The sequence below is a fragment of the Salvia hispanica genome, chromosome 2 (genome assembly GCF_029641045.1).
Source record: "Salvia hispanica isolate PSC_SH4W2 chromosome 2, Shi_PSC_v1, whole genome shotgun sequence".
In the NCBI taxonomy this organism is placed as follows: domain Eukaryota; kingdom Viridiplantae; phylum Streptophyta; class Magnoliopsida; order Lamiales; family Lamiaceae; genus Salvia; species Salvia hispanica.
In genome coordinates, this window is record NC_142693.1 from 53866940 (window position 1) to 54011118 (window position 144179).

At 36.9% G+C, this 144179-nt stretch overlaps 6 protein-coding genes, 2 long non-coding RNA genes and 3 pseudogenes across 15 annotated transcripts; 7 read left to right on the forward strand and 4 right to left on the reverse strand.

Annotated features, from left to right (window-relative positions):
* The first annotated feature begins 22476 nt into the window (after positions 1-22476).
* Positions 22477-24535, forward strand: LOC125202669 (rust resistance kinase Lr10-like). 2 transcript variants are annotated; one of them, XM_048101118.2, is made up of 5 exons: positions 22477-22566; positions 22640-22676; positions 22892-22933; positions 23032-23118; positions 23309-24535. In XM_048101118.2, exons 3-5 carry the CDS (start codon positions 22921-22923, stop codon positions 24457-24459), a joined length of 1251 nt encoding a protein of 416 aa, XP_047957075.1. In that variant the 5' UTR covers positions 22477-22566; positions 22640-22676; positions 22892-22920; the 3' UTR covers positions 24460-24535. The 2 variants fall into 2 exon arrangements, with proteins under 2 accessions (XP_047957075.1, XP_088920484.1); XM_089064358.1 differs by lacking the exon at positions 22477-22566 and having other exon boundaries at positions 22604-22933.
* Positions 24536-25295: 760 nt separating this feature from the next.
* On the reverse strand, positions 25296-72423 carry LOC125197355 (probably inactive receptor-like protein kinase At5g41680; annotated as a pseudogene).
* On the forward strand, positions 30029-32584 carry LOC148932641 (uncharacterized). The gene is made up of 2 exons (XM_089063752.1): positions 30029-30523; positions 30692-32584. Exons 1-2 carry the CDS (start codon positions 30029-30031, stop codon positions 32582-32584), a joined length of 2388 nt encoding a protein of 795 aa, XP_088919878.1.
* LOC125202533 (uncharacterized) lies at positions 50577-52675 on the forward strand. Of its 2 annotated transcripts, none has more exons than XR_016135015.1 (5): positions 50577-50778; positions 51167-51240; positions 51384-51442; positions 51652-51736; positions 52015-52675. It is a non-coding gene; the product is annotated as an uncharacterized LOC125202533 (long non-coding RNA). The 2 variants fall into 2 exon arrangements; XR_007173116.2 differs by having other exon boundaries at positions 52010-52077.
* Positions 54186-54855, forward strand: LOC148932642 (uncharacterized). Its single transcript, XR_016134947.1, has 2 exons — positions 54186-54399; positions 54485-54855. It is a non-coding gene; the product is annotated as an uncharacterized LOC148932642 (long non-coding RNA).
* Positions 72424-80361: 7938 nt separating the features above from the next.
* On the forward strand, positions 80362-81675 carry LOC125197376 (RING-H2 finger protein ATL1 pseudogene; annotated as a pseudogene).
* Positions 81676-82056: 381 nt separating this feature from the next.
* LOC125202152 (Tetratricopeptide repeat (TPR)-like superfamily protein) lies at positions 82057-86362 on the reverse strand. The gene is made up of 2 exons (XM_048100504.2): positions 84579-86362; positions 82057-82502 (listed from the first exon to the last, which is right to left on the reverse strand). Exons 1-2 carry the CDS (start codon positions 86267-86269, stop codon positions 82274-82276), a joined length of 1920 nt encoding a protein of 639 aa, XP_047956461.1. The 5' UTR covers positions 86270-86362; the 3' UTR covers positions 82057-82273.
* An 8635-nt stretch (positions 86363-94997) lies between these two features.
* Positions 94998-96994, forward strand: LOC148932643 (uncharacterized). Its single transcript, XM_089065192.1, has 2 exons — positions 94998-96897; positions 96987-96994. Exons 1-2 carry the CDS (start codon positions 94998-95000, stop codon positions 96992-96994), a joined length of 1908 nt encoding a protein of 635 aa, XP_088921318.1.
* Positions 96995-97040: 46 nt separating this feature from the next.
* LOC148932644 (uncharacterized) lies at positions 97041-97535 on the forward strand. Its single transcript, XM_089065193.1, has one exon. The coding sequence runs from the start codon at positions 97056-97058 to the stop codon at positions 97533-97535; it is 480 nt and encodes a 159-aa protein (XP_088921319.1). The 5' UTR covers positions 97041-97055.
* Positions 97536-98798: 1263 nt separating this feature from the next.
* Positions 98799-104840, reverse strand: APG9 (autophagy 9 (APG9)). 5 transcript variants are annotated; one of them, XM_048123333.2, is made up of 11 exons: positions 104574-104840; positions 103716-103821; positions 102382-102968; positions 101913-102233; positions 101302-101524; positions 100899-101078; positions 100594-100800; positions 100386-100463; positions 100233-100303; positions 100019-100129; positions 98799-99939 (listed from the first exon to the last, which is right to left on the reverse strand). In XM_048123333.2, the coding sequence occupies exons 3-11, from the start codon at positions 102954-102956 to the stop codon at positions 99087-99089; spliced, it is 2619 nt and encodes an 872-aa protein (XP_047979290.1). In that variant the 5' UTR covers positions 102957-102968; positions 103716-103821; positions 104574-104840; the 3' UTR covers positions 98799-99086. The 5 variants fall into 5 exon arrangements, with proteins under 5 accessions (XP_047979290.1, XP_047979279.1, XP_047979285.1 ...); XM_048123322.2 differs by having other exon boundaries at positions 102382-103011; XM_048123328.2 differs by having other exon boundaries at positions 103716-103828.
* A 24849-nt stretch (positions 104841-129689) lies between these two features.
* Positions 129690-137486, reverse strand: LOC125202366 (notchless protein homolog; annotated as a pseudogene). The gene is made up of 13 exons (XR_016135991.1): positions 137308-137486; positions 136968-137049; positions 136771-136860; positions 135822-135947; positions 135205-135336; positions 132686-132902; positions 132179-132242; positions 131716-131826; positions 131269-131406; positions 130466-130601; positions 130344-130398; positions 130101-130157; positions 129690-130020 (listed from the first exon to the last, which is right to left on the reverse strand). The product of XR_016135991.1 is annotated as a notchless protein homolog (transcript).
* Positions 137487-144179: the final 6693 nt, after the last annotated feature.

Here is a 144179-nt window from a genome sequence, read left to right on the forward strand (position 1 = left end):
AAGGCATGCATTCCCCTCACCACTACTTCAGATAAAAAACGAGACATCAACATCCCCAGGTGCGGATAGAGTCCAGTGGTAACCTTAACAACCAGGTATTGGCCTCTCCCTTCAATGCAAATGGAATCGCGCGCAAGCGATAATCCTCCTCTGTTGCGTCGTTGGGCCGCTTCTGAATACTGCACAGCTTACTGAACTCTTTAAGGAATTCATACGGACACTCATTCCTTCGACCAGAGAAAATCGGTAGAATGCTAAGCACAATTGTTTTGATGTCGATTGCCTTCTGGCGTAGAGTAGTAACAATAGTCTGGGCAGACTCTCCATCTAGATGGGCAGTGAACGAGCCGATTTCTGGATCGTCTTCGACCGCATTGGCCATATCTCCAACAGTTCCTTCCTCTGTTTTAGCAGATCTAAATGTCAAAGGCTTAATCCACTCCGGATCCAAGCCATTCGAAACCAACAACAACGAAACCCATCTCCGACTACTCCGATTTAACCGATTTACTCTGATCAACAATAATCAAACCACAATTCAACCTCAACCAAACAGATAAAGTGAGAAAAGCATCCATAGCAAGTAAACAATAGAAATCAACGTAAATCGGAAACGAAAATGAAAAGTAAACTTCCATAGCTAAATATCCAGAGATTCAACAAAAAATCAACGGACGTTGAGCTTCGAACAGCGAAGTCTCAGCACAAAAGCAGCGAAAACAGAAATAAAAGAACAATTATTTCTTCGCTCTTCGTGAGGACGGTGGTACACAACGATCAACTGATAATCAAAACGAAACCCCCCTCGGAATTACCCCATTGCGTGCAGTGTGTGTAGAGAAAACTATATGAGAAAGTGAGCTAAGGGTTGGAGCGTGAAAAAGTGATGATCATGTATGATGTGTGCTCCAGTATTTATAGATGGGGAGTTGGCTTCTAGATTCTTCTTTGGATTCTCCATTTTGCCCCTCCTTCTTGAAGTTTCCTCCGTCTGGCAATTTGATGCTCCTTTGCTCCTTTTTCCTCTTCTTTCCACCGCTTGGCAAATATTCTTCTTCTTTTCCTAGGCCCGACGGTTTCTCTATAAAACCTGACTTAAAACATGTGTTAGACATTAGAAATCACTGAATTTACCCACATAACTGATGCATGAAATTGGCCTTATCAATCATGCATTCAATCATTTATAACTTTATTTCACATTCTTATCCACACAATAACACAGACAAATATCACAGACATAATAAACCACACACAAATCCTAGATATCACCAATACAGTCAAATCATAGCATCGTCAAATTTCAAGGCGCATATAGAGACCATTAACATTCTCATATATCAAAACTGATATTGCCCCGTTAAGTGCTTAGTGACAGACTAGGCGCGGACCAGAACAAAAACAGAATCAGAATGCAGACGCGGATTTTGTACTCGAGAGGACTCCGCACAGACCACCCATTTAGGGTGCCGACAGATAATCCAGATGGACCTGATACGGATATCAGACAGAGATGAGATATCAGATGATCCTTGCTTCGGTTATCCAGAAGACGAGTGATCTCAGATAATGCAGCGCTGCTGTCCTATGACATGCCAATTGTACCCACAGAAAACACATAAGCACGGGGCATAAGCACAATCAAGTATACTTTAATTATGACAATTTCCAACATAACACATCCAACAGATAGATCAGACATCATCATCTCGCCCATTTCAACATTTATCTCATCCAATTTATATCCACAATCATATTCATTTTCGTATCAAGTTCTCATAATTATTTATCACACAGACATGTATATTATTACTTTTCATAACCAAATATTTCTAATCTCATCATATACCCATGCTCATACCATTTATCCATAGAACATTCATATTGGATTAATGAATACCATATAAGTTAGACCATTCACCTATATTCATATTTATTCACAATTTAACACACATGTTCATCACATATTTTTCGGTACTTTCCTTGCAGGTGGTCTCCCCATTCAGCTTTGTCGTACTCTTCATCACCATCGACGACAACACCCTCATCTTCGGCAGCATCGTCAAATATTTCGGAAGGAGGTGGGGATTCGCTGATCAATCCGGGGAGCTCATAGAATATATCCTCGTCATATACGGGCTTATCATACACTGGCATCGATGATATATCATCGTCGTACAAGGACTTATCACGACAATATACTGTTGTTACTATTCTTGGGTGGTTCGGGGAGCTCATAGAATATATCCTCGTCGTATACAGACGTATCATACACCGGAATCGAAAATATATTGCTATTACTATTCTTCAACGGTTAATCCGCATCATATGACGTGAAGACGTTGCTGAATAATGGATCGTCCATCGAACGACGCTCTGGTGCAATAGACGTCATCGAGTTGGATTTCTCCTGACGCTTCTCCAGTTGCGCCAATTGTCGCTGTAGGTCTCGAACCTGTTGTCGCAGATCACTGTTCTCGATGTCGCGCTGGAGGTCTCGAACCTGTTTTCTCAGATCATCATTCTCGATGTCGCGTAGAACATGCTGTCGTGCACCCTCTTCGTTTGGGAGATCTCCACGTCCCACACCACGAGCATCGCCACATCTACCGCCATGTCTACGTTTAGCCATTGATAATCAATATGGATCGTGATACGAAATGACACATAAACATATGATAGAATGATTGAACTGGTAGATAAAGAACTCAACTAATTGAGAACTTCGGAGTATAAAAACTCAACGCAAAATTATATATTCAAAGTCTATTTTTTTAAGTTCAACAATGAAGCCCTTATATAGGCAAAGGAAAAATTCTAAACTTATGGTAAATAAACTAAAAGGAAAATAAGCAAAAAAGGAAAACCTAATATTTTTCATCTACTACTTCTATTAAATAGAAATAAATAAAAACAAAATAATAACTTGCTTAGCCTCCAAGTCGTATATTCTTACCTCAACTAAAAAGATTAGAGACCATAGAGAGGGTATGCTACCTCATCTACTTATGAACATAAATCTATTTCATCTTTCGACACTTCGCTATCTTCTAGGTCCATTCTTTTCTGCACAATTCGCACTACAAGCTTCTCTACCTTCTACTATAAACATAGCAAATATTAGTAACTTTTACTCCCTCCGTCCCTTACCATAGTGAAGTCGAGTTTTAAGCAGTTATAAGAGAATATCACGAGTATCACAAAATACATTTTCCATAGACTGGCCAGTCAAACATCTCCCCACTTTTCTCATCATTTTCCACAATCACAACATTTCCATGGTGCGACGAAAGTGTGGCCACACTTTTCGCCCACGAGACCGGCCGACTAGCAAGGACAGCTCCCAATCCCCTCGTGTACACAGCCTGGTAGGGTTTGCGGCCCGTACTCAGACCCGAATTCGTTTAAACATATCCATAGCCCTATAGCCCAATGGAGCGAACTCTCAAACTGGGCATCAGGCGCACAATATCACAACAAAACAGACATAGGCATGGCATAACAGTTAAACCACCCTTATTTCTCCACATTCATATATTTGCACATAAAAGAGTTTAAGAGTAAAGCCCACCTCGACTGCTTAGATTTCAAGTATGTTCTTTCCCTTGTTATCCGGCTTCGCAACTGAGGTTTCACCTTTTAATCACATAGGCATATATCACAAATCAGATTCAACACAAACTCCCAACTCATGCATGTCTCAACGTTTTTTCCCTTTTCCCACCGGTTTATCTTAGCATCATTAATCAATCAAGGTCATTTTCATCGCATAAGTTCCATTCGCATCTCAATTCTAGATCTAACATCAACATATGTCACACAAGAGTATTTTGCCATCATACACACACCACACAAACACAACACACACACGTGCATACACGCACCCACACACGCACACATGCATACATATTTTCCATATCCCTTTTATCCCACTTTCACTCATAAGATGCATGAGGGTCCAAGAATACCGATTAATCGGTTAGAAAGAAGAGGAATCGAGTAGAAAGAAGAAGATAAATATAAGAATACCTTATGAGAATAACGAACGGTAGAAATTAAGTATTAGACTCGGTTCTTCAAGATTCTTGGATTGAACTTCAATTCTTCTTCAAAAGATGACAAAATATTGGAGAATAGAAGAAAAATTGGAGAGAGTGAAGAAGGGAGGGGGCGTGTACTATGGGGAAGGGGGGCGAAATTTTATGGGGCTAGGGTTAGGGGTTCTCTTATTTATAGTGCTCAACAAGATCTTTAGGTAATTAAAATAGAATATTTGGTAAGATTTTATTCTCCACAATTAAATAAAACAATATTGTGGAGTAGGGAAGAAGAAATACCAAAAATAAGTTCTAAGGCAAAATCATGTAGTTTTCGAAAATTAGGCTTTTTAATTAGCCAAGATTTTGTTTTGAATATTTTACAGGGTAGAGCAAAATATCACGAAGCAAAATAAAAATAAAAGTCCTCCCCCATTGGCATAGAAGATAGGCGTGTAATATGTGCCTTAAATAAGGCATAGATTTTTGAATAATAACTAAAATAAGATATGACAAGATCTCTTGAGGTATGGAAAGATTTGGTAGAATATTTTAATTCTAGGTATGGAAGGAGATCAAATAAGGGATCAATTAAAATAAAATAAATTCCTCATTCCCAAAGCTAGGTGATTTTCGAAAATCACCTTAATATTAATAAGGCTCGATTTTCCCATTAAGAAATAGGGAAATAATTGGGTTTTCGATTTAATTTGGATGAATATCCCAAGAATTAAATTAAATCCGAAAAAATAGAATTCCTTCTCCAAAAGTCCAAGGGTTCGAAAATCTCGAAAATCTCAATATTTAGGTGGCTAGTATTTATGGAAATTTTCCCTAATATTCTCACTCACCCTTAAACAAATAATCCACCTCATAATTTAATAAATCACATGCCACATCACATAGTCAACAATTTTGACATTTCAAACTTCCCGATCAAAGAAACTCATGCAATAAATTCATTTATCAAATAATTCACATATCCCACGTCATCAATAATAAAATTTAGGGCTCTAAAATTAGGGTTCGAAAATTCGGGATGTTATACTATAACGTTAGAAGAAAAGCTACGTTAGAATGCTTGGTATTCTAGCACATAAAATATTTTGTATTCATAACTAATGTACATATACCTCTTTCATTACCAACACATTTTTGCATGTAGTCGCGCAGTAACATCTTCCTTTAGTAAAAAAATAAGAGCATCCGCAAAGCGGGCTCGATTTTGGCTCGGTCTCGTCTCGACGAGACGAGCCAGCATCGAGTCAGCGTTGCGAGGCTCGTCTCGTCTCGACGAGACGAGACATCTCGTCGCGCGACGCGACACGGCGAGGCCGGCCTCGAGCTGGCGAGACGACGCGCGCGCCCACGTGGCGCGCGCTGGAGCGTTGCGTGACGCCCAATCGCCGGCCCGCGAGTGGGCGTCGTAATTATGACGTAATAAATTTTTTTTTTATAAATTCGAAAAAATCGAATTTAATAAAAAAAATAAAAAAAAATTTCAAACGGTCAAAGGACCGTTGGGGACCAAACGGTCGAATTTTTCAATTTTTTTTTTTTTTATTCTTCTATAAATATACTCCACACTTCATTCACCATTTTACATACAAACACAACTTTCATTCCTCATTCCTCTTCCATTTTACACACAAACACTACTCTCAAATTGTTGAAAAAATGTCCGGCGATGGAAACTCCAGCGGCGGCGGCTCCGGCAGGCGGCGCTTCGTCGGGTTCGACTTGAACTCGTTCGACGATTGGGCGAGCATGTACAACTGTATGGGTACTCCCGGATCGTCGCCGGGCACCCAAGGCTCGACCACCCCGCCGGCGTACCAAACACCACATTTTGATGTGGATGCATACTATCGTCCCTCCCCCCTAGAGGTACGGGCAATCGCCGGGATTATCCCAAATTCCGGAGAATTTTTGGCGCCTAATCGCAATTTGCCCGACTGGCCAATCGGTGGAGGCTCCGGCTCCGGCTCCGGCTCCGGCAGGATGAACCTCAGTCTCGGCGTCAATGCCAAGGAGGAAGAGGAGGCAGCGGCTGCAGAGGTTGGTGGAGACGGCAGCCGGCATGCATACAGCCAAGCTGAGACGTTGGCTCTGTACGACGCTTGGATCAGCGTCTCGTACGATCATGTCGTCGGGAATCAACAAACCCACAAGTGATTTTGGGAAAAAGTCACCGGACTTTACAACGCCCGAAGGCCGACGAATACCGTTCCCCGCAACGTGAAGATGCTCCGCAGTCATTGGGAGCGAAGCGACAAAGATGTCAAAAAATTTTGCGCGATATACATGGGAGAAGAGGCGAATTATCAGAGCGAAGCCAGTGGAGCCGACATTCTGAGAGCGGCGTTGCGGGTCTTCAAAGACGACGTCGGCAAAGATTTCAAGCTTGTCGATGTTTGGTCGCAAGTCCACCACCTTGACAGGTGGGCTGGCGGTGTCGAGTCGGCCTCGGGCTCGAAACGCACGAAGCGCACGGCGCGTGGCCACTACTCGTCTAGTGATGGCGGCGAAGGCAACACCTCACGTGAGGGCACGCCAACCGATGATGCAGGGGGGTCTTCTTCCGGTGCACGACGTCGGCCGCAAGGGACCAAGGCGGCGAAGGCGGCTAGAGCCAGGGGGAGAGCGAGAGCGAGAGGGATGGGCCGCGGCGGACCAAGCCAGGCGGGCGAGGGCTCGGGCTCCGGCACGGGCACGGGCTCGCACACCCTAATGTCCATGTACCTAGTCGCCACGATGGCGGACCTCTCAAAAATGAATCCTGGCCAAGTTGCAGCCCATATGGCCGGAATTGAGTATATGAGAGCTCAACTTGGTATAGTTGTACCGCCGACTTCGGGGGATGATGATTCGCCGGCGGAGTAGTTTTTTTATTTTTTAGGATTTTAAATTATGTACTTTTTTTATTTTTTATGATTTTAAATTATGTATTTTTTTCTATTTTTTAGGCTTTTTTTAAGTTGTAATATTTATTTTATTTTAATGAAGTGTGTTTTTATTAATTGAATTTGTTGGAATTAATAATAAAAAATGAAATTGAATGAATAGTTAAGAGATGGTTAAGAGATGGAGGGTTGCAGGTGCTATCTCTTAGTTAAGAGATGAGCTGAAAAATACAGTGGGGCCCATGAATAGTTAAGAGATGAGACGGTTAAGAGACGGATAAGAGATAGCGTTGCGGATGGCCCAAGTAACTATTTTTTATTCATAACTATGTATACTCGACAAGTATACATCTTACTTTCCATTCTTGTTGCTCTTCTAAGAGTTCGTTCCCTTCTTGTAACATCTTCCTTTAGTAAAAAATAAGTAAATGTAAGAAAATATATTAGTTATATATAGTTTACGTAGAAGCTAACCATTTCCACAAAGATGAAATTCAATTGAATAAAAAGTTTATGTGATAATTAAACTGTCAGATCTGATGTTGCTATTTCAAGTATAAACATTATTAATGCCAAGATAGGTATATGACCTATATGACCTTATTAATCATAATGAATTGCATTATTTTTACTAAATATTAATTATAACGGCCTTATGTATATTAAGAATAACATGATAAGAATGTATACACTAACCAAGGATTAATTAATCATACATCAATTAATTAATAAATGAAAAAAAGATAAATACATAAAAAATCCTAGTGAAACCCTAAAAATTACACCAACACATAAGAAATTAAAATCATGGAAAAAAATAAAAACCAAAGAATCTAGGGACTGAAAATGAGACACAAAACTTCGAACACATCGAATCTCATGTCTTTTTCCCGCGGGAAAGAAGTTCGATTTCTAGATCTCTCTGCTTACAGAGATCTTCGCCTCTTCGATGTTATAACCATGAAAATAAATACTATAAATAAGGTAAGAATGAGTGAATTAAACTAACAAATGGAAGCCTTTGATTTAGAGGCACGGGAAAGAGGACACCATTGACCCTAAATCAGATCCCAAAAATAAACATCATGAGACAGAGTGATACGTTTTCATTGGTGTTCGATGTTGATGCCATGGCCATTTGCTTGAAGAAACTGAGAGAGAATGAAGCTAAGGATATTGAAACTAAGTGTTGAGAGAGAGAGATAGAGAGAGTGAGAGAGATGAGTGAAATGGTGAAAATAGAGGCCGCTATTTATCGATAATTGCCTTTGCCCTAATAATTTATTTTTGTAGTACTCAAAATAAGGCATAAAAAGAGCTTTTTTTCTGAGTATTTCATCTGTTTCTCTTCATGCTTGAAAAAATTTGTTACTCAACCATGGATTGCATGTTGAGATGATAAAACCAATCCTTATACACAAAGTCAAACGATTCTCTTGGAGAGAGATTTTATTTTCATCTCAGATTTTGAAATTTAATTTTATTTCTTTTCTCCATTTATTTCAAAACCCCATATACTAATAATATAGGAGTATTAATTTTTACTTCATTAATATTTCATATCTCATAATATGTACAGTATCATATTTTTTTTTCCACTTAGCGATTAATATATTCACTAAAAATTGTAATAATTTATAAACATATATGCATCAGCATGCATTTACATTTCTTTGCATAATTACTTCATTTTTGTCTCTTGTCTCATGTGTAGATATAAAGGTTGGTGTATAATTAAGGGGAAGAGCCAAATTTTCGAAATAAAAATAACATAAAAAATTAAATTACAAATTATAGTATACAATTTTTGCACAGCCCAGCGCTGCTGTGTAGGTGAGGATCCTAATCCAAATACTTGTCTTCTCCGTCTTCATGCTTATAGAGTATTTATAAACTAAAAATTCACATTTATACCTTATATAAAAAATAAAATAAATCACATGACATGTAGACAACTGGAAATAAGTACTACTCTACTATGACGAAAAATACATAGATTGCATGTTCATATGAGATAGATAGAGATCTTTTTTCTTATTTTTTTCAAAATTTTAAAATCAATGTTAAATTTATTATTTGGTGAAAGTGTGATTAGTTACGACTTAAATTTGAACTATAACTTGTTTTCTTAATGGTGAAACCTTACTAATTCTCAACCATAGAATGATGTAGCATATTGTAATAACAGAAGAATCAGATGAGTAAATAAATAAAAGCATTAAACATATGGAAAATACATAATTACGGAGAAGTCATTATTACATATGCACTCTAATTTGAGAAATCGGAATACAACAACATATTATTTCAAATTCATACCCTGAAATATAATTTTGAAATAAATGTTAGAATGTATGTATAAAAACAATAATTTTTTTAAAATAAGAGCATTTGAAAATAACTCACCAAATTTTAGTAAATTGCGTTGTATAAGATGAATGTAGCCACCTCATTCATCGACCTCATAGTTTTTCGGACGCTTTGGTGCATATAAAACTGAAATTGAAAAATAATATTTTAATTTATTAGGAAAATGAAATAGCAAACTGAACTAATATATAAATTTCATGCATTAATTTATTATCAATTGATTTTAAGATAGAATCCTTGGGAGAAGGATCCTCCATTGTGAAGAAAATCATAGCAACTCGTGCAGTATAAAAATTGTGCCGTTTTGTGCAGGTTTTTTCTTTTTCATTTTTCTAAAACAAATTTTTTATTATTATAAATTTAAAATATGTTGTGCGATCCATTACCTTCTCCATCTTCTGCGACCCAGTTCGCTCGCGAAGCTGGACTTGCCAAGTGCCTTCTGATCGTTGTGCGATCGGAAAGTTGCTTTTGTTGTCAATGTTCGGGTAAACTTCTCCCACAACGGGAGAGAGCTCCCCGATTTGTTGGTGATCAGTTTCCTTCGCCATTATCTTCCTCTTCCCGTCCTTCTCAAAAGGAGTTAAAACATAGAAGATATAGTTTTCTATGCTAACCTATAATGATAGAAGCAAAGCTATGTTAGAATACTTGTATTTAAGCACAAAAATATTTTGTATTCGTAATTATGTATAGATATATATACCTCTTTCATTACCAACACATTTTTGCACATAGCTGCACAGTAAAACACTCGACAAGTATACAACTTACTTTCCATTCTTGTTGCTCTTCTAAGAGTTCGTTCCTTTCTTGTAACATCTTCCTGTAATATAAAAATATGAGTAAATGTAAGAAAAAATATTAGTTATATTATATATACAATTTTGTTTATGTAGAAGCTAACAATCATTTCCACAAAAGTAAAATTTAATTGAATAAAAATTTTATGTGATAATTAAACAGCCAGATCTGATGTTGTTATTTTAGGTATAAACATTATTAATGGCAAGATAGGTATATGACCTGTAAATCATAATGACTTGCATTATTTTTACTAAATACTACTAATTATAACGGCCTTATGTATATTAAAAATAACATGATAAGAATGTATACACTAACTAAGGATTAATTAATCATACATCAATTAATTAATAATTGAAAAAAGGAAAATACATAAAAAATCCTTGTGAAACCCTAAAAATTATACCAACACACGAGAAATTAAAAATCTAGGGACTGAAAATGAGACACAAAACTTCGAACACATCGAATCTCATGTCTATTTCCCGCAGGAAGCTAGATCTCTCTGCTTACATATACCTTTGCTTCTTCGATGTTATAACCATGAAAATAAATATTATAAATAAGCTAAGAATGACTGAATTAAACTAACAAATGGAAGCCTCTGATTTAGAGGCACGGGGAAGAGGACACCATTGACCCTAAAGCATCGGTATTGTTCATCCCATTTCCATTCCATGTGCGGAATCTGCAAAATCAGATCCCAAAATAAACATCATGAGAGAGCTAGAGAGAGAGAGAGAGATGCATACGTTTACATTGGTGTTCGATGTTGATGCCATGGCTATTTGCTTGAAGAAACAGAGAGTTTAAGAGAGAATGAAGCTAAGGAGAGAGTGAGAGAGATGAGTGAGATGGTGAAAATAGAGGTCGCTATTTATAGATGGTCTTTGCCCTAAGAATTTATTTTTGCAGTACTCAAAATAAGGCATGAAACCTAAGTGTTTCTCTTTATGCTTGAAAAAACTTGTGACTCAACAATGGATTGCATGGTCACATGGTGAGATGATAAAACCAAGCCTTATACACAAAGTCAAACGATTCTCTTGGAGAGAGAGATTTTATTTTCATCTCAGATTTTGAAATTTAATTTTACATTTATTATTTGGTGAGTGTGTAATCAATTAATTAGGACCTGAATTTACACTAAGCTTGTTTCTTTTAATGCAGAAATCTAACTAACTAATTGCAACGACCCTATATTTGGACTAGCCCCTTTTCTAATGGTGAAACTCGTATTTTGAGTGACTAATTACAACTATCTTTGTCGTCTGTTGGGCGTTGAGCAGATATTGTCATGACGATCGTTAGTTTATTATTATGGACTATTAGTTAATTTAATTTTATATTCGCCGTTTGGTAAAGGAATGAATCTGACTTAATTTCCTAAAAATTAATGTTATTATTTTAATGTTGATAACTGTTAGAACGATCTGTTGATCGTTGACCAATAATTATTAAAATGATTTTTGTCGTTTGTTGCTCGTTGAATGGTAACTAAAAACTAGGACAACTATCTCTGTCATTAGTTAACAGTGGTATTTATTATAGACTAATTAAATGTCATACTTATTATTAGGTAAAAGAATATCACAATAATCTTTTTCGTTAGTTGGTCGTTAAACAATAACTGTGAAAACAGTCTTTGTCGTGCTTGATAGTTGATTTAGGATTTGTTGGTGAATAATAAATGTCACGATGATCTTTGTCGTTAATAGAACTTCGAACAATGAATGTCACAACGACCTGTTGGCCGTTGAACAACAACTGTCACAACGATCTTTTTTGTTCGTTTACTGTTGCATAATATTGATTAGATATACGTGTCTTTCAAATTTAATATTAAACCGAATATTTGGTGAAAGAATATTCCGATTAAAATAAACACGGGACTCTTGTTCTGCAACTTACAATTATCTTTGTCGTTTGTTGGTTGTTGCACTAATATTTTTTGTCTACTTTTCTTTATATTTCTTCTAATTCAGATTTTAGTTGAAGTGAAACTTCAAATTGTGGACATAGAATAGAACGTAGTTAACTCATTATTTATCTCATGTGTAGATAATCAAGTTGTATACAATAAATTAAAAGAAAGAGCTAAAATCTCAAAATAAAAATGACATGCAAATTTTAATTACATAACTACAAGGGTTTTGCAATTAATAATATGAGTGTGAGAGAGGATATTTTGCTAAAATTATGAGAATACAATATAAAATATATTTTTTTATGAAAATATACTACTATATAGAGTTATGACTTTTTATGTTAAAAAAAGAACACTTCTATCTACATTAATTTCTCATTGTTATTATCTCATGTGTAGATATTCTCGTATAAAGATTGATGGACAATTAAGAGGAAGAAAATGTCAAAGTCCCAAAATAATAATAGAATGAAATATTAAATTAGATTTACAAATTTTTGCAATTAATGGTATGTTGAAAAAGTCCCAAAATAAAAATGGCAAGAATAATTAAATTACATTTACCACTTTTTGCAATTAATGATTTGAAGCCAAAATCCCAAAACAAAAATGACAAGAAAAATTAAATTAAAATTACAACCTTTTGCAATTAATGATGTGCGAAAGAAAAAAGCCAAAATCCAAAAATAAATAGCATAAATAATTAAATTATAGTTATAACTTTATGTAATTAATGATATGAGGAAAAAAAAAGGCTAAAATCCCAAAATAAGAATAGCATGAAAAATTAAATTATACTCCAGTTATAACTTTTTGCAATTAACAATATGAGGAAGAAAAGAGTCTAAATGCCAAAATAAAAATAATATGAAAAATTAATTACAGTTATAATTTTTTGCAGTTAATGATATGAGTGTGAGAAGGGAAATTTTAAGGAGATAAATATATTTTGATTCTTTATAACTTAGCATAAAAACTTGAATAATATTTTGTTAATAATAAAATGTGTGATGATTATGCTAGACTAATAAAGATCATGAGTAATAATCTGTACTTTGGATGTAAAAACCATAGCAAAAATACATTTATTTGAAAAGAGTCAACGACTTTGATAATAGTACTATAGTTTTCTTTTTTCGATCTCTTACTTTTTCGATAAAACCCACCTTTTGTTCTCTTTACTTTTTCTTATTTTGATTTATTTCCCTTTTGTTTTCTTTCCTAATTTTTTATCTGTTATGTTTTCTTTATTTTTCTTTCATAACCTTAATTTTTAATTGTCTAATGTTATTTATGTAATGTTAGTTATGGAAGAACTTTTATTTCAAAATATATTATAATTTTTTTGAAATTAAATAAAATATATAATTAAAGCATAGTTCTAAAATATATATACGGTTACGCGGACTCTTTAGATAATATATAATATTTTTTCATAAAAAGATACTATTTATATTGTATTCTCTTAATTTCCGCAAAATTTTTCCTTTCATACACTCATGTCTTTTATTTCAAAAAGTTGTAACTGTAGTATAATTATTCATGTCATTTCTATTTTGGATTCTGGCTCTTTTCTTCCTCATATCGCTAATTGCAAAAAATTGTAACTGTATTTAATTTTTCATGCTATTTAAGTTTTGGGATTTTGACTTTTTTCTTCCTCGTATCATTAATAGAAAAAAGTTGTAATAATAATTTAATTTTTCATGCCATTTTTGTTTTTGAATTTTGGCCATTTCTTCCTCATCATTAATTGTAAATGGTTGTAAATATAATTTAATTTTTTTTATACCATCTTTTATTTTGGTTGACTCTTTCTCCCACTTAATTATACACCAACTTATGGTTACAACCAAATTATTTTTACACCTACGTATAGTTACAACCATTTTCTTTTTGGGATTTTTTCTGTTAAAAGTAATTTGTGAGGAATCTACACATGATATAAGAACAAAATCATTCTACATGGGAAAGGCTGATTCATATATACTAAAATATTACTAACATTTTTGAATGAATATATCATATATGGAATCGCTAAGTGAAGAATGAAAATATGACTCTTTACATATTAATATGAAAGGAAATATTAAGGAAGTGACAAATAAAGTATTTCATTAGTAGATGTTTCAAATTAGATTGGGAAAAAGAAATTAAATAAATCGGATTTAATCAGTCATTCTTACATTAATCTAGAAGAAGAAAAGTAATTAAAATATCAATTGAGCTTATTTTATTTTGGTTTTCATTTTTTTGCTAATCCAATTTCTATTATGTTCAATTTCAGATACTCCTAAACTAATTAGAAATGATTTTTTATTTACAACTGTGATGGCTGAACTTAGTATATACTTCCTTCGTTTCACTCACTTTTTATTATAAAATTAATATAAAAAAGTAGGACCCACGTTCCAATATCTTTTTTCACCAACTTTCGTTTACATTTCTTAAAACTCGTGCCGAACTCAACTGGGACTCCTAACATGGGACGGATGGAGTAGAAAAGAAATATTTTATCAGCTAAATAAAAGTTATATAAATGAGTTTTACCATGAAAAATTATATTAACTTTATATCTAATGTACAGTTTCATAAAAAAATCAATTTAACATTATATTTTTAAGTTTAATGTAAAATTGATTTTAACGACAAGTAATAAAGATCGTTGAGGCAATAATTGTTAACTACCAACTAACGACAAAGATTGTTGTAACTTTATCGACAAATAATAAATATGATTGTCAACTAACGATAAAGATCATTGCCACAAACAATATAGTGTTCAACAACCAAAAGACGACAAAGATCATTGCAAGTTGTAGAATTATTCTATTACCAAATATTAAATTTCACATTTAATTTTAAAAGGTACCCGTGTTTATTGAATATTTGACAAATGTCAACTAACGACAAAGATCATAGTGATAATTACTGTGCAACGACCGACTGATGATAAATATAGTTGTAAATTACGAAAATAAGAGTTCGCCACAAAAAAGGTAGTTTAATTTAAATACGTATTGTTATTTTACCCAATAAAGAATATAACGTTAGATTAACGGTTTGGTTTTAACAATAAACTAACAACAAAGATCGTCGCGATAACTACAGCGCAACGACTTACATACGACAAATATCGTAAGCTACATAATAAGAGCTTCACCATGTAAAAAAAAGTTTTGTTTATATTTTGGTCATATTTAATTACACTTTCACCAAATAATAAATTTAATAGTACTCTGCAAAGAGAATCGTTTTGACTCTTTAGGTCATAATTAGTTACATTTCACCAAATAATAAAATCTGAAATAAATAAGATCCCTGTCTTTTTCGAAAGAGAATCGTTTGACATTTTATTATAAGAGATGCTTTTTCCATCATAATTAAATATTACTATTATTTTTGGCAAATGCCATCTATAAATAGCCTCTCAACTCACACACATTTCACTCATCTCTCTCTGTCTCAACTGCTATCTTCATTCTTCTCTGCCTCTTCTCTCTCAAATAGCTCACTTTCTTCAAGGAAATGGCATCAGGATCCATTTCCAGTGAAAATGTATGCGCCTCTCTCTCTCTCTCTCACACACACACACTCACACACTTATGTGTATTTTAATTTTAGCGTATCACTAGAATTTCTAATTTATTTGTATAATATTATTTTTAATAAATTTGTATAGAATGGTGATTTTATACTTGAAATAAATCTGGTTAATTTCATCTTAATTTCTGGAAATGGTTATCTTCTACATAAATAAAGTACTATATATTTTCTCACAGAATTTTGGTACTTTTATTTTTTTTTATTATAGGAGGAAGATGTTGTAAGAAGGGCTAGAAATCTCACGAGAGCAACTGAGGGAGAAGTCTACCCGAACATCGAAAATCGAAGCAACCTTATGATCGCACAACGATTACAAGGCATGCGGCTAGTCCAGCTTCGCGAGCGTAATGAGTCTCAAAAGATGGAGAAGGTAAGGATTTTATCTCAAAATCATCCGATAATATATTAACTAGTGAAACTTATATATCAGTTCAATTATCTCTACATATGTAGTTGTGACAACAAAATATTTTATAAACTGATACGAGCATATTCCTAATATCCCCATATCTTTATTAATTAGTACGGTGATTTTCTATATCTTTCTTATATAATTAGAATATCTATTTCTTGATCATTAATTTAGGTTATTCCTAGTATAAATAGGAGCCTCTGTTGTCTTTTGAATTATTCATTGAAGAAATATCAAATCAATTTATCTTTTTATTGTTCTTTTATCTTTTCTTCTTTATTTTTTCTGCAAGTTTCTTCCACCGCCAAACCGTTGGCGTGTGATTATCGTAACTTCGACGGAGCAATCCTCCGCGACGGAATACTTCATCTCGGTGGCAGAACCACCTTATTCCCCGATACGAGTTCACCTCGTATCAACTGGTGCTTCCATTGGATCTCTTCCCCCGTATTTCCGCCATCATGTCATTCATCCACACCGACTACCATCATCACCAATTCGTCAGACAGTTCTCCTTGCCACTGCCCATGCCGAGCCCCACATCGTGTTGGTACCCCTAGAGACAAGACGTGCAATTTGGGTACTCCTATCCAGATATGGCAGCTGTCTCAAATCCCGAGATTCGGCTTGACAACACGGATCGGTTCATTGAAGTACTTCGACCTCCAGTACGGCCGCAACCGGATCCGGACCCCTCATATAATCATTCGCACTATTCTGGTGCTGCAATGAGAGCTACTCCACACTACCCATGAACGCAGCCCTACCAGAACAACCTACCACCACTCGAATCCCGCACCACATCACAGTTCCAGCCGCCATACCAGACCCAGCCACATCAAATACAATCGGGCCTACCGACCATCGACTACTACCAGCCATTGTCGTTATATCGGCAACCTCTCGATCCCCCAGATTGGCAAGATCATTCAACGACCAACGATGTCGGCCATACGGAGCCTCTCGGCATGCCGTGTGATCCGGTGCTGCAGGAGTTGGAACCGAACCTATCGATGGCTGGCTTGGTTTCACAGCTTGAGCGCTTGACCGCAGATATCGAGCAATTGGTGTCACGGATGGATGCAAATGAACGTCTCTTAGGCGATCCATACGGACAGCCGCCGGGCGATCCACACGCTGCGAGGAGCCTTTGCCGCACAGACGCCCCTCTGCCCTCTGCAGCTGCTGTCGCGTTCTTGAATCTGCCCCCGGCAGCTCCTCCATGCAGCCCCGGTATCAATGGAGATGAGGGTGAATTGTTAGACGATTACCCACTCCCACCAGCTTTGATCTCTCAGTCGGGCGACCCGATACTAGTCGTTCAATAACAATGGAGATATCAGAGGGTGTGAATTCTTCTCTCGGCACGAGAATAGCTAAGGAGGAATTTCACAAGTTTGAGGACGTAAGTTCTAATGACGAAGCAAATCCAAATGATGGTCATGTTGCAAGAATTAATCAGCGACCTTCTAACATGAAGACGGTGAAAGTGAACAGAAGTTCTGGGAGCGTGAAGCAAGAGCTTGAGACAGTTATGCCCCAACTGGAAGATGAGAGAGAGAAAAGAAATGATAGGAAGAGCCATTTTTCAACTGGAGAGAAGAGTACAATCTTTCATCCGATGGAAATATAAAAAAAAGAGGCGGCAGAGGCAGATTTGCGTGTTTGACCCAAGAGGATACGTTATTTGGTGTGTCCTAGTTCTGTCGTGGTTCACCTTGAGGGCAAGGTGAATTTTAACCATGGGGAGTTGATACGAGCATATTCCTAATATCCCCATATCTTTATTAATTACTCCCTCCGTCCCGATTAAGAGCCACACTTTTCCATTTCGGTCCGTCCCCAATTAAGAGTCACACTTCATTTTTACCATAAATGGTAAGTAGGTCCCACATTCCACTAACTCATTTCACTCACATTTTATTATAAAACCAATATAAAAAAAGTAGGTCACACATTCCACTAACTTTTTCTAACCAACTTTTCTTTACATTTCTTAAAACCCGTGTCCGGTCAAAAAGTGACTCTTAATCGGGGACGAATGGAGTAGTATAGTGATTTTCCATATCTTTCTTATATAATTAGAATATCTATTTCTTGATCATTAAGTTAGGTTATTCCTAGTATAAATAGGAGCCTCTGTTATCTTTTGAATTATTCATTGAAGAAATATCAAATCAATTTATCTTTTTATCGTTCTTTTATCTTTTCTTCTTTATTTTTCTGCAAGTTTCTTCCACCGCCAAATCGTTGGCATGTGATTATCGTAACTTCGACGGAGCAATCCTCCGCGACGGAATACTTCATCTCGGTGGCAGAACCACCTTATTTTCCGATACGAGTTCACCTCGTATCATAAACACACACACACACTCATGTGTATTTTCATTTTAGGATCTTATTTTGCATATTCCACAAATGGAATGGCATGACGAGGACCAATGCTTCAAGATCGATGGTGTCCTCTCCCCTATATATGCCTCTATATGAGAAGCTTCCTTTTGTTAGTTTCATTCCCTCATTCTTAATTATTTTAGTTATGAGGAAAACTATATATAATCAAATATTTTTATAAAATAATAGCATTATTATTATTATTATTATTATTATTATTATTATTATTATTATTTCATAAAAAAATTTCACCTGTCTTATTTCAATTTCTGGTTCATGTCAATGTAGCTATCCGTAATCAAGAGAGATCAAATGAAGAGATCATACTCAAAAAAAGAGGAAAATGATGACGTAGAGGAGCCCTATATATCAAGGGCTTACATCCACAGCCTTCTCAAGCAAACAATCATGAGAGAGAGAGAATCGCCACCTCAAGCGCCTAAGAAAGCGTGGAGATGCCTTGAGGAGGATATTGTGAGCTCTCCGTTCAACGAGGAAATGGTGGAGTTTCCGGTGTGGTTAAATGATGAGAAGAGTGGAGTGGAAAAGCAGTGTGTTGTTTCTTTTAAACAGGATTCTGCGTTGCCATGGTATCAATTTATTCTTGTTTTTTATTTTCTAAAATGCATAAAAATTATTATCTTCATTTCAATAAAGGATTTTAATATATAATTATTAAAATAAAGGGGAAATATAATGAAAAAGTGTTTGAAATCGTATACATCTCTGATCTCATGTTGCTTATTTTGGGATCTTATTTTTGCAGATTCTGGAAATGGAATGGGATGAGGAGGATCAGTGCATTCAAGATCAATCATGCCCTCTTAAAAAAAAAAAAAAAAGAAGAAGAAGCCATATACTGTTTATTTTCATAAAATTGTGTTGTAGGATGATATCAGAATGGGATCCCTCATTCTTAGCATAGTTATTATGTTTATTTTCATAATTTTTTTATGTAGGAACTATGATATGGGATCCCACTTATAACCAAAGTTAAATGATTCTCTTTGCATAGAGCGGCAGAGATCTTATTGTGAATTTTAATGAATGGTGAGAGTGAAATTAATTATGACATGGGTTATGACATTGATTTTAATTTTAGGTAAAATACATATTTAGGTCCTTATATATTAATCAAAATGTTCATTAGGTTCTTGTACAATTTTTTCATTTTAATAGGTCCTTATACTTTTCACAATATTTTTATCAGGTCCTCGTACAATTTTTCGTTTTAGTAGGTCCTTATACTTTTATCATAACTTTCATTAGATCCTTGTACAATCATTTATTTTAAGGTCATTTTTACATTTATCTTGAATAATAATCTAAATTTAATTAAACTTAATGAACTTTTTAATATTCCATTATTTAACTTAGCATAATCCATAAAGATAATATCATCTTGTTATCCAATAATCTCAATAAGTTGTAGAAAATAATAAAAAGATTAACCGTGATGATTGAAGATTAAAATCGATTTTTTTTAGAATAACTATCCGAATTTTCAATTGATTATTTATATTTATATTGAAAGATACGCTTCCCTGAATATTTATAATCATAAGATAATTAAATAATAAAATTAAAAGATTCATTAAATTTAATTAAATATAAATTATTATCTAAGATAAAAGTAAAAGAATATCTTAAAATAAAAAATTGTATAAGGACCTAATAAAAGTTATAATCAAAGTATAAGGACCTACTAAAACGAACAAATTGTACGAGGATGTGATGAAATTTATGAGAAAGGTATAAGGACCTATTAAAATGAAAAAATTGTACGAGGACCTAATGAACATTTTGATTAAAGTATAAGGACTTCAGAATGTGTTTTGCCTTAATTTTATATCAAAGCCATACGATCGACAAAGATCGTTGTTACCATGATTGTTTGACGCCAACTAACAATAAAAAGTATTGTGACTTTAATGACAAATAATAAATTCAATTATCACAAACGACAAATATCATTATCACAGACAGTGTAGTTCAACGGCCAACAAACGACAAAGATCGTTATAAATTACAGAGTTATTCTATCTCCAAATAATAAATTTCGTATTTAATTTCAAAAGTACTCGTGTTTATTGAATATCCGACAAATGTCAACCGACGACAAAGATCATGTGATAATTATTGTGCAACGACTGATAGACGACAAATATAGTTGTCAATTAGAGTTTTACCATAAAAAATACAATCTTAGTTTAATTTAAATCAGTATTATTATTTTAACAAATACAGAATATAACATAAGATTAACAGTTTGTTTTTAGCGATAAACTAACGACAAAGATCGTCGTGACAACTACAGTGCAACAACCGACATACGACAAAGAATGATGTAAACTGCATTAAAGAGTTTCACCTTATAAAACAAAGCTTAGTATAAAACTAAGTTACAATTAATTTTACTCTCACCATTAATTAAAATTCAAAATTTGGGATAAAAAATAAGATCGCCTCTCTATGCAAAGAGAATCATTTGACTTTGTTTACGAGAGAGGCTAGCTTTTATCATCTTAACATCCAATCCATGGTTTTGAGTCACAAGTAAAACAGTAAGAAAAATTAAATAAAATTTGTCGGATTTTGAGCATTAATTGGGAAAATTTTTCTCAAATGCCTTTATAAATACAGTCTGAAAATACATCTCTATCAAACAATTCACTTTATTCAAGTAAATGGCATTTGAAAACGTATGCATCTCTCTTTCTCTTTCTCATGTTGTGTATTGTGGGGATCTAATTTTGATATTTCTTATGATATGGAATCCTAAGTCTCGTTAGGAACATCGAAGTGGTGAAGGTCTCTTTCTGTAAGCAGGGAGATCTAAAAATTGAGCTTAATTCCTACAAAAAGAAAAAAGACTTGGATGAACCTTTTGTGTCTTATAGTAATATTAAATAGTAGTACTGTTATCTGTCCCAAGGTAATTGAGTTGTTCCTTTTTTGTACTCATTTTATAAAAATAATCAAATATTCACTCTAACTATTTATTATTATCATTTTTACAAAAAAAAGTGCAAAAAAGAAACGACTCAAGTATACAAACTAATCTTTTATTGTCCAAGGAAAATAGACAAATATACATTTTATTGAGGTAAATGAAAGTAACACACACAAAAAATTTAAATATACAAATTAATCTATTAATTTATTTTGAAAAAATCCCACTTAATTTTGAATATAGTGGGTTGGTTGTTGTGGAAATATTTTCATGGCCATATTTATAGAAGAGAAGACTTGAGACTAACTAGTCAATCTTATCCCTCCCTAATAATTAGTGTACATTTTGAATAAGATTTGTGATTGTGACAAAGAAAGAAGAGAAGACTTAGTCATAGATGTTTCCTTATAAAATGACAACTTTGTGTAGGAAAAATATGAATCCCAGAAAAATGATCACTCAAAACCTCCTCTTCCTCATCTACTCATCCCTCTCGATTCTCTCAGCTCACTCCTTTCAAACTTGTTATGCAAAGTGTCCCCCTTCTTCATGTGGTCTCGTTCGCAATATTAGCTACCCTTTCCGCCTCAACACCTGTCGCGGCCCTGGCTACGAGTTAGTATGCGAAAACAACGTCACCGTAGTTTATCGCAACTCCCAGAAATATTATGTCAAAGAAATCGATTACCAAAACTTCTACATCATGCTCTCTTATATTTCCACAAACACCAACATATGTTCTCTTCCTTCATATTCTCCAAAGAATAGCTTTTTGCCTACATTTTATTATTACTTGGATTATTTTAATCAGCTTATTTATTTGGTGAGATGCGATCATCCGTTGCATAACTCTTCCCTCTTTACCCAACTTACTGATTGTGAGAAATCTACCAAATACACATACATAAAGGTTGGGCACTTGAATCCCAACGATATTGACAACATGTGTACAATAGTTTCTATACTGATAACATCTAGCTGTTCTCAAAATTTGAATAATGTATCGCTCTTAGAAATATATCAGTCTCTGCTATATGGATTTGATCTGCCTTGGTTCAGTTTTATGTGTAGCTACTGCAAAGGAAGAAATTGGGATTGTTATCCAATTTCAGATGGCCTAGTTGATTGCGGTCATTCGCAACTAGATTATAAATGGGGTAAGATCATTGCTTTACAACTCTAGGATTTCATTTCTATTGTTGATACCTTTCCGTGCTGCTGGATTTGCAGGTTACATCCTGGACTCTTTCCGATCACCTATATAAAGGTAAGATGACGTTCAGTCTGTTAGACAATATAATAGTGTAAGATGGATAATCATGAGATACACTGCAATCTTGGCACTGTAAAGAAGACATAGAAGAATGACACAATCTCTAGATAGGAATAAGCATGGCGATCGAACAATCATAAGAAGAAAAGAAACAAGTGGTGAGATATACATTTATACTTCTCAACTACTTTCTTGTATTTCTCATTTAGGTCCAAGTGGAGGCTGTCTCCTGATTTTAATGCTCATACTTGGTGAGTTATTAATTTTGTGCTGCACTATTAACATGTAACTGATTTGCATTAGAGATTTGTATGTTGGCAGTAATTAACTTTGTATTGAAAATTTCCAGCTGTTGTTTTTGGTGGGGTAATCATTCCTCTAAAAATCATGATCATCATCGCACTTGGGGCCTGTTTTTGGACTCAAACAACACCTTGTAATGACTTCTTACACACCTTCTGTCTCAATTATTGTGTTATTGGAATTTTTTTTAACTCTGTTTGCAAACATATTTTGCTATTATAATGTGTGTGGAAATGCAGTTTGGCTCCCTGGAGCTCAATTCATCGAAGAGCTCCCAAAGACAGTACATTTTAAATAACCGTATTATCTTTCATATGTGACAGTTGTTAGCTTGGGAGTAAGATTCGTTGTGGGGTTTCTCTGTGCAATGGGGTTCCTGATTTATAAATTCCGAAGAAGGCATTGGTCTGCGTATGAGGAAATAGAGAGCTTCCTACAAAGTGACAACAATCTATCCCCTATCAGGTACTCCTACTCAGACATAAAGAAGATGACTAGAAATTTCCGAGAAAAACTAGGCGAAGGTGGTTTCTGCTCTGTTTACAAAGGAAAGCTTCAAAGTGGCCATTACGTAACAGTCAAGCTCTTAGGAAAAACCAAAATAAATGACAAAGATTTCATCAATGACATTGGAACAATTGGGAGGATCCATTATGTCAACGTTGTCCAACTTGTTGGATATTGTGCAGAGAGATCAAAGCGTGTCCTCATTCTCAATTTCATGCCAAATGGCTCTCTTGAAAAGTACATATTCAACCCAGAAAAAGCATCTTTATTGGATTGGGATATGAAATTCAAGATTGCAGTTGGAGTGGCTCGAGGGATTCAGTATTTGCATTGTGGTTGTGATATCAAGATCTTGCATTTTGATATCGAGCCTCACAATATACTTCTTGATGACAAGTTTGTTCCCAAGGTGTCAGATTTCGGGCTAGCAAAGTTATGCTCGGTAGAAAAGGACACAGTGTTGATGACTGCTGCAAGAGGCACTATAGGCTATGTTGCTCCAGAACTCATCAATAGAAGCATTGGCCTAGTGTCTCACAAGGCCGATGTATATAGTTTTGGAATGTTGTTGATGGAGATGGCGGGCGTAAACAAAGAGTTGAGGGGAAACAAAGATGATTCAACCAAGTATTTCCCAGATTGGATATATGATTGTATTAACAAAGGCAAGGGGATTGTAATTGGAGAAGCAGAGAACAACAATATTGATGATGACAATGTGATTGGAAAGAGTGTTCTTGAGAAGATGACAATAGTTGGTCTATGGTGCATACAAATGAATCCAGATAATCGTCCACTAATGAACACTGTGTTGGAGATGTTGGAAGGTTGTGTAGATGATTTGAAGATTCCGGAGCATCCATCTCACTTAGTATACGAGGACAAGAGTCTGGCTGCAGATTCATTTGGTTCTGTATCACAGTTGGATTATGACAATGGTAGTGTCATTGAGATTAGTATAGCTTGAATCTGTATTATCCGATGTTGTGATGTTTTCGCCTGAAACGGATGGACATCTTTAGTCATCTCTTGCTTGTATCAAATTTGTTGTCCCAATTTCCTTTTCATTTTTAATGTGTGTTTGGTGTTATGGAAATGAGAACTTGGATATAGAAATGGAGCCTCCATCACAACCAGTTTGGTGCCAACTCGGAGTGGTGGTCAGACAAAGAAGCAATCACGACCAACGAGGACGTTGGCCTTAGGATGGTTGATTGTTACAAACTCGGTGTCCCACATCAATTGTGAGAACAATTGGTGTGAGGTTTAGAGACTAAATGGGCACTCTCAATCTCGTAGCATACTAATCTTTTGGAATGAGACATGTTTGATTAGTCTCTAACAAATAATCCCTCCGTTTCTTCATAGTTGAGGCGGAACTTTTCAGCACGGAGTTTTAGAAATGAATGTTGGGTGTGTTAAATAAATAGATAAAAAAGTAAGAGAGAGGAAAAAGTAGAGAGAATAAAGTATAAAGTGAATAAAGTAGAGAGAGTAAAGTAAGAGAGAGGAAAAAATTACCATATAAGGAAACGACTCAACTGTGAACAAACTTCCCGAAATGGTAAAATGACTCAACTATGAAGAAACGGAGGGAGTACATACTTACTTATATATTCAACTATAAACATTTATATATTCAACTATAAACATTTACAGACCTTTTAGAATTCTTAATTCTCTTCTTAGAATCACACTCTGTTATCAACTTCTTCAGCTCTCTTTTGGAGTCTCAATGGCCGTTCTTCTATCCGGAGTTCCTCATGTCCGGTAACTCTGAACCATGAGCAACAGATTCACCGAAAAAAGAATCGTGAAGCGGATAAAAGAAAATCAAAGGAAATACCCCATGGATTATGGTGATAGCAAGGGCAATAGATTCTCCAATAAGGATCCCAGTCCTGATTGAACAGATGAGCATTCAATTTCCTCCGACACCTTCACTACTTCAAATGTCCTAGGCCTACGTGGAACAACTGTGCCAACACAACCCGCTGCCATCTGCAATACTTGTGCCAGCGCCTGCTCGTCTCCGTACCTCAGACAAGCGACATCCACCAGCTCCGCAGGCCATTCATGTGTATGATTAACAGACCGAACTAGCTCAGCTAGCGAGGCAAGTTCTTGAGATGATTCTCCGTAAAAAAGTTCAAGCAGCACAACTCCATAGCTATAGACATCAGAAACCTGTGACACTCTCCCCATGTTTTTTACTTCTGGGGCACAGTAGAGCGAATCTATTACACCTGGCAGCCTCTTGGGACTTATCAGATTTGCCAATCCAGCATCAAAGGCCACAATGGCATGATTTTGGTCATTAAGGAAAATATTGGAGGATTTTATATTTCCGAGCACAAGATCTTGATCTTGTCCGTGGAAGGGAGCGATACCTCTTGCAACTGTAAGCCATTTCTAAATGCTTTAATGATTTCTATAATGAAATCTAATTCTAGATTTGAATTAATTCAACCATAACATTTATACTATAAAGTGGAGATAAGATCACCAACCTCCATCCAAGCAACACTCACAGCACATTCAAATTATCATATATGCACACGCACATATATAACTACATACATATTCATATACAATTTGAATCCTTGTGTGTGTATATATATATATATATATATATATAATATGTATATATATATATATATTAGAGGTAAGAGAGGAGGGTTATCAATACACCCGATTCTAATTCTTTACTCGAAACCGATCCATCACAGTATCGTCTTTAATATTAGAATCCCTTTTAACTTTTAATATTATGTACTTGAACTTTAATATTAAACCAATAGATACATAGGTCATATAAGAATATAAATATCCTTACATTCTCCCACTTGACCTTTGTATCGTCTTAATGGTTTAGTAACCATAATGCGCACTTTTATATCAAGTTCATAAATCCTTTAAATACCATATAAAATTAGAACTAATTGAATCATGGCGGTCACACATCATTAAGCGACATGATCCCTTCCATGTATCACAAACCAATTCTAAATTTATACTGACCTTTCATTGAGATGATCCTTTATTCTCAATTTATCATATGTTATCCAAAAACCATAATTGTATACAATCTATAATGATAACATATTCAATAAATAGAAACACAACTATAATTGAATTCCAAAGTGTCTTACACCTTATGAGCACAATATAATTCGCAAGCAAGGCTTTCTCTATAATACCCATATGTTTCATGGCCAATAAACATTTGGGTGATAATCCTTTATTTAACGGATCCGCTTCAATTATATTAGTCCTTATATGCTCAATGGACACTTTATGTTTCTGTACTTCTTCATTTACCGACAAATACTTCAACGTCATGCATATCACCTTTCAAGTATTTATCTTTCCTTTAGAAGAAGATTTCTGCGAAATTATCACAATAAAATCTCAGCGGCTTGACTATAATGTTAACAGTTCCAAGTTCTGAGATTAAATTTCGCAATCACTTTTCATGAACTTTGGCCTCAAAGCATGCCAAAATTCAACGTTTATAGTGGAAATAGCAATGACAAACTATTTTCCACTTTTCCATAATATTGCTCCCACAACTTAAAGGAACAAATAGCCAAACGTCAATTTTCTACCATTGACGCATCCGGCATAGCCTGAATCTGTATATCCATTGACTTTTAAGTCATTGGATCCCTTTTACATAAGCATGTGCTCTTTGGTGCCTTGCAAATACCTGAGGACTTTCATTGCAGCTTTCCAGTAATCCTCTTAGGATTACTTTGATATCGACCTAACATACCAACAATAATGTAATATTTGGTCGCCTACATGTTTGAACATAGTTCAACCTCCCAACCACTGATGCATATGAAATTCTTTCCATTTCCTTATGCTCCAATTTACTTTTAGGACATTGTCCCCTTTCTAAATTGGAGCTATCTTTAAAGAGCAATTTTCCACTCTATCTCTCCAAAATTTTATTGATATATCCTTTATGAGACAAATTCAATAATCCTTGTGATAAACTCAAAATATTTCTATTTCGATCACATAAGATGTCTCACTCATATCATTCATTTCAAAAACCTTATTCTCCAATTCACTTTTAGGACATTTCATTTACCGAACTTGTCTCCCTTCTGAATTGGAACAATCCTTATAGAGAGATACTATTTATTAAGATCATGTAACATACCCATGTCATTTGCAACAAGCAAATATCATCAAAATATAAGACTCATTTTATAAACTTGCTCCCACTGATTTTTTACATAGATACATCGATCAATAATGATCTCTACAAAATCATACGACACAATGGTATCATTAAAATTTTAAAATACCATTTCCAGGAAGCTTGTTTTAGTCCATATATTGACTTACTCAGCTTACATACTAATTTTTCTTGTCATGTGGTCAAGAATCCTTCAGGTTGGCCCATATATATTTTCTCTACAATTTCTCCATTTAGAAAGGTGATTTTTTACATTAATTTGGTGAAGCTCGTGATCATAATGAGCCACCAAAGCCAAAATAATTCTTAAAGAATAGTCACTTTGACGGCTCGTTGGAATGAGTAAATATTTATCACGGCTTATGTCACATTCACTTTTAATAGTGTAAACCACAGTAATTTGAAACGACATATTTTCTTTTCCTTACTGATCGTTTCAATATATATTGTGGTTCACTATTCTCTTCTAGAATTGTGACAGGTTCATCTACTTCATTTTCGCTTAGTGGGTTTTACACATCATCATGTTATTCTATTGTGTCTTTCGATTGTGACATAATAGAAACAACAGCCTTAGGTGCAACAACATGTGGATGAAACTTATCGTGGACTTCATGAATATCCACCTTTCACCACTCCCACTGTTTTCACCATTTTCAATGAACCTAGCGTTTCCCGTTTTAAAATATTCTCGTACTATGGTTAGAACAATAAAGTGTATACCTCTTTGATTTTTCCGAATAGCCAATAAAAAAATTCAATGACAATTCTTAAATCAAAAACTTTTCATGTGGACTTTATATAACATTACTTATGCTCGACAACACCAAATACAAATATGCCTTAAGATAGGTTTCCTTTCTGTCCACAGTTCTAAAGGAGTTTTAGGAACTGTTTTACTAGGAACCTAATTAAGCATATACATTGTAGTCTTTAAAGCATAAATCCACAACAAATAGGGTAACGTATAACAACATGACATAAATCTAACCATTTCCCTTAAGATACGATTCCACCTTTCCATTTTGGAGTATCGGGCATTGTACATCATGCACAAACGCCTCTACTTTGAGTAACTTTATAAATAGACAAGTATAATATCTATTATAAAAACTTAACAACTCTATTTGATCTCACAACTTTAACTTTTCATCTAAAAGTAATTTTTATCAACCCAAGGAGTATCAAAATGACCGCATATATCAGTATGCATTAATTTAATAAGCTGAGTGCCTCTCGTGGCTGATTTCTTTATAACGTGTGTATGGATCAAGTAGAGGTATGCTTTGAGGTTTGTGGTTCCCTTGAAGATCTAGCCATGGATGCATGTTAGTATGTTGTAAGTGTCTTAGCTTACCTCATCAATGACTATGTATCACAATTTCCACTCTATCCAATGTTACTTCTTGTTTTGATCATCTTAGTTTCCTAAATTCTTGTTGGGTTGCCATTATTGATACAATAGAAAATCTACTTCACAAAAATATTAGATCAATCACCTACAAATTGGGTAAATCCTTGGGAAATGGATCACAAAATACATGGATCCACATCATTTGGTATCTAGAGCCTAGTACCCATTAGGTGTTTGATCTATTGTTGCTTTGGGTTGGGTTATTTTTCCTTTTGTCCTTTGTTTTTGCTCTGTTTTGTTGGGATGATCGGATTGATCAATTGTGGTTAGATTAAGCCGAAATTTGGTGTGTATGATATATGTTATGTGACCTACGTACCTGAAAATTTTCATCAAAAAATTCGTTCGTTTGCCTAGTTAACCGTGGAGATTAACATCATTGCCCTGTTTTGGCATAGTTGGGGAAAACCATACAAAACATATCCAATCATCAAATCTGACTATATATGGCCATTTTTCCCTTGATCTAGACTTGTTTGGGAATCTATCCACCAAAATTCATCCAAATTGGGAGCGGGAATCAATACCAAAAAAAATCATATAGATCAGCCAAATTTCAGCAAAAGTGTCACCCCTTGTTTGTTTTTCTTTGACTTGCATCTTGCTAATATGTGTTTATGGCTTTGTCTTCTTGATTTTGTTGACCAAGTAGTATACCTTGATTGATCCACCTCAAGCACTTAAATCTTGGAATTGGAGTTGTGAGTGTGAGTGAATCCACCTTTCTCACAATATTCTAAGCCTTTGTCGAGAGTTATTGGGGAGTGATTTGAGGGGGGGTTTGGGACATCAAAGTTGAGTTCATCTTCTTAAATTCTACTTTCTTTTATTACTAACCTCTAGGACTAGTTCCTAGTGTTTGTTTGATTTGTAGGTACTTACTCTATGCCTACTCGCACTCGGTCCAACAAAATGGCGGGGACAAGTGCGGAGGGGGAGGAAACAAGCATGACTCACCCTATACCCGATGGGGACCTTGTGAGCATGATGGCCCGAATGATGAAGGAATTCAAACAAGAGATGATGATCCAAATGGATGTGCGAGCAAAAGACTCCATTGCTCGATCAAAAGAATCCGAAGCCCGCATGCTTGCCGCCCAAAACACATTATTTGAGGAGTTCAACACCTTGAAGGGAGACCGCACATCTAGGACTCCTACTTCTAGGGGTAACAATCTACCTAATGTTGCCGAGGAGATGATGGAAGAAGTGGTGTATGAGGGATGGCAAAGGGGGAATGATAGAAATAGAGTCAATCACATGGAGAATGATCGGTTTGGGGGAAGAAATGGTGCCCGTGGCCGTTTTAAAGGTGACTATGAATCAAGGTACCATGGAGATGGGCTTGATAGAGGATATAGTGGGAAAAGAGCTCCCAAGTCTCATGGAGAGTGGTATTTTAGGAGGGTGTGAGATCAAGTTAGCCATAAGGGGTTTGAGAGGCCAATTGAAGAAGAAGTCTCATATAGAGCTCGATTGAGGCCTACCTACCCACATGGTGGTGTTGACAAAAACCAAAGAGGTAACTCATCAAGTAATTTGGCTACACCCTCTTCTTTCCATTTATCACATAAGTCTCTTGATGTATATGGAAATGTCTCCTCTTCGAAGAGCTTAATCCAAATTAGTAGAAAAAAAGAACGAGAGAGAGAGAAAAGGCTTGAGAGTGAATGTGAGTCTAAAAAGCCAAGAGAGCATGATAAAAGACAAGAGTGTGAGGTGAAAAAGTCAAGAGAGAGTGGTGGGGGTGAGAGAAAAGAAAAATATCAAATGAGAGAAAAACCACAAGCACAAGTGAGTAAAGGGTGCTTGTTAGATTCTAAGGTCAACCTTGGGTGGGCACCAAATGATCCTTTGCCTCTTGCCCTTGGTGAGGAAACTAAACCCTTACCCACTAACACTTCTTCTATGTCTTTTTGTGTTCATGAATTTGTAGGAAATTTAATTGAAGGCATGGAAGTGAGGCATCATGTTGTACATGGCTTGGAAACTACTCACCCGGAGAAGGAACAAGAGGAACGAGGGCAAGTGGATGAACTCCTTGCCCAAGGTTCAAGTGCACTATCCTTATCTCCTTGTGATGTTTCATTGAATGAGATTATATTAGAGAAGCCCCTTTGTGTTGATAAATTTGTTATTGATGTCTTGTGTAAAAAGTGGTCTCATGAGCTTGAAACTTTGAATGCTAAATCTACCTTTGCACCATATATTGATCCTTTCTTGGTAAAATCAAGCATTGAGAGACATGACATTTCTCTTGTGGCTTCTACCTTGAATGTTGGAGTGACTTCCTTGCATGCTAAGATGCCTAAACTTTCATTTGTTGGTAATTTTGAGCTTCATGTGTATGTGGATGAGGATACTAAGACCAAGAAGAGTAACATGGATAATGACTTTAGAACTTGGTGTTTGCTATGTCTTCATTGCAAAGTGGTTAAACCCTTCAATGGGATTGGAGTATTCTATGGCCTTTTTGTGAAGGATTTTTCCACTCATATGTCTCTTGAGGATGATGTTGTGACTAATGGCATAAAATTGCATCGTTCTCATGTTTGTGGTATTGTTTTAAAATTGCTAGAGCAATTGTGTGGGGCTAATTTGGAAACATTTCTCATGATAATTGATGTAGTTTTTTACAAGTATCATATGCATGGTGTTGTGTCTTGTCTCCATGTCGTGCATGAAGGTTTATGGACACATTGCTCCCTTATGTTTGATAATCTCTTGAAATTGATGGGGCAATGGGATGAAATCCATATTGATGAACTTTGTTTGTTAAATGATAATCCTTCTTGCAAACTTGATGTGTGTTGTGATGAACCTACTCTATGTGTTAAATATGGGCTTGTCAATTTGTGGAGTAGCTCTCATTTGAGCAAGAATGATGTATCAATGGTTCCTTATGGTCATTTGTTGTTTAACCTTGAGAATAGGAATCTTGTGAATAGACCTTATTCGGTTACCTTTGAATATACACACTATGAGGATCCTTTCTTGTATATGCCTAGTCTTGTTGAGAATGCCAAATCTTTTGTGAAGATGTTCAAGAATTTGGGCATCATTTGTATGAGGATGATCGAACCAAATAGAAACAAGGTGCTTGGGGCATTTGTGTTTTGGCATGTTGATTGCTTTTATTGCATGTCCATCAAACCATTCAATGGAGTTGGGATGTTTTATGGTCTATTTGTGAAGAACTTTATATCTAATGGCTTTGTTTGGGACTACATTGTGAAGGAATGCCTATGTTTATTTGCACCTATATCTTATACCTATATTGTGAGGTTGTTTGAGTTTTGTTATGAAGGATATCTTGATGATTTTGTCTTGATTTCTTATGGGATGGATTTGGACATGAAAGGAATCATTAATTCGTGCTCTCATATTTATTGTCACTTGGCCTTGAGCTTGAGGGAACATGAATTTGGAGGCCCACAACAACGTCTTTGGTGTATTATTTTCTATTAGAGTCGTTAGTGGTCTTAATCTCTATCATCCTACATGGATATTTGATTTGATCTCGTGCTATTTTATAGGTGTACGGAACCCGGATTTGAGGGAAAATCCTTTCCAAGAAGGGGAGGATGATATGACCACGGGTGCTCGACGTCAAGGGTCCTCCCTTCGGCGTGAACCATGGGTTGATTGGGGCCCAAGGATGAAAGAGAAGACGTTCCAAGGATCCAATAAAGCTAGAGGGCCTCCCGAGGATGCGAGGAATAGATAAGGCTCGGATTTGAGGACAAATCCTTTCCAAGAAGGGGAGGATGATACGATCATGGAGGCCGTGCGTCGAGGATTTCAGCTACAGCTGGATTCAACCGAAAACCGTCCTATATAGATGATATCCGAAAGCTATGAAACTGCAACCATTGTCTTCGTCTTGAAAACGGCTTCGCGTGGGTATCTTGCACATCCCAATCGGAGTCCGAATGAGGGAGTTATGGCGGTTTTACGGAAGTCGCGCAGAGAAGGCCGGGAGCTTCGGGAAAAACGCCCGGCCGGGCGTTTTTTACTGTGCAAAACGCCCGGGGACAGGGAAAACGCCCGGGCCGGGCATTTTGGCATGTGAAAAACGCCCGACCGGGCGATTATGCCGATTTTTAGATTTTGTGGGCCAACTTTCTATTTTTGGACCCATAGTATAAATACCTCTTGATGTTATTCCATTTCCTGAGGTTTTTGCTGAATTATATGCTTGAGAGCTTTGTTTCCTCTTGGAGAGGGTTTCTATCCAATTCCTAGATTTAGGTTGCTTGAATCCATCAATTGCTAGTTCAAGCATGGGATTTCCATCAATTGCTAGTTCAAGCATGGATCAAGTAGAGATATGCTTTGAGGTTTGTGGTTCCCTTGAAGATCTAGCCATGGATGCATGTTAGTATGTTGTAAGTGTCTTAGCTTGCCTCATCAATGACTATGTATCACAATTTCCACTCTATCCAATGTTACTTCTTGTTTTGATCATCTTAGTTTCCTAAATTCTTGTTGGGTTGCCATTATTGATACAATAGAAAATCTACTTCACAAAAATATTAGATCAATCACCTACAAATTGGGTAAATCCTTGGGAAATGGATCACAAAATACATGGATCCACATCAGCGGTCTCCCAACTTCCGCCTCGGTCGAGCACCACGGCTCCTAACATATCCTCGAGAGTTAGTATCGTCCTCTCGGATTGTCCATCGGACTGTGGGTGAAAAGCGGTGCTAAAGTTTAAGCGTGTCCCAAGCTCGCGTTGTAAACTAACCCAAAATTTCGAGGTAAACTTCGGGTCACGATCAGACGTAATTGTCACTGGGACTCCATGTAATCGCACGATGTAGATCTGAGCTAGCTTATCCGATCCATGGGTTACGGGGATTGGTATGAAATGCGCACTCTTGGTAAGTCGATCGATGATCACCCAGATCGCGGTGTTCCCTTTAAGGGTTTTCAGCAACGCAGTCACGAAGTCCGTTGCGATGTGCTCCCACTTCCACTCGGGTATCTCAAGCGGTTGTAGCTTTCCGTACGGTCGTTGGTGTAAGGCTTTCACCTGTTGGCAAGCTAAACAGCGCTCCACGAAAGCTGCGACATCTCTCTTCATGCCGTTCCACCAAAAGGACTTCTTCAGATCCTGGTACATCTTCGTGCTCCCGGGGTGAGCAGTGTATGGGGTTTCGTGGGCTTCGCTCATGATCTCGTTCCTAAGTCCCTCGTCGTTCGGCACGCACATTCTCCCTCCAAAGGTGAGAGCATTGTCGGAAGCCTCGCTAAAAATTTCCGGATTCACCGGTTCTCACTTCGACTCGAATCTCCTCTAATCTCACATCTAGACGTCGTGCTGCAACGATCCTCGTTCTTAGGTCAGGTTCTACTACTAACGCGGCGATTCGACCTTTCACGGTTTTGGGTGTTCTAACTACTTCTATCCGCAACTTACTCAACTCTCGTACTAAGCCTTCCTCTTCTGTCAGAAAAACGGCGAGTTGCGAATGGTCTCTACGTCTTAAAGCATCTGCTACTACGTTTGCCTTGCCAGGGTGATAGTTGGTACCACAATCGTAGTCCTTCACTAGCTCGAGCCATCTCCGTTGTCGCATGTTCAGGTCCTTCTGCTCGAAGAAGTACTTCGAACTCTTGTGATCCGTAAAGATCTCACACCTATCTCCGTAGAGATGGTGCCTCCAAATCTTTAGGGCGTGCACTACTGCGGCTAACTCTAAATCGTGGGTGGGGTAGTTCAACTCGTGCGGTTTCAACTGTCGCGACGCGTAAGCGATCACCTTGTTGTTCTGCATCAACACGTATCCTAATCCGACTTTCGAAGCGTCGGTGTAAACTACGTAGTTCACTCCAAGCTCTGGCACAGCTAACACTGGTGTGGTGGTCAGCTTTTCTTCCTTAGCGTCTCCAGCGCGATTCGTAGGTGCTCCGCGTGTTAGAGTTTGTATACTAGAAATCACGTTTCGAGTGATTGAATACTGTAAAACTCTTATTTTATTTTCCAATGAATAAAACAGATTATTTTTGTCATAATGTTGTTATGTTTTACATTTAATGGATGTTAATGCATGTTTAAATGTATAAGTTAACTTAACAAAGTCTAAGTCTTTGTTTTAGTAGACCGGTTGTGGGCGTCGTCCACTTTAAGGTAATACGGTCAGTTCTAAACAAAGAAAAATATGAATTTCACAACCTAGATGGAATTAGACTACCCATCGAGAAAGGTTGCAATGTCAGTCCGTATATTTCTAAGCCTTACTGAAATAAGATGACATTGGTGTGGTATAGCATTGAACGGATCTAACAGCAAGACTTGCCTTGGGCTATCTACTGAAAGGCGAGGTCTTGATAAATATTTATTTCTTAATCAATGTAGGTTAGCATTGAGCATACGGTATTGATTATGCATTGCTTTGACTTATCAAATGGTGCGGGTTTTTCGTAGCCCAATTATCCTGATATATTGGGCAGTGGTGATCGATATCTAGCGGTGCTAGGATTGCTATTATATTGAATCGTGCACGAGGTGAGTCTCGTTTGATAATGTCCTCAAGAGGAGCGCGAAACTAAGTTTTATTATTCGGAACCTAGCTAGTTGGAGTATGATTACTCTATGAATAATAAATGAGTGTTTCATGCTAAGTCCACTCTTGGAATTAATAAGAAGTTAATTAATTAAGTCAATAGCAGACATTAATTAATTAATGGACATATTAATCTTAAGCACGGGAAATGAAAGATAAACGGAAACCCGGATTACTTATAATTTCGGATTTGGATGGGGAGAGTTCAATATTACTTCTGTAGTGGCTGCTCGTAATATTCCAATTATAACTTATATTAAATTGTGGGTTCAATTTAATTAGTAAAAAGTAAATTGGATGAGCCCATATCCAAAGCCTTCCATAGATCCCTGTCTGGGCCCAAAAAGGAACTTAATATAAATAGGAGAATAAAGGAGACAGAAAATACACAATATCTCATATTGCAATTTTCGAAAATTTCGATCTCTCCCAGCTGTAGGAGATTTCGAATTTGAGTCCTATTCCAAAAAGGATTTCTTCTGTCTTCTTTATTTAAGTCCTAGTATTCTAGTAAGATCAGCCCACACTGATATTAGAGTACAGTTCGGGAACCAGAGAGAAGATTTGTGGTCTAGTACTTAAAGCTACACGTGGAGAAGTCGCTAGCCATCTTCAATTCTTTGGAGAATTAATTAGGTATTATTCTACTCCGTAGAAAAGCATGTTTTAGGTTTTCAATATTCTTAAAGCATGATTAATTCAAGTTATGAGCATGATACATGTGATAATTACGCGAATAGATTTTGTCTAAATAATCTGCTAAATAGATCTGATTATTATGTGATTTATTTACATGCTCTTCCGCTGCGTGCACCAACAATTGGTATCAGAGCCAGGTTTTGGCTCTGATTATTTGGATTTAAATTTCGCGAAATTCATGTATGCATGTCTTGATTGATTACGAAGCATGTTCTTGTGTTTTTATTTTTTTTTATGTTTATGCATGTTGAACTCAAGAACATTCGAATCATAGAACTTGAATTATTCGAACGAACTAGATGTGCGATTCGTCGGCGCTTGCGCCGGGACGAATTGCGCTATGATCGATCGAAGAGGGTTGCCAATCGAGTGGGAGCCGAGGGCGACGGGCATGGGGCGACGCGCCGGCGAGCAAGGGCTCGCGCGCGCCACCGGCCAAGCCCGCCAAACCCTAGCCGGCCCCGATCAAACGGCGTGGTGGCTCGTCCGAGAGCTGCCGAGGCGCCAAGAATCCGACGAAACCCTAACCCTAACCCTAGAATCCTAGTCGACCCAGCCCTAACGAGGCGCAACCGAGAGCAGCAACGCCGGCAGGCGGCGTCTGCTGGAGCGCGCGAGCTCGTTGGGCAGTGGGAGATCGCCGGAAAGTCGCGGCTCCGGCTGTGCTTTCTGGCTTGACGTTGACGGAGGGAGATGCGGCGATGCCGCGGAAGGGAGAAGGAAGCAGCGCGCCATCGGTGCGAACTGTCGGCGGTGGTCGGGCGGCGAACACGCCGCTCCGGCGAGCATCTCCGGGAGGAGTCTTCAAATCTTCGTCGTGTTGATTCGTGCAAACCTCGAATCGCAAGATAATGACGAAAGATTATTTTAATGATTATTTAATTCCTAAATTAATAGAAATCATTAAAAATAATATTATTTAATGAAATAAAATATTTTGGGAAGATTTCCCTAGATTTTAGGAATATTTGGATTATTTTCTATATCTATGAATATTTTATATCCTAGATGATATAGATAAGAATAATTTAATAGTTTCCTAAATATAATATATCTAGAATCTATAATAAGATAAGATATATATAAGATTACATTAAATAATATATTTTAATTTTCTTCCTAATCTTGAACTTGGAAATTATATGAATTTAATTTTTCATGTCTAATTAAGATTATAAATAATGTACTTTATTTTAGATATATCTTATAGAATGACGTGAATAAGAATTAAATTCTAGAACAATAATTCCTAAACTAAGATATTAAAGATAATAAAAGATTTAATTATCCAGTAAATTAAATACCAACAGAATTTAATTAGTCTTAATCTGCCTTAAGGCTAAAGGATAATTAATTAAAACCATAACCCAAATGTCTAAGCGATAATTATGAACTTATAGTTTATATATGGTCTCCATCGGTTGGACTGCCACATTTTGTGAAGCTGATTTTCTAATATTATCGCCACCTACAGAGTAGGGACAATAATCCTACGAAAACAGTAAGTTCATAAGGGCGGACTTCTCAAATAATAAATAGAATGAACTAGAAAGTGGTTCCTAATATTATCGCCACCTACAGAGTAGGGACAATAATCCTAAGGAACTGCGAGTTTCAGGGTTCAATCAGAATTTATGAGATAGCTTGGTTTTGTTATCAACACATGAACATTGTTATGGGAGTGTGTTGTAGAAATAAAATTCTGTAATGCTAAACCTGATGGTCGTGCTTAGGCAGCATTAGATATGTCGACCTCCAGAGGAGGAAGCTATTGATATGTCGGTGTTGTGACCAGTAAATTGTCAAAATTTTAATGCGTATTAACCTCCAGAGGAGGATACAATTTATTAATTTGGCTGTTGTAAGATTTTGAAAAGTTTTATGGTTAATCTACTCAATTTCCTTACATAAGTTTATGACAAATAGTAAAATCTTCTGTTTGCAGTGCAATAAAATTCGTCAAGATGTCTTTTAATCCTCTTTCTGCCATTCTCAAAGAAAACAAACTCGAAGGCCAAAATTACATCGAATGGAAACAAAACTTGGATATCGTTCTCACAGCAGAAGAGTACAAGTTCGTACTCACTACTCCACGCCCAGCTGTCCCGGCTGCTAGTGCCAGCCAAGCATTGCGAGATGCGCATAGACGGTGGCATAAGGCGAATGAGATGGCTAAGTGCTACATGTTGGCTTCTATGTCATCAGTACTCAAGCATCAGCATTCTGCCATGGAAACTGCCGCCGAGATCATGACAAATCTCGCAAATCTTTTTGGTACTCAGAATCGAACGGCTAAGTCTCAAGCCTTTCGGAGTATCATGACGAAGTCTATGAAGGAAGGCTCGTCTGTGAGGCAACACGTCCTCGAGATGATGAGTCACCTCAACCAGATTGAGGTATTGGGAGGGACGATCGATCCCGAGTCCCAGGTTACTATAATCCTTCAGAGTCTTCCCCCTAGCTTCCAGCAGTTCAAGCTCAACTTTGAGATGAACAAACGGAATTATACTTTAGCAGAGTTGCTGACTGAACTTCAGTCGGCGGAGGACCTTATGGTTCAAGCTAAAGTAGCTATGATGAGTATCGCGCCTAATTCCTCTGGCTCTAAGGCTAGAAGAGGAAAGAAAAAGGCACCGAACCAAGTAGCAGTCAACAATGCTAAGGGAAAGAAGAAACAGCGGGGTGACAAGAAGCAAACTGGAAAATGCTTCAAGTGTGGAGAGAAAGGTCATTGGAAGCCAGATTGTCCTAAAAAGGGCAAGGCTACAGGTATGCACCATGCTCTAGTAGTCGAGTCATGTTTGGCTTTGACATCTACTCATACTTGGGTTATTGATACTGGAGCAACTGATCATATATGTTTTGATCCTGACTTGATGCAGGTGACAAGACGGCTACATGATCGTGAGATAGAGGTCCAGCTGGGCGACGCTACGAAAGTGGCGGCCGTTGCAGTGGGAGACGTTTATTTACGTTTTTCTAGTGATAGATTTTTGATTTTGAAGAATGTTTTGTTGATACCCTCTTTTAGAAGAAATTTAATTTCAGTTTCTAAATTGTCTTATGATGGATATTCGATTTCTTTTAATGACAATTGCGTTATTAAGAAAGATGGTTCTTATATCTGTCGCGGTATCATGGAAAACAATCTGTACACGATCACTTCTACACAATTTAATCAACGTAAATCAGAACTCAATGCTACATCGAAAATTTCTAAGAAAAGAAAAGAACCTTCAACTTCAATGAATGAAACGTACTTATGGCACCTTAGACTTGGTCATGCCAACGAAAGAAGGATTCATGCGATGGTTGATCAAGATCTTATTAAAGGTCTTGAGAAGGAACCGTTTTCGAAGTGTGAGTCCTGTCTCGAAGGCAAGATGACTAAGAGATCTTTTAGATCAAAGGGGAATAGGGCCAAAGAAGTACTTGAGCTCATTCATACTGATGTGTGTGGACCAATGTCAACCGAGGCAAGGGGCGGTTTTCGATATTTCGTCACCTTTACAGATGACTACTCGAAAATCGGATACATCTATTTGATGCGCTACAAGTCTGAAACTTTTGACAAGTTCAAGGAGTTTAAGGCTAAAGTAGAGACGCAACATGGTAAGAGTATCAAATGCCTGCGATCTGATCGCGGAGGCGAATACCTAAGTGCCGAGTTTTTGGACTATTTATCGGTAGCTGGGATTGAATCCCAAACGACTGCGCCGGGCACACCCCAGCAGAATGGCGTGGCTGAAAGAAGGAATAGGACCTTATTAAATATGGTCAGATCGATGATGAGTTATGCACGGTTACCTGTTTCGTTTTGGGGTCATGCTTTGCTTTCTGCAAACTATCTCTTAGACGTCTTACCTTCTAAATCTGTTCCTACTACCCCATATGAGTTGTGGAATGGGCGTAAGCCCAATCTAGAACATCTCAGAGTATGGGGGTGTCCGGCTCATGTATTGGAAAAGGATCCAACTAAGCTGGAATCTAGGACTGAGGTTTGCGTGTTTATAGGATACCCTAGAGGAACGAAAGCTTATGAATTCTATAGTCTCAGAGATCAGAAAGTGATTGTGAGCACTCATGCCACATTCTTAGAGGAAGACTATGTAATGAATCATAAGTCCAGCAGTGAGATTGCTCTAGAAGAGCTAACTCAAGTTTCAACTTCCATTAACCAAGAACAATTACCAAGTGTAACAACAATTCCAGAAACTTCAACTAATACTCCAGATATTGTAGTGCCGCGCCGCAGTGGGAGGGTCTCTCATGAGCCCGATAGATACATTGGTTTGGGTGAGTGTATGGATCACTCCTCGGACAGCAATGTACTGGATCCCTGGAATTTTGCAGAGGCGCAGGCTGATGTCGATCATTGCGAATGGGTGAAAGCAATGGATTCGGAACTACAATCTATGTTAGACAAAGACGTCTACGATTTGTCTGTCCTACCCGAAGGCTGTACTGCCATTGGGAGCAAGTGGATATACAAACGTAAACGTGGACCCGATGGACGAGTTAAAGTCTTCAAGGCAAGACTAGTGGCTAAGGGGTATACCCAAAAGGAAGGTATCGATTACGATGAGACCTTCTCCCCAGTGGCCATGCTCAAATCGATCCGTATACTTTTGTCTATAGCAGCTTACATGGATTGGGAAGTATGGCAGATGGACGTTAAGACTGCGTTTCTAAACGGGAGTCTTGAGGAGACCATCTACATGGAACAACCCGAAGGCTATGTAGTGAAGGGCAAGGAACACATGGTTTGGAAGCTTAAGAAGGCCATTTATGGTCTCAAGCAAGCATCTAGATCATGGAACCAGTGTTTCGATCAAACTGTTCAAAAGTTTGGATTCGAAAAATGCCCTAATGAAAGCTGCGTGTATAAGAAGGTTGAAAAAGGAAATGTTGTGTTCTTAGTTTTGTATGTAGATGACATTCTTCTAATTGGAAACAATAAAAAGATGTTGTCATCAGTGCGAACTTGGTTGTCCAGCCAGTTCGAGATGAAAGATATGGGTGATGCGGGACACATTCTCGGTATCAAGGTTCTTAGGAACCGAGGTAAGAAAATGTTGTGCTTATCCCAAGAATCTTACATCGAAACGGTACTTAGACGCTTTAGCATGCAAGATGCCAAGAAAGGTTTCCTACCTTTTAGACATGGCATCCAGTTGTCTCAAGAGATGTGTCCTAAGACAGCATCTGAGATAGCAGAGATGAGAAGAATACCATATGCCTCGGCAGTTGGTAGTCTCATGTATGCTATGCTTTGTACTAGACCCGATATCTGCTTTGCTGTTGGCATGGTAGCAAGATATCAATCAAATCCCGGCCAAGGACATTGGACTGCCGTAAAGAACATACTCAAGTACCTTAATCGGACTAAGGACTATGTTCTAGTTTACAATGCAGCCGAGCTCTGTCCTTTAGGATATACAGATTCAGACTTTCAGGCTGATCTGGATTCGAGAAAATCAACTTCCGGATATGTGTTTACCTTAGGAGGTGGAGCTATAGTTTGGAAGAGTGTAAAGCAGAAATGCATTGCAGACTCTACCATGGAAGCCGAGTATGTAGCCGCTTCGGAGGCTGCAAAGGAGGCTGTATGGCTTAAGAACTTCCTTCTGGACTTAGGTGTGGTTACGAATATGCCCAAGCGCATCACCGTTTATTGTGATAACTCTGGTGCTGTGGCAAATTCGAGGGAACCACGGGCTCATAAGGCGAGCAAGCACATAGAGAGGAAGTATCATATCATTCGAGATATAGTGCAGAGAGGAGACATACAAGTGGTCAAGATTGAGTCAGAAAACAACCTGGCAGATCCTTTCACGAAGGCGTTAGCGGTAAAGCCGTATGAAAGCCATGTTGAAGGAATGGGAGTTCGACTAATTCAAGACCTCAATCCGCTTTCAGTATAAGTGGGAGATTTAGACGTTAGCACATTTTGTATACTCGAAAGTGTTTTGAGTATAAGTGGGAGATTGTTAGAGTTTGTATACTAGAAATCACGTTTCGAGTGATTGAATACTGTAAAACTCTTATTTTATTTTCCAATGAATAAAACAGATTATTTTTGTCATAATGTTGTTATGTTTTACATTTAATGGATGTTAATGCATGTTTAAATGTATAAGTTAACTTAACAAAGTCTAAGTCTTTGTTTTAGTAGACCGGTTGTGGGCGTCGTCCACTTTAAGGTAATACGGTCAGTTCTAAACAAAGAAAAATATGAATTTCACAACCTAGATGGAATTAGACTACCCATCGAGAAAGGTTGCAATGTCAGTCCGTATATTTCTAAGCCTTACTGAAATAAGATGACATTGGTGTGGTATAGCATTGAACGGATCTAACAGCAAGACTTGCCTTGGGCTATCTACTGAAAGGCGAGGTCTTGATAAATATTTATTTCTTAATCAATGTAGGTTAGCATTGAGCATACGGTATTGATTATGCATTGCTTTGACTTATCAAATGGTGCGGGTTTTTCGTAGCCCAATTATCCTGATATATTGGGCAGTGGTGATCGATATCTAGCGGTGCTAGGATTGCTATTATATTGAATCGTGCACGAGGTGAGTCTCGTTTGATAATGTCCTCAAGAGGAGCGCGAAACTAAGTTTTATTATTCGGAACCTAGCTAGTTGGAGTATGATTACTCTATGAATAATAAATGAGTGTTTCATGCTAAGTCCACTCTTGGAATTAATAAGAAGTTAATTAATTAAGTCAATAGCAGACATTAATTAATTAATGGACATATTAATCTTAAGCACGGGAAATGAAAGATAAACGGAAACCCGGATTACTTATAATTTCGGATTTGGATGGGGAGAGTTCAATATTACTTCTGTAGTGGCTGCTCGTAATATTCCAATTATAACTTATATTAAATTGTGGGTTCAATTTAATTAGTAAAAAGTAAATTGGATGAGCCCATATCCAAAGCCTTCCATAGATCCCTGTCTGGGCCCAAAAAGGAACTTAATATAAATAGGAGAATAAAGGAGACAGAAAATACACAATATCTCATATTGCAATTTTCGAAAATTTCGATCTCTCCCAGCTGTAGGAGATTTCGAATTTGAGTCCTATTCCAAAAAGGATTTCTTCTGTCTTCTTTATTTAAGTCCTAGTATTCTAGTAAGATCAGCCCACACTGATATTAGAGTACAGTTCGGGAACCAGAGAGAAGATTTGTGGTCTAGTACTTAAAGCTACACGTGGAGAAGTCGCTAGCCATCTTCAATTCTTTGGAGAATTAATTAGGTATTATTCTACTCCGTAGAAAAGCATGTTTTAGGTTTTCAATATTCTTAAAGCATGATTAATTCAAGTTATGAGCATGATACATGTGATAATTACGCGAATAGATTTTGTCTAAATAATCTGCTAAATAGATCTGATTATTATGTGATTTATTTACATGCTCTTCCGCTGCGTGCACCAACACCGCGTGCTCCTTCTCATCCTTCGAGTAGACTAAGATATCATCTATGAACACTAAGACGAACGTATCTAGGTACGGGTGGAAAAACTCGGTTCATCAGGTCCATAAATACGGCTGGGGCGTTGGCTAGACCGAACGACATCACGACGAACTTATAGTGACCATATCTCGTGCAAAAAGCGGTCTTTGGTATATCCTCCTTGCGAACCTTCAGCTGGTGGTATCCGGATTTTAAGTCCACCTTTGAAAACACGCCGGCTCCTCGGAGTTGATCAACAGGTCATCTTTCCTCGGCAGTGGGTAGTTGTTTTTAAGGGTCAATTTGTTCAATGGCGCCTAAGGACACAGGTGCGGCTCCTGGTTCGAGATCGGTCGTGAATTCTAGTTGTCGATCTGGCGGCGGTCCTGGTAACACTTCAGGGAAAATATCGGGAAGAATCTCGCACGGCAGCGACGTCTTCGATCCTTCTTTCCTCCTTCTCCTCTCCGTTGAGATAGACAAGGTAGGCGGGGCGTCCTTTCTTTATCATCGCGGTGGCTTGTAGCGCAGAGATTATAGCGGTTCGCCGGTTCATCGAGATTCTGTAGTATACGATGGGTTCCTTATTCGGGGCGTGTAGGGATATTCGCTTCTCGTCACAGCGATTCGTCGCCAAGTTAGCGGTCGACCAGTCCATTCCTAAGATTACGTCGACATCTCTCATCGCCAAAATTCGCAGATCGTAAGCGACTAACTTAAGTTCTCCTAGTACGATTTCTACGTTCGAACAAGTTCGGGAAATTCTATAACACGACATTCGATTTCCTAGCAGCTCGATATAAGCAGTTCGTAAATGCGAAATATTTCTTGTCTCGTTCTATTGGTCTTGCCTACACCTCTTGTTGGTGTATCATTTCAGCGCGTGTCTGTCTGTAGAACTTATTTTCCCACATGTATCTTAAAAGATTTAAGCTATCGCCTTCCCTTGCCGTGTCGCATCAAGAACTCAGAGTATGTATTAAGAACTCAAATTTTAATCAAACAGTCTTAACTTGGATATGGACCGATTTCAATTCGAAGAAGCACCACAAAGTGTCTTTCATCGGAAAGGCTCCGAACTTTATCAAGGAAACAAGAATAACATCTCTAGCTTGACACTTTCAAATCTCATCATTGACAATTGGTTTGAAACTGAGCGAGGACTAAGTTCCATTGAACATAACTCGTCCATTCTGAGAATTAAAAAGTTTAGAGGTATCAAGAAAACCCATAGAGCTTGAGAATTTAATTCTGATGGGAGCTCGAAAGAACATGGGATGGGTCACGAAAAACGGGGTGAAACCTATTCTGATGTACTGGAAAAATTATGATTCTCCCTATAAGTAGGGTTCTAGGAATGATCACGCAGTAATATTGAAAGAAGGCAGTTGCGCAAGAAAAGACATGGGACAGTTGCACAGCAAGATGAAAGATACTTGGAAGAAAACAAAATGGGCAAGTACATTCACGAAATAAGGTAGTAAAGAGTGGAAACCACTCATTGCAAGATAAGGTAGTAGAAAAGTGCGAATTTCAATTTCGCGCCACGAGGTAGAAAAGAGTAGAAACAACTCATTGCAAGATAAAATATTAAGAAGGTGCGAATTCCCCATAGAAATCTCAAAATGTGGTCTCGAAGGGGTCTCAGTACAACGAACGAAAAGGAGTAACGCAAATGCGAAAGTAAAATGGTAAGGTGAATAAAAGTTTTAGAAATCTTAAATCCCATACCAGACTGCCCGATAAAATTTGCAAAAATTTCGGACAACGGTTTTTGATCGAAACATGTCAAGGCCTAAAACGATCAGCCGCGTCAAAGTTTAGAAATATAGACAAATGTCATGAAGTAGCACCGATAATGGTTCAACGGTTTTGTTGAGGGCAACTCGAAGTGATTGGAACTTTTCAGAACCGTTAAGGAAGAAGAGAACATGATAGCCTTAACTTGGTGCTGAAGAAAGAAAAGTCATTGAGGGTGAAACAATATATGTAGTGAAACCGAGCTAAAAGAATTTCAATTCTACCAAAGAGAGCTTGCAACAAACATGGTTATAAGATAAAGGGGTGAACCAAAGTTCCAAGAAGAATATTCCATCCTTTGAAGAAAAGCAGGTCTGGAGATTTGATCACACTGAAGGTCATAACTACAGACAACTTAGGAATGAAGTTCAATGACGGAAGCTCATAAAATCGAATATTGTTCTATGAATTCGAAGAATACTACTCAAGCAAGAGGTCCAAAGTTATAAGGGCAAACACAAATTTCACGCCAAGTGAGTCATGACTCGATATAGGAAAAGAAATAATGGGTATCACTTGCAAATTGCGAGTCAAACGAGGTGTTTAAATAGATAAGGGTTCATGGTTATTCAAAACGTCCCGAAAAGAACTTAGGATCCAAGTAAGTACTGTTGATTTAAAACAAAATCGGTCATTCTAACTACAAGGTCGCACTTCCTCGCACATCTCTCCCGAGCCTGATCATGGTAACGTCGTTCTATGAACCCGTGGATTCCAAGTCCAGATTCATCGTATCGTCGAAAATAACTAAATTTGATGGTCGCATCTTCAAAGTGTTCTTCTTGCCGTGTCACATAGTCTTTTCGATTGCCATTACACACGTGGTCTTAATGTGTCGTAAACGTCGTCGTATTGGTGTCGCGTCGCCACTTTGGCATGGTATGCAAGACTGCATAGTTTTATTAGATCTTGGTATGATCTCGCCATTGTAAGGGTACACCAAGGCTCGAAGTATACTTATTTTCGTTGGTTCTACCACTCAGGAAAGTGATACTGCAGTTGTCAACTTACAACTAAGTTCTAGTACGTCCAGTCTGGCCTACTTCTTAGGCACTCTATAATTTCAAGCATAGCTTGGAGTCTCATACTAGTTATTCCGCATTTCTACTGTTGATATAAGCGTTGTGATCGTATACTAAGTCATGCTAGGTTCCAAGTAGTCCAGATCTAAGCATCGCAACATTTCAACATAATTCACACGTAATCATATTCGCAACAAAGTTCAAAAGTTCCCCATTACCACACAAACTTCATCCATATATATATTGTACAATTAACAAGTTTATTTGAATAGCATATTTCACCACATAATTCATTTGATGTTCCATAGCATATCAAGCATCGTATATTAATATATGTAAAGATTAGCACTTAGTCAATGCATCATCCACAAAATCGCATTTCCAACTTCATGCAGTTCATGTCCATCTATTTCACAATCACATAATTGCAACTACACATGCGTCATACTTCACCTTCAAAATTTCAAAATCATATATTTTCAACCAAATATGCATTAAAATTTTTGCCTTCCAAGTAATCAACATGTACGTCCTTCAAGTTAAATTTACAGTTTGAATACGTAATAGCAAATCTCAACATCAAGCAACACGTGTTCACAATCATACCTCAATACATCATGCCTCATTATTAAACGAAAGCAATTACACATTTGTATAGTGTCTCCCGTTTCATAACCTCACCACATTTTCCAAAAGCCATAGTATTTACTTCATATTTCACATAGGAGTTGCTTCGTAGCAGCTAAGTGATCACATTTCACATTTCACAATTTCACAAACTCGCATACAATACTTGACAGATCACCATTCGGGAAGCATCGCTTCACAAACTCATAATATTTCCTAACTATTAGGAATCACCACATAGCATGCTTTTCACCAAAAATAACATTTTCAACTGAAAATTTTCAAAAGCATAAAGTTTTAAATCACAAGTCATAGTAATACATTGTACCTCTTTCTTCATGGTTGAACGGGACGAGGTGCGGTGTTGAGCCTTCCATATTTAGCTCATTAGTAGAAGAGTACAAGGAATAGTTTCTATATTTTGAACAAAGACTCTTGGGTCCAGAGCGGAAAGAAACTGAGGCTCTGATACCAACTGTAACAGCCCGCTCTCCTAGGGTACAATAAATGCGGCAACTGCTACCAAACGGACTCGAAGAAATGAACAAGGCTAGGGTTTCATTTAAAGAATTTTGACCAAGAGATTTAAAAGAACTATCAGAGTATTTAAAGCGACAACTTAGCCTAAAAGCTCGAATGAGAAAGAGAAAAGGGGTATCATAAATAACGATCGAATTCTCAAGAGTACGACATAATATTTAAGATAAAATCACAAGAAAAAGTCTAAGGCCTCAAATCGAAGGAAAGATGTAAATATCCCAAAAACGACGAACTCTAAGGTGCATCAAAACTCAGCGGAAAACGACCAAGAGAAAGAATAGTCATGTATGAAGACACAACTATGCTTGAAGTTCATAACATTCATCTTAATTAATTATCATGCTCAACACCCGCCACCGCTCGTCGTCATTCAACCTGCACATAAGGAAAACACATGCAGGGCTGAGTATTTTTAAATACTCAGTGAGCTCGTTGCCAAAACATTTTATAAGTTACGCCACCCTTACCAAGTGAACTCGAGTTTTACAATTTATCAAATAAAATATCATCGAGTATCACAAAATATTTTCATAGATTGGCCAATCAAACAACTCCCCATTTTCTCATCAAAATAACAATCATATCCATGGTGCGACGGAAGTGTGGCCACACTTTTCGCCCACGAGACCGGCCGACTAGCAAGGACGGCTCACGATCCCCTCGTGTACACAGCCTGGTAGGGTTTGCGGCCCGTACTCAGACCCGAATTCGTATAACATATCCAAAACCTTGGCCCAATGGAGCGAACTCACAAACTAGGCTTCAGGCACAATATCACAATAAAACAAATATAGGCATGGCATAACAGTTAAACCACCCTTATAACACCAATCAATATTTTGCAAGAAATAAAAGAGTTTAAGAATAAAGCCCACCTCGACTGCTTAGATTTCAAGTAAGTTTCTCTTTTCCTTTATCTGACTTTGCAACCGAGGTTTCACCTTTTTGAGAAAAACGATCGGTAGAAAATAAGTAAAGGCTTGGTTCTTCAAGAATCCTTGGATCAAACTTCAATTTCTTCTCAAAGGATGCAAGATTTATGGAGTAAGGTAGAAGAAAATTGAGAGGGAGAGTTGAGAGGGGAGGGACGAAAATTTAGGGGAGGGGGCGAAAAAATGACGTTAGGGTTAGGGGTTTTGGCTCTTATTTATAGAGTCCAAGAAGATCTTTAGAATACATGGTAAGATTCTATTCTCCACAATTAAATAAATAAATATTATGAAGTAGGGAAGAAGAATTAACAAAAATAGAATAGGGTGTCAAGACATGAAATTTTCGAAATATATGGCTCCCAATTAGCCAAGATTTCGTTTTGGTATATTTTACGGAGTAGAATAAAATATCACGGAGCAAAATAAATAAATATAAAAAGGAATCCTCCCACTTGGAGAATGAAACTAGGCGTGTACTATGCTTTAATTAAGGCATGTGATTTTTTTTTTATATTAACTAGAATAGGGTAAGGCAAGATCTCTTGAGGTATGGAAAGATTTGGTAGAATATTTAAATTCTAGGTATGGAAGGAAATCAAATAAGGGATCAATTAAAATAAAACAATTCCTTTCCTTCTACATGTGATTTTCGAAAATCACAAAGAAATAGTGCCTAGTATTTATGGAAATTTTCTCTAATATTCTAACTCACCCTTAATCAAATAATTCATCTCATAAATGCCACATCATAATAGTCAACAAATTTGACTTTTCAAACTTCTCAATCAAATAAACTCATGTAATAATTTCACTTATCAAATAATTCACATCTTCCACGTCATCGATAATAAATTTTAGGGCTCTGAAATTAGGGTTCTAAATTCCGGGATGTTACATAACCTTTGGGTAATACTTAAGCACATGTACTTTCAGCGATGCTAAATATATAATTTAACAATTAATCAAACTAAACATATATCAAATAAGCATGTTGCATTTGGGTGTACATACTAAATGACACATGAATAAATGATTAATCATTTTTGTATTTATTAACTATATACAATGATCCACCTTTGGGTGATCTCCCAGTATATAGATAATAAAAAATAATTGATCAATCAAATTTTTATGTCATTTATAGCATCTCTATAATCATGATCAATTAATTAATATTTATCATTTTCAATAAATAAATGCAATATAACAAGACCACTTTGGTGATAAACAAGTTATATGTTATTTAAATATTGAAATCTCTAATGGGTATAATATCTTTATATTATTTTAACATTTCATAAAACAATTTCCCAACACATAAGCGGAAGCATATTTAACCAAAATCGAAAAATTCAAGACAATTCAAATTTCGATTTTGAAATCACATAAATGGTAAATTAACCAAATCTAAGTTGGCTCTGATACCAACTGTAAGCCATTTCTCAATGCTTTAATGATTTCTATAATGAAATCTAATTCTAGATTTGAATTAATTCAACCATAACATTTATACTATAAAGTGGAGATAAGATCACCAACCTCCATCCAAGCTTTCTTCCACTACAACAACTCTTTTCAATAACGACACAAGATTAGAGACGCAAATGATTGCGTTACTAAATTTTGAAAAATCATCAAAATACACGACGCAAAACAATAGCGTCCCCAAATTTAGTCCAATTAGACACATGTATAGTTGCGCCCCAAATTATAATTGCCAATTACAAATTAATGAAAAATAAGTTGATTAAAACAATTACCAATGGAACAAAACTCATAGAAACAGATCCATCGTTCTCCCTCTCTCCCATCTTCCAATCCCTAGCTCTGTAACTCTCAGCCGGCGCGCCTCCGTCATTCCGCCGCCACCGGTAAAGGTCATCGTTCCCCCTTCGTTATCGAAACCCTCCACTCACGATGTGTACGCACACTACCGTGGTGACGTCTCCAAGGCTCATCGATTGCTTCTTCGCTAAGCTCAGGGAGAAAGAGGTGAAATTTCTCTCTGATTCGTGATTGGATTGGTATGTTGAGGTCGTTTTTGGTTGTGTTGTCAGTATAAATGTTATGATTGATTTGGTGCTTCGTGCTTCGTTATTTTAGCTGTATTGAGATGAATCAGGTTCAAATCGGCAAATCGTGAGCTTATTCTGATGTTTTGTGCTTGTGATTGATTTCGTTTGATGATAATCTCCTATTTCCTGTGCTTATAATTGATTTCATTCGATTTATAATTATAGGTTCAATTCAATAAATCAGGTTCAATTCTCTATCACTTTCCAGTTTCTTCTTTCGATATTTATGTCAATTTGAAATATTTTGGGAACATATTGTATGAATCAACTCTGATTATATCATCTTCTACTTGTGATATTTTCAGCCAGTCTCTTAAGTGCAAAACTGGAGAGGCAATTACTTACTACATTGGAAATCAGACTTGTTTGAAATGAAGAGGTATTTTTCCTATAGTCTTGATAGTATCCCTTTGAACATATATTTGCCATTTTTTATATGAGTATAAATATTAAATGTGTTTCCTTTTTCTGTGCATTGTGATTAGTCTCAGCTACCATCTTGTCTTGTTTTGTTCTTTTCAGACGATTAAATGAGGAAGATATGTACTACGCGCTGGTCTTTCATTGTAGAAGAACAATAGGTAACTTTAATTCCTCTGATTACATGATATTGATTGTGATTGTTGATTTATGATTATGATTATTAGATTGATTCAAGAACACAAAGTTGATTTTCTTCGCCTTATCAAAAGAAGAGTACAATAAGATTTCTATTTATGCGGATAACATAGTTGCAGTTGTGAGTTTATATGATTGGGTCCAAAATTTGTGGTTCTTTTCTCTGATGCAGTGTTGACAACATACTAGGCTAGCTAACAAGATCAATGCCACATGATATAACAGTTATTCCCGAGGAACGTGAAGCTATAGAAAGGGTAAGGCGCTTTGACTAGATTTCAATTTTTAGCGTTTGTATGACATTTGAAGGTTGCAACACTTTCTGAAATCTATAGCGAGATTTTTCTTTATCGTAGGCCACAGAATGTTTTAGGTTTCCTAGTTTGTATAGATGCAACGGACTATATTAGAGCTTGATTTTCTGCAGTTTTAAAAGTAAAATCATTGGTAATGAGATTTTGATTTTGTGATGGATGAAGCCTTTAGAGTATGACTAAATTGGGTGTTGTGTTGTGTTGTGTTTATGAAAGAATAGGAGGGAATCTAGCGCGTTAGCATCAGAGTAGGGAGAGTGTTATTGCTCCCAAATGCCCTGTTACTGGAAAGAGAATTCAAGAGGTAAGTTGTATTCACCAATTTTGCATTTTATATTTTCTGGATAAATGTGATTGAATCTATGGCAAAAGGGCTATCCATTTTGTAGAAATACATAAAGTGAAATAGTCAAGGATGTAGAGTGAATAGCAAAAGGGGCTGCCCGGATGGTTATGTTTGGTAGCTGCTAAACCCTAATGATCTGATTGAATGACAATCATCCAATTTGGCCTTATCTGTTTTGTGAAGTTCATTCGGTCAGCTACTGATCCTTGGATATCTAATGTTTTTATTTATTGTAGCTATTTAATTTTCATCTTCTAATTGAGTTTCTGAAGTTAGAAGACTTTATTCTCTTTATATTTCATGACTTGATTAATAAAAAGAAAATCTTTCTTTTTTATCTCTTGTGTGCTACAGAAAACTCTTGAGGAATGTTAACAGCGTGTGGATTGCGGCCTAGCAAGGTGCAACTTCACTCACGAACATATCGTTTTGTATGAAAACAGAGAAGCTGAACCAGGTCTGCTCCTTGGTGTCTATGTAGCCATTTCTAATACTAATATTAGTTAAGTTAGTGTTAGTTTGGGTTCTGTATAAGGTAAAGGTCGAGTCTTGGTTATAAGGCTCTACGTTTTCGATGTATGAAGATATTTGGTTGGTTGGTAAAGGTGAAATCTTGCAGAATTAATGATAGATTTGGGATATGAAGTTTTATTTGTATTTGAAATGTGTATGGTTGCTATGATCTGAAATTTAGCTACTGATCATGTGTACAAGTTACATAGCTAGTGAAATTGTGTTGTGTTCTTGATTTAAAGGGTTTGGTAATAGTCCCGATGTGTTTATAAACGTCTAGGGACGCTTTTTAATAGTGTCCCCAATTTCGCATTTAGGGACGCTTTTTAATAGTGTCCCTAATTTGTGTTTTTAGGGACGCTTTAAAAGCATCTCAAAATAATTCACCGACGCTCACTATTTGCGTCCTTATTTTTATTTGGCACGCCACCAGTAAGGACGCTTTTTGAAGCGTCGGTGATATATTTAGCAACATAAAAAGGCGTCTCTAATTGATTAAAAATGCGTCCCTAGCCATTCTTTTTCTTGTAGTGTTCATTTGATGTAGAGGTTGAAATCCACCAATTGATGTTTGTCCTATCTTTGACTGGATCTTCCATAATTGATGTTATCCCCTCTTTAACCTCAAGCTTTTAGTGATTCTTTTAAGGATAAAGAATCAAGACTTTAATGTGTATATCTGTGTATACACGCCCAAATGCCGTGAGTGCATATTTACATATTTGCCGTAAGGACATATGTAATATCAGTATGTATATTTCTTTCTTTCTTTTATGCTCTACCATATTCACGTTTATATAGACTTAACGTGACTCTTTGCAATAGGCACATCTTTTCATATTACATAGGAATTAAATAGACATGTCCTTTAATTAAGGTAGTTAATAATATAACCAACTATTAACTACCTTTTCTTATAAACTTTTTACGGCACTTACTAATATGTATAGATATATTTAACACTCACAGCACATTCAAATTATCATATATGCACACGCACATATAAAACTACATACAGCAACTCCAAGAGCAATCTTGACTCTGGTTACCCAGTCATCACCTCTTATCCCTACAAAATCAGCATAAACACATTCAAATACAACATTAACATTTTAATTTTTGTAAAAACTAGATTCAACTTACCATGTAGTTAAGATATGCAGCCGTGAGAGTAATAATCATACAACAAAGCTTTTCATATTTTGCATAGTAAATGAAAGTAACATGCACAAAAAATTTAAATATACAAATTAATCTCTTAAATTTATTTTGCAAAATTCCCACTAAATTTTTAATATAGTGGGTTGGTTGTTTTGACCTGCTGCTATTAAATATTTTCATGGCCATAACTATAGAAGAGAAGACTTGAGACTAACTAATCAATCTTATCCCTCCCTAATAATTAGTGTACATTTTGACTAAGATTTATGATTGTGACAAAGAAAGAAGAGAAGACTTAGTCATAGATGCTGCCTTATAAAATGACAAGTTTGTGTAGGAAAAATATGAATCCAAGAAAAATGACCACTCAAAACCTTCTCGTCCTCATCTACTCATCCCTCTTGATTCTCTCAGCTCACTACTTTCAAACTTGCTATGCAAAATGTCACCCTTTTTATGTATGTTGGCAGTAATTAACTTTATATTGTAAAATTTCCAGCTGTTGTTTTTGGTGGGACAATCATTCCTCTAAAAATCATTATCATCATCGCACTTGGGGCCTACTTCTGGACTCAAACAATACCTTGTAAAGACTTCTTACACCTTCTGTCTCGATTAATAATTACTCTGTTTGCAAACTTATTTTGCTATCAATGTATGTGGAAATGCAGTTTGGCTCCCAGGAGCTGAATCCATCGGTGAGCTCCCAAGGAGGGTTCATGTTGAGAAACCGTATACTCTTTCGGATGTGACCGTGATACGATCCCGCAACAACAGCCAGGACCAGACCACCAGCCGGACGTGACAGCAGTGGCGAAGGAGGCGCCGACGATACTCAGGGGTAATAGTCTCAAGGTGCTGCCCCAATCGTCCATCGCGACGACGAAGCCAAAATGAAACGTCCGACCGCCGGAGAAACTCGGCGACTTCGTCGCCAAGTAGTTCACCAGTGAAGAAGATATTTTATGTTTTATTTTCTTGATTCTATTTTTGATTTTATATCCTTTTCTAATATTTATGGTAAAAGTATATTTGGCGGCCATGCCACCTTAGTGGTCTCTGGACTATTCGTCGATATTGTGACCAGAAAATTGTTGGAATCTGAATTTGTATGGCCTTCCTAGAGGCATACTTATTTTGGTTTTGGCAGTTTCGAGATACATAAATTGTTTTGTGTTTGTTTGCGATTATGTATCAAGCATAATATGTGATAAATAGTTTTATTTCTTCTCAGCCAAATTCTTAATAATGTCTGCGAACCTTAAAGAAATCAAACTCGAATGCTAAAATTATGTAGACTGGAAATGTAAATGGATAAGATTTTCATTGCTGAAAACTTAAAGTTTGTATTCACCAATTCATGTCCTCTATTTCCTTGACAAAATTCTATAAAGAAAGTTTAAGAATGCATTTTATGCGTGTACTTGACAAGTTCTTTGAGATAGAATGTCAAACTACTTTCTTTTAAGTAGTAAGACACGTCTTGGTTTATATTGATGAAAGAGGAATATCCAATAAGGACGATGTCCAGATTCTATTGGAATATCCACGAGAGATAGAATATTTTGAGGAATCTTCTGATTCAGTTACTCAAATAGTTTCTACACTCAGTTCTTCGTCAAATGTAATAGGAAGTGATTGTATGAAGGTTGTTACTTAAAAGTTGGAAACCTTCTACATGATATTCACTTTATTACTAATAGAGGAAGAAAACATGATAGATGACAAATTCGTTAAAGCTGCATCTTTCTTATGTCTTAGTTCAATCGAACAGAAGACTAGCAATGGAAATAGGGAAGAGTTGAATTGTCATCAATGTCTGTTGAAAGCAATTAGGTGAAAAGGCAAAGTGAAGATGCATTGTAAGTCGGATTGACCTCTTCTAAAGAAGGACAATGACTTAGATAACAATGTAACTTCTAAAGGAGAGATCTTAATCCAGTTGGGCAGTTGTTGCAGTGGGAGCTATTTATTTATGCTCACTTAATTGTTTTGTTTTGATGTTAGAGTCTTGTTTTATTGGTACAGTCTTGTTTAGAATGAATTTATATTCAGTTTATAAACTTGTTTATGATTAAGCGATGTTCGATGTTATTTTATAATGCGTGCATTATTAAGAAATGTGATTCGAGTATCTATCATAGTACCATAGAAAAATAAATTATACATCATAGTATCTAAACAATATAAATGCAACAGGATTGAGTTTCGAACAACAGTTCAACTTCTTAAACAATGAATGATAAAGTATTTATGGCACTTAGTTATAAGACCAAGAAAGTACTTAATTATTGTTCAAACTGATTTTTGTCTAACTCAAGTGACTATCGAGATTTTAAAAACTTGCTTGTTAAATAGCTTGAAAGTCAAGTAAGTCTGGTTGATGCATTATAAGTTAGAATCCGTTGGTGGTTCAAGGGATTCAGAATACTTATAGAGATGCAACATAGAAATACTAGTAAGTCTCAATGGTCTACACCATAGGAGACAAGTGATGAGTTAAAATCAGTAGTGGGAGTTAAATCCTAGTTGACTACTCCAAGCATTCTTCTAAAGAATGAGATAGTCATATAAGAAGATATCGAAGTCCCTTTAAGACGAGTTCGATAAGTGAACAGTTGTACCCAATGATACCTTATCATTGATGGGATATGCGTTGGAAACAACGAGTTTACCTTAAAGAAACTACCATAACATCAGTACCTTCTACAACACACGAGTTGTGGACTAGAGGCTAGTCTAGTCCAACACATCTCAAGGTGTCGAGCTATTCCAACATATGTCTTGGAAAAGGTATCCAAGTAATTGGAGTTGTGTACTGAGTTATGTTTTAAAGTTATCCCAAATGATAGAAATGGTATAAGTTCTATATTATTCAAAACTAGAATGTATTTGTTTACATGAATACTAGATTCTTAGATGAAGATTATGAGAAGAACTACAAGCCTAACAAGCATGATAATTCTCAAGATAATGAGAATATCTCTTAACCAAGAAGTCATACCATTAGATACTTATGCACTTAGAAAATCAACATTTGTACCTAAGATTATAAGAGTCATGTCGTAGTGGGAGCGTTCCTTGCGAACATAACAAGTTCATGGATCTAAGAGTCTTTAGACTCAGTTTTAGATCGACTTGAATCTAATCCTTGTAACTACAAGGACGCAATGACTCATTCAGATAATCATTCTTGATAAGATGATAGATTCTGAATAATAATCTAAGATAGACAAGAATATTTGCAAGACTTGCGATACTACTCATAGACTTTTTCAGCCAGTGGGAGCTAGTGGATCTGCAAGTGTAAACATGGATCCCAAAAGGCAAGAATAATGGCAAAGGGTTATATACAGAGAGAATCATATTCTCGGCTGCCATTTTGCCTAAGTCGATATGTATATTGTCTATTGTAGCATACATAAATTAGGATGTATGCATTATGATTTTCAAGACAGCTTTCTTTAGTATAAGTTTTGAGGAGATCATCTGCATGGAACATCTTAATCGTTATGTAATGAAGGGCAAGAAACATGTGATTTGGATGCTTATGTAGACCTTTATGGTATTAAGCAAGTATCTAAATCATAGAATATGCGTTTCATTAATTTGACAAGTGCCCTTAAACAGAGCTACAAGTACAAGAAAGTTGAAAGTGCACTATATATGGTATTCTTGGTACTCTACGATGATGACATCTATAAAAGTTGATAAACAACTCAGATGGTTATCTAGCGTAGCAAACTGGTCGTCTACCTAGTTTAAGGATGATGGATTTAAGATAAACTAGTTACATTCTAAGCATCTAAGTCATTAGATTGCTAGAAAAGGAATGTTAAGTTTTCTTAAAGAATCCTACATCTAAATCATACTTAGACACTCTAGCATTGAAAATTCCAAGAAAAGGTTTTACTTTTCTAGATGGAATTATCTTGTCTCTAGCCAAGTGTTTTTTAACACTAAATGAGATCAAGAGGAATTGAGACAAGTTTCGTAATTGGAAGTCTCATGTATGCTATGATGTGTATTAAGTTAGATATTAGCTTTGCCATTGGCATAGAAGCTTGATATCATTTTACCATGGCCAAGGACATTGGATTGGGTAAAGAATATACTATAGTACTTGAAGAAGACTAAACGGTATGATCTAGTTTACCAGACATCCATGATATGCCCTTTAGGTTACATCGACTCAAATTGCTATAATTGATCGATGATCGAGCAAGTCATCCTCTGACTATGTGTTAACGTTAGAAATGAAAGAGTGTGATTATATCACGGACTCTATGAAAATTACAAGTGTGGTTTCATTAGAAACTGCTAAGGTAGTAGTTACTCTTAGTAACTTCCTAATAGCTTTGACCATGATTCCGAGTATGCCTATGAGTATTTTATATTATTATAATTACTCTGGTCATGTGTCTAACTCAAGGGAAACACAATCTGATAAGGCTAAGCAATCACATAGAGAGGAAGTATGAAATTAATTAAGGATTAAGTGCGCAGCGAGACATTATGGTTACCAAGATATCATTAGAGAACAACATGTCAGAATTTTTCACAAAATGCGTATATGGCAACATGTTTTACACATGAGGTGAAAAGTTTGGTAGTTCGATGTATCATGGTCCGAGACCTGCTTAGAGTATAAGTGGGAGAGTTTTGGCAGTGGGTATACTCGAAAGCATGATTTTGAGTATAAGTGGGAGATTGTTAGGATTGGTATACTGAAAAGCATATTTCGAGCATGTGGCACGAATAGAATTGCTTGTATTCAATATATTCTACAATCCACTTTCAACCCAAGGCGAGAAGAAGTAATTTTATCGCATTGATGTTTGCTTGTACATTTATAAGATGTTTCCCAAACATTTAAATGTATAAGAAGCAAATAAGTCTTATTCTTCTGCATAGTAGACTGGTCGTGAACGATGTTCACAGAAGGTGACGCAGTCGGTCCTTTGTAGAAGAGAAAAATAATTTCACAGCCTAGATAAGCTTTGGCTACCTATCGCGAAAGGTTGCAGTGTCAGTCCGCATGTTTCCTTACCTTAGGAAATAAACGACACTGGTGTGGTATAGCACTGAAGGATCTAACAGTTAAGATAAGTCTTTCTTGCTATTTACCGAAAGACGAGGTCTCGGTGATTGTTATTTCTTAATCATTGTTGATATAACATTGAGCATACGATATTGATCATGCACTACTTTGATTTATCAAATGGTGCGAATTTTTCACAATCCAAGAATCCTGATATCTTGGGTAGTGGTGATCCATGTCTAGAGGTGCTAGTATTGTTATTGCAATGAATCGTGTGATGGGTGAGTCCAGTTTGATAATATCCTCAAGAGGTGTTCGAAAAAGGTTTTATTATTCAGAAACCCGGCCGGTTGGAATTTATTCCAGAATAATAAATAAAGATTTTGAACTAGACAACTCTTGGAAAAACATATTAATTAATTAAAGTCAAATAGCAGACTTAAATTAATTAATGGATATTTATATCTTAAACACGGGAAATAATAAATTAAAGAGGTAAAGCCCAAATTACTCGTAATTTGGGATTGGACGGGCAGTCAATATTATTATACTATAGTGGATGATAATAATATTCTGTTAGGACTTATATTAAATTGAGGCTCAATTTAATTAGTGAAAGTTCAATAGGTGTGGCCCAAGTCAAACCTCCATGGATCCCTAATCTGGCCCATCATAACTCTATATAAAGGAGACTAAATAGAAGACTATTTTAATGAATTTTATCACTAAATTTCGTGCTCCCTCTCTCCAGAGGAGACGAAAATTTTCATTCCCTTCTGGTGGGAATTCAATCTTCTGACGAGCTTTGCCCACCCAAAGGTCATTATCTGAGTTCGGGATACAGATTAGAAGATTCCTGGTTGAGTACGAAGATCTTCACGTGGAGAAGGCTCAAGCAATCGTCGATTCTTTAGAGAATCGGATCGGTAATTCTGAACCGTATAATTAATTAATTAGGGTTTAATTTCCTTAAGCATGAATTTATGTGCGTTCTTGAATGCAATTGATTGTTTAACATGTGGTTAATTGATCCTATAATCAGTCAAATAGATCTGGATGCATGATTTATTTGTTTATGCATGACTTCCGATGTGCAAGGGGCACCAATCTCCAGCAGTTTGCATACTTATTGATACCGGCAGCGATAGGGATTTTATGCATCCACGGATCGCCGAGAGCTTACATCTACCGTTATCGCAAATACGCCCCTTTAGGGTGTACGTAGGGAATGGTGAGGCCCTACTTTGCACTCATGTATCAAGGCAAACGCAGGTGGAAATTCAAGGCAGTGTGTTCATGGTGGACCTTCATATTTTTTCGGTACACGGCCCCGACATCACTTTGGGGATGGACTAGTTGGAGTCCTTAGGCAAGGTCACCGCAGATTTCGCAGGGAAAATATTGGAATTCAAACACAAGGATAAACCGATCACTCTCAAAGGAATGCTTACTCCACCACGAAAGATCAATCTGCACTCTCTAGCAGCACTAATACCTTATCAAAACAACCTGGAGTGTTTTGAAACTTTCCTTTTGGAGCCGGAGGTAGCCTCGTCGACGCCAGCAGGGCGCGAGGACTTACCTGCGGATTTACCGCAAGGAGTAGCATCGGTCCTAGAGCAGTTCAGACCAGTGTTCGTCGTGCCGGAAGGGATGCCGCCTACTAGGCCATACGATTATCGCGTTCATCTGTTACCAGGGACACGCCCGGTAAACGTACGACTGTACCGTTACCCTTATTTCCAAAAGAATGAGATTGAACGCCAAGTCAAGGAGATGCTCGATCAGGGTATTATTCAAAGGAGCAGCAGCCCACTTTCGTCCCTAGTGCTCCTCATCCGCAAGAAAGATAGCACTTTCTGTTTCTGCATCGACTACCGTGATTTAAACAATGCAACAGTTCCAGACCATTTCCCTATCCTGACTGCAGACGAGCTTTTTGACGAAATAGGGAAGGCTCGGGTTTTCACAAAACTAGATCTGTGCTCATGATATCATCAGATCAGAATGCACGACGAGGATGTTTTTAAAATGGCGTTCCACACTCATGACGGTCACTTTGAATTTCTAGTTATGACTTTTGGTCTGACGAACGCCCCTTCCACGTTCCAAGCTGCAACGAATGCCATTTTTCAACCTATGCTAAGAAAATTTGTCATTGTGTTCTTCGATGATATCCTGGTTTACAATCTGAGGTTCATGGACAACACTTCACGACGAGGATGTTTTTAAAATGGCGTTCCACACTCATGACGGTCACTTTGAATTTCTAGTTATGACTTTTGGTCTGACGAACGCCCCTTCCACGTTCCAAGCTGCAACGAATGCCATTTTTCAACCTATGCTAAGGAAATTTGTCATTGTGTTCTTCGATGATATCCTGGTTTACAATCTGAGGTTCATGGACAACACTTGTCCGCAGTCCTCACGGTCCTGATGGAGAACAGTTTTTTCGTAAAATTGTCCAAGTGCTCTTTCTGCAACTCGACTGTCGAGTACCTGGGTCATCTTATAGGCGAGGGATTGTTGAAAGCCGACATGAAAAAAATTGATGCTATGACGGCATGGCCTAAACCGAAGAATGTGAAGCAACTCCGGGGATTTCTGGGATTGACCGGCTACTACCGCCGTTTTATAGCCCAATAAGCCTTCATCGCTGCCCCGTTGACTGATTTGTTGAAAAAGGATGCCTTTGATTGGTCTCCCACAACAGAGACGAGCTTCACGAAATTGAAAGCGGCTATGACCACTGCGCCGGTCCTACGCCTACCCGATTTCGACCATCCATTTTGTATTGAGACAGATGCTTCTGATATGGGGATTGGCGCAGTTTTACTACAAGATAATCACCCAATTGCCTATTTTAGTAAGAAGTTGGGACCCCGTCTCTGGGTCGCGTCGACGTATCACAAAGAGTTGTACGCCATTTTGGAGGCAGTGCAGAAGTGGCGCCAGTATTTACTTGGGCACGAGTTCGTTATCCAGAGCGAGAGTTGCTCTAGCAGGTGGTGCAGACTCCGGACCAATAGTTATACGTGCGAAAACTTATGGGCTACAAGTTCACTATTGAGTACAAAAAGGGGAGTTCGAACCGTGCGGCAGACGCTTTATCTCGTCGCGAAGAGGCTGGCTCGGTCGAAATGGAATTCGACAAATCAGAGTTGACGGACACCGAGGGGAATGCAGGCATCGATTCAACCCTGTTGGCGGCGGCAGCTCATCCAGTTCCACAATTGCTGGAACTACTACGCCGCGGGACTGCCTCATCTCCGGAGATGAGGGAAATTAAGAAGGACATCAAGGAGGGTCGAGCGCTGCCTCACTTATCATTGGTGGACGGGTTGGTATATTACCATCGCAGGATCTTTTTCAGCTCGCGATCGTCGGCGAGAACCACTATTTTGACCGAGTATCATAGCTCGCCTTCGGCGTGGCATCCGGGGTTCGAACGGATGCTTAAGAGGATAGCAGGTGGGTTCTTTTGAAAGAATATGAAGAAGGAGGTACGGAGATTTGTTGAAGCTTGCGTGGTGTGCGAAACGACTAAGTATTCAACTCAGAAACCTGCAGGCCTACTGCAGCCGTTACCGACTCCCACGCAGATATGGGAAGACGTCTCCATGGATTTCATCACCGGCCTTCCGCAGTCCCGGGGTTATACCTCGATTATGGTAGTTGTGGATCGATTGTCTAAGTATGCGCATTTTGCGCCCTTGCCAACACCGTGGTCCGCCATCATGGGTTCCCAAAAACCTTGGTCTCGGACAGCGACTCGGTATTCTTGAATCAAGTTTAGGAGGATCTTATGCATCTGAGCGGCATTAAGTTGAATTTTACAACGGCTTATCACCCACAGTCGGACGGCCAGACGGAGGTCCGCAACCGAGGCTTGGAGCAGTATTTGAGGGCTTTCACCGCTGACCGGCCGTCGAAATGGGCGAACTTCTTACCTTGGGCGGAACTGGCCCTGAACTGTTTCCATCATGCCGGCTTAGGTATGTCGCCATTCAAAGTGCTATACGGCCGCGAGCCACCAAAGCTGATTTTCGCCCCTCCACCGGCTACGATGCCTCCATCAGTGGCAGAAATAATACGCGAGCGGGGGGGAGCTGTTGGTAGACTTGTGACGCAATTTAGAACGGGCACAGCAGCGGATGCGCGAATCAGCAAATAAATATTGTCGCCATGTGGAGTTCGTTGTTGGCGACATGGTTTTGTTGAAATTGCAACCGTATAGACAACATTCGGTAGCAAAGCCACTGTCTGCAAAGCTGGCGCGACGCTATTATGGGCCATTTGAGGTGCTGGAGCGTATCGGACCGGTGGCTTATAGGCTACGGCTTCCGGAGGGTAGTAGAATTCATAATGTATTCCATGTCGGCCTCCTCCGGGCGTTTGTAGCTGGAAATGGGGATGAGCCGTAGATAACACAGCCATCGGAATTCTTCAGGGACAGACCAGTAGTGTATTAGTAGTGTGTCCGGTGCGAGTGTTGGATCGGAGGATGCTATTGCATGATGATCGACCGCAAGAGCATGTGCTTATTCGATGGTCGGATGGATCAGAATCACCGACGTGGGAGCCTTTGGAGCTAGTGCGTAATCAATTTCCAAATGTGCTCCTTGAGGACAAGGAGGTCGCTATCGAGGCGGGAGTTGATATGATCCCGCAACAACAGCCAGGACCAGACCAGCAGCTGGACGTGATGATACGCTCGGATTTTGCACTATTTTAAGGCCGTTATTTGATCCGTTTTTTATGTCAAAGTCACTCTACACGTTCATTATTTACATGTTTTGTCTATTTTGGTATTTTGACGTGTTTTGTTAGAAATGTGGATAATTGAGCCGAAAAAGGAAGCCAAAACGCAAAGTCTTGAAAGAGAAGTCTCGCCCGGAGACCGCTGGAAGTTGTGTGGCGGTCAACCGCCGAGGAAACAGACTCTCTGGACTCCAACGCGGCGACCGCCGGCCAAGGTGCGGCGTCCCGCCGGAGAAAGGTGGCGAATTCGAGATGCCCTAGATCAGTGGCGGATCCAGGAATTTATATTCAGGGGTATGAGTCATATGGTAAATTATTAAAACATGAACTTTTTGTGTATAATTGATATAAGAAATATAAAAAAACAATCAGATAAATAGTGAAAATACAATTGAAAATGGTAAAAAGTCAAAATGATCTTGATGAGATTCGAACTCAGGCTGGGGATATGCTAGGCAAGGACTCTTACCACCTGTGCTAAGTTACCATATTCTAACTATGTATACATATAATATACTAATATTGAAATTTTTGGGGGATCATTCGAACCCCCGTGTTACCACCTCCCTCCGCCACTGTCCTAGATTTGCTCCAAGATTTACCATATTTTGAAGATCTTTTCCTTCTACAACAAAGATTGGTTTTCCCCTATAAATAAGACCTCAAGCTTCATCAAAAAGAGAGAGCTTCTACTTGCAAAATAATTCATAGAGATCAAGAGCTAGAGTACTTCACTTGTGCAAGGAGTTGGAGAAGGATTTTAAGAACATCAAGAACGACAATGATTCAACCTACGGGTTTTATTTGCTTTAGTTTTATGTTCAATTGTCTTCCCTTCAATCTATGTATTTAGCTTATTTCATCATGTGTAACTAAACTCAGAGGATTATAGGGATGTGTTAGTAACGACTTTGGTTATACAATTCCAATTTTCTATTTAATATCCGTTTTGTTTTTACTTTGTTTCTTCCCTAAGTAGTTTTGATGCTGCATGATTGAGTGACACAATCTTGTATGATTTAATATAGCTTGCTTCATAACTGTGACAGAGTTCTAGCGAGTTAGATTCACTTAGTAGACGCTACAGTTAGCTTCCCTTAAATCGGCACTGTTAATTGAGAGTGAGGACTTTTCAAGGGTCTTAGGAGTTTTATGGAGTTACGTGTTAGGATTGACAACCCTAATTTTGTAATCAACGTTTGCCTCGCATGAGCATAAACTAGGTGACTCGTTCTATCAAAGTAATAATTGTGCTAGGGTATTGTAGTTTGCAACTTGTATAACTATAACTGTGAACGCACATCCCTGGGATTCCCTTATCTCTATCAATTATCTCTGTGTTTTATTTGCATTTAGTTGTTACATGCTTTTTATTGTTTATAGTTTTCAAAAGTTTTTCAAAACCTACTGCTTTTCCAGATAGTAATTGAGTCTTAGTAGAGTATAGACACTTTGTGTTTGCCTTCTCCGTGTTCGATATCCGGTACTGACCTTTGGATGTACTCCCTCCGTCCCAAGGAAGATGACCCCTTTCTTGGGCGGCACGGGATTTTATGCAAATTTATTTTGTGTGTTAAGAGGAGAGAGTAAAGTAAGAGAGAGTGAATAAAGTAGAGATAAAGGTGTTTCCATTTTAAGTAATGGGTCATCTTAGCTGGGAAAAACTAAAAAGGAAAGTGGGTCATCTTCAATGGGACGGAGGGAGTACTATATATACTCTGTATACTTGCAGGTTTATTTAGCGCTAAAAAATAGTGCATCACGTGACAGCAGTGGCGAAGGAGGCGTCGACGATACTCAGGGGTAAGAGTCTCGAGGTGCTGCACCAATCGTCCATCGCGACGACGAAGCCAAAATGAAACGTCCGACCACCGGAGAAACTCGGCGACTTCGTCGCCAAGTAGTTCGCCAGTGAAGAAGATATTTTATGTTTTATTTTCTTGATTCTATTTTTGATTTTGTTTCCTTTTTGAATATTAGTATCTTTATTATTTATTTTTGGTATTAAGTGCCGAGCATAATTATAAGCTCCGTTTCAGGTTTTCTTTGTTGATTCTTTCCTGATATGAATAGGATTAGGTCGAATCAACCCTAGGGTCCTTAGTCTATAAATAGGGCTTTTGTTCATTAACACAATTATGAATGAATTATTATTTGCCCACAAATCTTGTGAATTATATATCTATCAACTCTAGTTCTCACGTTGCCCAATGGAGGAACCGCGCACAACCTGAAACTATCGTTTCCGCTGACCCACGCTGAGCGCCAGAATACTTTTCGATCGACGCAGACGCGTTGCCGATCGCCGTTAAGGAGAAGGTCCTTAACAGACCGTTGTTAGCTTGGAAGTAAGATTCATCATGGGGTTTCTCGGCGGGATGTGGTTCTTGATCTACAAATTCCGAAGAAGGCATTTGTCCGCGTACGAGGAAATAGAGAGCTTTCTACAAAGTGACAACCATCTATCCCCCTATCAGGTACTCCTACTCGGACATAAAGAAGATGACTAGAAATATCCGAGAAAAACTAGGTGAAGGTGGTTTCGGCTCAGTTTCCAAAGGAAAGCTTCGAAGTGGCCATTACGTAGCAGTCAAGCTCTTAGAAAAAGCCAAAATAAATGACAAAGATTTCATCAATGAAATCGGAACAATTGGGAGGATCCATCATGTCAACGTTGTCAAACTTGTTGGATATTGTGCAGAGAGATCCAAGCGTGTCCTCATTCTCGATTTCATGCCAAATGGCTCTCTTGACAAGTACATATTCAACCCAGAAAAAACATCCTCATTGGATTGGGATACAGAATTCATGATTGCAGTTGGAGTGGCTCGAGGGATTAAGTATTTGCATAGTGGTAGTGATATCAAGATCTTGCATTTTGATATCAAGCCTCATAATATAATTCTTGATGACAAGTTTCTCCCCAAGGTTTCACGATCGCCCTTCTAGGGCTAATAAATTCGGACGATCGCGACTTAAGGGAACTTAAAGAGACGAAGAATAAGACTAGGGTTTAATCAAAAAGTTTGACCATCCATAAATGTGATAAATAAAAAAGCCATAATTTAATATTTTTCCCAACAAGCAAGCCTTAAAATCAAATAAAAACTCTAGAGAGGTTCAAATTCAATAATAGTGTAAGAAAAGAACTAAAGACTCTAGCGGAAACGTTCAAGAGGAGTGACGTCATGTATTGAGACACGGCGACACCAAAAGTCTAACTATCATCAAAAGATTCATAATTCATTTTATGCTCAACAACCGCCAACGCTCGTCGCCGTTCAACCTGCACATAAGAAAAACACATGTAGGGCTGAGTATTTTGAAATACCCAGTGGGCTCATGCCAAAACATTTTAATAGATTATGGCACCCTTACCATAGTGAACTCGAGTTTTTGCAGTTATCAAAAGAAAATTAAATATCATCGAGTATCACAAAAATAATTTCATAGACTGGTCAGTCAAACAATTCCCCAATTTCCTCATAAATTTCCACAATCACAACATTTCCATGGTGCGATGAAAGTGTGGCCACACTTTTCACCCACGAGACCGGCCAACTAGCAAGGACGGCTCCCGATCCCACCGTGTACACTAGCCTAGTAGGGTTTGCGGCCCTACTCAGACCCGAATTCGTTTATACATATCCATAGCCCAATGGAGCGAACTCTCAAACTAGGCATCAGACGCACAACATCATCAAAACAATCACAGGCATGGCATGACAGTTTAAACCACCCTTATAACACCATAATCAATATTTTGGAAATAAAAGAGTTTAGTGAATAAAGCCCACGTTGACTGCTTAGATCTCAAGTATGTTTCTTCCTTTTGTTATCTTGCTTCGCAACCAAGGTTTCACCTTTTGATCACATATGCACATATCATGTATTAGTTTCAACATCAACTCCTAAATCATGCATGTCCCAACGCTTCCCCTTTTTCCCATCGATCCGGTTTATTTTATCATTCAAAATCAACACATGCTCACCATATAAATTTATACACTCGACAATCTTAGATCTGTCATCAACTTATGTCACACATGAGCGTTATTCACACGTCACATACACACATACGCACGCACACACGCACATGCACTTTCTATATACCAATTATCCCACTTTCACTCAATCTAGATGCATGAGGGTTCAAGAACACCGATTAATCGGTTAGATAAGAAAAGAGGAAATCAAGGTACCTTTTCTTGATGAAACAATCAGTAGAAACAAAGTATACTCTTGGTTCTTCAACAATTTCTTGGGTTTCAAAATCGAATCTCCTCAAAAGATAGAGAAATCTTGGAGGGAAGTGGAAGAAAATTGAGAGAAGTGGAGAGGAAAAGAGGCGTGTGGTATGAGGGAGGGGGCGAAAATTGTGATGCTAGGGTTAGGGTTTTTCTCTCTCCTATTTATAGAGTTCAATAAAATCTCTAGGTAATTAAATAGAATATTTGGGAAGATTTGATTCTCAACAATTAAATAAAATAAAATAAATATTGTGAAGTAGAGAGGAAGAAAAGTGGCATGAAATAGGGAAGAAAGATAAGGAATTTTCGAGTTCTGGGCTATTTAATTAGCCTAGGATTTAATTTGGTATTTTCACGGAGTAGAATAAAATATCACGGAGCAAAATAAAATAAAAGAAAATCTCCCATGTAGAAAGGAAAAAGGCGTGGACTTAAGGGAAGGGAAATAGGCGAGATTTTGCCTATTAAATGGTTGTGGGATTTGATTTAAAACTTGCTTGGGGAAGAAGATGTCATGGAGTAGAATAAAAATAATTATTTCCTACCATATATAGGGTAATAGGCGAAAATTATGGGAATTTCTCATAAGGAATAAATCCTAATTATTATTTGAATTAGGGTAAGGCAAGATTTCCCTAGATATGGTAAGATTTGCTAGGATATTTGAATTAAAGTATGGAAGGGAACAAATAAGGAATCAATTAAACAAATAAAATAATTCCAGTCTCCCATAAATAGGAGATTTCGAAAATCTCCATGTGTAAGGCATAGGGGTCGAAATTTTCATGAAGGAATAAGGAATAATTGGGTTTTGTATTTAATTTGGAATAATAACCCAAGCAAATAAATTAAGTCCGAAAAAAAAAATTCCCTCCAATAATATAAAGAGGTCGAAAATTCCACAAAAATGTGGTTATGGTATTTATGGATATATTCTAAGAATCTCACTCACCCTTAAACAAATAATTCACCACATAATTTCACCTTTAAATCAAATATTCATAAGCCACGTCATATACTCAACGAGTTTGACTTTTCAACCCAAGCCTCAACCCTAGACACAACTTGGTCATAAGAGCTCATGTAATAAATTCACTCATCATTTAATTCACGTCTCCCACATCATCGATAGTATTAAATAAAAAAAATTCTACGGCTCTGAAATTAGGGTTCGAAATTTCGGGATGTTACACAATGTCTCCGATTTCGGGCTAGCAAAGTTATGCTCGGTAGAAAAGGACACAGTGACGATGACTGCTGCAAGAGACATTATAGGCTATGTTGCTCCGGAACTCATCAATAGATAGTGTCTCACAAGGCCGATGTATATAGTTTTGGGATGTTGTTGATGGAGATAGTGGGCGTAAACAGAGAGTTGAGGGGAAACAAAGATGATTCAACCAAGTATTTCCCAGACTGGATATATGATTGTATTAACAAAGGCGAGGGGCTTGTAACTGGAGAGGCAGAGAATAATAAAATTGAAGATGAAAATGTGACTGGAAAGAGTGTTCTTGAGAAGATGACAATAGTTGGTCTATGGTGCATACAAATTAATTCAGATAATCGTCCATCAATGAACACAGTGTTGGAGATGTTGGAAGGTGATATAGAAGATTTGAAGATTCCGGAGCATCCATCTCGCTTAGTTAACGAGGACAAGAGTTGGGCTGCAGATTTCAGCTGTTTCTGTATCACAGTTGGATTATGACAATGTTAGTGTCATTGAGATTAGTATAGCTTGAATCCGTATTATCCGATGTTGTGATGTTTTTTTCTTGAAATGGATGGGCATCTTTAGTCCTCCATCAATCTCATGCTTGTATCAAATTTGTTGTCCCAATTTCCTTTTCAATTTTAGTGTGTGTTTGGCATTATGGAATTGAGAACTTGGATTTAGAAATGTAGCCTCCATCACAACGAGTTTGGTGCCAACTCCAAGTGGTGGCCAGACAAAGAACCAACCGTGACCAACGAGGACGTTGACCTTAAGGGTGGTTGATTGTTATGGACTCAATGGACTGCATCAGTTGTGAGACAATTGGTGTGAGACATAGGACTAAATGGACGCTCACTCGTAGCATACTAATCTTTTGAATGAGTCCTCCTGTTTGTTTAGTCTCCAACAGATACACACTTATAAATTCTACTGTAAACATTTACACCCCTTTTAGAATTCTTAATTCTCTTCTTTGAATCAAACTCTGTTATCAACTCCTTCAGCTCTCTTTTGGAGTCTTGATGGTCGTTCTTCTATCCGGAGTTCCTAATGTCCGGTAACTCTGTACCATGAGCAACAGATTCACCAAAAAGAGAATCGTGAAGCGGATGAAAGAAAATCGAAGAAAATACCCCGTGCATTATGGTGATAGCATGGGCAGCAGATTCTCCAATAAGGATTCCAATCCTGATTGAACAGATGAACATTCAATTTCCTCCATCACCTTCACTACTTCAAATATCGTAGGCCTACATTCCACAACTGTGCCAACACAACCCGCTGCCATCTGCAACACTCTCGTCTCCGTACCTCAGACAAGCGACATCCACCAGCTCCGCAGGCAATTCATGAGTATGATTAACAGATCGAACCAGCTCAGGTAGTGATGCAAAATCTTGAGATGATTCTCCATAAAAAAGTTCGAGCAGCACAACTCCAAAACTATAGACATCAGAAGCCTGTGACACTCTCCCCGTGTTTTTTATTTCCAGGGCACAGTAGACCGAATCTAGTACACGTGGCAGCCTCTTGGGACTTATCAGATTTGCCGATCCAGCATCAAAGGCCACAATGGCATGATTTTGGTCATTGAGGAAAATATTGGAGGTTTTATATTTCCGAGCACAAGATCCTGATCTTGTCCGTGGACGTGAGCGATACCTCTTGCTGCTCCAAAAGCAATCTTGACTCTGGTAACCCAGTCATCGCCTCTTATCCTTACAAAATCAGCATAAACACATTCAGAAACAGCTAATGTATTTCCTACATTAGAAACAGAATTATCTCTGTCAACTCAATAACAAGATTCAACATACCATGTAGCGAAGATATGCAGCCTTGAGTGTAATAATCATACAACAAAAGCTTTTCATATCTTGAATAGTAAAAAGCCTTTAATCTACCGATATTCGTGTGATTCATTCTTCCAAATAACTCCACATGCTTCTGAAAATCTTTGAATGTTGGATTCACATATTTACATCTCTTCACCACAACTATACTTCCATTGTCGAGTGTTATCTTGTAACTATTCCCGAACGATCCTTTCCCAATCACCTCAGCAGCAGAAGCCTCCAGTAAATACTCGATCCCACATACGGGATCTACATTAACATCCTCAAGAAATACAAGTTTTACTTCCCAGCTCGTTGAGTCCAAAGAGCGACTCACTCGGTTCGATATGTCAATATCCGCCAACAATCTCCACTACATCAGATATTTTAGGTCTCTTTTTTGCTGAATTAGCCACACATTTAACTCCTATTTGCAACATTTTAATCATATGTTCACTAATGGAAGGATGCTTCAATAGAGCGGGATCGAAAACGTTAGCAGCCCTCTCGTTAGTTTTAACTGAATTAACCAGTTTGACTAGGTTAACAGCTGCAGGATTCTTTCTGGTTAGAAGCTCGAGTAGCAGAATTCCTAAGGTATACACATCTGACGAAGTTGGTTTGAGTCTTGTTTTCGTCATGTTTGACAAGACGAAATCGCATACACAGCCGTATAGTTGTTGATTGAGAAAAATATTTGATGCCTTAATGTTTCCATGGACAAGCATCCCACCAAATTTTTTATGTATTTCAGCAATGCCCTTCGCTGCACCAATGGCAATTTTTACTCTGGTTTCCAATCTACATTTGCCGTTTGGCCTGTGAAACATGATACGATACATAAGATACGAGACACAAGGAACATAGAACAAATCGAGCTAACTTGATAAAACTGAACTAGAAAATGAATATTAACAATACGCCACATCCGAAGAGGAGAGCGCTACACACAGCAAACTAAACATGCAAGCACAATAAACTCACTCAATGCAGCATCAAAACTAAGAAGCAAATACAACAAAAAATTTAAACCCTTCAATAAGGAGCAAGGAAATTAAATTTGAGTTGAACCTATGGAGTTTTAACATACCATGTAACAACGAATGCACACTGTCGTTACTGTAATAATCAGAAGAATAATAAGCTCTTAACGCGACCACATTTTCGTGCCTAACATCTCCAAGAATCTCCATGATCCACCTGAAATCCAGTTCAGAGATACGCTCTGACTCGAGCCTCTTCACCACAAATCTTGGCTGATCATCGATCATAGCCACGTACGCACTTCCAAAGGTTCCGGCCCCAAGCAACTTCACAGAAGCCAAGGCTGCATCTTCGACATCAACCAGAACCAGCTTGTGTGATCTTGAAATTTCGAAGCTCGGATCGCCAAAGGAGAAGACAGATACGAAGCACCGGAGAGGGTGCTGGAAGATCGATGGCAGAGTTCCCATATCTGCTGCTTCTTCATAGCAGCAGCCACCAGCCTCTCCCAGTTATCATAAATTGATTATGTTATGTGCTTTGAAGCCAATGGATTCCATTGTTTGATATAGAAATTGAAAAAATTGATGTTATGAAATGACAAATTAGATGATGCCAATGTCATTGGCTCGTTTCAATTTAAAAGTGAACATGCCAATAAAGTTGGTGTCTTTCAATACTGGTATTGAAAGACGTCTTTTCTACAGCTGTCGTTACTTACGAATACGCCAATATGATTGACATGTTACTCGTGTTGCATAAATATGAACACATTATTATGCATCTTATTACTGAAATCCATGTAGTACTTACCAATGATAACACAGCATATCCCATAGCGCGGCCCATAGAGCTGAACGAGATTGTAAAAACGACAGAAACTTTCAACCAGCTATGTTCATAGGGCAAGGAACCATGGGTCGAGTATTTAGAGCGTGGATCGATGAGCACACCCTCATTGCTTCGAATCCTGGGTCTGGAATGGCTGTTGCAGTAAGGGATTTCGTGCAACGCCGGGATTGGTTGGTAGGTTTGTGTTTCCGAAGATTACTTTCTTAGTATTAGCAACCTTTTGAGCTATGTTACTAATCATAAATGACTTGTGTAGAAAAAAATTGATTATTTGGTGCAACTTAGTCATCCGAACTTGGTCAGCTTTGTCGGCTACTGCACGGAGGAAAACAGCATGATGTTGGTTTTCGAGTTCATGCCCAATGGAAGCTTGAGGGATCACTTGTTCACAAGTAACTTGCATTCAAATACATGAACTTTGAGTTGTTTTTGGTTTTGCTCGCGTGCTTAAAATATACGAACTGTACTCGTTTTCACTTGAACTCTTAAACTTGTCTTAGTTTAAGAGTTGAATTTTTTGGTTCAGTTTAAAGCATAGAATCTGCAGAAAAGTTGGGCTTGCTCTTTCTTCGTTCGAGCTGTGAAAGCAATGCTGCTAACCAAGATAGACTGATTGAAGTTGGTTTGTATTTGCTGCTTTGAGATTATTGTTGAGATTATGTAGAAGCTTTCAACTCTGGTCCGTTATTGCCACGGCTAATCTCTCCAATTTGGATTGCTTTTTTGTCCAATAATTCAGGTTATCATATTATATGATTCTGGAATGTGCATGTGCGTTTCGAAATTTATTTTGAACGATATATCTAAATTGTTATCTTAAAAAAATGATATTTGATTATCTATGTTTAATACTCCCTCTGTGAAGGTGTTAAAAGAGGAATTTTAAAAAATATAATCGAAAGTTAGTGAAATAAGGTTAGTGGATGATGGGGTTTAATTTTTGGAAAAAGATAAATTAACAAAAATTGTATATACAATATACCCTTTAATTTTGGTTCTATCTTTTAGGATATAATTTTATGACTAATTTATCCTTATTTAATGTTCGTTATTTTTAACTCTATTAGTTTAGAAACGTAGGGATGTAATCAATTGCTAACTAATTACCAATCCCAAATTGAGACCAATTTTTAACCATTAGATTAGAAGATCTTGTGGTTAATATAATGTCAAGTGTAATATATTTTAAATTTAAATAATTATTAATTAAATTAAAAGGGTATTAATGTCCAATCCTATATGTAGTAATTATAACTAACTACTTTCTCTCTCCTCAAAATCATCTTAAATCTTTAAATTTACGTAACTTTCTCAATTTAAATTATTTTTTCGCAAAAAATATATCAAATTAAAGATAATTTAATAAGGATTCCAACGAGATCTCAATTGCATATGTTCCGACGATGTTCGGGTGATGAAATTTGATAAATTATATTTCAATTTTCGTATATGTTGATAAGCAGCTATTTTCAACAAATGCAACAAAAAATCTCAATATATTGTAGGCAAAATCTCAATATTATACATGTCCAATCTCAATAAAAATGTGTTGATATTTTCTTGTCCTTGTGTTGATATTCTAATGTCATATTGTTGATATTTGTAATACACAATGTTGATATAAAAAAACACTCACGAAAATTATCATATGATAACATAATGACGATATTACTCTTTTGTTGATATTTTGTCTACTATTTATTGAGATTTTGTAAGCTTTAATCTCATCCACTCATTTTAAAATCCAAGGGTGGAGATTTAGTCTTAATTTTGGATTAGGATGCTATAAACATTAGAATAGGACCCACTAAAAACGTATATCATTGATTTAGATTATGAATTAATTATGGTAATACTTATTAACAACACTACATAGTTAAAGTACTATATCTAATCATAAAATAATTACTAGTAGTACTATATAATTTAATATAGTACCGTAAATCTTTTGAAAGAAATTCATATTTGATCATTTATACTTTAGTATCTAGTTTTATATCATTTATATTATTTTTCATAACTTGTTTGATTATTTTTTATTAATTTTTTATTTCAAATTATCATACGATATAAATTATCAATGTTGTGACAATATAATAATTTAATATATGAATAAATTGTAGTAGTAAAGCATTTCTAATATGTGGACTACATGAGAAAATATTATAGCCATAATGATTTAACATTTCTTGCAATATCTTTTTTATTTTTGTGTTATTTTCCTTTAATGCTATTTTTCCTTAGCTTGTTCCCCTTTTCATTATATATCCAAAAGCATATATATGAATACTTTTTATTTTAATTTACTTTTACTTATGAGTATTTTTATATTAAGGAAATATTAATTATTATTTCTTTTTTAATTAACATGAAGGGTGTTAATAGTAGAAATTTACTACTAGTTGTATACTTGCATTTATATTTATAATTTTTAGAATCATTCAATCATAAAATAGTTCGAGGCAAATAATTTTTTTTTAACTTATTTTTTAAATTATAATAATTTTAATTTCATTGCATGATTTTTTTATTCTGGATGTAGCGAATAAAATGAAATCGACTTAATGATGATTAATTTGTTGAATGAGGGTACTCATAAGTTAAGTACATATTCTTATACTATCATTTTTATAGTTTACAGTTTTTATTGTAGTTATTTTATAATTTACAATTTTTTGATGCAAATGACTAATATATCTTTAATGTATTTTTTAAGTAGTACATATTGAATTTATTTATGTTCCATGGTTTTTAAAAATGTCGAGTCACTTGAAAGTTGATTTAATGATTATTGATTAGATGGGCGACGATAAAATATTAAATATATATACATGTAGTCACTTTTTAAGAATTACTCAATAATAAATTAGTTGAACGTGAATGACTATTATTATTTCAATTTAATATTTATTATTATTATTTTTATTATTATTATTATTATTATTATTAGTATTATTATTATTGCTATTATAGATAAGTAAACCGACTTAATTATCATAAATTGGTTGGATGATAGTACAAGAAATTAAGTACTTAGTATATATACTATAGTTATTTTTATAATTTACAATTTAAGAGTCATTCGATTTGAATGATATTATCATTTTAATTTATATTTGATCATACTCTATATAAGTAGTCATTTTGTTAATATTTATTTTTTACTATTTTATATTCATTTCAAAATTTTGAGTAATGATATACAATACTCAAAGAAATCGATGATATTTAATTAGTTGGATGAGATACTAATCAATTAAGTATATTTACAAATAGTTATTTTTATAATTTATGTAATTTTTATTACACAATGAAATAGTTTGTTTTTAATAACTATTATTGTTTTAGTTTAACTTTTTATTACTGATTAATCAAAATAATAATTTTCAACTAGTTGGACGGTAATGCTAAAAATTAAAATGAAGGGTGTTTATAGTAGTAGAAATTAAGTACATATACAAGTAGTTGCATTTGTATTTATAATTTTTAGAATTTTTCAATCATGAAATAGTTCGATGCAAATAAAAATTATTTAAATTATTTTTTAAATATCATGTCAATTTTAATTTCATTGCATGATTTTTTATTCTGGATGTTGAGAATACAATGAAATCAACTTAATGGTAATTAATTTTTTTTTCATGGTTTTGAGTCAAAATATTGATTATACAAAAAAAACACGATTAAATGATCATCGATTAGTTTGATGACAATACTAACAAATTAAGTAAATATACGTGTGGTTGTTTTATAATTTACATTTTCAAAATTTACTAATAAGAGTATTAAAATTGTTGGATATAAATGACTGTTATTTGTTAATATTCATTTTTTTACTATTTTATATTCATTCCATAATTTTCGAGTAAAGATATACAATACTCAAATAAATCGATGGAATGATATTTAGTTAGTTGGATGGTAATACTAATTAATTAAATATATTACGATTTATTTTTATAATTTGTAATTTTTACTACGTCAATGAAATAGTTTGTTTTGAATAACTATTATTAATTTTGTTTATTTTTTTATTATTGATTAATCATAATAATAATTTTCAAGTAGTTGGATTGTAATACTAAATATAAAAATAATAATATTTAATCAATTGGATAACAATACTACAAATTTAAATACATTATGCGACTTTTTTCTATTGACTACTAACATTTTATATGTCAATTTATTCATTAGATTTGATTGCATAAGGTACACGTATTTGAATGTTGAGAAAATAGAAGAAATTTAATATTCTTCAAATACTTGCCCAATATTTATAAAATTGCATGGTGAAGAACGTGGTAAATTTATCTTTTTAATTTTGATTTAGCTATAATTATGTGGCTTTATAATAGATTGAATTATCTTTAGTAAATGTGCAGTTATTAAACTTAGAAACTCAACCTTCCATAAATAGTTATAAAAGGGTAAATATGTAATGTATTAACTATTGTGAAGGTAAAATACCTAAAACGTTCAATTTTGTATATACAATTTTTGTTAATTTATCACTTCCCTTAATTTTTATAGTAAAATATGAGATGGGATAAAGTTATTGGAATGTGGGATCCATTAACAAAAGTAGTTAAAACTGCAAATAAGACATTTATTGTGGGCGGGCAAAAATAGTAAAATGGGACGTTTATTGATGGAGGGATTACAAACAACAATAATAAATAACACATAAATGAGAACCTAAGATATAACATGTCCCCACTTGTGTGAACCAAGATTCATAGTCCATGTGTGGAACAATAAGAGACTTTAACACGCATCCACATGTGTGGACGGGAATGAGCACCTGACTTAATACGTGAGATAGAATGAGAAGATTTAAGAGGTTTTAACATGCCCCCGCATGTGTTGGCAGGAATGCACATGAGATAGAAGAACAAGATTTCAGAGATTTTAACACGCCCCCGCATGTGTGGGCAAGATTTCACGTTGGACTTCCACATGTGATGTAGAGAAGATAAAAGATAAGAGATACAGAAATTCACCGTCGGCATGAGCATGGCTCTAATACCATATTAGAAATGAGTTATTCACCCTTTTAAAAAAATCTTGTATGGTGAAGGTTTATATGCACTTATATAGCTGACACAGAATCATCACCAAATCGATCGGGAAAAGATTTAAGGGGTTTTTCAAATGACCAAACTTTGTGCCACTTATTAAATTCATTTTTATATTTAGTTCCTACAATTTACAGTTCAATTTAATTTTTACTTTATTATACTCCCTTCATTCTACCATAAATGAATCACTTTCCTTTTTGAGGTGTCCCATCATTTACCATTTTAGCAAAAAATATTACATTTTCCACCTCTTATTATATTCTCTCTTCTATTTAATTCTGTCTTCACTCTTCTACTTTCTCTCTCATACTAGACTGTCTTTCCACATAAAGTCATCGACAACTCTGACTCTTATCTATCTATTATTCATCTCTTCTCTTCATTATTTATGGACCTCACATCACTTTTTACTCTATCTTTTAATGAAGAGACAACACTTGCAACCCTCCATCTCTTAACCATTTCTTCTCTTAACTATTTAGGGTCCCACGAATTTCATTTCATTTTTATTTTTTTCAACAAGTTTGATTTAAAATTATTATAATATTATAAAATTGACATTATTTTTTAAAAAAATAAAAAATGACATAATTCAAATCCTAAAATTACATAATTTAAATTTTAAAATTACTATTTAGTCCTAAAATCAAAATGTTCGGAAAATTAACTACCACACTAAAGAGCTACGCAAGAAAAATGATGCCGGATATCAACTAACGATTGCCAAATCTCATGTGATTGATTAAATCTTCCTATAGTTGGGTGTGGGTGGCGGTATCGCGCGTCATTGCCGTTCCTAATTTCTCGCGCATTTGGAGCGGCACACCCCAGCGTGACTGATTGCTTGCGGTTGAGTTACCGGGGGTGTCATTGTCGAAGCGATTGTTGAAACATAATCAAAACCGTGAAGGAGGAAGCCGATTTCAGTTTGGAATTGTTTACCTACGGTTTTGGTTTTAGTTTCCGAAGCCCAGTTTAGTCCAATTTAGGTGGTCTTAAATTCTTAATTATTTTTTAAACTTAATTTTCCAAGTTTTAACTTGCAAAAAAAATTTAGAAGAAAAGAAAAATTGATTTGAACTCAACTTCAAATTTTAAATTTAGACTTTTTAGTATTTTAATTGAAATGACTTATCATCAATTACTTTGTGGAATATAAGCTCGTGTAGTTGTTACATGACGGGTAACACTTTGATCTTGCCAATTGCTTTACCCTTGTCACAATGGTTAGATATAGAAAAACTGAAATATTTTGTAGAGTGAAGGCCAAAACTGATCCTGAATATATGCTCATTTTATGATTTTGGTCCTAAATTTTATCTTTTGAATTTTTTCATCCTGAACATTTCAACTAATCAACTAAGATCACAATTGGTCCTACACTAACTGTTCCGTCTATATTTAACGGTCAACGCATCATCTTCTCCGTCAAAAGCCGGGTAGCTGAGAATGCAGATGAAGAACGCCGTGAAATCCCCGTTCAATTTCTTCCAGATCCTCAGCTGCACGTTGTAAGCGAACTTCCCGTCGTTCTGCTGCCGCCACAGCGCGTCGATTTCCCGGAGCGCCTCGGCGGGGATGAATTGGACCTCTGAGAAGAAGACGTAGCCGCGCTTCACGGTGGCGTCGCCGGCAAGCGCAATGATATAGGACCGATTGTGATCCGAGTTGAAATGTTCAGGATGCAAAAATTCAAAAGATAAAGTGTATGACCGATTGTGATCCAAATTAAAATGTTCAGGATGCAAAAATTCAAAAGAAAAAGTTTAGGACCAAAATCATGGGTGTATGTTTAGGATCAGTTTTGGCCTTTACTTTTTTTTATAAGTTCTGTAAATACTAAATTAAGTAATTAGACAATAGCTCAAAAAAAGAGTAGTGATGAAGTCTCCCACGCTCCCACTTTTCCTAATCTCCTTCCACACCTATCATTATTATTTTGATTCACATTATGTCTGCACTTGGTCATCAACTATATTTTATCACCTTCCATGGAATGATATACTTGACTACTAAACAAAACATAATGTAGAGAATCCCATGTGTCAAAACATTGAGATCACCTTTTTTTGTAAATTAAATATTGACAAAATATAATTTCTTAGTACACCAAGTGTTGTTTGACATGTGAAAATGGTTTTGGAAATAGAGACATTTACCCCATTACCAATTTCAACCCATAACGCATTAAATCTCGTTTCTATAAATACTCTACAAAATTAGAAACTTTGACTTTCTGTCAAGTGTAGCAATAAGTCAACCAAATTTGAACTAATCATGAAATAAATCTTTAATACAATTCTTGAAATCAGGAAATCTCACATTACTAAAAACTATTCTGCCATAAAAATTATTCTTTTATTCAATTTCCCATTTTTCTCTAACTCACATGTCTCTATGTCTAAGCATCTTCACTTGCCACTACTATCTTGAAATATTTCTATATAAGCCATTTTTCTATAACCTTTGACTTTTAATTTCCCATACAATTCTCTCTCTTTCTCTCAATAATTTTTTTTCTTTCATCTCTTGAACTACATGTCATCCCATTTGGAATTGGATCCTCTGATTGCTTAGCTAACATCATCATTTTCTTCAACTTATGTCAACCCATTTGGCGTTGGATCTTATTATTACTTAGCCTAAGTTCATCATTTTTCAACTATTCACTCCAATATCCAAGTTTCTTATCTAACACACATATATTCCTCCCTCCTATGAACTCTCAAGCCATACCACCGCCCATCAATGGCCAGCCTCCGCCTCCGGTCTCTGATGATGGATTCCCAATGCTAGCTGTCGCGGCACTAGGCATCACAGCCACGGCCTTCCTGCTCGTGAGCTACTACATCTTCGTCACCAAGTGCTGCTTCCGGTGGCACCTTATCGACCCCTTGAGGCGCTTCCCCACCCAGAGGGCGCGCCTCAATGAGGATCCACCAGCATCCTACTCCCCCGAATCGTGGCAGAGCCGCGGCCTCAACGAGCTTCTCATCCGAGAAATCCCAACATTCCAATACAGCAAGCAGCAGGGAGAGAGCAGCAGCATCTCCAAATGTGTGGTCTGTCTCAATGAGTTTCAAGAAAGCGACATGCTAAGGCTTCTGCCCAAATGCAGCCACGCGTTCCATCTCGACTGCATCGATGTATGGCTGCTCAGCAACTCCAACTGCCCGTTGTGCAGGTCAGCAATCTCAGGCAGGAACCGGTACAAGATAGAGAGGATCGTTGCGCCAAACTCCTCCCCTCAAGAACCACGGCCAGCTGTGGGCTCCATCTTCGGAGGTGATGAAGAGTTTCTGGAGATTGTAATAAGTGGAGAGGATGGAGCTACCTTGTCTGAAAACAGACAGCACGAGAGAGGCGATTCGAGCAGGTTCTTGGTGCAGCAATCTAGAAGCAATCATTCTTCAAGAAAGTTTGGCAAGTCCAAGCATAGAAAAGCTCGCCACGGTTCAATCATGGGAGATGAAGTCATCAACTTGGGAGTGAAAGATGATCAATTCCGCATCCAACCTATCAGAAGATCCTTCTCGATGGACTCTGCAGCAGACCGCTGCATTTACCTGTCTGTTCAGGAGATTCTGCGGCAGAACAGGCAAGCTGGTGAGGCTCCGAGCAATGAAGAGGGCGGCAGCAGAAGCCGGAGATCCATCTTCTCCTTCGGACATGGAAGAGGGTCAAGAAATGCAATTCTTCCCTATTGAGACCCAACTAAGTATATCACAGAAAATCCAAACTTAATATGTTTTGTTTTGTATTTTTGACTAGGATAGGAGATTTTTCAGATTGTAGGAAACAGCATTCTTTAGAGAAATGAAATTTTTATTAAACAGTTACAGAGATACACAAGAATGAGAATTACATAATTCTTCATGAATGAAAATGATTGTTTTGCAAGTTTACAGATCTGTTGAAAATAAGATGTAGTGTGAACAAGATCTAAAAAATATGTAGAATAGAAGATTGGACTTAAGATTCAGACTTCAAAAAATAAAACAATATCTCACATCACATGCCCTGACTACTGATTTACTAGTAATATTTTGTGTGTGTTTTGGGTATATTGCAACTCAGATTAGTATCACCAGTTTGACTTAGGACATTTTGTTTTCGACATTCACATCATCTTTCATGTAAACGAAATCATACGATAGTTCCTTATACCGATAAGGCTTATCTTTTGGTAGTCAATTTCAGTAAACCAATAAGGATGAATCTGACTGTAAATAGAAGCATATTGGATTGATTGTGTATTCATAAAATCTTACATCACAAAGAAACCGTAATGGAATATTCCTGCTCAGCTCTACAAACACTGATCAACAATAAACAGTAAAATGAACAGAGATAGCATGTTCGTGTTGAGATGAAAGAGGTGAACATCGCAGCTGCTCCAACACCTTCATTGTGCAACAAAATATTTGCTCCATGGTGTTACCTCTTTATAGCCGAAATAGCAGAACGTGAATTCTCCAGAGAGCCGTCTCCATTCTCATCTGGATGAGGCAATGCACTCATAAGCGTTTCAGAGACTAGAGTACTAGCTTTCAGCTTTAATTGCTCCAGTACTTCAATAGCTTCTTTCAGTTCGTCTTCTGCACTTGGCCCGTGTCCCTCCCAACCTTCAACTACTTTCTCCTGAAAGTTCATGGCTAGCGGGTAACTGCAGCAATGAAAAGAATAGGGTTACACAACATATTTTCCTAACCATTGGTTTTCGAACCAAAATTTCTGCCTACGATAGAAGGAGATACTAAAATGTGCAGCTAACAAGCCAGAATAACTAGGGACACATCAAGTCACTACTTTTAGTCTTCTTGTAGGTTAAGAACATACCATTCAATTAGTGGAACTTGAAGGATTAATCAAAAAAATTTTAAATCTTTGTACATTTTATGAGATTCTAAGAAACTCAATATCCAAGATCGAGTAAACTAAAGACCAGCATTACTTGTTCAAAGTATTATTTTACCTCACTTATCAGGATGGCATTTGCCCGTATACTAATAAACCTCTATCCTATAAAATGTGACAGTACTTATGATGATATTTTCCATAAATCGCAAAATAAGAACAGCATCCGTTTTCAAGTTTCATTACAGTGGAAATTTGTGTTATTGAAATTGTCTCATATGCATTAAGGAACATCACTGTTAAGAGATGAAGATTGAATAGTCACTATCTGATTCAAACTAGCATCTTGTGTAACATGAAAAGTGTACAATAAGAAACAGAAATGTCAAACGCCAAACCAACAGTATGATGCTTCTGTAAGATATCATATGCTTAATCTTCTGAATTAGGATGCTTTGACTATTACATTATTATATTAGAGTGTCAGTTACATTTAAGAATGAAAAAGTGTACAAAAAGAAACAGAAATGTCAAACACCAAAATTTTAAAGAAAACAAGAATATTTAAACTGAAAATTGATCCAATATGTGAACAGGTCCGCAGTTAGAAACTGAGATCCACAAAAGGCAGGAATATGAATTAGGGTGGAAATATTTTTATGATGATGAATGTTTTAAAAATATCCACTACTTAAGTAACACATAGAATCTACCCAAATTGACTAAAATAGCCCCAAATCACATGCATGGTACAAACTTGTTAGAACCGGCAAATGCATTTGTCAGTCGATTAACACTAAAAATTCAAATGAAATCAAATATAGGAAAAAATACACAAAATATAAAATTCAAATGAAATCAAATATAGGAAAAAATACACAAAATATACATATGAAACCTAAAAATAAGAGTGTTATAAGACTCTTTGAACAGAAAAAAATTGAAAAAGTTCTCTTACTATTTTTACAGCCAAAAGACACGCCAGTGGTGTTTAAACTGAAGTATCCATCAGTAGATATAAGTAGAATTTCTCACAGATCAGATTTGTCCACTTGTCAGATTTTTAATGGTCTACTTTCCATTGATTAAGACTCTTTGGATATACTCCCTCCGTTCCATAGTAGTGGAGGCATTTCTTTTCGGCACGAAAATTAAGAAAAATGTGTGTAATGTATTAAATATAAACATAATAGAGTAGGAGAGAGGGACAAAATAGAGAGAATAAAGTAAGCGAGATAGAAAAGTAACTGAGAAAAAATGTGTTTGACTTTTACTAAAACGGGAAATGACTCCACTACTATGGAACGTACCACAATGGCAAAATGACTTCACTACTATGGAATGGAGGGAGTAGTAATTTACTGATCCTCTAGTTTAACTTCTCGAGGATAATGAGGGTTTTTCCACAGTTACAGAACAAAGAAGAAAATCAAGGTCACCGCACAACACAGGGCGCATAGTACAATTTTAGTTGTATTTCTATCGTTATAAAGCATGAAGAAAGCAATCATGACAGAGTTCTTTATCTTGACAACAGAAAACATATTCATCATCCTTCTCTCTGTTGACACTCAAAGAAAATCACAGAAACAAACATAAATAAAGAGTTTATGTTTTCATGTATCTTATACTCACAGGTAAAAGCATGCGGTTTAGTTCAGCTTAGGGATGCACACATCCTACAACTGGTGCATGTGGTCTTTGTAAATGATAGTGGAACTTGCTTTTTAAGCATAATATTTATGAGATACTTTTGTTTGTTGCCTTTATGAAGTGCTCTCACAAAGAATGAAATATATTTTTCTAGTATCGAAAATCATAAAGCGCTAAAGCAAGAAAAAATAGATTTGAAATCAATCAAGGCAAAGATTTTGTGAACATTTACCTTCCCATAGCCGCATATGCTTTTGAAAGATTCTGACATGCTTCTATTGAATCAGCATGATGTGGCCCAAGGGAGACATCCATGATCTCTTTTGCATATGCGAAAGTCTGGGCAGCTGACTGCGGCCTATCTAACTCCATGTAAGCTGCCCCCAAGTTGTTATAAACATAACCCACGCTAAAGTGCTTCGAGCCAAAACTCTCTTTCAACCTTTCTGCAGCATCTTCCAGATATGGGATTGCTTCTTCCACCTTCCCTGTTAACAGGAGAAGCCAACCAATCCTCGCAGAAACACTTCCCACGGAGTGCTGCTCCTGAGGAAGCTTCTCTAACATTGCCAACGCCTTCGTCAACAATGATATTGCAGTTTCAAATTCATTCATTGTCTCGTATTGTGTTGTGATCTCCATATACGCTTCCACAACTGCAAGAGGTGAGCTTCTCTCTTTCTTCTCAAGAATTCCACAAGCAATCTCCAGACATTTCTTTGCATCCAGAAACTTCTCCTGATTACACAGAGCTTTGGCCATGGAAGTAAACACCATTGCGCGTTCCTCACTCTCTTGCTCAGTCTGTTGCACAACGCCCTTCAAAGTATTAATAGCTTCCTCATATCTCCCTAAAGCAATCTGCATATTAGCAGCATCAATCTCTGCGCGAAGCAAATCAGCACTACGGCCCCATTTCTTCAACACCTTCCGCGAGAGCTGATTCTGTTCCAAAGCTCTATCATGCTCTTCTAACCCAGTGTAGATCACTCCAAGAACCCTCCTATCGTAAGCCACCTCCACCGAGTTATTACCAAAATGCGCCTTGTGAATCTCCACAGCCTTCTCACAAAACGGCAACGCCTCTTTGAAATTCAGAACCGCAACATAGGCCTCTGCAACATCCCTATTAGCATTACCAAGCTCCTTACTATCTTCATCAAAAATCATCTCCTTAATCTCCAAAGCCTTCCTCAGATCAAGAATGGCCTCTTCCCTCCTCCCCATCGCCGTCTTAACATTAAACAATTCAAACCGGACCGCGTGCAGAATCGGCAAAACCTGATCAGCACTGTAAGAGCTCTCCCCTTCAAGCTTACTCAAAACCCTATTAGCCCTACTCAAATACCCCAAACTCTCACTGAACCTTTTCAAACCAAAACTAGAAGAGCCCAACAGATGCAAAGTCATCGCAATTGGCAACGACATTTTCTTCCTGGAATCGGCCTCATTCTCATCGAAGATTCTCAGAGCCCTTTGAGCGAAAGACAGAGTCTTTTCGGGATCATCGCCGTCGCGGTCGAGTTTGAGGCCGATTTTCAAGCAGGCCAAGGCTAAATCCTTCTCGTCAAAGGAGGCCTCCATCTCCTTAAACGCTGCGAGCATTTCGTCGAGCGATTCGGCAGCCTCGAACGCCTCCTCGAGCTCTGATTTCTCCTTGATTCTCCTCTGCCGTGACGACATCTGCGGTGAATCCTGGGAAAAGGGGTTCAGGAGGTCATGCGCGCTGAGATTATGAGGTGGAAACCGATTGGAATTGGAGGTGGAGAAGCGTGAAGACTGAGAGGCGGGGGAGGATTCAAGAAGGGGTTTTGGCGGGGAACTGAGAGAGGGGGCGGAGAATTCTCTGGTAGATAGAGAAATTGGGATTCTGGGATGCGGTTTCCGGATATGAGAAAGGAGCTTGAATGAAGCTCTTCTCATGGTGGAAGATTTTAGGAGAGAGAATTGCTACTGAGGTTTATGCCTATCGTTTTTTATTTGATTCTTGAACCCTACTAAAACCTCTCCATACCTACTATACCAGTGTTTCGCTTTATATTAGTGTACGGGTAATGATGAGATTCATTCCCACCATTGTCCCACGGCTCAATCCTACATAAATAATATTATTAGTTACGCCTGCTTATTCGGCCGGTTCCGGTTCTAACCGAACCAGTTGACCGGTTAATCGGTTTTAAATTTTCATAAATTCAAGAACTGGAATCGGAATCGGAACCGATCGGTTCCGGTTTGGAACCGACCGGTTAAGAATCGATCGATTCCGGTTCCGAATCGGAACCGATGTGTAATTTTAATCCGAATTTATTTATAATTTTAAATAGTTCAATACTAAAAAAATAATGATCCAACATCTAGAATTATAACAAATAATACCTAAAAATTAAAATAAATACACAAAATACAAACCAACAATACAATAATATTCATATATGGATAAGAGTGATGCCAAGTGTAGTAGGTTGGGTCGGACTAGTTTATGTTAGCAATTTTTTACTAACACAAAAATAGGAGTTCTAAACTTTAGCAATTATTTTTAAAAAAATGAGTTTTAAAATTGAATTTCATTTTCCCTTTTTTGGCTAAACATAGTATTCATTGGAATTTCCAATACTAATTGATATTGTTGTGACTATTTGGTTTATACCGGAACACTTAATAAATTATTCACAAATATGTTAAAATCGTATGTTAAATGAATTGTTACATAAATTTGTAATAAATATATCATATGAAATGATATTGTATTTGTATAAGTTCTTTTGAAAACTAAAAACAAACTTATGATGTTCTACTCATTGTAGTTAGTTCATAAAAAATGGATTAGGGAAATAATTGTAGATTTAAAGTATCACAGATTAAACATTTAAATCTAAAAATCACTCAATGTTTCAAACTATTTTACTTTAATTCAAAATTAATTCAATAAATTAGATTTTTTTAGTATATTAAATTATAAAAAAATAAAATTGAATTATAATCCGGTTCCCGGTTAGGAACCGGTCGGTTCCGGTTCCGAACCGGAACCGGTATTATTTAAAAAGTTGGAACCGGTACCGAAACCGGAATCGGATTTTTCGGTTCCGGTTCCTCAATTAACCGGTCGGTTCCGGTTCCGATTCCGGTTAACCGAGAACCGGAGAACCGTTTAAGCACCCATATTATTAGTTATAGGTAATCCTAAAGTAAAATAATCTCACGACTTAATCCTAAATTATATTTTAGTATTATTTTATTTAAGAAATTGAACACCACCAAAGTGAACATTTCTAATTCAGTATGAAATTTTTTACAGTGTTATTATATAAGTATAGTGGAGAAAATAAAGTAAGAGAAAAATAAAATAGAGACAGTGATGTTTTCAAATGGATCATTTAGAATGACATATCCCAAAATGGAAAGTTTCACTCTAAGTGGGACGGAGGGAATAGTAGTATAAGAAAATTCACCAAATTTGAAAAATTATGATATAATTTTAAAAAGAGTTATTGGCATCTAATATCATACACGAATTTCAAACTCGACAAATAATACACGAATTACACCAGAAGTGAGAATTTCTCATACGTTGGGTTATGAGGAAAATTTAAGCCTACATGGCATGCCCATACTGCACCAAGCGACCCGCTAGCGCAACCCAGAGGTCCCAAATGCGATTTTCAGCTTTTTTTGTGTTCATTCATTCTGCGCTTCAAAAATAGTACATCACATTATTCGAATCTTATTATATCTAAGCCTTCTCCGTACCTTTGAAAGAACCTCTTGGCCTCATAAGTTTTCCTCCTTTTTTGTTTCTCCATCTTTTATGCCCTCAGGCATAAAAGCGTACGGGTCCAATCAAGAAAGGATTGAAGAATGTCTTTATTTTATTCACCCAGTAGAATATCTGTCTACCTTTTGTTTGTATTTAAAATATCTTATCAAGTCAGGTGTGATTAATTTTATGGATTACTCCCAACTTGTAGTAGGATTTGTTAAACATATTTTTCATATATTGATTAATTTAAGTTTTTTCGTCTTCATATGTTCCTCTCTTTTGTGTGTATTCGTATCTCGGCAATATCCTACCTTACTGCAGTATTTGTCTTTTATTTTATGTCTCTTTAACTCGGATCAATAAGTGTGTGGGGTTATAGTTCATAGAGTGGATCTTTATCATGTTTCTAATTTAAGCATACTATGCATCTTGTAAGGCAATAAGTTAGCGAGGTGTTGTTGAACGTATTTAGAAATTATCTAAAGCCTACTATGCATGTTTTAGGGGTGATAGATGTCACACCTCAATCGTTATGACGTATGCACTTACTATAAATAAATTCAAATATTTAATACAAATAACCACATTTCGAGTATATAAAGCGCACATATTATATAATTTCAAAAACCACTATTTACCAAGTACATATTTCAAACATTCTAAATTTTAGTGGGACCCTCTCACCACTCTATATACTACACATTTATCTACATGCAAAAATTATGAGGAGGAGAAGGTTTCCAAAACGCGTCAGCCGCCGACCTTGTTAACATGTGGAGTTCCTATGATTCACGTCAACCCAAAAGGTTCACTTATATCTTTTTCCTGAAAAATATTAGTGGTTTATATGAGCCACAACTCAGTGTATATAAACCTTACATTTAATTCCACATCCCAGATATCAATATATTCTTTAACCAATATATATAACAATAACCAACAAATATTAGAAACAATTTCATGTACATATGCATATGCCACACTATTCAGTTTATTATTCTGTGACAAATCAAGCCTAACATCTGCCCGGGATTCCATTGTATCGGACCCGAAGGTCTCATTGCTATTGTACATATATATATGACCCGAAGGTCCATTGTCATTGTATATATGACCTGTAGGTCCCATTGCTATTATATATATGACCCGTATGTCCCATTGTCATTGTATACATATATATGACCCGAAGGTCCATTGCCATTGTATATATGACCCGTAGGTCCATTGCATTGATTCAGACCCAGGGCGAGACTGTCACAGATCCTCTTTAATCCAATGATTCAAATACTTCCAAAACCATGTGTAAACATATCAATTGCATCAATTACATATTTCTATCATATGTCACCAGGTAATTTCAATACTATAGATAAACATATCAATTGCACAAATCACATATCTTCATCATATTACACCATTAAACACATAAACAAATCATAGTCAAATCATATAATTCAATCATTCACTTTATTTAAACACCTAACAAAGAAGCACATAAAATATGTAAAATTAAAAGTGTGATTTATACACACCTGATCACGATAGATGAACTACTCAAAAGCTCGATCCCTTCTCTTCGTTTACCACTCTCATATATAGTTGTTACTTCTAAAGCCTAAATAATTTTCTCCTTGTTGTTTTGTTCTTCTACTATTCATATTTTGTTGTATCAACACCCTAGTATTTGACCTATCAGCCAGTTGGATCAACACCCTAGTATTTGACAATTTTACCCCCTTTAACCGATTATAAATGGATAACGGCATAACATTGATAGATGCTCCTAAATCACACATTGCATGCTCGATTTTCACATCTCCAATTGTTATGGGTAAAGTGAACATACTTGGGTCGGCTCTCTTGGGTGGTAGTTTCTCCTGTACAATGGTTGACGCTATTCCTTCCACCATGATTTTTCCATCCTCCTGGGCCTTTCCGGCTATAAACTCCTTTATAAACTTCCCCAGAGGGGGCAGTCTCACGGCTTGGAGGAATGGTATGGTGACATCCAGCTTTCCAAAGATCGACATGAAATCCACAGGGTTTTCCTTCTTCCTCTTCGTCACAAACCGATATGGAAACGGTTTTTCTCCTTTAGCCTCTCCAGTTAGTCCTTGTGGACTTTCCCTTGGTGCCTCCTGGGTTTGAGGTTCCGATGTGGGCATTGCTCCTTCCGGTTGCTCATTTCCAGGTTGTGTTTCTCCCTCCTTTCCTTCCGCAGTAGGCTTCTCGTTTAGAAAGAACGGATCCTCCATCTGAGGCAGAGGCCTCTTGAGTTCTTCCGCTGAGATGGTGTCGCTCAGCACCGTTTCCTTACTAGATTCCCCAATAGGGTTCTTGAGTTGAGGTCCATTATAGGTTGTTCCGGACCGCAGTGTAATCTTACTCACATTTGTCTTTTCAGGTACATGGACTGTAGATGGGAGTTTCCCTGAGTTCCCTTTCATTTCGCCCACCGAGTTAGCGAGCTGGGTCAACTGCCTGTTCATCATATCCATATTTGCCCTATGCTCCTTCTGGGCACTTTGCATTCCTTGCATTGTTTCATTACTGGACTGCAAGTCGCTTTTAATGCTTTGCTGCGAGGCAAGCATCTCTCCCATCATGTCCTCCATAGACCTCCTCGACCTGTTTGGGTGATGGAATTGGTTTGAGCTCTGGTGCTGGTTATACTGGGGTGGTGGGTTTGACTGGTAGCCCGAGAAATTTTGTTGGTTTTGGTTCTGTGGGTACTGATTATACTGGGCAGGAGGGTTGTACTGGTCGTGGTTGTTATGGTACTGATTTTGGTTTTGGTTGTGGCTGTTATGTTGAGGCCCTGGGTTTAATTGGTTCTGGTTGTTTCGCTGATGGGGTGGCACATAGGCAGGGTTCTAGTTCTGGTTTTGAGGGTTTTGGTTCTGAGGATGCTGATTTCTTCCTGCCCAGTTAGACTGGTAGTCAGGGTTTGTTGGGCCACGGTTGGAATTTTGGTTCGGGTGGGGGTTGGGTTGATTTGGAGCCTGATTTTGGTTCTGATTCTGATTTCCATCTCCCCATCGGAAATTTTGGTGGTCCCTCCACGGTGCATCCCTCTGCCTACCCGGAATCCAATTGTCGTTGGAATTGTAGTATCCTGCGGCATTTGCTTGCTCCACATCTGGCGAGCTGTCCGGCTGATCATATGGTAGTTCTGGGGCCTCTTTGCCTCCAGTCGGAGAAGGTGGTGGAGTGTTCTGCTTGATTGCAGTCAGCAATTCCTTCTTCAATTCCTCCATCTTCAAATCCATCCGCTCCTCCTGGTCAGTAGCCGAAGCACTTGCTACACTTTCTCTGCTGTACCCATCCCTTGCGTTGTCGTACGTCTTCTTCGCATTTAACAGCTTGCAGAACACCTTTTTGGCTTCACCGACTCTCAACTGGGTGAAATCGCCTCCAGATGATGAATTCGCCAGATCCTTGGTTTCCTTGTTCATCCCCTCATTGAAAGTGTGGTGCACCTCTATCTCCTTCATGCGATGGTTGGGGCATGACTCCAGAAGACTCATGTACTTCTCCCAGTACTCGCTCAGGGTTTCATCATATTCTTGCCTTATGCACGATATTTTCATCTTCAATGCACTTGTGTTTGAAGACGGGAAAAACTCGGCTAGGAAAACTGACTTGATATCGGCCCATGTATTGATAGAGTCGGCTGGCAGGCGCATGAACCAAGTGTTGGCCTCTCCCTTTAGGACAAAAGGTAGGGCCTTCAGTCTGTAGTCGTCCTCGCTTGCTCCTGCTGGCCGCCTCTGCGCCTTACAGATTTTGCAGAACTCATTTAAGAATTCGTATGGTCCCTCGTAAATCTTCCCACAGTACGTCGGTAGGATTGCAATCACGTGGGGTTTCACATCACAGGCGGTCTGGCCTGGGGTGACCACTATGGCTTGTGGGGGATCTCCGTCGGTGTGTGCGGTAAGTGTTGCGAGCTCGGGATCGTCCTCACCTTGGTCAGCCATTCTCACTAGTGTTCTTACTGGTTGGGGTGGGAGCTCCGAGAGTTGGTACTCTAGATCTTCTTTCTCCTCGTCGCTACTCGTGCCTAGGTCGGACAGTGTTGTCGACAGGCCAGAACGAGTGGTAACGAGTATTGTTCCTCGGGGAAGTATCCTTGGTCTCCACTAGCCAGGAGCCGAGCCACTTCTCATAAACTGAAAACAAAAAGAAAAGGAAAATTATACACAGTATGTACACCAAAAAGATCACACACAATAACAGGTATGAACGCCATCCATCCCCGGCAACGGCGCCATTTTGAAGGGTCTCTGGTGGTCTATGAGTCGGTTTTCGTATGTAATTTGGAGTGTATCCAACTGATCACGAAGAGATTCACGACCCAGCTGAGTCGTTGGTACGACAACCGGGACCTGGCTTCAAACAATTTTCCTCAACCCACTTCTACTGATTAGTATAGTGGAGGTAAGGGTCGAATCCCACAAGGATGGACACGTTTGGATAACTTCGGTGACTTTCCTGGGTGTTTTTGGTTAGCTACCACGCTTGGGTTGAGATTTTACCTAGGCAAGAAATAAAGGAGGTACTCCACTGACTAGTGGGTGTGAAAATAACAGACATGTGGTGGTGTTTGTGGAAATAGGGGACAAGGTGTCTCAGAGGCATATGAAAAGTAGACAGTTATTAAAAGAGGAAATTTAGACTACAAGGCATATCTGGTGGCTGGGTGGCTCTCTGACAGGTCTGGACAGTACAACTGAAAAGTAGGGAACAAAAGCAAAAGTAACTTAAAAGTAAAGTGGTCCAAACTAAAGTTGATTTTGACGTTTTCTTCTTCACCAAGCATTAACAAAAATCAGATGAACACAAACACCATAACTAAACTTCAGATTCATAACCTCAAACTCAAGATCCATTGATTAAAATGCTCAAACTTAAAATAAATGGTGAAACTGCAATTTTACTTCTACTGACTAACATGCAAGGCGGTGATCACAGTGCAGAACAGAAACTCATGCACGAAAATTTGACTAAAACATAACTACAACTTCAGATCGACAACTCCAGGTAAGAAAACACTTAGAAATTAAAAGCAACAACTAGATCTAATTTTCCTAGGCAGAATGAAGCAAACTCGAACCAAAGCAACATACGAAATAGAAACTTCATAATTTAAGCGTTGGAACTTCACAAAGTGCTTCAAAAGGCAACAACGATGAGTGTTTGCAATAAAACCAACGACGAAAACAAGTAAAGATTAAACTAGAAAGCAAAATAACGATTGTTTGGCCACTTCGGGCGATGATACTGCTACAGCAACTGGCTGGAACGGTGGATCGATGACCTCTCCGGCAGATTCTTGAACGTCAAGTGACCATAGCTGTGGCGAGGAACGAGAGGTTGGACAATGCTGATGGAACTGATCTTTTAGAGAGAATTCTAACTAAGTGTGGTGGTTGGATTTTCTCGAACTCTAAGGGACCAACTCTAAAGGCGAACTCCTTCTCTCTCTCCAAGTGGCTTCTTTTATAGGGAGGCTTGCCCTTGCTTTTAGGGTAGACTTCCTTCAAGTTTTGACTTTTATGCCCTTGTTAATGATCATCTCAGCTATCCTTCTTCTCCATCTCGAGCCTTTTCTCTGGCATGCATCCTGGTCAGTATTACACCCTTCTAGCGCCCTTTTCACTTGCGTCACCTGAATCATCTCCTACTGACTTGGATCCTTTAATCCTGCACACTTGAGCAACTGTATTACACCCTTCTAGCGCCCTTTTCACTTGCGTCACCTGAATCATCTCCTACTGACTTGGATCCTTTAATCCTGCACACTTGAGCAACTGTTTTGCAGATAATACATGCATTTCACGACATACTGACCAGTAACCAAGGCTTAGAATACGACTTATCAGTGACTCACCTTATACTTTGTTTTGTATTTTATAATAAAAACACGTATAAAATAAATTTTAGTAACGTGTAACTTGATAAAAATTTAGGCTACAAAGTAATCCATAAAAATGCTCAGCTATATGCCATGTACACACATTTATTTATTCAGTGTAAGTAACTTTAGTCTATCTAAAAACATGTAAATATCTAAATTTATATATATAATATGTTGATAAGAATACGTACATGCAGGGACGGAGATACCGGCGGCCAAGCCACCGCTCCAGCGGGGGCTTGGCCGGAACCGGACCCCTACCCCCCCCTATGCAGCCGCGCCCCGCCGGATTTCCGCCCCGGCTTCGGATAGCCTGAATTTTTATGTATACTGCGTCTGTGAGTTTCTGGAAGAGGCGAAGAGGTTGAGAGACCCCCAATTTGAAGAAGACGACACATGGTGAAATTGGGCTTCTAAATTGGGTCATTAATTATATTGGATTGGAGTATTAGACTTGGGCCTTTAATATATAATGATAATAATAATAATAATAGATAAACTAAAATAGCCTTTATTGAATATAGAAGCCCAAATTTATACTACAAGTAACGTTTCTTCTTCTCCAATTAAAATCATATCGGAGGCGCACGCAAATTACAGCAGCCGCAAAATCATATCAGAAATCAGAGGTCAAGGGTCTCCTATACTTGTAGAAAAATTAAAAGGTTTGATTCTAATTGTGATTTTAACTTTTTACTTTGATTTAATGGCATGAAACCTAAAATTATTTATTATGATTTTAATTCTGTTGCTTGAATAGGAAAAACATAATTAACCTTTGAGAATTGTGATAACACAAGTTTTTGAATCATTACAATTTGATATATAAAAATATGCAGTTGTGGCATGAATTTAACATAAATGTTTTTCTAATGCAGTATCTTACTTTCTTATTAGTAGATTACACGTTGCAATAATTTAAAATGTACGAATGCAAATTATCTAATTAATCTTGTTTATTCTTGGCTACAGTTATGCATCGATATTTTAAAAAATCAAGGAATGATTCAACTTCTAGTTCGAGTATTGCAACCCCGAATTCGACTGTGAACCAGGATGGAATCAATGTTGCAAGTTTTGAAGCTAATTCTGAAAACATAGTTAGTGACCCGAATGCGATTTTGAATCAAGAAAGAATCAATATTGAAGTTAATCCGGAAAACATAGTTAGTGACCCGGGGCTACGGAGTCCTATTGCTAGTTATGATGTTCAAATAAGGGATCGCATTCGAAGAGAATATGTCTCTAAGGGGCCTTGTCAACCGAAAGGTCATGTCTTTAGGAAAACTTCGTATGGTAAAGAGAAAAGGAGCTTCCAATCTAAATGGTTTGAAAAACATATATGGTTGGAATATAGTGTTGAAAAAGAAGCGGCATTTTGTTTTTGGTGTTATCTTTTCAAGCCTATTAATGCCAATCGTTTTGGAGATGATGTATTCGTGAGTACGGGCTTTAAAAATTGGAAAAAGGCGCTTGCTATTTTTAGAGAACATGAAGGTTCAGCAAATAGCACACATGATCAGGCCAGAATACTTTTTGAAGGGTTTAAAAATCAAAGACAAAGTGTTGATTACAATTTGAGGAAATATGATAAGGAAGACGAAGTCAACTACCGCATTCGCTTGACTGCTTCTTTAGATGTGATTCGATTATTGTTAAGACAGGGATTGCCATTTCGTGGGAATGATGAATCATTTGCGTCTACAAACAAGGGAAACTTTCTAGAGATACTTAAATGGTATTGTGAGCATAAAGAAGAGGTAGCTGCAGTTACATTGGAGAACGCTCCACGTAATAATCAGATGACTAGTCCTTTGATTCAAAAGGAATTATCAAATTGTTGTGCTGTTGAGACTACGAAAGTTATTTTGGAAGATATTGAAAATCGCAAATTCTCTCTATTGGTTGATGAAGCGCGAGATTCATCGATAAAAGAGCAAATGGCTTTGGTTATTAGATACGTGAACAATAATGGAGAGATTATAGAAAGATTCTTAGCCTTGGTACATGTCACTGATACTACAACAAAGTCATTGAAGGAAGGGATTGACTCAGTGTTTGCTAAGCATGCTTTATCTTTATCACGGTTAAGAGGTCAAGGCTATGATGGTGCATCAAATATGCGGGGTGAGTACAATGGTCTGAAAACCCTTATACTGAATGAAAATAGATCTGCGAAGTACATCCATTGTTTTGCTCATCAGCTCCAACTAGTCGTGGTAAATGTTACAAAACAACATGGTGCTATAAGTGACTTTTTCACCATTGTCACTATGATTGTAAATACATGTGGAACATCTTGTAAAAGGAGAGACAAACTACGACAAGCTGAGCATGAGAAAATTGTCAAATCTCTAGAAAGGGAAGAGATTAAAAGTGGAAGAGGTTTAAATCAAGAGATGAGTTTAAGGCGGCCGGGTGACACTCGATGGGGATCACACTTCACTACTTTGCTTCGTCTAAAAAGTATGTGGTCATCGGTAATTGAAGTACTTGAAAATGTGTATGAAGATGGTACTAATCCAGATAATAAAGGTATATCAAAAACATTGAGTATGAGGCTTGGAAGCTATGACTTTGTTTTTATTTTACACTTGATGATTGAGTTGCTTGGGTCAACAAATGATTTGTCAAAAGTTTTGCAACTTCGGGATCAAAATATAGTTCAAGCTATATCTTTGATTGATACAACTAAAAGGACTTTGCAAGACTTTCGGGAGAATGGATGGAACCAATTCGTGAGACAGGTTGAAGAGTTTTGTGTGACTAATTCCATTGATGTCATCAATATGGATGATGCCGTCAAGTTTGGTGTGCGAATGAAACGAGGGGAACGCGTTACAAATTATCATCATTACAAGGTGGAGGTTTACTGTCAGGTACGATTTCTATTTTATTTCTTAGTTATGATTATTATTAAATATTTCTTTGTATTCTAATTTCATACTACTTATAATTATTAGGTTCTTGATTTAGTTATTCAAGAGATGGAAAATCGTTTCCCAGAAACAAATACAGAATTGCTTATTTGCATGAATTGCCTTAGTCCAAGAAACTCCTTTGCTAGCTTCAATATCGACAAGTTGGTCCGTCTCGCAGAACTTTATCCGGATGACTTCTCGTGCACTGAATGTATGGCTCTCCAATATCAACTTAAAACTTATATCAGTGATATAGTTGATAAAGTCGAGTTCTCCAATATTGAAGATTTGGGAAATCTTGCAAAGATTTTGGTCGCTACCACAAGAGATAAGGCTTTTCCCTTGGTATACCGTTTGATTGAATTGACTCTGATCCTTCCTGTTGCGACCGCCTCTGTTGAGAGAGTATTTTCTTCGATGAAATTTATCAAGACTGATTTGCGAAACAGAATGGGAGACGGTTGGATGAATGATATCTTAGTTGTATACATTGAGAAGGATATTTTTAACAAAATTGAAAATGAGGCCATTCTTCGACGATTTCAAGAAATGGCGACACGTCGGAAACAATTATCATCTAGAGCCTCGTAAAAATTGTAAAGACGTTATATTTGAATTGAAATTTTTGGTATTATTGTTATTATTATTATATTATTATTATTTTTAAGGATTTCAGCACCGGCTTATTTGAAAGTCTAGTTCCGTCCCTGCGTACATGAATACTATTACTATATCATCCCATGCACATATACACATGTTACTACCATTATTTATTTATATTATGTTGATTTAGAAACACTATCATTTGTAATATATATATGTGTATGTACGTAGATAATACTAGTACTGTATGGTACACATGCACATGCACATACACATTTACATAACTATTTATTAAAAATAATATATACATTTTCATTTTAACAATTCCTGCAAATCAAAACTATTCATATATTCGACTATATTGAGTCGACATAACAATAAATATATTCTTTATGACACAGTTAATATCTCTGTAGTAAAAATGACAATTTAATATACAATGACAATATAATATAATAATATGCAAAATAATGCAGGTTTCGGGTTAGGGATGTCACAATAGATTAGTGAGAGAGCCTAAGACATGATCAGCTTATCTTATATGTATCATTCCTCGATTAGTGATCACCTATGGGATAGTGTAAAACAAAGTGGATCCCTAGAACACAAAATCTCATTTTGGAAATAGGGCGCATAAATACTACTTTCAAGTTTCAACGTTGTTCTCTTGCAATTTCGAAGTATTTTAAAGATATTATTATACTTGCATGTGATTACATACGCTTATATTTTATATGCTAAAATTCACTATATTAAGTTGCATATGAGCGTAAAATAAACACGATCCTTAATTGACTAGATTGTATCAGGAATGAGTCTGGTGAAATAGGTTGAAACAATTCTGAATCATGTTAGGAGTAGCTCATATCCATTTGAATCATGTTAGGAATAGCTCACGTCCTTTTGGTCATATGTCTATCTTATTTTTATTGCTTTTATATTTATTTAGTTCCTATTCATGACATATAGGATGTCTATAACTATTATTTAGTTCTCTACAATTAACTCACAAAAAATATAACCAAGCAAAATGACATACAAAATCCATACAAGCAATTTAGGCAGAAGTGATAAAATCACCCTTACAAGCAAAAAAATTTCTTCATGATCAAGCAATCCATACTCTAATCATATAAAATAATCTTATATATTCAATTAAGAGATCAAATGACTGGTGGTAGGTTGTCACCACACTGTTCCCCAGTATCATAATAATGCATAATGGGAGTATAATATTATGTCACGCACAAGTGACATGGTAAATGAATGTCATTTTGGAGTGAGTACTGATAATCATAAATAAATAGTGTCGAAACATAGCCTACCATAACACTACTAGCATACAAGAATGATTAGAGCAGTTTTTACAATTTGAGCGTCACCACGCCACTAGAATTCACCTCCCCACATTGCGAAGCAAGCATATGGGAAAACCAAACTTCACATTCCAATTTCTGTACACTTTTTTGTTATCTACATGAAATAATTTTGAGATTTTGGATCAACAATAGTCTACTTGTTTCAAACCCGAGCGAGCTCTCACACCAGATTTGGAGGCTCAGAATCCACCGAGCCCAAGCCCCTGTCCAACGGGTCTTCATATATGTCGACGAACGGAAGATTGAAATTCCCTCCATCTAAATCGTCCATGTAGAACGTCCTCGACAGCCCCCTCAAGTTTCTCAAGTCCAGCTGATATTCCTCGCCGCTTCTCTCGTCCGAGTAGTTGTTGCCGTCATCGTGGGAAGCTTCATGGAAGAAGTTTGGCGGCTCAAGAAAGCTCGTCTCCTGACCTGGACCCTGTGGCCGCATCCTGGCCCACCAGTGGCTCCTGCCAGGGTGCTGTGTGTCATTGGACTCGTGATGCTGCTGCAGCACACTCTCTTGGTAGAGAGGAACCGATGTCGAAGCTTCTAGATGGCTCTGTGCGCGATCCTCAAACAGGTTGTCGTCCCAGTTGACATCGTCGTATTTGGGAGTGTTGTTGGCCAGGTGGGACGGCATCCATAGAGCGGGAGGGTTCTCCTCATCATGGTCGTAGCTTCTCGACAGCGTCTCTCTCGTGTTATCCTCGTCTCTGTCGTGATTGTAAGAGGTGTAATACCATTCCAGAATGTAGGGAAAATTCTTCTGCTCACAGTCGATCAGCCACATCGAGTCAAACTGGTGGAAGTTCCCCGTATTGTTGAACACTGTTTCCCTCGAAAACATGGCATCCCGTTCGTTCGTGCTAAAGCCTCTGAATCTCGGATTCTGATGCACCATCCCTGATGCCGTCTGCGAGGCTGCTGTTCCTTGACCTCTTAGCTTTTGATCTCTGAATGTTTTCAATGAAGCGAGGAACTGCTTCCCGTCATCATTAGGATCCCATGACGGATACGCAATCTGAAAGCTGCATATGGAACTCGACACAGTGACGCGCAAGGCAAAGAAAACGCAACATATACATGTGGTACGGATAGTACTGATACCTCAAGAATGACTTCTCCATTTTCCCCTGGGAACTCCTCTGATCATGAGACGAGTTAAATGGCGAACCATATCTTTTGTTTCCGTGATTTCTAAAATCGAAGAGGCTAAAGCTGCGAGAAGATATGACACGCTAATGAGTTTGCTTCCGCCAAGCAAAAAACCATCCTGATAAACAGTAAAAGCGAATATTGCCAATCACGAACCAATACTTACCTACAAACGTGGCCCACGCCTTGAACATCCACAGTGAAGTCCTTGATGAACTTTAAGATATCATCCACCCGCTGTGATAATCAAACAAATGGTGTTTCTAGGAATACCTTTTGAAATGGAAATAGATGGATGAGAACACATCTAATTACATACCTTAGGGACAACAAACATAAGTAGATATGGCGTAAGCAAGATTGAGGCCATCTCCTCCAACAGCATCAGTCCTGTGTACTACGCCAAATAATTTATACAATCAGCCTACACTGTAGATTAAGACATAAGTGTGTCTTGTTTCTGTAAATATCCCTTTTACAAATACACTAGGCACCTACAGTGCATCAACGTCCATAATATATGATACCTGAAAAAGAGTCTCAAACTCGACCCGCACTGTCTCAGTATTCTCTTTCACGCGCCATCTTTTTGGCATATAGTGTGTGTGTTGTAAAACCAGGGACATTGCCGCCTGTGGATCAAGGACTAAAAGCTCATCCCTCATTGCAGCGCGGGTTATAGCAGTTATAGTTCCAAAAACTGCAGCATACCAGAATAAGTTTCGCCCAAATATCTGCAAGATTAAATCAGAGCCCATAAAAGGGAAGTTCAAGATTCATGGTATGTTACTCTTAGAAAGTGAGGTCGTAGTCTAAAAGTTGAAAGGCTTACATGGCCTTCCAGGAGAGATTCTTCTAAAAACGCAATTATTATGAGCACAGCAGCAAAGCCACCAGAAACAAATGATATGAACTTCGCCACAATAGTCAAGATGGGTGAAGGAAATTGTTTCAAGTAATCAGAAGCATGCACGATGCTGCTGTTTATCCGGTGCTTAAACAAATGATCAACCTGGAAATGAAAAATGACCGTTAAGAACAAATAGTTAAAATTCAGTATCATGCATCTTCAAATTACATTGTATTGTACATTTGTACTTATGTCCCATGGCAAATAACCAGACTTAACTTCCTCCAAAAATCATCCTTAACTCATCAACATATATCACAATATACTGGACCAGAACTAGACATAATGCTGAAGTAAGAGCTTAGGATCAAGTTTATGGAGATACCTCATTGAATTCTCTGAACATCCACTTAGAGAGATTTGACCATCTCCTGGAAAATGCTGTACTTGGGTGATTGTAAAACTGTTCAGCATGCCTCAAGAAGAGATATACGAGCATGAAAATAACAAGGAACGGAGATAAAAGAAGCAGAGTAACGCCAACTATTATAAGCCTTTTCCTCAATGTAATTGGATCAGAGACAAAGTCTCTTCTAACACAAAAGTTTCTGCGGGGGAAAAAAGCATATGAATGAGCATGTGTAAAAAGGCCATAGAAAGAAAAGTATTTTTCAATATTTCTAGAATCAGCTGATCAGGGGGGAAAATCACAATCAGAAATTTCTGATGAAAACGGAGAAAGACATATAATAAGTCAGCACATAACGGGGGAGGAAAAAAAATCACATGAATTTTGTATATGACCATGAGATCCCATGAAAGCAGAATTCAATGAATATGAGCAAAATCATTAATGGTATGTAAAACTTAACGCATGAACCGTATAATATAATGATATATCTGTATTTTCCAAATGATGCAGTATGGGGAAGAAGGCCATATTATAACTTATATTCTTGCAATAGGTTATTTACTTAAAATAGCAAGCATAAATACCTGTCAAACATACTCTGGAGTATGCACCAATTCAGCGTCCATTCAAGAGTCTTTGGCAGTACTAGACGAAGTTGTACACCATCTGTACCAACACTTCCAGCTGCGCACGAACCAGGGACCCACTGTGATATGGGAAATGCAAGCACTCCTTTATTAAGCATGCCAATCAAGTAATTTTCCTTCCTCATCAACCTCATGGCCACATCATGCATAGAAAGATCCTTGACCACACATAGCTGATGTGTCCTCTGTACTTGAACAACCTTTTCAAGAATCAGCGACCATGGCATTGTCTGTATTTCATTGTCCGTCACATGGAGGCTGCAAAGACATAATTAAGAACCCAATACAACATCCTCATTTCAAGAAATTAAGTACTACATACTTTTCACAATTTGAAAAATTTTACATTGTATTAAGAGTTTACATGGCTTTCAACCTTATTAGGTACCGCATGATTTATAATTACCAGTTGTAGTAAAACCAACGAATCTTCAGAGTCTCCTTCAACTGCGCAAAGAACCTCAAAAAGCAGAATATACAGTAGATGGAAAATATCCCCAAATATCCAACAATTATAGCTTTCGAAAGAGTGAAAGGAGTCAATGGATGCTTATGTAAAGCTTCCTCATAGAGGTCACAAGGTTTGATTCCAGATTCCACTGCATCCATGCCACATTTTGCACCACGGAGGCCATTCCAATCAACAACGAGCAGAAAAAAACCAGAAAAACATATAGTGAAAGCCAAACTCAGAAGCTCAAACATCCACTTGATGATAATGCACCACAGGCCTTTCTCGCAGTAATAGGTGTAAATCCTCTCAAAGAACAAATCCAAATCATCAATCGGCTCAGCATTCAAAGTTTCCCCATCAAGAAGCCCAGATGGGCTCTCACTATCAGGGCTGGGTGTTCTATGATAATCAGACAACTCAATTTCATGAGGTACATCATCAAGCAACCCAGTATTCAGAGAAGATGTACTACCCTGTCGCCACTTGAATAAATTAAGAGCATGAAATCCCTTTTGCCCACTGAACATCACTCATACACACTGAATGCATGCAAAAACAGTGTGCCTTAATCAGACCATTATGCTGAAAGGCCAAAAGGGAACTAAATTATTCCAACACTTCAGAACATTAATGAAGCACATTATAAGGTCAGAAAAAGCGTATCACATATGAAACATATACAGAAACATATACCAAACAACACCTTCTGCCATAACACTAACAATTCCATTTGCCATACATTACTTAAAGATGTAGAATCTGTGTAGGGGGTGCTCTTTTTCTAAATTGGAAACAGGTAAGAGTTTCCCATTAGTTGTTTCACATCAACAGAATAAGGCCCTTGAAAACAGGTACAACACTAAAAAAGGATAAATCTGGTTTTGTACATCTATGTAAATAGTAAGCCATAATATTCAAGAAAATACCAAGCTGACCCCTTCATCTCAAAACAAAAGAGAAAAGGGAAACTTCAAACAAGAAAGGGGTAACTTCAAGAGAGAAAATAACTTCTAGTGATAATGATCTAAAACAAAAGTGTATTAATCCAGTATGAAGCATTGTATTTGGATCGACCACATTTGGTTTCTATTCAGTATTCATACAAATATACAATCAATAGCATCCAATACAAGATATCATGCTAACATACCCCAACAAGGAAACAGCAAGAACAAGCTTTAGATTATGGAGATATATTCAGTAATGCTAATAACAACAAGAAGATTTTCATGACATTATTGTAGAGTATAGAGAATACACAATGTCGTAAGTAACAGATATGCCACCTTGAAAATCATAAACTTGACTGCAGTGGAAACCAGTTGATATCAATCGGCTACTTTGGAAGGTTTAAGATTTGAGAGTAGAAACTCGCAGCTTCTTGGTATGATCCTGAGATCTAACAACGTAAATATTAAGTATGTTGCGACATTTCAGAATGCAAATTACCATTTGTTATGTAATTCTTGTCTGGCTTATGTAACTGAACACAAAATAAGAAATGCACTAGTCTACAAGGAACTCTAATTTTCAAGAAGGGCCACAGTCTAAAACACTTGAAAACAAAAGTACATATCTTCTTTCAGAACTACAATATCTCCATACTTCTAAATTATACTCCTAACAGTTAGGAAAGAAACTTATATGTGAAATAATATATTTGTCTTATGAAATTTAGATCCATTATGCACCTACAGAATCACATTGAGTGTAATAAAGTAAAAAACAAGGGCAAGACTGAAATAAGTAAATGGACACATGAAGTAAAAAAAGCTGCATAGTGTTGTTGTAATAATCCCCTAGAACAGTCACCAGCCCCCAAAATCAGCAATACAGTAACGAGCATTCCAGATAAAAATGTTATCTAGGGTTCCCCATTTCAAGCAAGAACTGATTGCAAGTAAGTAAACTATATATATTGACAAGTCTCCATAGAGAAATAGTGCTAAAAAACCGCGGCCGGAATCATCAGAAGCACAAAAGGTCAAACCTGTAGCACCAAATAGTGATGCAAATACTCCAAATTTAATTCCTTTTTCTAATTCTTATAGTTTTATATAGAAAATCCGATACAAAAATAACCATAGACGACATATTTATCCCCAACTTCTTAAAAAGTTTCAAGCAGAAATTAAACATTTTACCTCCAGACCACAGCCGAATATCACCGAGGCAAGTAAAGAAGTTCAATTTTGTTATGAGAAGCAATCGGGAATATTCAGCTGCGCAGAATAATGATCAGAAATATGTATCTTTATACATGATTTATGTATCCCTAATTAGGTAGGAAATGCGGAGGAGGCAGAAGGGCTTTGATTCAGTGAAAATCTTGAACCAATTTTGATTATTTGATCAAGTTTTGAACTGTATTCCGTTTGCTCCGTCTGTTGTGTTTTCTCTCTCTATATAAAAACATGATTTTTAATTTTCATTATTTACTTTTCCAATGGAAAAGGGAGACGTGTAGGCAGAGGGATGCGTAATCTGTCTTCCACTAATTAATTAATTTCTTAATACAAGAAAAAGATCAACATATGTTAATGAATTAATTGCATAATAAAATAGTGATACCCAAAAATTACAGCCTAGGGAATTTGAAATTAATTGCATTTATTAATCTCGGCCCATAAGGCCCCATTTACTATAGTTAATTAATAAATTAGATGATTAAAGTTTATCGATACATTAAAAATCTTATTAAAATTATCTTAGATATAATTTTCATTTTTATAACAAAACACGAAAATAAAATTTTATATTACTAGTTCAATCCTGGACAAAGCTCATCAAAGCATATCACACAATTACAAACACTCATATCACATTTTCCCTATGTTCTAATCAAATTGAGTTAACTTTTGGATATAGAGATTATGAAATTATATTGAAAAATAAGAGAAAAGAATAAAGTAAAAAAAAAATAAAGAGAGTATAAAGTTGGTGATAGAGTAAAGTAAGATTGATTAGATGTTTTATTTTTTGTCAAAAAAATAACTCAACCTAATTAACACATCCTAAAAAGAAATACTACGACTCAATTTAGTTTTCTTTGTGGTTTATCCGTCATTATTTGTCACAATTACTTTTTACTATTTTTTTTCTCACTCAAGATGTCCACAATATTAAGTGGCGGAGTTTTAGGAAAAATTATTTGTGGTTGAGTGTTTTAATGAGGAGAGAATAGAGAAGAATTTGCTTCCATAAATAGAAAGTGAACCTATTAAGTAGGACAAACTAAAAAAGAAAGGTGAAAATCTTGAGTGGGACGGATGGGGTACTACTTTTAGCAAGGACCTCACATTCTACTAATTCATTCTTATTTATAATTTATTATAAAACTAATAATCCGTTCATCTCAACGAAAATGATCCTCTTTCCTTTTTATTTTGTCTCATCCAAGATGATTCATTAATAAAAATAGAAATTCTTTGCACTCTACTGTTAGATTTGGTATAGTGAAAAGCATGTTTCGAACAAGTTTCGCTCGAATAGAATCTTGCTTGTGTACGTAAAACTCTACAATCCACTTTTAACCCGATTCAGTATTATTCGAGCAGTTTCGCACGAATAGAATCACTATTATTATTATTACATTGTGTTTGCTTGTGCATTTATAAGATGTTTTACAAACATTTAAATGCATAATAAGTAAACAAAGCCTAAGTCTTTTGCTTAGTAGATCGGTTGTGGGCGACGTCCACTTTAAGGTAACACGGTTAGTTCTATGCAATGCTTTGCAAAAGAGAAAGAAGAATTTTACAACCTAGATAGGCTTTGGCTACCTATCGTGAAAGGTTGCAATGTCAGTCCGATTATTTCTAAGCCTTTCTGAAATAAGATGACGTTGGTGTGGTATAGCACTGAATGGATCTAACAGCAAGACGTGTCTTTATGCTATCTACTGAAAGACTAGGTCTTGATAAATAACTATTTCTTAATCTACATATGTGTCACGACCGCATTTTGCTAAAGATAGCGAAAGCGGGTAAACCGCGACTTGTGAAACAATTTAAAGAAATAGGGAAGAAATGGGAATAGAACTTGCATATTGAAAAGTCAAACAATATCATAAGATAGGATCCAAGTATTCGATTACAAGGATTTAATTAACAATAGCGTTTCATCAAAATGAATCAGAGTTATGATGATGAGAGTTCACTAATACTCTCTAAACAAACTGCAGCGGAAAAAGTCCAGAGAACGACTTCGCGTATGAAGACACGAAGCGTCGAGAGATCCACACTTATTTACTTAAGTAGCATCGACTCTGATCAGCGCACCTCCGCCCCATTTCTTAATCTGCACATTTATAAATACATGCAGGGCTGAGTATAGGAGTACTCAGTGGACACATGCCAAAAACAAAACGTACAATATATAGCTGTCATCCATCCACAGTATCACACGGGGGTTTTTCTTAAAAGGCCCGAGCATACTAAATTCTTTTGTGAGCTAAAAGTTCGATTGATCAATCTAAGTTCTCCAAATCACTCGCCAAATCTGAGAATCGTGTACCGTGAAGGTGGCCACCTTCAGCGGACACATCGCCGGCCAACAGCTGATGGCTCACGGCTCTCGTGCACATTATTCCGAAAAGGATTTGCGGTCCTATTGGGAACCGAATTCGTTAAACTTGGGCTGGCATCGCCAAAACCCACGGGCTATTACCCCAACAGATAGGCCTCAAAACAAACATTTTATGGCATGACAACAACTTTAAAATAATCACTGCTTCATTTTGAGAAAAGATGATTTTTCATAATTTCACAAATATTTGCTTTATATCCACACTATAGTGCTGGATATTAAAAGAAAGCCCACCTGATACGCTTATCTCCAAATAACGACTCTCGTATTGGCCTCACTTTGCCCTCGAGCAAAATATCCTTTGAAAAAAAATAAATAGCGTAGCACGCTAATTAGTACTTGAAATATTTCTCTTGAGAAAACAATGCATGCATCCTATTGGATAACACCTATATCTTAGTCTCGGCTTATAGGATTTTTCGTAATCCTACTTCGGGCTTCACTACTTCATAAGGTTTGATTATTCACTCTACTAATTTCAGGGAAAACTCTATTTTCTCGAAGATAATCACTTGGGTATTTGTTTAATAAAGTATGGATTCATGGAAAATCCCTCTCTAAATCCTTTCTTTGAATTTTCTTAAGGCCGCCCATTGGCTCCTCCAACTTCAATATTATCCATTTTCGGAAACTTAGTAAATTATTCAGAAATTAATTGATAGAGCTCCAACTCAAGTCCTTAAATTATATTCAAACTCAACAAATCAATCTTGACCTCAACTAGTCAACTTCTCGTCTCAACATATCAACAGGTATTTACTATAGTCTCAACCACGACTAAACATGTCCATCCATCATGCTAATTTATTTTCATCCAAACTTAATTGATTCTCAAGTCCAACAATTATTTTATGCCTTGGCCCAAAATCAAACATCATTTTCTTACTAAAAGAAATCGGCCCACTACTAATTAAATCCCCTTGAGTCCATTTCCACAATTAAATGAAGCAGCCCATTTATTCCTTTAATTCACCTCTATGGCCCAAATCCTCTTATTTAATTAAAATGGCCCAGCATTTCACACTCCCAAATACAAACCCATCGGTCTCCTCTCAAATCCTGTTCTTCATACTCATTCTCTCCCAAATTGAGAAGACACCACAGCGCCTCCCTCCGACGAATTCACGCCGACTCCGGCGAATCCACGCCTCCTCTTGCGTGAGTTACCCCCAATTCATCCTTCCACCTTCCCCAATTCACTTATCTCCAAAACCAAATTTCGAAATCCCTAAATTGGAAATCAAGGAGCTGCGCCTCTTCCTCGTCTCTCACGGTTTCTCCGGCGAATCGTTGGGGATGACCGTCTCCACCGGCCTTCGCTGCTGGCGTCTTTCCTCTCCCTCCGTCGAGTTCCCTCGCCCGACGAATTCTCCGACAGAGAAGGCGTCGCCTTTCTCTCTCCGTCTCTCTCCCCCGGCGGTTCGCCATTCACGGCTTCCTCCGTCGAGATCGCTGTCTCTGTCGAGCTGGCGTCCAGCGGCTGTCCCTGCCGCCGTCGCTGCTCCCTTCCGCTCGCCTCCTCTGTCGAGCCTCTCGTTGGAGCTCACGCCCCGCCGGCCTGCACCCTCCGTGAGCGTACAACCGAAGATGCCGCCATCGAGGAGCCCGCGCGGTGGCCTTTCGAGGCTCCGTCGTCAACCGTTCATCACCGGAAAGCCCACCGGTCTCGGCCTAAAGCTAAGTTCTTTGTCATCATTCTTCTAAGTTCGGTCTATTATACTTGAGTTTCGAGCAGTAGCTTTGTGTGCTAAGTTCAGTGTTGGATCCTTGAGATAAGTTTTCATCCTTAACTTATTACTTGATGGAGTGAGCTCTCTTATCTCTTTAGAAGGTGTATTGCTACTGTCCTATGCTCATGAGCAGCCTATTTCTCATTATTACAAGTTCTTGGTTGATGATGCTACTGTTGTGGTTCTAAATCCTATCTTAGGATACTATGTTGAAAACTATATGAATGCTATTCTCATGAAGGAGATTGGTGCACGAATTTACCTCAGTTATCGGCTCCTCTTCACAGCCGGAACTCCGCAGCTTGATGCCGAATCCTACTTTCCCTCTTGCTGCTCCTTCTCAAATTTTGGGGGTGGTTTAAGGGTGAAGGAACTTGTGTGATATGGCTCTATATATAGCCGCAAGTCTTGGCTTCTCGGGGAAGATACCAAATTCCCTTTTGAGCTAATTGTTCATCTCTCTTTTTGAATCTTGAAAAAGGCTTCCTTGCCTTCTTGGTGAAAGTCTTGGAAGGTGTTATACTTGGTGATCAAGTTTCTTAATTGATCATGTGGTGGAAAAGGATTTTTCACTCTTTAGGTTAAGGAGATGACTCATCATTCTTTATCCAATTGTCATTACATCCACTTTGGGAAGATTTGAGATATCTTATTCATTGTCTCCTTGCAAACACTCTTGCAAATCTTTAAATGGCTCCTTACCATTTTCTTGAATACCATTTTTTCATTGGTTTTTGTTGAAGAAGGAATCTAACTATTTTGGGAATTTCCTTGGCAGGTTAAGAGACAACTCATGCTATCTCTAGGAGACTACTAATTAACTCCTTGGCATGGAGTGGGATCAAGAATCGAGATGTGTGTAGAGAGGATCCTCAATGAAGATTTGTAGTTATCTCTTTGCTAATTTTGGTTTGATGATGTAGAGTGACCTTTGTAAAGAAGTTGTACTTATTCCCATTAAATCCTCATTTCCATTTATTTATTGCTAGCAAATCCTTGATTCTTGAGCTCCTTAAAATAGTATTAACTGTAGCATTTTCTTTCTGCAATGTGATGTAAAAAGTCTTGATATGTACCACATAGGCGTGTATTCCCAGTTACACATTTATATGTACGTAAATTCCATATGTTGTTTCACTTATATAACAGTAGCACTTAAACTTGAATTTCCTGTCCAAAAATAAGCGCACGAAAATTCGGGGCGTTATAATATGTTAGCATTGAGCATACGGTATTGATTATGCACTACTTTGACTTATCAAATGGTGCGGGTTTTTCGCAATCCAATAATCCTGAAATATTAGTTAGTGGTGATTAATATCTAGCGGTGCTAGGATTGCTATTATGTTGAATCGTGCACGAGGTGAGTCTCGTTTGATAATGTCCTCAAGAGGAGCTCGAACAAGGTTTTATTATTCAGAAAACTGACCAGTTGGAGTTTTATCACTCTATGAATAATAAATAAGTGTTTCTTGCTAAGTCCACTCTTGGAATTAATAAGATGATAATTAATTAAGTTCATAGCAGACATTAATCAATTAATAGACATTTATATCTTAAGCGCGGGAAATAAATAATATAAATAATGGAAACTCGTATCACTTGTAATTTCGGATTTAGATGGGGAGTGCAATATTACTTCTGTAGTGGCTGCTCGTAATATTCCAATATAAGCTTGTATTAAATTGTGGGTTCAATTTAATTAGTAAAAAGCTAATTGGGGGAGCTCATATCCAAAACCTTCCATATATCCCTGACTGAGCCCTATATGAACTTAATATATAAATGGGAGAATAAAAGAGACAGAAAGAGACATTGATTTCTATACAAAATTTCGTTCCTTTCTCTATATAGATGGAAGCGAATTTTTTAACTTTCTCCTCCGTGAAAATTTCAGCTCTTCCTCCGTGAGGAATTTTCTGTCTTCTTTATTCGAAATCTAGTATTTTGATAAGATCAGTCCACCCTGATATCGAGATACAATTCGGGAACCAGTCAGAAGATCCATGGTATAGTATTGAAGATCTTCTTGCGGAGAAGCTGCAGAAACGACGTCGCTCAAGCGAGGACGACGCAGCAACGCAGCAACGTTGCAGCAGAAGCAACACGGACAGCAGCGTCAGTCCGTTTGTGACAGCGGGAGCGACCGGAGTTCAGGCTGCCCATGCTGTAGGGCTGGGCCGTCTCGACTGGTCGCTGGCAGCAACGATGATGACGCACGCAGCAGCAGTTTCATGTTGGAGCAGCAGCAGCTACGTAAGCGACGTCACAGCAGTGACGAGGACGACGCAACAGCGTCGTCGTCACGCAAGAAGCAGCAATGCAGCAGCGCCGTCAGCTCGAGTGGGAGCCCGTTGGCAGATTCCCGGACTCATGCGACGGTAGCGCTGCAGCGGAGCAGTGGGAGTCCGACGGAGAGCTAGATTAGGGGTTTTCCTATGCCTCGTTCTCGTGACTTCGCTTTCCAAAATTTGATTAGGGTTTTCCAAATCCTTGGATTCAATTTTGGAAAGAATTCAAGATTAATTTGGAAATAAGATTTGAATATATCTTTTGTGGATTTTATATATTATATTAGATTTAATATTGATTAAATCATGGATTGATTAGATTTTTTCCCCTTATTTGTAGACTTATATGGATTTAATTCCTAGATAAATCCTAGTTATATTTAGAAAATGACAATCTAATTTTTATCTATATCTTATGAATTTGTATGGATTTATTCCTAGCCAAATCCTAGTTGGATTTAGATAATATGATAATATTATTTTATTCTTATCCTATGAATTTATATTGATTTATTCATATATGAGTTCTAAATGGATTTGGACAATAATAATATTATACTTTATTCTTATCCAATGAATTTATATGAATTTATTCATATATGAGTTCTAGATGTATTTGAATAGTGATAATATAATATTATCTAATTCTATGGATTTATATGGATTTATATGGATTCACTCCAAGAAAAATCCTAGATGGATTAGGATTAATATTAATATTAATATTAATTTATTTTATCCTATGGATTTGAATAGATTTAATTCTATTAAGACAAATCCTAGATGGATTGAAATAAACATTAATCCATGTTATCCTTATCTTTTGGATTTATATCCTAGATAGATTAGGATAAATATAATATATAAGAAAATCCCTATTTAATTGGATTTAGATAAATTAATTTATCTAAGAAATCCTAAGTAATGTTTGATATATTCTGGATGTCTATTATAAATATAATTAAGATTTGTATAAATCTTGATTGATTGGATTTTATTTTTATCTTATGGATTATAATGGAAGTGTTTCTATCTAGTAATATCCTAGTACGATTTAAATAATGATAATCCTAGCTCAACGTTATCTTGAATTGTAGGATTTGATTTTATCGAAATAAAATCTAGAATAATCCTAATTGGGTTTAGATAGTTACTCTATCTTGATAAATCCTAAATGAATTTGGATAATTATTATCCACTAATAAAACTTAATTATTTAATTGATTCTCCCTTGACTAGATTAAATAATTTTTGATAATTATCCTCTGTGTGTAAATGACATGCATTAAATGGATTTATCTGTTTATTTGGTGTTTATCTATTTCAAGTGGATTATCTGCTTTATCTGCTTATGTGATAATTATGCAAAAACCATATAAAAATATCTAAGTGATGATTACAACAAGTGCGTTGTATACGGTCTCCATCGGTTGGTTTGCAAATTTATGAAGCTAGTTTCTAATATTATCGCCACCCATGCTGTGGGGACAATAATCCTAAGAAATAGCAAGTTCATAAGGGCAGACTTCTCAAATATAAATAGTATGAACTAGGAAGTAGTTTCTAATATTATCGCCACTCATGTTGTGGGGACAATAATCCTAAGAAATTACAAATTTCAGAAGTTCAAACAATATTTATAAGAGAGCTTGGTTTTGTTATGAGCACATGAGCATTGTTATGGGAGTGTGTTGTAGAAACAAGATTCTGTAATGCTAAATCTGATGGTCATGCTTAGGCAATATTTGGCGGCCATGCCGTGCTGCGGTCTCTGGACTATTCGTCGGTGTTGTGACCAGTAAAAATGCTAAAATTTAATGCGTGTTGACCTCTAATTGAGGGTACAAAATTTTAGTTTTACAGTTGCAAGATACATAATTGTTTTGTGGTTATTTGCGATTATGTATTGAACATAAGTATGTGATAATAAGTTTATTTGCCAAATCTTCATTATGTCATTCAATAATTGTCTGTGATCCTTAAAGAAAGTAAACTCGAATGCCTAAATTATGTAGACCGGAAACAAAAATGGATAAGATTCTCATTGCTGAAAACTTGGAGTTTATACTCAATGATTCATGTCCTTCATTTCCTCGACATAATTCCACTAAGAATGTTCGAGAATGCATTATGCATGTACTTGACAAGATCTTTGAGGAATAAGGTCAAGCTATTTTCCTTTAAGTAGCTCGACAAGTCTTGGTTAATGACGATGAAAGATGGATATCAATAGAATCTGTCAAGATGATTCGATTGGAATATCCTAGAGTGACAGAATGTTTTGAGGATCTTTTGATCATTTAAATAGTTTCTGACACAAGTCATCGCCTAAAGTAACAAGAAATGACTACAAGAAGGCTTAACTGAAAAGTAGAATATTCAGAATAATAGTCGTTATATTACTGTTAGAGGAAAGTAACATGATAGATGACGAATTCATAGGGGCTGCATTTTTCTTAAGTCAATTTGAACAAAAGACTAGATATGGAAATGGGAGAGCCTGAATTGTCATCAAAGTTTGTTTAAAGCGAGAAAAGATGCTTTGTGAGTTGGATTGACCTATTTTATAGAAGGACAATGACTTACATGACAATGCAACTTCTAAGTAAGAGATCTTGATCTAGTTAGGTTTTTGTTGCAGTGGGAGCTATTAATGCTCAACTATTGTTTTATGGTTGATGCTTAAGGCATCATAGTATTAAAATAATATAAGTGCGACAAGGTTGAGTATTCAACAACACATCAACTTCTTAATCATTGAATGATAAAGTATTTATGGCTCTTAGTCTTAAGGCCAAGAAAATACTTAGCAATTGTTCGAACTGATCTAGACTATCAAGATTTTAACATTTCGTTAAATAGCTTGAGAGTTGAGAAAGTCTGTTTGATGCACTATGAGTTAGAATCATTTGATTTTTCAAGAGATTCAGAATACTTATAGAAGTGCAACATAGAAAGACTAGCAAGTCTCAATGGTTTACACCATAAGGAGACGAGCAAAGGGTTATGATCAGTAGTGGGAGTCTAATCTCCATTAATGAATCCAAACATTCATCTAATGAATGGGATGGTTATGTAAGAAGGAATCGAAGTCTTTCTAAGACAAGTTTGATTAAGTGATGAGTTGTACTCATTAAAATATTATCATTGATGGGATAAACATTAAAGAAACTACCAACTTCAGTACTTTCTACAAAACACGAGTTGTGGACTAGAGCGTCTCTAGTCTAGCACATCTCAAGGTGTAATGTTGTTCCAACACGTGTTGGAAAAGTGTCCAAGAAATTGGAGTTGAGTATTGAGGCATGTTTTAAGGTTTGTCCCAAATGATGTAAGGTTATAAGTTCTGTAATCTTCAAAGATATAATTCTTGTATGAAGATCAAGAGATGAACTACAAGCCTAACAGCGTGATAACTCTCAAAATAAAGAGAGAGATATCAGATTTTCCACATTACCAAGAAGTCATATGAAGAGCTAAGGAGAATTGTTCGTATGTTTTTGTAAATAATATTCAGACTTCTCAGATCCAGAGAATCCACTAGATCAATGGGTCTAGGAACTCAGAGAACCCTTGAAACCCTCGGTCATTGGGGACACAATCTTTTCCTGCTTTTCAAAACCCTCAACCCACTGTACTAAAAAGAACTAGTATAAGGAAGTAGACATCGAATCCCACAGAGATGGAGGCGTAAGTAAACATGCAAGAGAATTTGGACACTTGTTTTGACTGCTGCCACGCATTTTGTGGGGTTGAGACTTAACTGCTAGACTGGGGAAATGTAAATAAACTACACTAACAGCTAGACCTAGGCAAACATAACGGAAACAAGCATGACGAAAAGCAAGACGTGAGCAAGATAACTCTCTGTGGATAACATTTTACCAGACCTAGCGAAAACTTTTCCTAAAAATGCGTAGACAGAGGAAAGACAGATCGTGGGGACCATTTCCTGAATTAGCAAAGTACGGATGAAAAGCTGCAAAATAACTAACTAAAGGCTCGACTAACAACTAGCTTCATCTTCTCTAACGATCCTTGATCACAAAATGCAGAGAAAAACAGAGTAAACGATTAAACTAAACAGAGCATCAGGTGAATTAGACCATTAAACTATGATTAACTACTGAAATTAAGCAGATCTACTATTGCTAGACGAGGTAAATGAGAAAACAGAAACTAAACATCAAACCCATGCAGAATTGAACAGATCCCAACATTGGACGCTTCATCCACTCCGGATCCAAGCCATCCACAACAAACCACCGTAATTCTCATCTCCGATCACACAAATTCAACCAGATTCAAATGATCAACAACGATCTCCACGCAATTCAACTCAAAACTCAGATCAATCGCTAAAAGCATCCAAGATAAACAGAAAGAACAGTAATAACATGAAACGAAACCATAACAACAGCTTCCATAGCTAAACAAGTGCAGATTCAGCAGAAATTTAAGGAAATAAGGCCGAGCTTCGAACAACGAAGTCTCGGGAAATCCAGAACGGAAACTTAAAACAGAAATTAGATTGTATCTTCACCTCACGTAGGGACGGTTTTACACAACTCTGATGAAACTATGAACCGTAAAACCCCCAAACTGATCCCCCAAGTGTGTGTGTAGAGCGTGAGAAACTTGAGCTAAGAGCTAAAAATGGATGATGATCTCGTGTGCCGCATGCTCTTATCTATAAGGGATGGAGCTTCTAGATTCTTCCTTGTACTTCTCATTTTGCCATTTTATCTAGAATGTTCCTCCGTCTGGTGAATTCCTTCTTCTTGCTCACTTCCTCTGCCAGACTCCTCTCTTCCTGGATCTGACATTTTCTCTACACACCTGGCTTACAAAACCTTGTTAGACACGGGAAATCACAGAATTTAACCCCATAACCAATGCATGAAATTAATCTTATCATCGTACCATTAGAAACTTTTGCACTAACAAAATCAACTTCAGTACCTAAGATTGTAAGAACCATATCGTAGTGGGAGCGTTCCACTGGAACACATGAAGTTCATGGGTCTAAAAGTGTCGTAAGACTCAGTCTTAGATTAACTTGAACATAATCCCTTTAACTACAATGTAGTATTGGTTAATTTGGATAATCATCTTCGAAAAGGTGATAGATTCCATATTACAATCTAAGATAGATAACATGTTTTACAAAACTTGCAATACTACCTACAGGCTGTGTCAGTCAGTGGGAGCAAGTATCTTTGCAAGTGTAAATGTGGATCTCAAATGGCTAGACAATGACAATGGTTATGCCCAAAGAGAATTATCTTCTCGCTATCGTTGTGCCAGGATTTATTCGATCATACTGTCTATTAGAACCTACATAAATTAGAATGTATGTATTATGATTGTCAACACAGCCTTCTATAAATAGAAGTCTTGAGGAAATCTTCTACTAAAACATTCTAATGGATATGTAATTAAGGGCAAGAAACGCATGATTGGAAGCTTATATAGTATTGAAGATCTTCACGTGGAGAAGGCGCAAACAATCGTCGATTCTTTGGAGAATCAATATCGGTAACTCTAAACTGTATAAATCATGTTTAGGATTTATATTTTCTAAGCATGAATTATTTGCGTTCTAGCATGCAATTATCAGTTTAACATGTGAATTGATTAATCGCATAATCGGTCAAATAGATCCTTATCTGATTTATTTGTTTTGTACAAGTCTTCCGATGTGCAAGGGGCACCAAACCCCATCATCTACTTATTCCCTCTTTTACTTTATTTTCTCCACCTAACACACAATATAAAACTGCATAAAATCTCGTTTTGCCCAATGAAGTGGTCATCTTTTTCGGAACAAAGGGAATATATTAAAATATGACTTACATTCCACTAATTTTTTCAATCGGATTTCCATTATATTTCTTAAAATTTGTAACGAGTTAAAGTGTGGCGTTTAACAACGGATGTAGGAGTATGATATGGTATCACATCTAACTAAGTATTTGTCAATCAATAGCAGTGATTAAAAAAACAAAAAATAAAAAACAAAAAAAAAACTACTCTTGTTTCAAATTCAAGCCCGGTGTCGAACTCTCGAAATGTAATTACGTCTATAATTTTTTGAAAAAACTTCTTTGGCCTCATCGACGCTCTTTCAGTTTTATTTTATTTTACTATGTTATTTTCATTACTTAATTTATTTTTAATAAATTTGTTTTCATCGAGGCATTAACTTTACTTGCTTTGGAGCTTGTCCAGGAGGTTCGAAACGTGGAAGCCTATTATTGAAAAAGTGGAGAAGAGGTTATCCCTTTGGAAAACGAAGTGTCCTTTAAAGGTATGAAGACTAGTCCTCATTAAGTCAATCCTCAATAATCTCCCCATCTACTATCTCAGTTTGTTTCGTATATCAAAGAAGGTGTTTAGGTGTATCATACAGGTGCAGAGATGTTTCTTCTGGGGTAAGAAGTTCGGGGATAAAGGTGGAAATTTGATCGCTTGGGACGTCATCCAAAGACCAATCGATAGAAGGGGATTGGCTGGGACATACATACCCGGAATGCAGCCTTGCTCTTCAAATAGTGGTGGCGATTTGCTGACGATCAGAAATCTCTATGGAAGGAAATCATCAAGTCAAACCATAATCTCAACCAAGTCGAAGATTTCAAGGATTGAAAAAGAGAATTTTTTCAAGCATTTGGGGAGAAATAATTGATTTTGGTTTTTTCAAAAAAAATATCCAAGAGGTGACATGCAAAGGAATTTAGATAGGAGTGGGCAATGGAACTCGAACAAGGTTTTGGTTAGATCATTCGACGGGAGGCCAGAGCTTGAAAGACATATTTCCTAGACTTTATGTAGTGTCTAACCAGAAGAACTGATACATTGATGAAATGGGAGTATGGGAGAATGGATCTTGGAGTTGGAGCTTCAAATGGCGAAGAAATTTGTTTGCATGGGAAGTGGATATGGTTGAGAAACTTTCAAGTTGTTAACCGTACCTCTTTGATAGAGAATAGGAGGGATGTGAGAGTATGGTCTTTCGACAACTCAAACTCTTTTTCTGTTTCTAATTTTTACTTGCAGGCCACACATGCTCAAAATGAAGAAACTCTTATCGGCACTCAAGGACAGTTAGCTTGGAGAAATGTCGCACCACCTAAAGCTCAACTCTAAGTGTGGTTTATTCTCCAAAAAAGACTCAACACTAAAGATAGGTTAGTCAAAATTGGATTTCTTGGAGTTGAGAGGATCGATGTGCCTTATGCAAGGAGGAACCTGAATCTGTTGTGAACATCATCTTCTGTTGCATGTTCTCTAGTAACCTTTGGTACTATTGTCATTGCTGATGGAACCTTGCAACGTGCCTTCCCAAAGATCCGACTTCTTGTCTCCTCTCTTGGATGGGTGGCCCATTCCGAAATCTTGGAAAGAGGATATGGATCGCCCTCTTCTATGTGACTGCATGGTCGATTTGGGACCTTGACGGTCGCCCTTTCCTTCTCTCGTCTCCCTCCTCTTTAAAGCTGGTATGTGTGTCGTTGCGAACTGCTCAAGTTGGATAGTCGGCCTGATCAGGTCAGCCTACTTCTGCCTGTTTCACCTACAAAATTGCGGGTGAGTGGATCCAGTGAAGGTGCGGGCTGATCAAGCTGAGTGGCTCCGACTCGAGTGAGGAGAATTGAGAGGCTGAAAGGGATGCGACATCATCAAAAGTCTTAACCCACTAATACTATTTGATTAGTATAGGGAAGTAACGATTGATCCCACATAGATGATGCGTTTCAAATTGTTTGTGTGATACGGCTTGGGGCTAGGTTGTTGCCACGCTTTACTTTGGGAGTATCTATTGGTGTGGAAAAGGAAAGAACTAACTAAGCTGGGTAACTAAACTACCTAACTGATCAACTTAGAAAACATTACTATAAAAAGAGAAACAGAATAAACGGGGTTGTTAGGCCCCTGCAAAACTGTACGAAAAACAAATTAACTTTAGCAGAATCGTCTTCCTCAACAGATCAGCGTTAAGAAAACAGAGCAACAACAGATCTGAAAAGTTGAAGAAGACGAAACACAACAAAACACATAAAACTTAAAATTACTTCTACGATCTAAGCTACGACAATGTAAAAACAAGAACTACGGCTAAAGCAAAGCAGAAATGAAAAGAAAGCACGTAGATCTAAAAGGAAAACAAGGACTGAAACAGAAAACAACAGATCTAAGCTAAGACTCAAAAGAAAACATGAATTAGAAAGTAGATCTAAACATAAAACATAAAATAAGCACGAAACTAAGGAACGAAAACAGAAACTTCAAATTAAACTAGAGAAGAACAGAACAAAGAGTCAATACATGAAAATAAGACAGAATCTAAGCTAGGAAATCAGGAAATTGTTTCATCACCCCTTTTCGGAGTGGAATTACAAAACAAAATTTGAAATTGTGCGAGGAAAGCAAGGAAAACAGCTAACTACCAGCTACTCTAGACGGAACCAAGTGTGTGCAGAGACTGGAAAGCTTAGAACTGAAGAGCACTTTGATTTCAGATCTGGAAGAGAGCTAAAAATCCTACCTACTCTAAAGAGAACCCCCCTAAACTACTAAGCAAGAAATGAAATATGGGGAAAGTCCCTTCTCTTAGCGTGCAAGGCTTCTTTACATATGGAGGCGTAGGGCTCTGATCCCTAGGGTACCACCCCTCTGAAATGACGCTTTTGCCCTTCACACCTTAGAGTGGAGTTCATAGTCTTCTCTACAGCGCAAGGTTGGCTGGCTCCAGTTGGAATGTGACTTGATCAGCTCAAAAGCCGCCTCTTTTCTCTTCTTTTTCGAACTTTTGCTGTAACATCCCGAATTTTCGAACCCTAATTTTAGAGCCCTAGAATTTATAATTGATGACGTGGGAGATGTGAATTATTTGATAAGTGAATTTATTGCATGAGTTTCCTTGACCGGGAAGTTTGAAAAGTCAAACTTGTTGACTATGTGATGTGGCATGTGATTATTAAATTAAGAGGTGAATTATTTGTCTAAGGGTGAGTGAGAATATTAGAGAAAATTTCCATAAATACTAGCCACCTAATTATTGAGAATTTTGAACCCTTGGACTTTTGGAGAGGGAATTCTATTTTTCCGGATTTAATTTAATTCTTGGGATATTTATCCAAATTAAATCCAAAACCCAATTATTCCTTATTTTAATGAGAAAATCGACACCCCCCTAGTTAATAGATCCTACCACACTTAAAAGAAATTTTTGTCCCGAAATTTGATACCTTTATGGGAAGAGTTCCGGGTATAGTTCCATCATCTTATCCTCACGCTCCCACGTGGCTTCCTCGGGCCCGTGGTTTCTCCATTGTATTTTTACGAAGGCAGTGGATTTATTTCTCGAGGTTTGGACCTTTCGATCCAAGATCATCTGGGGTTGCTCCTCGTAGCTCAGATCCGGGTTTACGACAACATCCTCGTAGCGAATCACATGCTTTGGATCGAATACGTATTTTCGCAACTGTGACACATGAAAGATGTTGTGCACATTCCCAAGGCTGGGCGGCAGCGCTAAATGATAAGCTACGGGTCCTACTCCTTCAAGAATTTCGTACGGCCCTATAAAACGCGGTTTCAGTTTCCCTTTAACCCCAAGACGCGTTATCCCTTTCGACGGGGATACCTTGAGGAAAACTTTATCGTCAGCGTGGAACTGTAAGTCCGTCCGTCGGACGTCGGCGTACGATTTTTGTCTGTCCTGGGCTTCCTTCATCCTTGCGCGGATTTGTCGAACGATTTCGACCATCTCTTCGACTGCATCGAGTCCAAGTGCCCTTCGTTCGCCAACTTCATCCCAATAGAGCGGAGATCTACACTTTCTTCCATAAAGTGCTTCATATGGCACCATGCCGATCGTTGCTTGGAAGTTGTTTTTGTAAGCGAACTCGATCGGAGGGAGTGCGGTCTCCCAACTTCCGTCTCGGTCGAGCACCACGGCTCTTAGCATATCCTCGAGAGTTTGTATCGTTCTTTCGGGTTGTCCTTCGGATTGTGGGTGAAAAGCCGTGCTAAATTCAAGCGTGTTCCAAGCTCGCGCTGTAGGCTAGTCCAAAATTTCGAGGTAAACTTCGGGTCACGATCAGACGTAATCGTCACTGGGACTCCATGTAATCGTACAATCTCTTAAATGTAGATCCGAGCTAGTCTATCCGATCCATGGGTCACGGGGATAGGTATGAAATGCGCACTCTTGGTAAGTCGATCTATGATCACCCAGATCGCGGTGTTCCCTTTTAGGGTCATCGGCAACGCCGTCACGAAGTCCATGGCAATGTGCTCCCATTTCCACTCGAGCGGTTGTAGCTTCCCGTACGGCTGTTGGTGTAAGGCTTTCACCTATTGGCAGGCTAAACAGCGCTCCACAAATGCTGCAACATCCCTCTTCATGGCGTTCCATCAAAAGGACTTCTTCAGATCCTGGTACATCTTTGTGCTCCCGGGGTGAGCAGTGTATGGGGTTTCGTGGGCTTCGCTCATGATTTCGCTCTTGAGTCCCTCGTCATTTGGCACGCACAATCTCCCTTCAAAGGTGAGAGCGTTGTCGGAAGCCTCGCTAAAACTTCTGGATTCACTGGTTCTTACTTCGACTCGAATCTCCTCAAATTTCGCATCCATCCGTTGTGCTGCAACGATCCTCGTCCTTAGATTAGGCTTTACTACTAACGCGGAGATTCGGCCCTTCACGGTTTCGGGTGTCCTTACTACTTCTATTTGCAACTTACTCAACTCTCGTACTAAACTTTCCTCTTCTGTCAGAAAAGTAGCGAGTTGCGGATGGGTCCTACGGCTCAAAGCATCTACCACTACGTTCGCCTTGCCAGGGTGGTAGTTGATGCCACAATCGTAGTCCTTTACCAGCTCGAGCCACCTCCGTTGTCGCATGTTCTGGTCCTTCTGCTCGAAAAAGTACATCAAACTCTTATGATCCATAAAGATTTCGCACCTAACTCCGTAGAGATGATGCCTCCAAATCTTTAGGGCATGCACTACCGCTGCTAACTCTAAATCGTGGGTGGGGTAGTTCAACTCGTGGGGTTTCAGTTGTCGTGACGCGTAGGCGATCACCTTGTTGTTCTGCATCAACACGCACCCTAATCCGACCTCCGAAGTGTCGGTATATACTACGTAGTTCACTCTGGGTTCTGGCACAGCTAACACTGGTGCGGTGGTCAGTTTCTCCTTCAAAAGTTGGAAGCTCGCTTCACACTCCGGTGTCCAGTTCACCTTGATCCCCTTCTTGAGCTGCTGGGTCATTGGTCTCGCTATCTTGGAGAACCCTTGTATGAACCTTCGGTAGTATCCTGCGAAACCCAGGAAACTCCGAATCTCGTTCGACGTCGATGGCGACTTCCATTGTCGCACCGCCTCAACCTTGGCGGGGTCCACTCGGATTCCTTCTGCTGACACGCTGTGTCCTAAAAAGTTCACTTCTTTCAACCAGAACTCACACTTGCTGAATTTTGCGTACAGCTTCTCCTTCCTCAGCGTCTCCAGCGCGATTCGTAGGTGTTCCGCGTGCTCCTCCTCGTCCTTCGAGTAGACTAAGATATCATCTATGAACACTAGGACGAACGTATCTATGTACGGGTGGAAAACTCGGTTCATCAGGTCCATAAACAATGTTGGGGCATTCGTCAGCCTGAACGGCATCACGACGAACTCGTAGTGACCATATCTGGTACGGAATGCGGTCTTAGGTATATCCTCCTTTCGCACTTTCAGCTGGTGGTATCTGGACTTCAAATCCATCTTAGAAAACACACCGGCTCCTCGGAGTTGATCGAACAGGTCGTCTATCCTCGGCAGTGGGTACTTGTTCTTGAGGGTCAATTTATTCAACTCTCTATAGTCGATACACATTCTCATTGACCCGTCTTTCTTCTTAACGAAGAGCACCGGTGCGCCCCATGGCAAAACACTGGGCCTAACGAAACCTAAATTCATGAGCTCTTGTAGCTGTATCTTTAGTTCCTCCAATTCCTTAGGCGCCATTCGGTACGGTGCCTTGGATACGGATGCGGCTCCAGGTTCAAGGTCGATCGTAAATTCTAACTGCCTATCCGGCGGCGGTCCAGGTAATACATCGGGAAAAACGTTTGGAAAATCTCGTACGACAGCGACGTCTTCGAGCCTCCTTTCCTCCTTCTCTTCTCCCAGAAAGAGCTTGCCACAAACATGGTTATAAAATAAAGGGGTGAACCAAAGTTCCAAGAAGAATATTCCATCCTTTGAAGAAAAACAGGTCTGGAGATATGATCATACTGAAGGTCATAACTACAAACAACTTTAGGAATGAAGTTCAATGACGGAAGCTCATAAAATCAAATATCGTTCTTATGAATTTGAAGAATACTACTCAAGCAAGAGGTCCAAAGTCATAAGGGCAAACACAAATTTCACGCCAAGTGAGTCATGACTCGATATTGGAAAAGAAATAAGGGACATCACTTGCAAATTGTGAGTCAACCAAGGTGTTTAAATAGATAAAGGCTCATGGTTATGCAAAACGTCTCGAAAAGAACTTAGGATCCAAGTAAGTACTGTTGATTTAAAAAAAATCGGTCATTCTAACTACGAAGGTCGCACTCCCTCGCACATTTCTCCCGAAGCCTGATCATGGTAACGTCGTTCTATGAAATCGTGGATTCCAAGTTGAGATTCATCGTATCGTCGAAAATAACTATTTTTGATGGTCACATCTTCAAAGTCTTCTTCTTGCCATGTCACATAGTCTTTTTCGATTGTCATTATACACGTGGTCTTAAGGTGTCATAAACGTCGTCGTATTTATGTCGCGTCGCCACTTTGGCATGGTATGCAAGACTGCATAGTTTTATTAGATCTTAGGTATGATCTCACCAATGTAAGGATACACCAAAGTTCGGAATATACTTATTTTCGTTGGTTCTATCACTCAGGAAAGTGATACTGCAGTTGTCAACCTACAACTAAGTTTTAGCATGTTCAGTCTGGCCTACTCCTTAGGCACTCTATAATTCCAAGCATAGCTTGAAGTCTCATACTAGTCATTCCGCGTTTCTACTGTTGATATAAGCGCTGTGATCGTATAGCTAAGGCATGCTAGGTTCAAAAGTCCAGGTCTAAGCATCGCAACATTTCAACATAATCTCACGTAATCATATTCGCATTTCGCGATTTTCACGAGTTCTCATACACATTCGACAGATCATCATTCGGGAAGCATCGCTTCACATTCACAATATTTCCAACACTTATGGCATGCTTTTCACAAAAATAACACTTCCCACCGAAATTTCCAAGAGCATAAAGTTTCAATCATAGAAATATTCTGTACCTCTTTCTTCGTGGTTGAACGAGACGAGTTGCGGTGTTGAGCCTTCCATATTCAGTTCGTTAGAAACAATGATTACAAGGACAACTTAAATTTTCGAAAAAACTCTTGGGTCCAGAGCGGAAATAACTGATTTTCGAAAATCACTATGTTGGGAAGGAAATAATATTTTGCTTATTTTATTGATTCCTTATTTGATTTCCTTCCATACCTAGAATTTAAATATTCTACCAAATCTTTTCATACCTTAAGAGATCTTGCCATATCTTATTTTAGTGAATATAAAAAATTCATGCCTTATTTAAAAGGCGTAGAAACGCTTATTTCCAATCCCTAATTGGGAGAATTCTTAATTTTATTTTGCTCCGTGATATTTTATTCTACTCCGTAAAATATACCAAAACAAAGTCTTGGCTATTTTAAAAGCCTAATTTTCGAAAATTAGGGGATTTTTGCCCTAGAGTTTATTTTTGTTAATTCTTCTCCCCTACTCCACAATATTGTTTTATTTAATTGTGGAGAATAAAATCTTACCAAATATTCTATCTTAATTACCTAAAGATCTTGTTGAGCACTATAAATAGGAGAACTCCTAAACCTAGCCCCCATATTTTCGCCCCCCTCCCTCCTTCACTCTCCCAAAATTTTCTTCTTCTATTCTCCAATATTTTGCCATCTTTTGGAGAAGAATTGAAGTTCAATCCAAGAATCTTGAAGAACCAATGCTAATACTTAATTTCTACCGTTCGATTTTCTCATAAGGTATTCTTATACTTAATCCCCTTCTTTCTACTCGATTCCTCTTCTTTCTAACCGATTAATCGGTCTTCTGGAACCCTCATGCAACTTGGTTGAGTGAAAGTGGGATAAAAGGGATATGTAAATATGTATGCGTGTGTGTGTGTGCGTGCGTGCGTGTGTGTGCATGTGTGTGCGTGCGTGATGTGTGTGTTGTGTGTATGTTGGCAAAAATACTCTTGTGTGACATATGTTGATGTTAGATCTAGAGTTGAGATGGGAATGGAACTTATGTGATGAACATGGCCTTGATAAGTAATGTTAAGATAAATCGATGGAAAAAGGGAAAAGTATTGAGACATGCATGAGTAAAAGTTGTGTTGAACCTAATTTGTGATATGTGCCTATGTGATTAAAAGGTGAAACCTCGGTTGCGAAGCCGGATAACGGAAAAGCGAAACTACTTGAAATCTAAGCAGTCGAGGTGGGCTTTACTCTTAAAACTCTCTTTTATTTTGTCAAAAATATTGATTGGTGTTATAAGGGTGGTTTAACTGTTATGCCATGCCTATGTTTGTTTTGTTATGATATTGTGAGCCTGATGTCTAGTTTGTGAGTTCGCTCCATTGGGCTATAGGGCTACGGATATGTTAAACGAATTCGGGTCTGAGTATGGGCCGCAAACCCTACCAGGCTGTGTACACGAGGGGATCGGGAGCCGTCCTTGCTAGTCGGCTGGTCTCGTGGGCGAAAAGTGTGGCCACACTTTCGTCGCACCATGGAAAGATTGTGATTGTGGAATTTGATGAGAAAAGTGGGGAGTTATTTGAGTGGCCAGTCTATGGAAAATATATTTTGTGATACTCGTGATATTCTCTTATAACTGCTTAAAACTCGAGTTCACTTGGTAAGGGTGGCATAACTTATAAAACGTTTTGGCAATGAGCTCACTGAGTATTTCAAATACTCAGCCCTGCATGTGTTTTCCTTATGTGCAGGTTGAACGATGACGAGCGGTGACGGGTGTTGAGCATGTTAACTAATTAAGAAGGACGTTTTTGAACTTCAAGCGTAGTTGTGTCTTCATACATAGCTGCACTTTCTCTTGGTCGTTTTCCGCTGAATTCTCTCTGAAACACTTTAGTATTTTTGGATATTTTGCACTCTCCTTTTGGTTTAGAGGCTTTAGACTATCTTGTGGTTTTTATCTTGGAAACTATGTCATACTCTTGAGATGTTTGATCGTCATTTATGATACCTTCCTTCTTCTTTTTAAGCTTCTAGGTTAAGTTGTTGTTTTAAATGCTTTGATAGTTCCTTTAATATTTTGGTCAACACTATTTTAAATGTAACCCTAGCCTATGTTGAATTCTTTGAGTCCGTTTTGGTAGCAGTCGCCGCATTTATTGTACCCTAGGAAGGCGGGCTGTTCATTTGCATTCGCCCTCTGAATTGATGTGATCTTCGTTTTCCGGCGAAATCTACACACACATGGCTCAAAAGGGTTGTTAGTTTGCTGATTTCAGTGCGATTTTGCTATAATATACATGCATGAATCGGGCCTCATCAGACCTTGGAAACAGAACCGTTTTCCAAGGCTGTGTACACAATTTGGAGATCGAGAAGAGAATTATCTTATGGCACTTAGGTGCTTGGATAACAGGTTGGTGTACCAACTTTTCATTCTCTCCGGGGAAAATACATGATGAGTTGAGCTGCATTAGAGAGTGGGCGAGAGATATGAAGACACAAAGAGTCAAAAAGTCCGAACTTGAGATGTCGGGTATATGAGTTGGGACCAGGTATCTAGCTTTGCGGGTGTTTTCTTGTTGTCTCTTCTCTCCGCTTATTGTGCCTTTTGTCTTTGCTGTTGTTTGTAGACCTTTTGGTTGTGGGTTGTTTTTTTAGTTTTTCAACTATATGGGCGGGTGTATTGGTTTTTTGGCTGTTAACGTATTTTGTTGGTGGTCTGTCGAGTAGCTCTGAGTGTTGTTGTTTAACGCTTCTTTTGTTTGGGAGTTTTGTTCATTGGGCTTGCTTGCTCGCCGTCTTTGGCTTGAGCCTTTTTTATATACTACCTTCGTCCCACAATAAGAGTCACATTTTACTTTTACTATAAATGGTAAGTAGACCTCACATTTCACCAACCAATTCTACTCACATTTTATTATAAAACTAAGGGATGTAATCAATTGCTAACTAATTATCAATCCCAAATTGAGACCTATTTTCAACCATTAGATCAGAAGATCTTGTGGTTAATATAATGCCAAGTGTAATATATTTTAAATTTAAATAATTATTAATTAAATTAAAAGGGTATTAATGTCAAATCCTATATGTAGTAATTATAACTAACTACTTTCTCTCTCCTCAAAATCATCTCAAATCTTTAAATTTACGTAACTCTCTCAATTTAAATTATTTTTTCGCAAAAAATATATCAAATTAAAGATAATTTAATAAGGATTCCAACGAGATCTCAATTGCATATGTTCCGACGATGTTTGGGTGATGAAATTTGATAAATTATATTTCAATTTTCGTACATGTTGATAAGGAGCTATTTTCAACAAATACAACAAAAAATCTCAATATATTGTAGGCAAAATCTCAATATTATGCATGTCCAATCTCAATAAAAATGTGTTGATATTTTCTTGTCCTTATGTTGATATTCTAATGTCATATTGTTGATATTTGTAATACACAATGTTGATATAAAAAAACACTCACGAAAATTATCATATGATAACATAATGACGATATTACCCTTTTGTTGATATTTTGTCTACTATTTATTGAGATTTTGTGAGCTTTAATCTCATCCACTCATTTTAAAATTCAAGGGTGAAGATTTAGTCTTGATTTTGGATTAGGGTGCTATAAGCATTAGAATAGGACCCATAAAACTAATATATATATATATAAGTGGAACTCATAATCCACTAACTTATCAATCCACTTTTCCTTATATTTCTTAAAACCCGTACCCACATTAAATGTGACACTTAATGTGGGACGGATGTAGTATCAGAATAATTAACTTTACTTGCTCTTTTCAAAAAAAAAAATTCATCGATGCTGACTTGCGTTTTTCATTTTATTTTTGTTTTCATTCATACAAGATTTCAACTTGATTTTGTTTGGATTGATATTTAATTTTATTATTTACTTTATGTTTATTAAATAGTTATATAGCTAATATTTTAATAAATATAATTTCTTCAATTTAATTTTTGTTCATATTTATTTATTTTTTATTTATCTTTTTTTTTAATAGATACTTATGTAGCTAATATTTCAATAAATAAAAAAAGTTCATATGATTTTTAATACTTGTAAAATAAAATATTAAGAAAAAGTAAATTAAAATCTTAATACATAATATGAATGAATTTAAAATTCATTTGTATTCTAGAAGCCATCCAATTGAAGCTAAAGGATGCCAAATAGTAACATTAGAAAAACAATTTATTTATGTTTACAGTGAAGGATTTGATTTACAAAAATAAAAACAATACAAAGAAAATAAAAGAATTAGTGGAATATTGAAACTCCAAGCAGTTATAGTTTTCATACCACTGCTTCTGCATCTACCAATACCACTGAATGTTTCCACTAAAATATGGAGTATGTTTTACTTGCGCGGCATCTCCTTCGTGGCTCCAAACTGTTGTAAAAGGCGTATAACTTTTGGATTTATGGTTTTACCTATCAAAATGGGTTCGAGGCATGCGAAATTTGCGTCAAAGGCATCTTTGGGGCGTCCCTCGTTATAGATCTCGACAATTTCTTTCCACAAATTTATTTATTTTTGTTGGTCGGCAACAATTGGATATTCGTGTACGAAGGTAAAAGATCACTCGTGGGAATCTCCGCTTAGTTAAAAATTGAATGCTTGAGACACCTTGGGTCCATAGAAGCACAGATTGGAAATGTTGTTATATTGTGGTAGTATAATGCAATTTGAAATAAATAAATAGGTTTGTGTTAAAATGACAATTACTCTTAAAGTGACACCGTGACACCACATATACAACAATATTATAAACGCTACACAGCAATATTTAATACGCTAGATATTGCTGCCCAAGAAAAATTGTTGTATATTGTATAAAATATTGCTGGCTGTTTTTTTTATCCTTGAATATTTTTTTTATTGCCACATGGTAGCTGATTATTCGTCCACGTGTACAAATGATTGGCTAGGAATGGTGGTATGGTGTTACATTTTTATCCTTGAACATTTTTTTTATTGCCACATGACAGCTGATTATTCGTCCACGTGTACAAATGATTGGCTAAAAATTGTAGTATGGTGTTACTTTAAGAGGTGATGGCATCATAACACTCCCCTAAATAAATATTAGTATTTGCTTAGATAGATTAAATATTGCTTTAATCTTGTACTATGAGTAGTATTTAAAAGAAGAATATTTTTGTTGGATTGTCCACTTGCTTTTGTGTTTGGTTCTATAATATTGACTGACAAAATTAAGCTGTTGGGAAACAAAAATGTACTCCATTACCATTTCTTCCAAGGATATATGGATGTTGAGTGCAACTGGTAAAGATAAAAAAAATGAAAATTTTAGTTAACCCTGTTTGTTGTTAATTCCTTTACAAAGGGAAATAAATGAGAAATAAAAATATGCAGCTTGATCACCACCACCACCACCACCAGGTCTTATAAATGAAATTGAACAGAAGAAAATACTACTTCCCTAAACTAAAGTATACCTATCTTTGTGATCTCTTGTTGCAACAGCGATTCCGTTTCTTGCCAAAACTCGGTATATGATGGTGAAACTGTTGGCGTCTACCCCATCCATAGCTTCAGAACTTTATCTTTTCCACCTGATGCTACCTTCTCACCATCTGGACTCCAGTCTACTGCAAACACCTGCAATTCAAAAATGGGTTCGTCAAAGATTCAATTAGATGCATAAAATGTACCAAAACAACGAAGACAACACAGCTCACTTCATCTGCATGTCCTGGAAGATCTTGTTTCAGCTTCTGCGTATGAATATCCCAAACCTGTTTTTACAGGCTTCCGTGTCAATAATCATTGTACAACAGTAGACTATGTATCACAATTAGAGTCGATGTAGTATACACGTTTGCGCAATCATTGACTTGCAATCCAGCATGGCCACATTGGCACATTCCCTAACAAAACAAAATTATTTCAAAACACTTTCAGTTTTCAAAAGGGACATTTACCTTAAGAGTTGAGTCTTTGCTTCCACTCAAAAGCAGTCTACTGTCAGCTGACCAGCTGCAAGAAGATTTCGGATTAGATCTACAAACTAGATGCATAAAATTCTATTAAAAATAATCCAAACCTTATTTGATAAACGGGCCCAACATGGCCACGGAAGGCAGCCACGAAACTTCCAGTTACTCCATTCCATAATTTGACCGACTTATCAAAGGAGGCATTCATTGCCCGTCAGGAGAAAAGTAAACATGATTTACAAGCTACAGGAGATCGAATAATAATAAGAGGTTAGCACTCAATGTCGATATATGGTAGTATCAATAATCAATAATCATTAATAAGGTTGAAAGCTCCGGACATATATTGAGAGGATCAACCAGATTATGCAAACTAGATGCATCAATGGTGTAAAGAGATTGAGAGATAGAGATGGAAGCCACGGGTACAATATTTTCTGTGCACAGCTTTGTTAGATCGAGCATGTTGATGAACACAAGTAATTGACAGAAAGGTAACACTAAACAAGAAGATGTTTGATTTTGGGGGGTTTGATTAAGTTTGAGAATGGATGTAGAAGTTTTCCTGCAGTCCGTAATTATATGCCAAGACCATGGCTACCAATCATTTCCCAAATCATCACTAGAGATTTTCTACTTGTATGTTCCCTTTTTTTTTCTCTTTCTGATTGTCAGTTACGCTTGTTCTGAGTCTAATGATATGTCATCTATCCAATGCCAGTCCCTCATTCTCTGCATCTCATGTCTATGAAATCAAACATGCATTGGCTCTTCAGTAAACTTAGTAAAAGGAATATCAGCATTAGTTTGAAAGATATAAAGCATTTAATCCAGAATAAATCATTTTCAACTGAGTTTGGTTTTATTCAAAAAAACAGAGGTAATATTGAAATGACGCAAAACTGAGCACCTGTTGATGACCAGTCATACGATTTTTGGGGTGTTTGCTGGCAGCAGGTTCCCATAGAAACGTGGTAAAGTCATCTGAACCTGACACCAATCTTTCAGGAGCACCGCCCCTCATCTTATTATACCTTTCCAAAGCAACCTGGTAAAACAATTTCAGTAGCCTCGGATTTCAAATGCAGTACACAAAGTAAAGCCAATGCATATAATACAAGGAGATTCAACCTTTAAGTCCTTCCAAATAAAATCCAAAATGCAAAACCATAAATATCAGCACCAAGCTTCCGACAATGTAAAAGAAAATACATAGTAGTATATCTAAGGTCCACAACTGTATTGAATGGTTAAATCACTTTGATGAATTAACAAGAAGTATTGTAGACCAAAAGGAGAAGCATACATACTCTACAATAAGTAATTATGAAGGGAAAAAATAGATAAATCACACCACCTGCTTCATTTCCTCTGGAGATGAATACTGTTTACCAGTGTGATCATAGGCACCAGTTCGGAGAACATACTCAGTACTCAATGCCAATGAATTCACCCAATGCCCATGGCCCTACACAATGAGAAATATGGGAAACATGAGCGACTAGCCGACTAAGTATAAGAAAATTAAGACTACAATAAGTTGATAGTAGTCTAAAAGCCCATGGCTCGTTTGATGTTCACAGAAGCATATTAGTCACCACAAGAACTGTGGACATATGAACCATTTAACCCCCAGTACATAAGACAACATAATCTACACAAGAACAACATGACAAGAAGCCCAAAGCATCGGATAAGTGTAGAAAATGAGAACTGAAGGGAAGGGATATGCTGCTTTGCAGATGTGCAATGGATGCACTTATAAAAATAGGATGGGAGGCAAATGAACAAAAGATTGTTGAGCCACAGAAAATAAATACCTTCAATTCCCGAATTAGCTTTCCTTGTGTAGTCTCCCATATTTTAATTGTGCAATCCTGAGATCTGAAAACGTAATATAGAAATCAAATTTTTTTTTTATCTTCTACAATTTTACTGTATAATAACGATTTACTTCGCCTAAAATTTACAATACCTCCTCCAACCCTACCAATTAAACTGCCTATCAGGATAAAAGTTACAGATAATTCACAATTGGAAGATAAAACAGCTTTGAAATTATAAAAGTTTGTTCGAAATGAAACTACAGAAGAAAGCACAAATTATTGAGCCATTTTGAATTGTTCACTTGCAAAAAAATGCTCTTTATGCATGATCTTCCAATTGAGTGAATGCCATTCAATCACCACATAATTGTTACCTAGGTTACAATATAAAATATAGGCCAACAAGGTGCTTCCAAATTTCAAAGAAAAATAACAGTTCAATCATATTAATTTACAATTTCCTGTTTAGGAGGTGTAGATTCTCACTAAAGTGAAACATACCCAGTATATATGAATCCATCACTTCCCCATTTCACACATGTTATGGCCAGTGTATGTCCAGTAAGGCATATTATACATTTCTTCAAAGCAACATCCCAGATCCTTGCATCACCATCTTTACTTGCACTGACAAATCGGCGGCATGGAGCACTAAGATGCACTGGCTCCCATGAAATTCCAGTTATCCATTTCTTGTGCCCCCGAGACATGATCCGTGCTATTCAAATTCATTGTAAATTCTTCCAAGTAAAACATGACATGACATGTGTTGGTGCCTAATGTCTTTTTGGTATAAACCAATGATATTAAATATCGGCTATGGCGCCGCCGTGACGCCATTGCATGGCGGTTTTCAAGAAAAACACCATCGCCGCGAGCTGCCATGAAACTTTTTAATGGCGACTGCCATTTGCCGCCATGAATGAGGCGCCATGGCATGTATGGCGTCAATTTTTGATTGGGTGCCCCCAATCCTCTATCCAATTAGCAAATAAGACGGCCCAATTGTATTTACCCGGTTTTTCTTCTTAGAAATTAGAATCAGATTACTCACCCCAAAAAACCCTAGATTCAAGCATAATTTATTGCGAATTCAAACAAAATTGCAGAATATTTAGGGTAGCAAGTTAATACAATTGCTTCTTCTCTTTTGAAATATAGTTAATATAGTTTTCCCAATGTCTCATGGAGAAGAAGCCACATCAATGGCAGCGGATGTCAATTGGGCTAACCAGCTCGGGTTCAGGCCAACTCATTCGAGTTGTCGGGCTATTTGGGTGCGGGTTATTCGAACTGTAAATTTTTCGGGTTATATATTTTTGGCCCTAACCCTAACTCTTCGGGTTTCGAGCTAACCCACGGGCTATTCGGGCCAGAAGTGATCTTATTTGTTTCTTTCTATCCAATTCGGTATTCTAACTTATAAAAAAACAAATTGTCGTAAAGTGAAGTATTATCAAAGTGATCAAGAGAAGGAAAATAATAGCTATTGAAAATTGAAACAAAATACATAAACATAACGCTCAATTAGTAGCACGTGTGAATCTGAATACAATTAAATGACAATTAAATGGAAATCATGCATTTCAAAAGGAGTTAAATAATATTCTTAATTGTATACCGAAAAAATAAATTCTAAGAAGTTAAAAAAGATAGTATAGATAACAGTATGTCACAAAATAAATTCTATAGAGTTTAATGTGATTATATGAGTACATATTATGATATTAATATACTCTATATTTCATATTACCCTAACTTTTAATTTGAGAAAGAACACATAATTATCATATATAGTTCACATGCCATATATATTTCATATATGTAAGTATATAAACCCAAAATTTGATAATTTTTTTTTAAAATGCTCAACCCATGGGCTAACCCGCAACCCACCTGGGCCAGCCCGCATAACCCGCCGACCCAAACGGGTCAGCCCGTGTAGCCCGATTATGTATTTAGGTTACAATTTTCCGGCCCTAATCCTATGATTTTACCGGCCTATTTGGGTCGATCCGCGGGTTTCGGGCTAGACTGACATACCTAGCAACGAGTAGAGCAGATTCTAGTAATGTTTCCGCTACTAGAATAGATCCGGGGTGGAAGTATTGCATTCAAGTGGACAAGGCATCCACTAATAAGGTACAATGCATTTTTGCTACAAACAAATGAATGGTGGCATCACTAGGGGCAAAGAACACTTGATGGGGAAGAAGGGAAGGTTGTCGCATGCCCGAAGTGTCCGAAAAGTGTTCGTGAAGAACTTTGGAAATATTTTACCGACAAAAGAGCTGCAGGATCCTCTTAGATTCTTATGTCTAGTCATTCAGCTGGACATATTGATCTTGGTGGCTACCCATCAAGTGTTCTTTGCCCCTAGTGATGCCACCATATTGATGTGGCTTCTTCTCCATGAGACATTGGGAAAATTGTATGAACTATATTTCAAAAGAGAAGAAGCAATTATATTAACTCGTTGCCCTAAATATTCTTCAATTTTGTTTGAATTTGCAATAAATTGACGCCATACATGCCATGGCGCCAGTCGCCATTAAAAAGTTTCATGGTAGCTCGTGGCGATGGTGTTGTTCTTGAAACCCGCCATGCAATGGCGCCACGGCGGCGCCATAGCCGATATATAATAACATTTAGAGATTCCAAAAATAATTATTGGTGATGTTAAAAGATGATAGATATTATATATCAATCAAATTAGGTGATGAATATATAGGATGGGGAGGCACAATGTCAAGCATGCACGTATCTTTCAGCAAAAGTATAATGGTGTATCTTGACAGTGCCACTAGCCTATCCCTTCTTAATATATACATAGACCTATATATCTAGTATACTATTTTCCTATTGAGCATCTACAAAGATAAAAAAAACAGATCACAATCAACACACTCTACAATACATTCGACTCTAAGATGGTTGACAGAATAGATTAAGGCAGGTTAAAAAAAATATTCAGATCAACAAGGAAGAAATTCAATCAAGAAAAACACTAGTTGTTACACTTACCATAAGTGGATTTCCCAGTGATTTGCCGGTCTGTGGGTCCCAGCATATAAGTTCTCCAGCCTTGCTTCCACTTACTAGATGCTTACCATCTGGCGACCATGCAATACAAAGAACCCAGTTCTTGTGTCCTGAAGGGGGGAGATAAAGTACGGTGATCATTATATATCACTACATATTTATAGAAAATGCCAAATAGCTCAAGAAAATGAAATGGACATTATAGGCACAACCAATAGGTAATGACATACTCCATAGTTGAATCCAATAATTTCAAATGGAAGGGCTTACATAACAATTAAGCAAAAGGAATCCATTCAAAGAGTGTCATAGTTAAAAAAATGAGTGCGAACTTTTTAGACCGAATTTTTTATTGTGGCATTCTAACCATCTAACTTCATACATATAGTTATCTTTTATAATGTCACATATCCAAATAGCTTTATGCAGATATAATTATATACGTATAACCAAACAAAGTGCTGTAGATTTCTTTCTTGGATGTTTTCAAGAAACACAAACAATGGAGATAAACGTTTAAAAATCTGGGAATTATAGTAATGTCATTCAACCATCAGAAAAATGCTGCTCAGACATAAAAAAGAAAGATTCTGACCTTTACATGTAAACAATGGTGTCTGCGTATTCAAATCCCACATACGAACAGTTGTATCACCTGATCCACTGGCCAGGTGGCGTCCATCAGGACTAAAGGCAACAGAAAGCACAGCTTCAGTGTGACCTACAATAAATCAACCAGAGTTGGACCAAAAAATGCCGTCAAACTCAAACATCACTTTAAAGATAAATCCAAGAAAACTTCATCCCAATAAGAATTAAGAGGGCCAAATAAATCTAGCAGTCCGTAAACTGAACAGTTTTGAAATTATTTCATTGAACGAGAATAACATTATTTCAAAAGTCCGCCAAGAGTCAAGAAATGCTGTTTTGGCTTTGGCCAAGAAAAATTAGACGAAAATGTAATCAAGCCCGCCAAATATATCATATATATGGTTGTATCAAACATAAAAATCAAGAAGAGGTAAATGTCTTTAAGCTAGCTTTGTCCTTTGGTAGAGGGGTTCCTTAACCAGTTAAACAACCCTAGGGAAGATGAGATTTAGAACAAGTGTTTATCCTTGAAATTATCTTTGTATTGCAAAATGAGACTACTTGGTTTGATTAATCTCCTATGCTATATAAGCTACTAATGTTAAGGTCAATGTGTTAACAATTATCATGACTAACCACTTATTCGTGTTTTACCTACAGAACAATCATGTATCAATAAAACCTAAATGTACATCAAAGCCAATACAGAATCAGTATGGAGGAATGTATTATCCATTTGTGAAACCTAGTCATGATATTGCAAACATTAGTTTTTTTAAGATACTCAAGAAGTGCTTTAGAAAATTCAATAGTTATAGGAAGGTGAAATAGAGTGAAGAATGAGCTAGGCAGTGATCAGGACTAATAATATCATTGACGATGCAGGTACGAAAGAAACAAAATGAACCCTTAATTGGGATGAGCATGTGAACGGAATAAAACACATTTCTTACCAGCAATAGTTGAAGAACATCGAGTCACTGGACGTATTCTAAATACAGCCTGGGGCTGGTATACTATTGTAATGACCTTCTCCACAGAAACTGCATCATTATTTACTCAAAATCTCAGCAATTTGAGTTTGTGTTCGGTATAGGAGTAAAAAGAATGATCAAGAGCAATAAATTCATCAAAGGAATTAGCAAAATGCCTTTATTCTTCTGAAGGTACGATCCAAGCTCCACTGCAAGCTCATGGTTCGACACATAAAAAGCATAAGGCAACTTTTCCTCCTAAGATAACCAAACATATTCCTCGTTAAATAGGATCCTATCCACTACATGTAGTTCATTTCCAGATTTTTCATATAAATATTGTTCATAAAAAAAAGGCAACCAGCAGCACTATATGAGGCAAACAGATTCTCTCCTATGACCGCAATGGATTCCAAAAATATATCCGGAGTAATTGCGGAGAGATCATCCAAAAGAGAATCCTATGATTACTAATAAGAAGCCAAAAAAATAGATTTAGTTTGATGATGAATTTACATTGTTGAGGAGCTGGTTGACGAGCTGCTGGAGCTCCTTAGGACCTGCGGTTTCCGGCAGGAAAATTGGCGAGCCGAGCGCCGTGCCTTCCGCGTCGGTGAGCTGACATATGACGCGGTGGCTCTGCTCTCTCTCCTCCGCCCTACCTAATTCTGCTGTTTCAACTTCCATCTTCTCTTTTTCTTGCTTTCTCTTTGTATTTTAAAAAACAGGGTTTATGGGTATAACTTGGGGTAGAATTGTCATTCTGTGCAATTGATTTCTTCTTTAATTCAAATAGAGTCATTTTTCTGCGAATTGACCCATCGTACTCACCCAGCCCAGTATGTAGTTAAATGGGCTATTCTTCTATATTTGTACTCACCTTGGCCCATTGGGCTTTACTTCGCTTAGAAATCTATCCAAATCCCAATTGTCATTTTCAGCCTCTCAAGTGATGTAGTCGGGTGGGAATGCGGTTCGTCCATTCTTTATTATTATTTTCTTTTATGATTAAATAACTTTAAATTTAAAGGCCGCGCCGTTAAGGAATCAAAAAATAACAAACGGTTCGTCTATTCTTAACCAAATAGTCAAAGGGCTAATCCCGACTTTTGAGATGTCATTGCGATGAATATTCACCGAGTCTGTTGAAGGATACACTTGGTCTAAAATAAAATAGGGATAATATTTTTTTTTTTAGTAAATGCATATCAACTAATTTTCTACTACTACATAATATTCTCATACTTTCTATTTAAAAAAACATAACTTTTTGGGTAAGATTCGACAAGTGGGACGAGAATCAAGACTGATTTTTGTGGATTTATGACTGATGCAAATTTATATTCTTGTTAAATAAGATGGCACTCTTCTTTCTTGTCCAAGAATTGAAATCTCGAACACAATTCCATACAGCCATATTCACAATTATTCTGTTAATTCTATTAAATATTTAATCTAATTGGCATGGCGGAGCCATTTGATCGGAATATTTACTTGTTTTTTTTAAGAGTATGTCTAATTTGATTGGAATTTTGGAAATTTTTAGTCAATGATTTAAAACTATGTCTAATTTTATCTTTTGTTCGATTGTTTTTTTTTTTTGTTAATTCCGCTCATGACCCAACTTTTACATTGTTTTTTTTAAAGTTCTGCTAATGACCTGACTATGTAATATCAGAACTATATTGTAATCTCATTAGTAATCGTTTCACATTCACCCTCATATACACACAGTTTATTTTAACTTATTTTACATTGTTTTACTATTATATTATCTGGCGAATCAAACATCACTTATTAATATTGTGTTGAAATGTGCGTTAGTGAAATAATTCATTTATATTTTATCAAGTAATATTATTAAATCAACATGATCACATAGAATGGAACCCGAGGAAAATAGACTTTCATGATCCATGTATATTTTATAATGTATTTGCTTCAAAACAATGTATATTTTATAATGTATTTGCTTCAAAACAATGTGGACCGCACACAATTGAGGTCAAGAAACGTGAAACTTTAAGTGCTATACTTTAAATTTAAACCATATTTGCATCTTTTATGGTCAAATTATGTGCCATTATTAAACATACCATCAATTGGAACAATTTTAAAAGTGGACACCAATTATTACGTCTGCACAATTTGACTTAAGAGGCATAAATCAAACTATTAATCGATGGCCCTGTAGACTACCAAGTCACAATCTTTGATGGCATGTTACTAAAAAGCAAAGCTAAGAGATCTACTTAGGATCACTATAACATATCCTTAACTTCATTTTATATTTTGTTTATATATCTTATTTAGTGATTTAAATTTTAAATTGAACTCGATTTACTAAGACATTGAAATTTTTACTAGACAAATAGTATTTATATGCATTATACTGATCCATTAATCTAAATTTTAAATTGAATTCGATTATTCTATGAATAATGTAAGTGAATAGTGATCATGTAAAGTAGTACTTAAAAGTAATTGCGAAACTCATGTAGAATGTAAATGAAATATTTTTCAGTAATAGCTAGGATTAGCAGTTGTTTTCAAATCTAATAAAAAAAATTTGAATGATGTAAGGAAGGAATTACAAAGATCGGAAATAATGGGCCCTTCAGATCTAAGTGCGAAAAGTGGGAGTTTGTAATATATTATTGAACTATTATATTTTCTACAAGCATCCTTACACAATACTTGCCTCATCCATGATAATGAATTTACATAATCATGAATTTACTCAATGAGCACTCGAAGATGTTATTTTTTTCCTAACATTTGTTAGGAGAAAAGGGGTTGAATAATCATTGTCCTTTGTCTCGTTGTATTGATGATATCAATAATTTTATATAAGATGTGTATTTATATTATCATATTATATTGTATTTTAACTGATCTAATTCAGCTTTTCAATTTAATCAATAATATTAAAATTATAACTTTGAAGATGAAAGCATCTTTAATTAAGATTGCATTAATTTAATTAAAAAACTCGACTCGGACACTTAGATTAGAAAACTTGCTGAGACTATAGGATTTCCAATTACATGGCTAAATAATAGTCCAATTCATTTATTAAGAAAAAGTTTATAACATGACAAATACTAAATTATTTGCCCCATTTTTAAATGACATGATTTTTATTAACAATATAAGTTTCTAAACGAATAAAACTTATATAAGGTGAAAATGACTTTTTTGAATCTTGATATTGCACTCATCCACTAAGTAAATAAGTCCACCGTTTAACGAATTAACAGCAAATAGTTATTCATTCTTGAACTAAGAATGATTTTTCATTTGAACATTCCCTGTTTATTAAGTAATTTTTTCATATTAAATACTCTCCATATGATTATGCTTCTTAATATTAATATACTGTACTAAAATAATATTCACGATCACAAATCATACAAAATCAACAATGCATATTAAGTTGTACTAGTCACTATGAGTTTCTATTTAATTTCTGTTAGGTTCCTAGATTATAAGAAAATTAATCACGCGTAATAAAGCCCAAAAGAAGGAACATAAAATAAAATTGAAACGAAATTACAATAATATATCGAAACAATAAAATCGTAAATGCAGCAATAAGCCGAGTCGATGAGGCCTCTGTCAGCAATACAAGATACGTCTCAGTAGTACTCTCGGATCGGCGTGTCCTCCCTAAAGATAAAACGGCTTTTTGTCTACGATGTAGTAGCACTGCTATCAACAGAGCTCTGGTGAATTGGATTGGAGGGGAGGACAGAATTTCGACAGAAGAACAATGCAAAACAAGAGAGCTTATGATGCATAATGCTTTGCAAATTTTCGTAGTGTAAGAAATGCATGGAATGGATAGGGGTCAACACTCAACGCAGCTTGATGGTTGTCATCATAGTTGGGTTGTAACCGCCGGACGTCACAAGTCGTTACTGGAACTGCAAAGGCTGATCCTGGATGGACGTATCGGGACACGCTCTGCGTCTAGGTTCGCTCACGACGTGGACTTCGTCATGTGTCAGCCACATTGGCTTCACTTCGTCATACTGACGAAATGTCATTCTACTTGGCTCGCTGAATTGGAAGCATTGGTGGTCTAAAAGAACTAGACTAGCCTTAGGACAAGCCCAAACACCGAGCCCAAAGACTAATTGCCAACATCCAAGTCCACATGCATGTGGCGCGCAACGGTGGCGCTCGCGTGTGGGTTATACCACCCATCTTAGTCCACTATTATGTAATAACTCTTCTTATTAATAGTTTAATAAGGTTGTCACTTCCTATGTGGGATATTAACACTCTTTTTAACCCATTAGCTTCTCTACTAGCTTATTTAATTAGATCGCATTTTTGTGCAACTTTAATTCATTATTTTTTACTCATCGGAACTGAGAATCAAATTTGAGAAAATGAACATACTGCGGTCATCTATTCCGAACGTAAATCGACGCTCTATAATTTAATTTCACAAAAATTAATATAATGTCATGTTTATTCTTGGTCAAAACCCTGTGACCGGGCACACGATTCCAATAATTTTCTCTATATATTTAAATAAATTCTATCGTGCCTCCGTAATTAATATTGATATTTCGTTGTAGCGATATTAGTGGGGAGACTGTGTCGAAATTATTCTATCAATGAATTACATAATCCACAATTCTTCATATTTATCCTCACTACTCACTAGTATATAGTGTTCAACACTAACACAAGATAGTGTACAGTGATTGCGGACTCAAATTATTTAATTCATGTCGGTATGAACCCTATCTCTCAAGATGAATACCAGCCTTATCTATTACTCCATTTTGAAGTAATTAATATCCCTTGGTTAATAAGAAAAATACAGTATTAATATGTTTAATATATTTCTCACATTAATGATGCATGATAGTTCAACTTCAACATATAGAAAGTCGTGTATAAATCGTTTTGTTATTTATTTAGGGATAAAAGATTGGTAATTAAAGTACTCCATGATTATTAAGTTCATTTTCTATGCTACATTTGTTTTTGTTATTCCTTTTTTAGAATTTAATGTAGAATTAATGTTTAGTATTTGTCCTCGTAGAAAAGTTACATGCACGTCTCTTACAATTGAGAAGCTCTTCTAATTTTAAGAAGCTAAAAGTAAAGAGAAAATGATTAGAAGTCATCAGTGACAATAATCACAGCATACAAAAATAATGATGGCCCTTTATTTTTGTAATATATACATCGTGACATAATGATGGCCTTTTATTTTTCAAGCTGTATTTTTGTATAAAAAAATATTCTCGTAATAAAAATATATTATTATTTAAACTTCTTCCTACCATTTTGTAGAAATCTGATAACCGAGGCGGATATTTAATGGAGTATATTAATGTCGAAACTGAATCAATTCTTTTTACAATATGGATGATTCTCGCAATTATTAGAACTATTAAGTGTCAATTAAGTTATAACAGACATGAAAATTCAACCAAGACCATTATGCATCGATATTTTCATTAATATTACTCGTAATTGAACATATATTGACCAACCAACTTGGTTCACAATTATTAAAGAATTGTTTTAAAATAATAAACAAATGCTATACGAAATTTACATGAAATTATAGTAATTAAAATCGAAAAGGTGCATGAAGCATCTCCACAGCTGGCGAGATGGTCTACCGATATCATTATTCTGAAATGCAGTAAAAATTATTTTCAGTTGGAATACCAAAATTATAATCCAAAAACTGGCCCAGAGTAATAACATTGATATCTAAATGTATATTATGGAATAATAAATATGTGAATGAATGCAACTTGTATTTACTCGGATTAAAACCCAATCACATATAAGTAAATTGATGAAGTATTTTTCATGATAATTAACTATAAATCATATATCCAAATTGGTGCTACTTCCTACCCACCCTCGATATTGTTGTTTTCGTGTAAAAGGTGAAATATTTATTTCACCAAAATATGACACGAATCTCATCATCTTTAGAAAAACTGGTAAAAGAGAAGAGGGTAAAGGGGACAATGTGACAACTTTAGTAGTAAATGTAAATGATTGTTGAAAAGAGGTTTGGCCGTTTGAGAGGGTAAGTTGATGGACTAATTAAAAGGAAAGATTGGTAGATGATGGCAAGATAAGAAGCATTTGCTTGCCACATAAATCATTTTGTTTGCCATGTAAGTGGACTATAACTAAAGGACTCTCATTGAATATAATTTTCTGATTTCACTCACCTCCACTTAGGTCTTAATTTTAAATTAAATTAGTACTCCCCTTGTCTCTTTAAAAATGAAATGTTTACTAAAATGGAAATAACTCTATTTCTACTTTTTTATATCTATTACTTTACTCTCACTTCATTAACTCACAAAACAACTCTGCATAAAATCTCGTGCCGATTCTCAAATGTTTCATTTTAAGTGGGACAGAGAGAGTATATAATATAATTCATCTCCTGACCAATTTCTCGTTCATTCACTTCAAATTTCAAATAAAATAGGACAATCTTGATGTTCTTTTTCTCATAATTCTAAGCTATCATGAATTGCGAAGTTATATGGAAATTGCAAGTCCGACAAACACATAAATTTGAAATATCATTTGTCCGTCACTAATATGGCATTTGGATCAATTTTTTTATTACTAGTATTTTACATGGTTTTTCAAATAAACCTCAAATAAATAACTAATAAGCATTAAATCTACAAATAAACATTAAATCTAAAACTTGACAACCTACCAAGATGTACCTTCTAAGTTCCGAGTCTTTATCTTTGGTTTCTTTCTTTTTGGTGAAATCAATTTAATTGCGCAGATAATGAGATTGATTTATGTTGGTTGTGATGTAGGCTCTAGTGTCATCGTGGAAAGAGGAAGATAGATGTCTTTTATTTTTTATATGGTACTGTTTTACTTTACTTCTGTAATTGAGGAATTTAAGAAATCAAGTATTTTTCCTCTTAATTAGTTTTGACGTTCTCTCTTGTACTAATTCACTATATCATGTATGGGACTTGATAAAATTGGCAAATCAATCATACAGAAAGACAAGATATCGATCTTTTTGAATGCAGGAATTTAGCTGTTGTAAACTCAATGTTCGATCCATTACAACCTTCATTAAAATTTACTAGAATTATAATCTACAAATGAAGTTTACAGTCCTTTAAAGATGAACATTGATTATCTTCTTTTAATATTAGAAATGGGTCACTCACCAAGTCGATGTGAGACAGAATATAGAGAATTTAACACGCCCCCTCATATGTGGGCCGGAATGACATATCGGACTTCCATCACGTTGGTAGGCAAGAGAAGAGATAAAGAGATACACCATCATCGACTTGGACCCTGCTCTGATACCATATTAGAAATGAGTCACTGACCCTGCTCTGATACCA

What these genes read in the sequence shown, in the direction of transcription:
- LOC125202669 (XM_089064358.1), top strand. Translation starts at nt 22,774, where the DNA reads ATGACACAATCTCTAGATAGGAATAAGCATGGCGATCGAACAATCATA. An exon ending in GATTTTAATGCTCATACTTG is followed by an intron (nt 22,934 to 23,031) that starts GTGAGTTATTAA and finishes GAAAATTTCCAG; the next exon opens with CTGTTGTTTTTGGTGGGGTA. An exon ending in TTGGACTCAAACAACACCTT is followed by an intron (nt 23,119 to 23,308) that starts GTAATGACTTCT and finishes CATATGTGACAG; the next exon opens with TTGTTAGCTTGGGAGTAAGA.
- LOC148932641 (XM_089063752.1), top strand. Translation starts at nt 30,029, where the DNA reads ATGGCGGGGACAAGTGCGGAGGGGGAGGAAACAAGCATGACTCACCCT. An exon ending in GAGAGTGGTATTTTAGGAGG is followed by an intron (nt 30,524 to 30,691) that starts GTGTGAGATCAA and finishes TTATCACATAAG; the next exon opens with TCTCTTGATGTATATGGAAA.
- LOC125202152 (XM_048100504.2), bottom strand. Translation starts at nt 86,269, where the DNA reads ATGAGAAGAGCTTCATTCAAGCTCCTTTCTCATATCCGGAAACCGCAT. An exon ending in GCATATGCGGCTATGGGAAG is followed by an intron (nt 82,503 to 84,578) that starts GTAAATGTTCAC and finishes TCATTGCTGCAG; the next exon opens with TTACCCGCTAGCCATGAACT.
- LOC148932643 (XM_089065192.1), top strand. Translation starts at nt 94,998, where the DNA reads ATGCATCGATATTTTAAAAAATCAAGGAATGATTCAACTTCTAGTTCG.
- LOC148932644 (XM_089065193.1), top strand. Translation starts at nt 97,056, where the DNA reads ATGAATTGCCTTAGTCCAAGAAACTCCTTTGCTAGCTTCAATATCGAC.
- APG9 (XM_089065559.1), bottom strand. Translation starts at nt 102,956, where the DNA reads ATGTTCAGTGGGCAAAAGGGATTTCATGCTCTTAATTTATTCAAGTGG. An exon ending in AATCTCTCCTGGAAGGCCAT is followed by an intron (nt 100,801 to 100,898) that starts GTAAGCCTTTCA and finishes TTAATCTTGCAG; the next exon opens with ATATTTGGGCGAAACTTATT. An exon ending in ATGGAGAAGTCATTCTTGAG is followed by an intron (nt 99,940 to 100,018) that starts GTATCAGTACTA and finishes TTCCATATGCAG; the next exon opens with CTTTCAGATTGCGTATCCGT.